At 39.8% G+C, this 125,648-nt stretch overlaps 1 long non-coding RNA gene and 1 pseudogene across 1 annotated transcript; one reads left to right on the forward strand and one right to left on the reverse strand.

The window, feature by feature from the left end:
- Positions 1-32,085: 32,085 nt before the first annotated feature.
- Positions 32,086-107,079, forward strand: LOC135965048 (uncharacterized). The gene is made up of 3 exons (XR_010577892.1): positions 32,086-32,404; positions 105,511-105,565; positions 106,521-107,079. It is a non-coding gene; the product is annotated as an uncharacterized lncRNA (long non-coding RNA).
- A 5,313-nt stretch (positions 107,080-112,392) lies between these two features.
- On the reverse strand, positions 112,393-113,690 carry LOC102137945 (heterogeneous nuclear ribonucleoprotein A1-like; annotated as a pseudogene).
- Between the last annotated feature and the right edge of the window lie 11,958 nt (positions 113,691-125,648).

Here is a 125,648-nt window from a genome sequence, read left to right on the forward strand (position 1 = left end):
CACGCTTGTAATCTCAGCACTTTGGGAGGCCAAGACAGATGGATTTCTTGAGGCCAGGAGTTCAAGACCAGCCTGACCAACATGGTGAAACCCCATCTCTACTAAAAATACAAAAAATTAGCCAGGCATGGTGGCGGGCACCTGTAATCACAACTACTAGGGAGGCTGAGGCAGGAGAATCGCTTGAACCCAGGAGGCGAGGGTTGCAGTGAGCAGGGATCACACCACTGCACTCCAGCCTGGGCAACAAGAAACTCTTGTCTCAAAAAAAAATGGTATTATAATTTTATGGGATCAATGTCCTTCATGTGTCTGTCATTAACTAGAATGTTGTTATGCAGTGCATGACTCTTCTTGGTCTCGACCACCTGGGACCTGGTTGAAGAGACTGGATACCAGCTAGTTCAGCCTTTAACTTGACAAAATCAGAAGAGTTGCCAGAAAGTCTAGAATCACCAATTGTATTTTAAATATTGTGCGTATAAATATAGTAAGCAGTATTTGGTTTTACTACCAGCATTTATTTCAGCATAATAAAAGTCATTTCTTCTTAAAAATAGACTGTCATATTTATATTTATAATCTGAGTTCAAGATTCTAAATTTTACTAATTCTTTTACTATTTCGTCTTTTAAAAAAATCATCTAACATATGAAAAGAAAATGGAAAGAGTACTCACTTAACTGGAATCATGTTTGAAACAACTCTGAATATGTTTCCTAACATTTCCTGACTGATTGCCTGGGAAATAAATATACCCAAATGGTAGCATTATATTTATAATTCAAAGTCAGGAATATTACCCTTATTGTTCTGCCTCTGAAATGGAGTCCCAAGAAAGTGCATAAAATATCAAAATAGTATTTTCAATATCTGCCAAACCTGAACATTTGCATCTCAGCAAGCAAATGTGCAACTAGTGAGTAAACTGCCTCTTTGTCAAACATAAATGTGGCAAATTCTAAGGCAACTCCTTTTCGACTAAATTGTCTCAGCATGAGAGCAGCGGGGAGAATGTTTGCTATAGGACACCGGCAAAAAAACAATCTTTATATTATTTTTTCCAGGAGGGTATTACATTACGTTTCAGAGAGAAATGATGAGCTATTCATGATGAAATGGCACATTTTCTTGCAGAATCACCTACTCCATTTAAATGTGTTTGATTCTTTAGAAGGTGTCCCTAATGTCCCACTGAGTCACAGTCTCCTCCCTGCCTCCTCTCCAAGTTCTTCCTCTCCAGCAGAGGAGATGTTAATGAATTCTGAAACATGACTCCTTGCTCTGGATGTCCACGTAGCCTGACCTCTCTAGACTGACTCTGACAGCACATACATGCTTTTCAAGAGACACAATTTTGTCTTGTCTGGAGAGCAATGTAATTAGAAAGCAATTTGGCCCACACACGCAGCTTCCATGGTCACTTGGCACAGCCTCAGCCTCCTTCTGGCGGGGCTGGTTTTGTTCTGCTTTGGCTGGCCTCCTAGATGTCTAGCGGCTCAGTGATCCTCGTCCTCGCTTGCTCGGAGCCCAGGCTTGGCCAGACTTAGAGAGTGTCAGGTGCTGTCTGCTGGGAAGCCGTGGGGGCTACACTGGAGCCCGGCGTCGGCCCCGTGTCCCACATGGCCTCCGGACATGTGCGGTGACGCCTTTGCACAAAAGAGACTCAGAGACCTGACATGAGCTGCCCAACCACTCTGTCTGACTGACTTCCTTGACTTTATTTGCTGAGCATCCAGAGTACAAAGAGAATCCGGTGGCACATCCAGCCCCCCAGATCTCCCTTACTACATTGCTCACAAATTTTTCCTCATCTCCCAGGCTCCAAATTGGCAGTGATCTTTAATTCGGCTCCCTCCATTTCTCTCTGCGTCCAACAAGTTGCCATATCCTACACATTTGGCCTTCTCATTTCTGCCCTCAATACTGTAATTCAGGCCTCTTATCCAACCATTGTAACAGCTTCCCAGCTGTTATTTCTACACGGAACTCCACTTCCTCCAATTTTATTATAGCATTTCCCGGTGGTCAGATTAGTTTTCCAAATATATAGCATTGGCAATGTTATAATATCATCCTCCTGCTCACAAATCTTCAGTGGTTTCTCATGGTCTATAGTTTATTTGTGCATTCTGGCCCACTGCCTGTTTTTATAAATAAAGTTTTATTGGAACATAGCCACATCCATTTGTTTATGTATTGCTTATGGCTGCATTTGTGCTATGATAGCTGAGTTGAGTCATTGTGACAGAGACTACATGGCTTTCAAAGCCTAAAATACTATTTGGCCTTTTACAGAAAACATTTGCTGGCCTCTGCTCTAAACTATGGTTCTGATTTTCCTTTCTGGTTTTATTTCTTTTTTTCTTCCCCCTTTTTTATTTGAGACAGAGTCTCGCTCTGTCACCAGGCTGGGGTGCAGTGGCGCGATCTCAGCTCACTGCAACCTCCACCTCCCGGATTCAAGCGATTCTCCTGCCTCAGCCTCCCGAGTAGCTGGGACTACAGGCACGTGCCACCATGCCCGGCTAATTTTTTGTATTTTTAGTAGAGATGGGGTTTCACCATGTTAGCCAGGATGGTCTCGATCTCCTGACCTCATGATCCACCCGCCTCGGCCTCCCAAAGTGTTTTTATTTCTTTATAGCCTGGGCTTTCATGCTGTCTTGCCTTGGCTTTCATTAATGCACTCTCTGCTTAGGGAAATACACCCCTCCAGGCCCATTTCAGGGGCACCCTCTGCATGGACGCTTTCCTAATTCCTGTTTCAATGTGACCTCCCCTCACTTTTTACTTTGCTACAGCATTCTGAGTGTTCTGGCTTTTACTACAAATATTAATCAGTATCCTATTGCTTCTCCTCTCACCCCAGTCTCTAAGCTCCCTACGGGCAGAAGTTATGTCTTATCCATCTTTAAATCTCCCCAGGGTTACCTGAGTATAGTTACTCAGTAGATATTTGGAGATTTTCTTGACTCGGAAACTAGGAGTCTTTTCTTCCAGTGGCTTCCAGAATAGATAATCAACATTCCCCTACTGGGGAGAAACAAGGTGGGAGAATGAATACAACCTCTGCCTCCCTAGGAAGGTTTTAAGAGTTTTATTTTGTGTTTCCTGTTTTGTTTTGTTCTTTTGCATAAGAGATTGAGGAAATACACAGCTAAGAGACTCCTTAAGAAACGGATGGAGTCAGGACCAAGGAATGCACAAAGGATGGAGTATTTTGCCATAAAAAGTAACTGCAATACACTGAATGTTTGTGTCCTCCCAAAGTTCATATTTTTAAAAAATTAAATAACTGCTTTTATTGCAATATAATTCGATATTTTGATATGCATATATATTGGGAAATGATTACTATAGTCAAGTTAATTAACATATCCATTACCTCACATAATTAACCTTATTTTTGTAATGAGAACACTTAAGATTCACTGTCTTAGCAAATTTCAAGTATACAATGCAGCATTATTAGCTATAGTCACCATGACGTACATTAGATTTCTAGAAGCTAATTCATCCCAAATAACTGAAAGTTTATACCTTTTGACTGATGTCTCCATTTCTCCCAGCTCTCAGCCCCTAGAAACTATAGAGATCCATGTTTTTGCAAATGGCAGGATTTAGTTTCCTTCTTTCCTAAAGCTGAATAATATTCCTCTGTGTGTGTGTATCACACACACATGCATCTATCTACGTATTACCTATCTATCTATCTATCAATTTCTTTATCCATTCACCTGTTGACAGACACAGATTGTTTCCATATCTTGGTTAGTGTGAATAATGCTGCAATGAACATGGGAGTGTAGCTACTCTTCAATATACTGATTTTATTTTCTATAACTTTGTAATATACTTTGGAATAGAGAAGTGTGATGCCTCCAACTTCGTTCTTTTTTCTCAAGACTGCTTTGGCTATTCAGGATCTCTTATTGTTCCATACAAATTTTATGATTATATTTTCCATTTCTGTGAAAATTGCCGCCAGAATTTTGATAGGGATTGTGTTGAATCTCTGGATAACTTTGGGTTGTATGGACATTTTAACAATATTAATTCTTCCAGTCCACAAACACAGGATATCTTTCCATTTGTGTCTTCTTCAGTTCCTTTCATCAATATCTTATAGTTTTCTGTGTAATAGATCTTTCACCTCCTTGTTTAAATATATTTCTAAATACTTTATTACTTTTTATGCTACTATAAATGAGATTTTTATTGATTTCCTTTTCAGATAATTTGTTGCTGGTGTAAAGAAACACTACTGATTTCTGCATGTTGATTTTGTATCCTGCAACTTTACTGAATTCATTAGTTCTAACAGTTTTCTATAGAGTCTTTAGGGTTCTCTACATATATAATCATATCGTTTGCAAACAGAGATAACTTTACTTCTTTCTTTTTGATTTGGATGCCTTTTATTTCTTTTTCTTGTCTAATCACTCTGGTGAGAACTTTTAGTACTATGTTGAATAGAAGTCACAGGGTGGACATTCGTGTACAAGACCTTATGGGAAATGCTTTCAGATTTTCTTCAATGATTATGACATTTGCTGTGGGTTTTTCATAAATGACTTTTAATGTGTTGAGGTAAGTTCATTTTATACCTATTTTGTTGAGAGTTTTTAGCGTGAATGGATATTGAACTTTGTTAAGTGATTTGTGTGCATCTATTAGGATGATCATGTGATTTTATCTTTCATTCTGTTAATATAGTGTATCATGTTGATTGATTTGTATGTGTTGAACCAACCTTGTATCCCAGGGATAAATCCCACTTAGTCATGGTGTGTAATATTTTTTATGTGCTGCTGGACTTGTTTGCTAGTAATCTGGTTTGCTGGTATTGAGTGTTCTTGCTTTTTTATTTATATATCTAAAGATTTTATACTTTTTATATATCTAAAGAGGTATTTGTCTTTAGTTTTTATTTTTCTTCCTTGAGGTGTCTTTGTAGGACTTTGGTGTCAGGGTAATGCTGGATTCACAAAATGAATTTGAAAGTATTTTCTCTTCTATTTTTTGGAAGCGTTTAAGAAGGATTGATATTAATTATTATTTGAATGTTTGATAGAATTAATCAGTAAAGCCATCATGTCCTGAGCTTTTCTTTGTTAGAAGGTTTTTGATTACTGATTTAATTTTCTTATCTCTTATTGGTCTCTTCAGGCTTTCTATTTCTTCTTAAGTCTTAATAGGTTATATATGTCTTGCAGTGCATCCATTTCTACTAGCCTATCCAATTGGTTGGTGTGCAATTGCTCATAAAAGTCCCTTATGATCCTTTTTATTTCTCAGGCATCCATTGTAATATTTTCTCTTTCACTTCTGATTTTGTCTAGCTAAGGGTTTGCTAATTTTGTTTCTTTTTTTCAAAAAATCAATTCATCTTTGATGATTTTTCTGTTCTTTCTTTTAATTCTCTATTTGATTTATTCCCACTCTAATCTTTATTATTTCTAGCTAACTTTGGGCAAAGTTTGTTCTTCCTTTTCTAATTACTTGAGCTATAAAATTTGGTTATTTGAGGTGTTCTTTTTGTAATGGAAACAAGCATTTATTGCTATAAACTTCCCTCTTAGTAGTCTTATTGCTGCATCTCATAAGTTTTGATGTGTTGCATTTGCATTTCTGTTTGTTTTGAGGTATTTAAAAAATTCTTGTTTGATTTCTTGACTCAATGATTATCAAGGAAATGCCATTTGGCTTCCATATATTTGTGAGTTTTCCTGCTTTCTCGCTGTTATTGATTTCTATTTCATTCCCTTGTGGTCTTAAAGATACTTGGAATGATTTCAGTCTTAAATGTGTTAAGACTTGTTTTGGGACCTACTTGTGATCCATCCTGGAAAATGTTCCATATATGTTTGAGGAGAATGTGTATTCTTCTGCTGTTGGGTAGAAAGTTCTAAATATGTCTGTTAGGTCCATTTAGTCTAGAGTGTTATTCAGTCAGCTATTTCTTTATTGATTTTCTGTCTGGATGTTCTGTCCGTTATTGAAAATGAGGCAGTGAATTCTCCTACCGCTATTTTACTGCTGTCAATTTCTTCCTTCAGATCCATCAATATTTGCTTTATATATTTAGGTGCTCTGGTGTTGGGTGTATATATTTTCATAATTGTTAGATCACTTGACCGTTTTATCATTTTGCAATGACATTTTTTTGTCTTTGGAGAGTTTTTAACTCAAAGTCTATTTTGTCTGATGCGAGCATAGCTAGCCCTGTTTTCTTTTGGTTATTATTTGCATAGAATAATTTTTCCTTCCCTTCACTTTCAACCTATGTGTGTTTTTGAATCTAAAGTGAGTCTTCTATGGAAGAAAATTGATGGATCTTCTTTTTTAAATGCATTCGGCCACTCTAAGCCTTTTGATTAGGGAGGTTAATCCATTTATATTTAAAGTAATTATTAATAGGTAGGACTTACTCACTGCCATTTTGTTAATAGTTTTCATCTATTTTGTTATTGTTTTGTTTCTCTCTTTCTTGCTGTCTTTCTTTGGTATTTGATAGTTTTTGGTAATGATTTGTTTTGATTCCTTTCTTTTTATCTTTTGAGTATCTATTATGGACTTTTTCCTTGTGGTTACCATAGGGTTTGCATAAAATATCTTATGGTTATAATAATCGTATTTTAAGTTGATAGCTTGACTTCAATTGCATTAAAAACTACACTTTTACTCCCCTCCTCTCACACTTTGTTTTCTTGTAGTCAGAGTTTACTTCTTTTTATATTGGGTAGCCATTGACAAACTTTTGTGATTCTGGTTATTCTTTTTTTTTTTTTTTTTTTTAAGACAGCGTCTCGCTCTGTTACCAGGCTGGAGTGCAGTGGCATGATTTCGGCTCACTGCAACCTCCGACTCCCTGGTTCAAGTGATTCTCCTGCCTCAGCCTCTCAAGTAACTGGGATTACAGGCACGTGCCACCACGACCAGCTAATTTGTGTGTGTGTGTGTGTGTGTGTGTTTTAAGTAGAGATGGGTTTCAGCATGTTAGCTAGGATGATCTTGATCTCCTGACCTCACGATCCACCCACCTCAGCCTCCCAAAGTGCTGGGATTACAGGCGTGAGCCACCACTCCCAGTTGATTCTAGTTATTCTTAAAATATTTTTTAACTTTTATATTAGGGTTAAAATAAATTTATGCACTGCTATTACAGTATTACGTTATTCTATATTTGACTCTATATTTATCTTCATTTATAAGATTTATGTTTTCATATGCTTTTACACTGCTATTTAGCATAATTTCATTTCAACAAAGAACTCCCTTAAGTATTTCTTGTAAGGCAGGTCCAGTGATAATGAACTTCCTCAGTTTTTGTTAGTCTGGGGAAGTGTATTAGTCAGGGTTCTCTTAGAGGGACAGAACTAATAAGATATATATATAAAATATATAATGTATTTATAATATGATATATTATATATTATAAATATATAATATAAAAATATATTTATATTTTGAGTGGCAGCTCAAATGAGTGGCAGCTCTGACTCTGTCAAGGGAGGGTCAGCACACGGTGGCTCCAGCTCCAAGAGATACAGTGGCTCTGGCTCCAGGCAGTGCTGGCAGCTAGAATCTGCATCAAAATATAAATATATAATAAACATAAATATATAATATATAAATATATTTATAATAGGATATATATACACACATATATATACAAAGGGGAGTTTATTAAGTATTAAGTTACACAATCACAAGGTCCCACAATAGGCTGTCTACAAGCTGATGAGCAAAGAGAGCCAGATCAAGTCCCAAAACTGAAGAACTTGGAGTCTAATGTTCGAGGGCAGATAGCATCCAGCATGGGAGAAAGATGTAAGCTGAGAGTCTGGGCCCATCTCACCTCTTCACGTTTTTCTGCCTGCTTTATATTCACTGGAAGCTGATTAGATTGTGCCTACCAGATTAAGGGTGGATCTGTCTTCCCAAGCCCACTGACTCAAATGTTCATCTCTTTTGGCAACATCCACACAGACACACCCAGTATCAATACTTTGTATTCTTCAGTCCAATTAAGTTGACACTCAGTATTAACCATCACAGGAATAATTTATCTTTCCTTCATTCACAGAAGATAATTTTGCCAGGTGTAGAATTCTTGGCTGACAGTTTTTTTTTTTTTTTTTTTTTTCTTTCAGAACTTTAACTTTATATCATCCCACTCTCTCCTGGCTTGAAAAGTTTCTGATTAGGAATCTACTGGTAGCCTTATCGAGGTTCTCTTACATGTGATAAGCCACTTTTCTGTTGCTGCTTGCAAAATTCTCTCCTTGTCTTTGACTTTGATAATTTGATTATAATGTGCTTTATTATATGATGCACTTATAGTTGTATATCTTAAAATGAGGTCCTCTTTTGGTTTATCCTATTTGGGAACTTTTGAGTTTTATGAATCTGGATGTTGATTTCCCTCTCAAGATTTTGGAAGTTTTCAGCCATTATTTCTTTATGTAAGTTTTGTGCCTCTTGTTTTCTCTCTCCTCTTCTGAAAATTGAGTGACTATATTGGTTCTCTTGGTGGTGTGCCTTAAATTCCATAAGATTTGTTCATTCTTGTTCATTCTTTTCTCCCTTGTCTGTACAATCTCAAATGATCTGTACTCAAGTCCACTTATTCTTTCTTTTCCTTGACTGAGTCTACTGGTGAACCTCTCCATTTTACATTTCATTGTATTTTTTAGCATCAGAATTTCTGGCTCTTTTTTTATTTCTATCTTTTTGTTGAAATTTTCACTTTATTGATGCATTCTTTTCTGATTTAGTTGAGTTCTGATTTAGAGATCTGTGTTTAGAGATCTGAGCTTCTTTAAACCAATTATTTTGAATTCTTTGTCTGGCGATACATAGATCTCTCTTTCTTTGGGATTGGTTACTGGAAAGTTATTGTATTATTTTGGTGGTGTCATGTTTCCCTGTTTGTGTGTGTGTGTGTGTGTGTTTCTTATAGCTTTTATGTTGTTGTCTTTGCATTTAAAGAGGCAGTCACCCATTCCAAACTTGAGGGACTGGCCTAGGTAAAGAAAGAGCTCCTTCTATGGGAAGGCACAGGGGCACCAACTGGGTAAGATGTGCAGTGGTGGCCAGGCACGGTGGCTCACGCCTGTAATCCCAGCACTTTGGGAGGCTGAGACGGGCGGATCACAAGGTCAGGAGATCAAGACCATCCTGGCTAACATGGTGAAACTCCGTCTCTACTAAAAATACAAAAAATAGCTGGGCGTGGTAGCGGGTGCCTGTAGTCCCAACTACTCAGGAGGCTGAGGCAGGAGAACAGTGTGAACCCAGGAGGCAGAGCTTGCAGTGAGCAGAGATCATGCCACTGAACTCCAGCCTGGGCAACAGAGCGAGACTCTGTCTCAAAAAAAAAAAAAGATGTGCAGTGGCTTCTGATCTGGGTCTGCTGGTTCCAGGAGTGCAGCCAGGGCTTGAGTCTGTTGGACATATGGGCATACACTCAGATACCTGGTCCATTAGATGTGGTGTGCATGCACTGTGGCAACAGTGAGCATGCAGGAGCCCAGGCTAATGGGCAGTGGGTACAGTTTCAGGGGCACCTGGTCCCATGGCTGTGAGTGTGCAGCTGAAGTAGTTACCTGTTCCCATGTACACATGGATGCATATTCAGTGGCACCAGCAGGCACTGGGATTGCTGTGCAGGCCTGTGCTATGCAGCTGCTGCCTGGTTCCCAGGTCTAGGCACACATGGACTTACCAGGGTTAGGGTTGGGGATGAGTGGCAGCTCTCCCTCTGTCAAGGGAGGGTCAGCACATGGTGGCTTCAGCTCTAGGAGATACAGTGGCTCTGGCTCCAGGCAGTGCCAGCAGCTGGAATCTGCATCAAAAACGATCACTGGAGTCATTTGTAGCTAGGGCTGTTGGGATCCTCAGTGGCAAAATTGTTGAGGTTCCCTACTCTCACTCTCTTCCCATAAGGGGAGTTCATGGACAAAAGGATTCTTTCTGGCCCTGTGCCAGCCTGGAGGATGGAGCGATGCGGGCAGAATATTTTCTACCCCTTTCAATGCATCCTTCCATGGTCTCTGAACTCCTCTGCGTCACTTTAGGATTCTAGGATTCATACCCTAAATATACTGTGGGATTCTCCCCAAGCTATCCTCATCCATGCAAAGTTGACTTTATTCTTGTTTTTGTGTGCAGGTGAGGTCTGGGATCTTCTATTCTGCCATCTTACAGACATTACTCCCCAAATTTATATGTTGAGTCCCTAGTGTCCAGTGTGATGGTATTAGAAAGTGGGGCCATTGGGAGGTAATTAGGTCATGAGGGTGGTGCCCTTAGGAGTGGGATTTGTGCCCTTTTAAGATGGCCCCTGAAAAAGCATTCTGACTCTCTATCATGTGAAGATAAAATGAGATGTCAGCAGTTTGCAACCTGGAAGAGGACCTTCACTAGAACCTGGCCATGCTAGCACCCTGATGTCAGACTTCCAGCCTCTATAAATTTCTCTTGTTTAAAAGCCCCCGCTCCCCAGCTCCCTGCAGTATGTGATACTTTGTTATAGCAACCTGAACTGACTAAGACAGTAGTATTCACTAGTTCCAGGGATTGGGACCTAGATATCTTTGGGGGCCATTTAGCCTCCCGCAGGAGCTATACAAGAAAAACAAGCAGCAGTAACTCACATGGGAATGGAATGCTGCTGTGAGGGGAAGAGGCTATGGAAGCAGGAGACACTGTGGCTGGTTAAATGTGGAGCGAAGGGATGAGGGAGGAAGAAAATTATTGAAAGGTTCCATGGTACAGGGCAATGTTCTTAGAATAAGGACTCTGAATGCCAGAGAAGCACAGAAAAAAAATGTGGGTTTGCATGAATGTGACTCATTGGTGACAAAACATGATGTAGGCAGGCAGATCCAGACTTTGTAAGGACTGTAGCTTAGATTACCTTGAGAACGTCGTTAAGAACAATAGTCCAAAGTTAATATACAAAATTGAGTAGGAATGTGAATTTTTTAAAGAATGCGAACAGAAAAATCACAATAAATCAAAAATTGTGCAGCCTGGGCAACATGGGGAAATGTTGTCTCTACAAAAACACATATAAATACAAAAAAAATTGACTGGGCATGGTGGCACAGCCTGTAGTTGCAGCTACTCAGGAGGCTGAGGTAGGAGGATTGCTTGATCCAGGAAGGCAGAGGTTGCAGTGAGCCAATATTGTACCACTGCACTCCAGCCTGGGCGACAGAGTGAGATCCCATCTCAGAAAAAAAAAAAAAAAAAAAGAAATCATAAATTGTGTAAAGCTGACAAATACCACAAACATATATGCTCTAAAAAATGACATTCTTTTATTAACTGATGCCACTTTATGATGCTGTCATTCTAATTTCATGTCTGTATACTTTTTGAACACCGTTTTGTAAAACAATTTTATAGTATTTTCTACAGCAGGAAGAGATGGCTAATTCAGTCATGTCCTCTAGCATGATGGATCAAAATGTGGTTTCGTAATTGATAGTTTAGAGAGGTTTCTTTCATCTGTGCAACTACTATTGGCAATACCATAATACCACATACATTTTTAGGATAGTTGTCAAATTTGAAAAAAATCCTCTTTCAAGTCTCTTTCATATATGGACTATTAAAACTGTATTTTCTCCCTACTTACAGCACCATGATACTAAAACTAAAACTAGCCCTGAAACTACAGGAATTTTGGTCATTTCATTTTGTGCAATTCTCATTAAAAAAGAACAAAATGCATAATGCACTTATCACTGTATATGCTTCATTATCAAGTATAAATCCTGACAGGAGAGACTTTCCGTTTGGGTTCAGCAATTAGGAAAAGAAAATTTTTTGCTGACAGTTTTATATATCTGATGTTTGAAATAATTTACCTGTCTATGGCTCTGTACATTTCAAACCTTGTTTATCCTGCTAGATAGTGTAGGACTCATTTATATCTCCTTCATGTCATGATGCTGGTGATGGTAGGAGTATTCCCTGCAGTATTCTCATACTGGGATGACTAGTAGTAACTTAGCTGTACTCAGAAGAAACCACCATCTACATATATAAGCCCCTAAACCAAAATGAAATATATCCCCAGTTGAACTTCCCCTTAACCAGATGCCCAAAATGTCCATGAGCTCTTTAAAGCCATCCAAAACAAGGGGAACTGTGATAGTAGAAAGAGGCAGTTGCCTTGACAGACTTTAGTTAAAATATCTTACTTTTGAAGAAAAAAAAAAAATGACCACATTGTGCGGGTCCTTCTCAGGGCCTTGGAAGGAGCCAGGGTAAGTGAGGAGGAGCCAGGGTAAATGAAGAGGAGCCAGGGTAAGCTCAAGGTTCATTAGCTTCTTGGTCAATTGACCCCTGTATCTAGGAGTCACTCAGATGTGAACCCTTTAATGAGACTGCTCAGGAGAGACAGCTGAGGGAATAGAGAGACATGCTCTGGGCTAATGAGGTTTCCAGATCCAGAGGGTACTCTTATCACTCAGTCTTTGCTATTGCATAGCAAATGCCGTCTTCTACATTTTTAATTTCACCTGTTTTTTTAAAAAAATCTTGCAGGTTTGGCCAGGTGCCGTGGCTCACACCTGTAATCCCAGCACTTTGGGAGGCCAAGGTGGGCGGATCACCTGAGGTCGGGAGTTCGAGACCAGCCTGGCCAACATGGTGAAACCCCGTCTCTACTAAAAAAATACAAAAAATTAGCCAGGCATGGTGGCGGATGCCTCTAGTCCCAGCTACTAGGGAGGCTGAGGCAGGAGAATCGCTTGAACTCGGGAGGTGGAGGTTGAAGTGAGCCAAGATCATGCCACTGCACTCCAGCCTGGGCAACAAGAGCAAAACTCTGTCTCAAAAATAAATAAATAAAAATAAAAAAAATAAAGGAAGAAACAAAGAAAAAAAAATCCTGCAGGTTTGCAATCAGAAACAGTTTGGTAGTTTCTCGAAAAGCTAAACAGAGAATTACTGTATGGTCTGGCAATTTCACTCTTACGTATGTATACCCAAAGGAATTCAGAGCAGAGACTCAAACAGATACTTGTAAGTCAATATTCATAGCTGTGTTATTCAGCATAGCCATGTGTCCATCAACAGATGAGCAGATGAATAAACTCTGGTATATGCATGCCAAGGAATATTATTCAGTCATAAACAGAAAAGAGTTCTAAAACATGATACAATATGGGTGAACATTAAAAATATTACACTAAGTAAAATAAGCCACATAGAAGAGGACAAATAGTTTATTATTCTACTCACATGAAATATCCAGAATATGCAAATTTATAGAGATAAAAGGTAGATTAGAGGTTACCAGGAGCTAGGGAAAGGGAGGGGGGGTGAGGAACTATTATATCCAAGTTTCTATCTGAGATGATGAAAGAGCTTTGGACATAAATACTGGCAATGGTTGTAGAGCATTGTGAATATAATTCATGCCACTGAATTGTACACTTAAAAATTATTAAAATGGTAAGTTCATATTCTGTATATTTTACCACACTCAAATAAAAGAAAAAAAGAGCAAGGTAAGATTTGAGAATCAGAAATGAATTTGTCCAGATCAGGTTATTCATGCATAAAAAATATTTACCTAAAATGATCATAACAGCTGAGGGGTAGTTGCACGTGCCTGCAATCTCAGCTACTCAGGAGACTGAGATGGGAGGATTGCCTGAGTCCAGGATTTCAAGATCAGCCTGGGTAACACAGTGAGAACCCATCTGTAAATTTAAAAACAGATATAAAGTGATCACAATCTCTTGAATAAGAATTCTATAGATCTTACTTCACACCAACCACATGTATATCCAAAAAAATCTCGCAGATTACTGAGCCAATGAAAATGAGTATTAGGCCGGGCACAGTGGCTCATGCCTGTAATTCCAGCACTTTGGGAGGCCAAGGCGGGCTAATCACCTGAGGTCAGGAGTTCGAGACCAGTCTGATCAACATGGAGAAACCCCATCTCTACTTAAAAAAAATATAAAATTAGCTGGGCTTGGTGGTGCATGCCCTTCGGAGACTTGAACCTGGGAGGCAGAGGTTGCGGTGAGCCAAGATCGTGCCTTTGTACTCCAGCCTGGGCAACAAGAGCGAAAACACTGTCTCAAAAAAAAAAAAAAAAAGAAAGAAAGAAAGAAAGAAAATGAGTATTCATCTGGCATACATTCGCCAAACCTCCCTACACTTGTCAGCAATCTATTATGGGTGGATTACACGGCAGTGAACATGTAGTTTGGAGAGATGGTGTGGGTTGTATTTACCACTGTTTGCCTTCTAAAAAAGAACAAACTTACTTGATAGTGATTCAGCTGGCCTAATTTCCTTCAGACCCTGAAGTGCCTAAGGTCTGCTTAATGTGCCTCAATGTCTATCTGTTCAGACACCGACAACCAGCTGGAAAAGCAGGGAGGCTCCCTCATACCGAGGCCCAGGCAAGCTTGCAGTTTCACCCTGAGCACGAAAGCGTTGATAAGGAGAATCCTTAAGTGGATGGAAGATACGTGTGCTACCAGGACATTTTGAGTCATCTCTCTAAATGTATAATCATTTGTAATTCCTGCCTCCCATTCCTCCTTTCCCCCAGATTCTCCTTTCTCCCAGTTACCTCTCAGTTCCTTTATCTAAGACTCAGCAGTGTCCAAGGGGGAGAATAGAGTCATGGGTTCTGTATTAGTCTATTTTCACACTGCTATAAAGACATACCCAAGAGTGGGTAATTTATAAAGAAAAGAGGTTTAATTGACTCACAGTTCCACATGGCTCGGGGTGGGGGGCCTCAGGAAACTTACAGTCATGGCAGAAGGGGGAACAAAGACCTTCTTCACATGGTGGCAGGAAAGAGAGAGCTAGCAGGAGCAGAGAAAATTGCCTTATAACACCAGCAGATCTCGTGAGAATGCACTCACTGTCACAAGAACAGCATGGGGGAAACCATCCCCTTACTCCAATGCTTCCCACCAGGTCACTCCCTAAACACCTGCAGATTACAATTCAAGATGAGATTTGGGTGGGGACACAAAGCCTAACCATATCAGGTTCTTAATTTCTGTTTCTGGTTGGGTCAGTAAAGCCCCTTCCTCATCCCTCTTTTCCACTCATCACTAGAGACAGAAACAAAACCGTGGATTCAGGCTGCTAAAAGCCTAAAACAAAACAGAACAGAACAATAACAACAAAATAAGGTGAGTTGGACAAGCTTGGTAGAGACTATATTGGGTAAGGTGAATTAAATACTGTTTGATTCTGAAACAAATTCCAGAATGGCTTAGCACAATAAAAGTCTTATTTTCATTCAAGCAAAATCTGATATGCTTGTTCCTATTGGGCAGCTGGCTTTCCATGTAGTCATTCAGGCATCTGCACTCCTTCCATCTTGTGGCTCCACCATCTTATAGGGCTTCCAGGTTTTCTGCTAGATTCTGTGTATGTGACCAGTAAGCAGGAGAGACAGGTGGTGGAAAACAGCTGAGGTTGTTTCTGGGAGCCAGGCCTGGAAGGGATGCACAACACTTTTGCTTACATCTCATTGGCTGGGACCCAGTCCCATGACCCCCACTTAGCTGCAAAGGAGTCTTGGAAATAGGTTCTGGTGAGTGTATAACAGTGTCTCTGCACAGGGACTTTAAAAGTCATGTGACCAAATGCCTTTTCCCACCTTCTGTGCTATTTTATCCTCACTCCACCATCATAAAACAGGAATAGTCTTGCCTTACAAGAGGAGGAAATGGAATCACAGAAACCTCGAATGCAGGACTGAAGCCTGGATAAGGAAGCCTGGGATGTCTTGACTCTGTGTGCCCCTCCACCTTCCTGGCTGGGTGCCTGTGGTGTCTTCTTTCGTGACCTGCTCTGAGTTTCAGGGCAGGCTAGGACAACCTCCTCCCAGAGGGAGATCAGCTTGGAACATCTGGGATCCATATGCTGCTGGTTTCCTTAATAGCTCTGAGGTATTGGTGCAATGCAAGGTATTGGTCTTAAGCCCTGAAATCCTGCCTGGTCTGCTTTTCGTCTCTCTGAGAGATCTCCTCTCCGCTATTGCACTATTTGAAGGTGGATTTCAATGGACACCGCCTTCTATAACAGCTGACAGGGAATTCTCAGTGGAGGCCAGTTGATTTTGGAGCAATTCCTGCTGTCAGTCCTGCAAAGTCCAAGTTTCCTGACCTATGGGGCATGATGACAAACCCATCTGCTTTTGCAGTTAGTCATTTGAGGGGCTTAATTGTAAAACGTTTGTCTAACATGAAGCTGAGATGGTGCACAGAAAAGGATACATTTATTTGACCGGTCATCCCACTCCCTGCCCTCTTGCAAGTCTGCTCCAGGACCAAGCAATGCAGGTTGTCAGGATATCCAGGACACGTTCAGCAAGAAAAGCCTTTTGCCCTCTCTCTGTGTAGATCTCCATCCAGACATCTGTCTTGGCATTTTATTTTTCATGAAAGTGATCTTAGAGATGAAGTTGGCCTCCACCGTGTGATCATAATTCATAAAGTGAAGAGCCATATTAAGAATTGGGGAGATTAATAAATGGTCAATTCATAATGGATTTCTATGGGAAACCAAAGTGTATGGTGTGCAACTTTAACTTTCTGAGGTTGCAACCAAGAACTGCATGACTATGAATGTTCTTCCCAAGGCATCCTTTAGTCGCACATAGTCCTGACCTAGATGGACTGTGTGCTGACTCCCAGAAAGATTCTTTATGTTTTCACATAGTTCTATTGCTAAAGTTGCCTTACAAATAACTGTGAGAAAGTAAATGTTACATCAACACAGCATACAAAAGCAACAAGGCTGAAAAATACAATTGCTTTAAAGTTAGGGAATGTAGCTTTCAAATGTTCAATGAAAGGGATAAGATCTGTATTCCTGTTTTCTCTTTCACTATTTCTGAACATATGTGCATTCAGATTTGCTTTCTCTGTACCACAATGAAGAAGGAAGGGAGGTGCTTTTAGGGGGATGCTTTCAAATGTGCACATCTGACCAAAAGTGGGGTTTATCTCCTTACATAGCCAGACATCCTGGAGGTAGGGTGGTGCCAAGGTTGGTTGATTCAGTGGTGCAAAGACATGATTTTTTTACTCTGCAGTCCTCAGGCATTCCCCCATCATAGCCACAAGATAGCTGCTGCAGCTCCAGACATCACATCCTCACACAACTATTGCTAAAAGCTGCAATGTGTTTTCTCCTCTTATGAGAGAGAAAGATCTTTGTTAGAATCTCCTAGTAGACTTCCACTTGTATCTCACTGGCCTGAACAAGGTCAATTCTTATCCCTCATACAATCATTGACCAAGGGGAATGAAATTATCATAACTGTTTAGACGAGTGGTTTTCAAACTTCAGCACAAATTGGAATCTACTTCTGGGGTAGATTGCTAAAATATAGATTGCAATGCTCCACCACCAGGGTTTCTGATTCAGTAGATTCTAGTAAGTTGTCCGGTATTCTGCTGTGGCTAGTCTGGGAATTATACTTTGGGAACCACTGGTTTAGATTGATTTGATTCATTTTCTAGTGCTGGGGAAAAGTCACCTTTATTGAAATCTGCTCTGAAAGCAGAGTCAAGGTTGGGGGAACTAGGAAAAAGCATTAGAATAAATGAGTTAGTGAGAGAAAGCTTATTAGGTAGGCACCCAGATTCATCTACAATATATATTTTTAAATTTTTTCCTCCAATTTTTTTGCCTTCTTTTCAAGACCACTGCAGATTTGATGGTTTTCATGAAATATTTTCATTAATTTGATTCCTACAGCAAGTCCTTTTCCTTCGGGACTAACATAAATCCTAAATCCATCACTGTGTACTGCACACACTAAATTATGTAGAGCTTAAATTATTTCTCTCTGTATCTATTACCTTTTGCCCTTCTCTGTAAAATGTTATCAGTCTTAGTGTTTGTTCAGTCAGCCAGCTTTATTAGATCCATCTTAGGTTTCTCACCATCCTCCTTAGCTCTCCCCAACCTAAACACTTCTGTGTCATCAGCAAATTTTTCCACATGGCCATTCACTGCATCCTCTAAGTCATTAGCAAGTATATTGCGCTAAATCACTGGAACTGCTAACTTGAACTTCGTGTATTAGCAGCATCTGAAACAAGTATACCAAGACTGGCAGTACACTTAGATCAGAGATTCAGTTTCTTGGTTGAAAAATAAAATATGTATAACTCATATTTGATTCCATTCTTTCCTGTGCAGAGTTTGCAGTAGATTCATTGTGCTTGTGTTATTGTGACTGTAGTGTTATATGTAAGAAATCCTTGCCTAACCCAAGGCCAGAACAATTTTCTCCTATGTATTCTCCTAGAAATTTTCTAGTTTTTGTTTTTATGTTTAGATCTCTGATCCATTTTGGTTTAATTTTTGTATACGGTGCAAGAATTGAACCAGAATTAATTCTTTTGCCTATGGATATCTTATTTTTCTATCTCCACTAGGTCAAAACATTATACTTTCTTCCTTGAATGGTCTTCATACTTGCATGGGTCTATTTCTGGATTCTCTCCTTTTTCCTCTGTTGATCTTGTTGTCAAGACTGTCTTGACACCAGTATTGTACTTATTTTAATTACTCTGTTCTTAATTACTCTACTCTGTTCCGCTAATCTATTTATCTCTCTTGATGCAATACTATAGTATCTTAATTACTGTAATTTTATAATAAATATTAAAGTAAGATAATGTAAAATATTTCTTCCCTTTTTTTTTCCAAGTTGTTTTGGTTTTCCTAGTTCGTTTACATTTTCAAATGAATTTTAGAATCAGCTTGTCAGCTTCAACAAAAAATTTCCACAAAATGGATTTCTTATTGTGAATTTATGTTTCTATAGATTAATTTGGGGGAAATTTGACATGTCAGCTAGACTGGGCATCTGACACATCAAACTGGTAAATCTATTTATTTAGATGTTTCACTTCTCTCAGCATTGTTTTGTATTTTTAAGTGTAAAGGTCTTCTACATATTTTATCAGATTTATCTCTATTTCACATTTTTATGCTATTGTAAATGAAATGTTTAAAAATTTAATTGGTAGTATACAGAAATAACTGATTTTTGTATAATAATTTTATATCTGGTGATATGTCTAAAGCTGTTCATTAGTTTGAGTAACTTTTTATAGCTTCCATAAGAGGTTTTACATAGTGTCATCAGGAAATAAAGACAGATTTACTTCTTTTTCTATCTGAATGCCCTTATTTCTTTTTCTTGCTTCATTTATCTAGTTAGAACCTCCAATAAAATACTGAAGAGAAGTAGTGAGAGTGAACATCCTTGTCTTGTTCCTGATCTTCAAGGGAAAGTATTTGTTCCTTCACTATAAATGTTAGCTATAGGTTTTTCATCGATAACCTTTTTCAGTTGAAGGCATTCTCTCTGATTCCCAGTTTGCTGGGACTAGGAACTCCAGTTATACATATATTAGGCCACTAAAGATGCACTACAACTCATGGATGCTGGTGGGAGGTGGTATTTTGGTTTTTGTTTGTTTGTTTTTTAGTGTTTTCCCTCTCTATTTGCTTTTGCTTTGTTCCTATTGCTGTGTCTTTGCTAATCTTTTCCTGCATAATGTCTCATCTGTTTTAATTCCATTCAGTGCATTAAAAAAAACTCAGATATTGTAATCCTCATAGAATTTCACTTTTTTGTGTTCTATGTTCCATGTCTGTACTTATCACACATGATCTTTCCTCCAATTTCTTGAACATAGCGAAACAGATGATGGTTTAAATGCCTTTGTCTACTAATTCTGTTACCAATGTCACTTGTGGATCAGTTTCACTTGGTTGATTTCTTCTTCTGACTGTGGGTTGTATTTTCCTCTTTCTCTGCATGCCTAGTGATATTGATTGCATGCCAGACATGGTAAATTCTACCTTTTCGGGTGCTATATATTTTTGTATGACTGGAACTACTCTGAAACTTTATTCTGGAGCACAGTGACATTACCTGGAAATAGTCTGAGCGTTTCAGGTTTGCTTCTAAGGTTTGTTAGGCAGAAACAGAGCAATGTAGTCTGGGTCTAATTCTGCCATACCACTGAGGCAAAATACTTCTGAGTGTTCTACCTAGCACTTCATGAATTATGACATGTTTTGTTCTGGCTGGTGGGAACAGAAACTGTTTCTGGCCCTGTGTGATCTCTGGAAAGTGTTCATTTTAATCCTTTCGGGTAGTTCTTTCACTGAACTTGGACATTTCCTCACATCCATGTGCTGATCAGTTGTCAGCTAAAGCCTCATGGGAGACCCTCCGCATGTTTCTGGAATTCTCTCTCCATATAGATCCCTTCTTTTCTGCCAAGTTAATCACCTTGGCCTCCCTAGACTCTCATCTCTGGCTCTTCAACTTGGAGAGAATATGAGGATCTGCCTGGGTACCTCGATTATAATGCTCAGTTGTTTGGTCAAACACTAGTCTAGATGTTGCTACAAAGGTATTTCATACTTTCATATTCATATTCATATTCATATTCAAGTATGAATAACATTTACAATCTGTTGACCTGAAAGAGATTACATTTGGCATTATAGGTGGGTCTCATCCAATCAGTTGAGGCCTTTACAGCAAAAACAGGTTTCTCAGAGAAGGAATTCTGCCTCAAGACTGTAACTTGGAAATTCTGTCTGAGTTTCCATCCTGACAGCTAGTCCTGTGAATTGTGGACTTGCCAACCCCCATAATCAGTTGAATCAATTCCTGAAATGTATCTCCATGTGGATAAATCTAGATCTATCTTATAGATAAAGAATTCTTACAAGTATGTTTGCAGTTCATCCTATTATAAACTTGTAAGTTCCCCAAGGAAAAAGACTATGCCCATTCTATTCACTCCTCTAACTCCAGCATCTAAGCAGAGCTGGATGCGTAGTAGGGGCTCAATAAATAATTTTACAATATTTATGGTGGGTGAATGAGGGCCCTCAGGCTCTAATTATCTCCTAATTAATGGAGATAATTAGGAGTGAATGACGGCCTGAGGTCCCTCATTCACTCACCATAAATATTTTCACAGAGGCCTTCTGGGGACAATATCTCAAACCAGGCGTGGACAAGTTAAATGTGTGACAGCAGATTCCCTGCACTAAGCAGGACAATTGCTATTAACAGTTCTTTTGTTCTCTCTCGGTTACTTTCCTGTACTTACTACCATGTATTTACTTTACAAATAAGTGTTGCAAACTATGTACGTGTGTATGATTTCATTTAATGGCTTCCAGAAGGTTATCATTCATAAGCTGCAATGTACAAGTCAATCTTTTAAAATGAAACACATCTTCTCCTAAAGTATGTCAGTGTTCATATTAAACAAATACGTGCATGCAGCTTCAACAGTGGAGGCCATATGGGTAAGTGACAGATATTATTTTCTCACCCACTTCAAGTCTGCATACTTCCTTTCTAAATAGGACTGCCCCTAAACCTTCTTCCCCTCCACCTTCTCCCTTCCCTGAAGCAGTCATTGGGCCTAGTGAAAAATTTGGGGGTCTGGGCCAGGAAAGTGAAGTTGAGAGACGAAAGCAGGGGCGGCGTGAGGTTGGACTGATAATGAAGGAAAAATAAAGCCCCAATTATTGTTGGGGGGTTTTTGCTGGGTCTTTTTAGAGACGAGGTCTCACTTTGTCACTCAGGCTAGAATGCAGTCATGTGATCATAGTTTACTGCAGCCTCAATCTCCTGGGCTCAAGCTAGCCTCCTGCCTCAGCCTCTCCTGAGTACCTGGGACCACAAGCGTCTGCCACCATTCCTGGCTAATCTTTTTTTTTGAATGTTTTGTAGAGATGGGTTCTCACTGTATTGTTCAGGCTGGTCTCAAACTCCTGGCCTCAAGCAGTTCTCCTGGCTCATCCTCAAAAAGAGCTGAGATTACAGCATGAGCCACTGCACTCAGTCCCGAATTTTTTAGACTGAAAATCCAGGGCAGTCTATACCCACCAGCCTGACTTACACTTTGCAAAGCAGGATTTAAAAGCTATGCCTTTTCACTCCAGGGCCTAGAAAATTAAGAGAGTAAGCAAGGAATCTTTTCAACAAGGAGAATATCCTTTTGCTAAAAAAGAATTTGAGTTTTTCTTTTTCTTACAGTACTGTTTACACTATCACCATTAAGAAACCCTGGTATTTGTGGCAATGTGTTTTCACTGTTAAGCATCTAAACAGAGATTATGAAGTGAGACTTTAAGCAGAAAATCTGTGTTCACCTTCATTCTATCAACCTATTTGCTTGGGTAGATGTATGTATTAATTCAGTTATAGAAATAGTAACTTAAATAATGGATGAGCTCTTATCACTTTCTGTAGACAAAGAGATTTAAGCAACAGGAGAAAAGGCAATTGTATTCATGCAAGTAAACATGTATAATTTATAGTAAAGAGAAAGAAATTGAGAATAACAATGGGAAAATATTAGATATTTTAATGTATCCACTCTTCTTTTTCTTTTCACAGTGGATTTAGGAAATTGAAATGTGTAAGCCACAGCAGCTGAAATTTTAAGTCCTCGGGTATTCTGACATGTGATTACTTCAGTCACATAGAAATTTAAATTTCTTGCTTCGGAAAGAGGCAAGATAATGGGAATAAGAAAAAAAGATACTCTGATAATCCAAGGATGAATTTTAATATGGTGCTTGATTTACTCACCTAACCATCATGATTTGATTCATGCTATGAAACTGGCACAAATAAACACTAAATGAGGCATTTTAGAATAAATTTACGATGGAAAGCTTTGGTAGAGAGGGAACTATATTGTACATCATTTGGTAAATCTCATTTCCCTGAAACTTTTTACTTTCTTTACAGTTTTATTGGCTTTTTCTTGCCAGTTTTTATTCTTCATAGTTCAATCATTATGACTGTTAAAAAGAAAGCCAAAATTCATGAAAAACATATAAAAGAAGACTAGATTAATTTTGAAATTATGGACACTCCAGGAAGCAGTCAAGTTAGCACACCTGGTATACAACATACTTGGACTGTTTTCATATTTAATGAAAAATATATTCCACTGAGTATTAACACTAAACAACAGTAGCTAGAAATCCATTAATAGTTTTCTAGCTTATTGGAAGATTGAGGTTTTACTATTCCCAGTATTCGGAGCATTATGTAAAAATGCCTTTAAATTTCAACAACTAACCCTGAAGTCATGCCAAATTACTTCCTGCCCCCAATTAGTGGAGTGTACCATTAAATGAAAATATGAGAATTGCAAGAATATCCACAGAGACACTACAAATTACATAGATATTCAATCATCTAATATGAGATGGATCTATGACCAGAACAGGAAGATTCTCTAAAGAAAGTGAAATATTTATTTAGAGGGCCAGTGGATCATGGGACACATGATGGGTTTGTAATGTTCAGTGAAATGTTATGTTCTCACTTCAGGGAGTGTGAACGGTCCAATTTCCTCTAAACAGAATTTTCGTTGTTCGACAAAACCAACTATTACGCTATACCAAGAAATAACAACCTAATAAATAGCGATACAGATGGATTTTCCCTCCTCCCTGTGAAACTTCGCTGGAATTTCCTGCTTCTCTTTTATGTAAGGGATTTCTTTTTTCCATCGTTCCTCTTCTTCTTCTGATTGGTTTGTATCATTTTTGAACATGCATTTTTTAAAGAAATATCAGATTAAAAAATTCTCAGCCTTACATTGTCTCATAAAGATTGCACTATGATGAAAACCAGACCCAGATTGTAGGTCTGCTTTCATTTTTTTTTTCCTGAAACACAAACAAGAACAATTTCAATAAAAACATTCCACTTCCCACCAGAGACACTGACGATGGTAATTCAGGTATTACCCTATCTGCAAATATGCATCTAACACAAGGGGACTGCATGGAAGTATTTTAAAAGCTTAACCTAAGATTTTCATATTAAGAATGGAATGCTGTATCTTTTGATTCCGTAAAACCCTAATTTTGAAGAAAGGCACGTTTTAAAATGGTCTGGGTAATGACCTGGGACTGCTAACAGGTATCCTGTTGAATAATAAGCTCGCTTGTTCCCCGTTTAGCAGTAGGGAGATGGCACTCAAAGATAAATGGAAAAGGCTGCTTGCGGCAGCATTGTTTATAATAGCCACTAACTGCATGCAGCTTGACTGTCCATTGGGGGAAGCGGATGAAATAAGTTGCAGGATGAAGGGGATGCTGGTGGAGGGTTTAAGAGCAGAGAGGGTAGAAACCAGCTGCCTCATCATGGATCCTGGTCCCACCACTTATGAGTCACACCTTAGGCAAGTTACTTGAACATCAGTTTTCTCATCTGTAAAATAGGGACAACAATAGTGGCAAACTTGGCCAGGTGCAGTGGCTCACGCCTGTAATCCCAGCACTTTGGGAGGCCGAGGTGGGTGGATCATGAGGTCAGGAGTTCAAGACTAGCCTGACCAATATGGTGACACACTGTTTCTACTAAAAATACAAAAATTAGCTGGGCGTGGTGGCATGCACCTGTAGTTGCAGCTACTCGGGAGGCTGAGGTAGGAGAATCACTTGAACCCAGGAGGCAGAGGTTGTAGTGAGCCAAGATCACGCCACTGCACTCCAGCCTGGGTAACAGAGTGAGACTCTGTCTCAAAAACAACAACAACAACAACAACAAAAACAAACAAACAAAAAAAGAATAGTGGCAAAGTCTTAACGTTGAAGTGAAGTGTGAGATACAGTTTCTAGTGTTGTTGGTGTTCAGAACAGTGCCTGGCACATAATAGATACACAATATGTGGAACAAGTGCAGTGGCTCACGCCTGTAATCCCAGCACTTTGGGAGGCCGAGGTGGGCAGATCAGAAGGTCAAGAGATCGAGACCATCCTGGCCAACATGGTGAAACCCCGTCTCTACTAAAAATATAAAAATTAGCTGGCCATGGTGGCATGCACCTGCAGTTCCAACTACTCAGGAGACAGGCAGGAGAATCATTTGAACCCGGGAGCCGGAGGTTGCAGTGAGCAGAGATCGCACCACTGCACTCTAGCCTGGGCGACAGAATGAGACTGTCTCAAAAAAAAAGAAAAAAAAAAAAAGATATGTGTTGAATAAATATAAAGAGCTGGCCAGAGTGTCCAGACAATAGGTGTCATGCAGATGGTAGCTATTACTATGGTACATCCATGCAAAATGGAATATTAGACAGTAATTGTAAAACTTTATGTATCACTATGTAAAAATAGGTTAAAATGAAAAATAAGATAGAAAAAAGCATGTATAAGGTGCTACAAACTTTATAAGAAAATGGCCAAAATGGGTATAAAATGTACAAGTATTCTAATATACATGTATACACACACGCACGCACACACACGCACACACGCAGCCTGGAAGCATCCATCGGTGCTGGTATGCCTATTTTCCTTTGCACACTCTTTTTACTGTTTGAATTTTGACCACTTGCGTATGTGGGAGGATCCTCTTCTAGGAAGCAGACTCCGAATTGAGACTAGTGTGTCAGAAAATTATTAGCTCTTGGAATCAAAACTTGTAGAGGGGAAGAAAAGGAAGCAGGACTGGGCAGATGGAGAAGTTGATCTACCGTGGATTCCCAACCAAGGCCTCAGTCAACCACTCAGGGAGCTCTGAAGCCGGGATAGCCCCTCGGAGTTGCCCCAAGATGGGACAAGGGGCCAAGCCCTCCTACCTCTGACGACCAACTGATCAGTCACTGGCTGCAAGCTGTCCCTGGAAGGGGGCAAATCCTGAGAGAGATTTTCTTCAGCTAAGGCAATGCCCAAAGAGGGTTGACCATTCAGAGCCTGTTCCAGCAAAACCCCCAGCAACTGACAGGTAAACTCTTCCTTCCTAAAGGGAGACCATGTGGTACATTACAGAACCTGCTACATCATTCATTCTTTCAATAAATGAACAACGTAGATGTCCATTTTTATTTTATTTTATTTTCTGACCGGAGTCTCGCTGTGTCGCCAGACTGGAATGCAGTGGTGTGATCTCGGCTCACTGCAACAACCTCTGGTTCAAGTGATTCTCGTGCCTCAGCCTGCTGTGTAGCTGGGATTACAGGCATTTGCCACAACACCCAGCTAATTTTTGTATTTTTAGTAGAGACAGGATTTCACCATGTTGGCCAGGCTGGGTCTCGAACTCCTGACCTCAGGTGATCCACCTGCCTCAACTTCCCAAAGTGCTAGGATTACAGTATGAGACTCCACTCCTGGCATTATCAAATATTTAATTTTCAGTGTCAATGGTGAAAACACAGAGCTAGCCCAATTATGGGGAGCAGGTAGCCTCTGTGATGTGATTTAAGGGGTGCCATAGGGCTATCTGCCCTTCTCCCAAGTTTTTTCCGCACTACCCTGCCAAAAGTACATGAAGTTTTAACAGTTTGTTAAGGGATGGCTTAAGGCAGCGCTTCCTGGAGAAATTTATTTGTGTTCATTAACTGCCTTAATAAGTTACTCAATAATTGTTTCTTATCTATCAATAATTCAGAAAAACATGGACTTGGCCAGTCGAGAACAAAACATTGACATTGTCCAGTTTTTCTAGCTTAGACTTTCTACTATTAGTAGGAGTTTAGGGTCGATTCTCTGAACAACCAAAGGAGCATGAATAGAATACAGAGAAATGTTCTACAAAATGGGTTGTGTGCACTTGACAGGGTGCAAAAGACATCGGCTGGCCCTTTCTTGGAAGCATAGACGTTTGCTATGGAAAAGAAACGTGAGACCCTCTACACATCATATTTTTGCCTTTAAAAAAAGAAAAGCAAGGAAGAAGTGGATTTTCTAGTATCATATTTAATAAACATTTGGAGGCCCCCTTATTTGGTCTGTAAGCCAGATAGTCTCATTTCAAGGACAGTACCGGAGAGCTGCAGTGAAAAGCCCTAATACCACAACAGAGATGGAGGGGACAAAGACGGCTTCACTTTTAGCTTCTTGTAGTATTTTGCCCATCACTCATTCTTGGAGAACCACATTGCCAAAATTATTTAGTTTTTTAGATTTTTTTTTTTTTTTGAGACAGAGTCTTGCTCTGTTGCCCAGGCTGGAGTACAGTGGTGCCATCTCAGTTCACTGCAACCTCCACCTCCCGGGTTCAAGTGATCCTCATGACTCAGTCACTGTAGTAGCTAAGATTACAGGTGCATGCCACCACGCCCAGCCAGGTTTTGTATTTTTAGTAGAGACGGGGTTTCACCATGTTGGCCAGGCTGCTCTCAAACTCCTGACTTCAGGTGATCTGCCTGTCTTAGCCTCCCAAAGTGCTGGGATTACAGGTGTGAGCTGCTGTGCCTACCCAAAAATTATTCTTTTTTTTTTTTTTTTTTGAGATGAAGTCTCACTCTGTCACCAGGCTGGAGTGCAGTGGCACAATTTCAGCTCACTGCAGCCTCCGCCTCGTAGGTTCATGTGATTCTCCTGCCTCGGCCTCCCAGGTAGCTGGGACTACAAGTTTAGTCCCACCACGCCCGGCTAGTTTTTTGTATTTTTAGTAGAGACGGGATTTCTCCATGTTAGCCAGGATGGTCTCAAACTCCTGACCTCAGGTCATCTGCCCGCCTTAGCCTTCCAAAGTGCTAGGATTACCGGCGTGAGCCACTGCGCCTGGCCTATTTAGTTTTAGCTAAACAAAATTATTATGTGGCATTGATCATTTGGTGACATGATACCTTGGATTGGATCCTGGAACAGAAAAAATATATTGATGGAAGAACTGGAGAGATACAAATTAAATCTGTGGTTTAGTTAATAGTGCTGTACTGGTGTCAATTTCTTAGGTTTGATAAGTATATTATGGTTATGTAAGATGTTAGTATTCGAGGAAGCTGGGTGAAGGGTGTATGGGAATTCTCTGTTCTATCTTTGCAATCCTCTGGTAAACCTAAAATTCTTTTGAATTAAAATTTCTTTTAAAAATATATTTGAAATATAGCTTTTTAACATGCATTATTGTTACCAACAAACATTGAGCCATGGATAGTGTTGCTTTGCAACGTTAGAAACTAATTTGAAATTAAGAACCCACAATATTAAAATGAGCCTCTGGTTTTGTTTCAACTGTAAAGTTGTGTGAGTCTCAAACCAGTATTTTAAAACTTCTTATTAAATATTTATACATACTTAGCAACCTCTTATGAGATTTCTTATCTAATAGCAAAGCTACTGTTGAAGAAACTGCTGCAGTATAAACCAGTGAAATCATTTACATAAAAGCATAGTAAAAATTCAAAGTGCCCTCTTTAGTTAGAAAAATCTTTTGGAAGACACAAAGCACAAAATGTTAGTGAAAATGATAAACCACAGGGTGATTGCTGAATGGGCTGTTGCTGAATGAATAAAAGTTGAGATGCTTCCAACATGATTCCATAATTGAGCTGCTAGATTCTGTTTGAATAATGAAATACATGAAGAAATGCTTTTATGTGGCTTGCCAAAGAAAAGATGTACCAGAAAAAGATATATTCTCAATAGTAAATGACTTCTTTAATTTAAAAAATGGGGAAAGGGGGAATGGGGGTTTACCCATATGAGTCTAACCACTCAGGGAGTAGCTGCTTTGATGGAATTATAAAAGTAGAGACATCAGCCGGGTGCAGTGGCTCAAACCTGTAATCCCAGCACTTTGGGAGGCCGAGGCAGGCAGATCACGAGGTCAGGAGATCGAGACCATCCTGGCTAACACGGTGAAACTCCATCTCTACTAAAAATACAAAAAATTAGCCGGGCGTGGTGGTGGGCACCTGTAGTCCCAGCTACTGGGGAGGCTGAGGCAGGAGAATGGAATGAACCCGGGAGGTGTAACTGGCAGTGAGCCGAGATCTCGTCACTGCACTCCAGTCTGGGTGGCAGAGCAAGATTCTGTCTCAAAGAAAAAAAAAAAAAGAAGAGACATCAAGGGGAAATCCACAGGCATGGCCCCTCCTGAAACATCCGTTCGCTGCATCATCAGCCATATGAATATTATTGCTACAAAAAGTTGAACCAGAAATCCACAAAATGTTACAGGTGTCATCGGTGTGGTTACTTGATTGAAAAATAGAAGCAGAATCTTAATGAGATGGGGAATAATGGTGAAAATCTTTTGTGCCCTTGGAGGGTTAAAAGTTATTTCATGACAAAGCACTTAAAAGTATTGTTAAACTTGAGATAGATAATGTGTTATTCTTTTATAAATACAAAGGTTCAAATCTGGCTTTTTCTGAGGCCAATACACTATTCATCAGATATTTCCAAAACTATGTTTGATCTGTCCATTTGAGATAAAGGCGAGGAGAAAATAGTGTTACAATGAGGGAGAAAGTAATAATTCTTGAAAGAAATTCATGCTATGGAAAGAGCTCTTTGGAAATGCATGCTTGGAAATATTCTCAAATACACGCGGGTTTTGTTGCCAAAAACAATACAAAAACTCATATCTGTACACATTAAAAACCCTGGAAATATAATTTTCTAACCTGCCCCAGTTTTTTTCTAAGTGAAGAATTTTATCATGTTTTGAAAATATTTGTTGGAAATACTAAAAATGTCAAATCTTCCAATTAGTTTGCAACAACCACTATTTGATAACCAGAAAAGCAGAGATTTATCAGCTCATAAGACACTTTGGCATAATTAGTGGATGGAATTTAAAAATCAGTATTATAGGTTATTAAGGATAGTTTTCTAAAAAGATACTTCTTGTATGTGAATCTACATACAGTATTTTTGTGAAGCATATTTGAATCTATTATAACTATTAAAATATACCAAACTTGGCCAGGTGCCTCATGCCTGAAATCCCAGGACTTTGGGAGGCCGAGGTGGGCAGATCACTTGAGCCCAGGAATTTGAGATCAGCCTGGGCAACATGGTGAGATTCAGTCTCTACAAAAAATACAAAAATTAGCCAGGCGCCAGGGCGTGCGCTTGTGGTCCCAGCTACTCGGCAAGTGGAGACAGGAGGAGGCAGAGGTTGCAGTGAGCCAAGATCCTGCCACTGTACTCCAGCTTGGGCGACAGAGTGAGACACTGTCTCGAAAAAAAAAGAAAAAGAAAAAGAAAAAAAAAAACCATATATATAGAGAGAACTCGAAATCAGTATCACAAATTGTGTTTGATATTGCTATGCCACAAAATGTTAAACCAAGATTTTCACTAATCAAAAATTTTTAATCTTATTTCAACTTTTTTCTTTAAAAATTATTTAATTTTTATATTTTATAATGTTCATAATGTTAATATTTAATATTTAACATAAAATAGTAGCTATTAAAGCCTGGTGACATATAAATAAATATAGATGTTAGATATGAAATATTTTAAAAGTAAATATATTAGAAACACATGCTCAAAAGTTTTTTCTGACGGGGCACGTGATATGTGGTCTTTTACAGAGAATAGCCAGTGAGACACAGCAAATAAAATGGGTTCGTTTAGTTCTTTATAAAATCTATCAGAGAAAATGTTCCCTACAATATACATGACATACCAATCCTAAAGTATGCATTGATCCTCTATTGCCAGGCAAGCCAAATTGGGAAACTAATTACATAAACGTTTTTAGAACTGTTCAAAAAAGTCGTCCATTTACCTCTGGTTAAAAGTCAAATTCTTGGAGCACAGCCCTAGAGATGCTGATTCAGCAAGATGAGTATAGACCCAAGAATCTAGATTTTTCAAAGCACTGAAGCAACTCCTAATTTTGAAGATGAGGAGAGGCAGATCTAGAGCGTTAACATGACTTGGTCAATGGTATATGGGGAGTTCACCAATCAGAGCCAGGGCTAGAGCCTCCCCAGCCCCGTTATTTCCCTGTGCAGCGCCCCCCTTTGGCACATCCTGCTCCTCAAATGAAACTCTGGTGCCTGCCTACTTAGATATTAGCAGATTGGAGGAAAGCAATCAAGGGGCTCCAATTTCAATGCTTCAGCTAGAAACCACTCGTCACTTGCAAAATATCCTTTGAATTTTCTGGTGAGACTAATGGCCACAGCACTTTATAGAGCTAAAAACAAAAGGCTATTGTTGAGTTTGTTATTGTTGCCATGTTGCTAGGAGAGCCTCTGCGATGGAATGTGCCATTCAATACAAGCTTTGCTTCTCTGGTACAACCCTACCATGTGCAAGGGACATGGCCCAGGTGCAAGGGGAGTGAGACCATACATTGCAAGGCCAAGGCCAGAACAGCAGGAGAAACGGGAGATTTCCTCTTGGGCTTTGTGAGAGAAGAATCAAAGACTAGCACACAAGTCCTGAAATCACAACAGAGTTCTTCAAATTTAAGAAATAAGCATACATGAAAATTCCAAATGTTAAGCTGTTTTTGCTTTTGTGGTCCCTAAACTTGCCCATTGCTCATTTGGTTATAGCAAACAGCAGTAAAATGGTCCTGAAATGTACATGACCGTACTTTGTTGGAAATAGGCCATGCCCTGGCCCCAAGTTTGATTTGCTGCTCTTGGAAATACTCCAAGCATGGTGGTGGTATGAGAGTAGGATATTTGCCCAAACACCTAGTTGATCAGATCAGCAAATACAGGCAAAGAAGGTGGTAGATGAACAGAACTGGATACACGTGTGTAAGACAAGTGACAATGTCCTCAATTATATGCTGGAATGAAAAGCACGTGTCCACCACTTTAAGCACCTGAATTCCAAATGACATCACTTTCCTTTGTTATTTGCATCCTGGAAAATACACCTCCAAGGATAATGTGTGCATATATATACATATATTTCCAGGGTGAGGGAAAGTATGAAGAATAAAGGGAGAATTGACGTACCATTTAACATTTTTGAAATGTTTGAAAACTGCCATTGGGAAAATCGTATACTTTTTGCTTAAAAAATGACACTTTTTATTTAAAAATATTCCTGCATTTTTTAGTTCAGGAGAAGGGGAGGTAAGGGCTGTTGTTTAATAAAACCTCCCAAGGCTGAGCATGGCTGTCATTTCTGGAGTCTTTCTGCTGAGGCCATTTCTCCTGTGACCGTGGGCTAAAGGGCACAGCCGCGTGCCCCCACATCTGCTTCTGAATTCTGAACACAGGCCAGAGGAGGGGAAGGGCAGGGTGTTTGCAGAAGCAGAGCCGACCCTTGGGTAAAAATGGGAAAACAAAGAGTGGTCAGGATAGATTCCAGAGTGGTTGGAGTTACAGGGAAATCTTCACTTCCAGTGCCCTCTAGATCCTCAGCGCTACGCCCTGGCCAGCCCTGAGGTCGTGGAGCCCCCTCTCCTGCCCTGGACTGGCCACCCCTCTCACTGGATGAGTGATGTGCTCTGGCTCAAAGGCCGAGGAGGCAGGTGGAGGATGCCTGCTGTGGAACGTGGGTGCTCCCTCCATCAGCATCTACTCACTGGGGAGAGGATCTGCAGCCATCACCTCCAGCCCTGGTCCTGGTAGAGCTGTTGAAGAAAATGGTAATGTCTGCATGGTCACTGGGACCACAACTCAAGGGTGGAGGGGACTGTAATGGGAAGTGGTGAGGAGGAGGCTCCAGGTTCCACTCAGCTGCCCAAAGGCTGGAGGGATAATCTACGACCCTATCCCTAAGGGAGGGATGAAAGCCTTTGCCCTCCATGAAAGGATTCGAGGGGCCTGAGGACCTTCTTAGTGGCCCTGAGGTCATGACACTAGTTTGTGCTGTGTTGTGTAGGCCACCACTGTATTTTGCTATTGTGGGAAAACAGAGGCAGTGCAATGACTGAGGAAGAAGAAGAATGCAATTCTGTTGGGGGCTTGGAAATCTCCAGCAGGGGCCATCCACGGAAGAGGATACCCCTGGGCCAGGGGAGAGGAAAACAGAGTGCCCAAGGCCTCAGCTTCTCCACTAAGCACCTGTCTCCTCTGCAAGGGGAGAGGGCCACCAGCCGAACCAGTGTCATCTTGCCCAGATCCCAGAACTTGGGCTCCACAAGCAGCAGTCAGAAGCTTCTGGAGCAGCTCATAGACCCGACCCAGGCCCCCTGTACTCTCTGGTGGTCCTGTAGCAGCCTCCCGCTGGAACTGTCCTCTCACTGCTTCTGTAGAATTATGCCACAAGGGAGAAGCAGCTGGCAATACATGTGACTGGATTTTTCTTTTGTTTTGTTATAATGAGAAAGTGAAGGAATACTCGTGGGCCAATTTGTAGAGAGACAGAGAGAGAGAACATATTAAATATGCTATAAGGAAGGTGGTCTCTCATTTCCCTGCACATTGTTTGGCAAAGATGATGTCATTTCATTCACATGTCAAAAGTAATTGGTCCCTTACCAACCACCTATGAAATTAAGAGCATTTCACATAGATAGATGGAAGATTCAGGGAGCACGGCTTTCATTCATGATTATTTTAGTAATTTCAAAGTGAAACATTTGCCAGACTAAACAACAAAGTTCTTTGCTTGTTTCAAGAGTCCTCTGAGTGTGAATCATGCCTTGATAGACTATTTTTTTTTTCATTTGTAGTCTTCACTGAATCTCCAAATGATGGTACACCTAATTCGTCATCACCAGCAGGTTATTGCTGGAGGTAGACAACGCATATCCAAAGACTTCTTGCAAGGTTTTACTGATGGAGTTCCTCAGACACTCTTTATTTTTCCAGTTCAGCTCACAGTCTTGGGCATCAAATGCTTTTTCTCACTCTCTAACTTTGTCCCCATCATTTCTAAGAAAAACACAATTACATTTTGCTTTCAATTCAAGATTTCAGGACTAGTAAGATGATACCAGGGTTGGGTATCCACTGAACAGGAATGGCCAGAAAGATCCAGGAACTGAAATTGGGTTAGCAGATTACAGCTTCGGTGACTCTGAGAAGTTGAGCCCCCAAACCATGGCTCTACCCTAGGAGAGGCAGAGCCAAAGGGTTTGGCATCAGGCAGATATTGCAAACCCGAGAAGGCAATACCCACAATCCAGAAACTCAAAAATCAGAGATGCAGCTAGGTAGCAAACACAGGGTGTGGGAGCCAGGAATAAGCCGGGAAGAGACTGGGGAAAGGCGCCATGGCTGTCACATGCCTCCCACCAGGGCCAACTAGAATCCCAACTGCAGAGGCTGGGCCCATTGGCGACCCCAAGCAGCACCCACAGTCTGGAGTGTAAAAGTGGGTGGAAGCGCAGCCACCTGACAGCGATTGCAAGGGAGCAACTATTCCATGTTTCTTGATACATGCAGCAGTTCCGAGGTGATGCCCGTAAGCATTCTCAGTCTCAATGGGTTCTTCTGTCCATCGACTGTAGTGACGCCTGCATTTCACAAAACATGTGAAACTCAAGGTGGCCGTGTACAAACATGAAGAAGAAGGGATGCAATATTCAGCTTATGTAGATGAAGATGAAGTATCATTTCATGTGGTGACAGGGTAGCTGGCAGTGGTAAAGAGTGGTGAACTTTCAGGGAGGCATGAAAAAAATTATTGTACATGGAGCAGAAAGTCAGAAAGCAAAAATGTGAAGGTCCCAGGAGCTATTTTAGAGCAATGCTTCCCAGCCTTTTTCTAACCCATGGCATTCAGAGAAATTATCATTTTTCTTTTCTTCTTTGACATTTATTTTAAATTCTGGGGTACATGGGCAGGATGTGCAGGTTTGTTACACAGGTAAATGTATGCCAAGGTGGTTTGCTGCACAGATCATCCCATCACCTAGGTATTAAGCCCAGCAGCCATTAGCTGTTCTTCCTGATGCTCTCCCTCCTCTCGCCCCCCACTCGCAGGCCCCATTGTGTGTTGTTCCCCACCATGTGTCAGTGTGTTCTCATCGTTCAGCTCCTCCTTATAAGTGAGAACATGCCATGTTTGGTCTTCTGTTCCTGGGTTAGTTTGCTGAGGACAAAATGTGGCATGAGAATAACATGTAATAGGAGCACAACATGAGGCTTCTCGCTCCATCCATGTCTCTGCAAAGGACATGATCTTATTCCTTTTTACGGCTGCATAGTATTCCATGGTGTATGTGTACCACATTTTGTTTATCCAGTCTATCATTGATAAACTTGGCATTTGGGTTGATTCCATGGAGAAATGATCATTTTTCTAAGGCACTCTTGGATAAAGGTTTGCTTGCCACTGAAGGCAAGAGGTTCTGGGTTTCAGCCCTTGGGCACTTGCCTGGATGCCCTAAGTGTTAAACTGGGGGCTAAGGGTAGTCACTCTCTCCTCACACTTGGAACTCATTCAAGGTTCTAAGTTGAGGAGCTCAATTTTAGAAGACTGGGAAGGAATAAACAGAAATGAAGCATGTCACAATGGACTTTGGATCAGTGTACAAAAACCCATACCTGCTGTGGGCCAAACTCCACTTACACTAGGTGTAAATTCCTGCTCTCAGGGAGCTCCCAGAAGACGGAAAGAATGGAGAAAGAAAAGCACTTGTTATGACGAACTAACTGTGACCCACGGGGTGCGATGAGGTGAGTTTATTCTATCGCCACCTCCTTTTAGAGGATTTGCTAAGGCCCACCCTTTCACAGCCTGGGGAAAACTCAGGGGCCCATAGCTTTCCTCATCACCTTTAGACATTAAAAGTGTCGCAGTTGCTTAAATCTCAAAACATCAGCTCTTTCCAGTAATTAATATGTTGAATCAAGTGTAATAATCAAAAGTATCATGCTTCATTTAAGCATAAAACTTCTCCTGGCTCCCCACCCCCATTGCATTGAGTTTGGAGTGCAGTGGTAGTCATGGCTCACTGAAACCTCAAAGTCCCAGGCTCAAGAGATTCTCCTGCCTCAGCCTCCTCAGTGCTAATGGCTGCTGCAGCCAGGTGTTCACTCCAGCTGGTTTCTGAGTTCCCCAGGATCAGATCAGGGAGGAGAGAAGGAAGCTGAGCAAAGGCCTGGAGGCCAGGGTCGCAGCAGTTGGAGGCCAGGGTTGCAGCAGCTCTTCTCTTGTGCGGTGCCTTCACAGGTTCTTCTGAGACCCTCCAACTCTCCATTCCCTGCTGGGCCACAATCCTGGGGCTGTGTCCCCTGGAGCCCCTTGGGGCCCTGAATGCATCTCTTCTGGCTGCTTGCTTATGGCTCTTCCTCAGCCCCAGGGAATCTGAAGTCACTTCCTATTGGGGCTGCCTCACTCTCTATTTGGCTCCTCTTACTCCCTCCTTTCCCCGAACGGCCCTCACCATTCACGGGAAACACGACGAGTCCTTTGTACCCAACTCTGAGTGTAAGCTGACCCCAACACCACAGAGCAATCAACCAGCCAGGGTCCCCACTTCTCAGCCAGACACCAGCCCACTGCATCCCCTAAGCATCAGGAGGCACCCCTACACCTTGGCTTGAGGTAGGGCAAGTGACCTCATTCTTTCTTCCAGGTGAAGCCCACAGCAGAGCTTTCCTCCAAAAATTCCCTACTGTAAATTTCAATGCTTTTCTTGGCTTCTCTCTCATCTTTTATATAGTCTGGAGGTGGGTGGTTGGCTGAGAGTACAAAACTGGTTTCCATAAGCACTTTTTGCAAATCTTGCATCTCACTTTGGAACGTTCTATCTATTGCTTTGGGGCCTCACTTGAAACTGAGACTAAAATAATTCCAATTTAACACCTAGTATAGCAAAGAGCATCCCCCCTTTTTGTTTCAGGGCATAGCACATACAGAAAATGATGATATTTGTGTGGTGCTCTTGGGTAAATGGATGTGCTTTCCATGGTGAGAGCTAACTGGCCAAGAGCTCCAGCTGCTCCAGTTGCCCAATGTGGTCAACTCAAGGCCTAGGGGTGCAAGCACAACCTATTTGCAACATGCCAAGTGCAGGGTCTTCACAGATTCTTTCGAGACCTTTCTATTCCCCCTTCGCAGCTGGGCTATAATCCGGACCCACGCCTGTGTTATTTGATGTTGTTTGGGAAGCTGTGTGCTAGGCTGTGGACGACGCTGGGAGTGATGCAGAAGAATAAACTATTCATTCGAGCTGTAAGATCAGGCTGCCTGGAGGTGGTGATGCCTGAGCTGGGTCTGGATTTTGAAGGATGAATAGGAGTTCTCTAGGCAACTGCCTTAGTCTGTTTTCTGTTACTTAAAACAGAATACCTGAAGCTGGGTAATTTATAAAGAAGAGAAATTCCTTCCTTCCTTCCTTCCTTCCTTCCTTCCTTCCTTCCTTCCTTCCTTCCTTCCTTCCCTTTCTCTCTCTCCCTTTCTTTCTTTCCTTTCTTTCCTTTTCTTCCTTTCCTTCCTTCCTTCTCAGGGTCTCACCCCGTTGCTCAGGCTGGAGTGCAGTGGTGCAATCTTAGCTCACTGCAACCTCAAACTTGCAAGCTCAGGCAAACCTCCTGCCTCAGCCTCGCAAGTAGCTAGGACTACAGGTGGGTGCCACCATGCCAAGCTAATTTTTAATTTTTTGGCAGAGATGGGGTCTCCCTCTATTACCCAGGCTAGCCTTGAACTCCAAGCCTCAAGCGATCCTCCTGTCATGGCTTCCCAAAGTGCTGGGATTACAAGTGTGAGCCACCATACCCGGGCAGAAATGTATTCCTTATAGTTTTGGAAGCTGAGAAGTCCAAGGTCAAGGGGCTGCCCCTGGTGAGAGCCTTTTTGATGCTAGGGTCTCCACAGAGTCCTGAGGTGGCATGGGACATCACAGCATGCTAGCTCAGGTCTCTCTTCCTTAGGGATCAAGATCCCATATGAGTTTCGGAGGGCACAAACATTCAAACCATAGCAGTAACCACCAGAGCAAGGACATTCTGGGGAACACAGTGTTTGGTGCAAGGGGTGCACTCAAGCATGTGACGGGCAGGAGGGAAGTGGCTGGGTGGGAGGCTGGAGGCTCCATCCTGGGCAGCCCTTGCTTTCAAGACCTCCTCACGGCTGTGCCCTGCAGCAATTTCACCTCAGCCTCATTCACAATTCCTTCTTCTCCTTCTCACATCTAATTAATTATCAAGTTCTTGTTTTCATCTTTTAATTATTTTCCCATCATCCCATTCCTTCCAGTCCCACACTCACTGCTATGGTCTTCATTGTCTTACTACTGTGAAGGCAAACATCACACGCATGATCATCCTTGCCCCTGTTCCCCTCTGCCAATCCAATTTCTATGCTGCAGCAGCTGTGATGTTAAAATATCAGGCCAGGATTAACTTCCCCCTCCAATCATTTTATTTCTCACTCCGTGAACTCTCAATCCTTCCCGTAACCTGTCCAGGCCCAGGTACTTTCCCCAATGACTTCGTCGGATCTCCACTCAAATAGCACTCTATCAGAGACCCTCCTATAAACGGCAGCACCCTACCTCCAAGACTCCATTTCCTTACCTGGCAGCATTGATTGTCACTTGACATGTTGCATGTTTATTTCATCGTTTTCTGCCCCAGCAGAAGGTGAGCTCCAGCAGGCAGGGATTTGATCTTGTCTCTTGATGCCCTTCCCATGCCTGGCTGGTAGGAGGCCCTCAGTGATAGTTGTTAAATAAATGGGTGAGTAATCCCAGCGGTGAGGCTGAGGCAGGAGGATTGCTTGAGGCCAGAAGTTCAAAACCTCCCTGGGCAACATAGCAAGACTCCCGGCTCAACAAATAATTTTTAAGTTAGCCAGGCATGATGGCTCACACCTGTAGTTTCAAGTACTCGGGAGGCTGAGGCAGGAGAATCACTCGAGCCCAGGATATTGAGGCTGCAGTGAACCATGATCACGCCACTGCACTCTAGCCTGGGTGACAGAGTGAGACCCTGAGTCTATAAACATATAAATAAGTGAATAGAGTGAGGTGTGAGGAGACAAGCAAACTCTGACTCACTTTATACTTACAGTTTCTTTGTGGCATGTAAAGCCATCCTTTTTAACAGCAACCATTCGATATTTATTGAAGATTTACTCTATGAGCAGTGCAATGCTAGCTATTTTATGTGTATTATCTCAGTCTCCACAATAACCTATGAAATAGGTACTATTTCTAGCTCCCCTTTTCATGTAAAGGCCCCTCGACTTTGGACTTCTCAGCTTCCAAAACTGTAAGGAATACATTTCTGGCCGGGTATGGTGGCTCACACTTGTAATCCCAGCACTTTGGGAGCCCATGACAGGAGGATCGCTTGAGGCTTGGAGTTCAAGGCTAGCCTAGGTAACAGAGGGAGACCCCATCTTTGCCAAAAAATTGTTGTTTTTCATTGACTTATAGTAAATAAAAATATGTAATAATACATTAAAACATCAGTAATGTACACTTCACATTGCACAAACTCTGGCAACTTATTTTTTCAGATCTTTTGCCATGTACACATACACACACATATAGTTGACCTGGAGTTTGTGTATGTGTTTATTTGCTTCTTTCTTGTTTTTGCTATTTTACAAAAATGAGATCTCATGATATATATTGTTCCACAAGGTGATGTGTTTCAGATTTTTTTTTTTTTTCATGAAAGTTACTAAGATGGACCTCATTGTTTTTTTTCGACTTGCATATGTAGGATATACCGTGATGCATTCAATCTCTTCCTACTGATTGACATTCACATTGGTTTTTTGGTTTTGTTTTGGCTGTACTGTGTTACAAACAATTTTGCAATCAATCTATCTTTCTATATTGTTGATCGGGGCCCAGGTATGTAAGGACATCAGGAGGGAGATTCCTAAATGTGAAATTGCTAGGTCAGCAAACACGCACGTTCTATTTATTTACTATAATATGACACTAGGGTTGTGGTTTCTGTAGCACACATGCCTTGTGGCCGACCCACATCCCCTCCCAGCTCCCATCTCCTGCGTCTGTCCCAGCTCTTTGCCTGAGGCTTTCTCTGGCCGCAGAACTTGTTCTGTCTGTGTCTGAGCCATGGAGTTAAGCCCCCTCACCCCGCCCCGCCCCAGCAGCCTTCAGTCAATGACCCACAGGAATTGATGGTTAAATACCTCCTTGGCTGGGTGGGTTAATTCAGGTACATGTTTTATGCTGGATCACAGTTTCCAGTTGCCCACAGTGGTAACTTGATTGACAGCACGCTCTTCATTCACTCCCTCGCCTGCCCAGCCTCCCTTCCTTAATCCCCCGCTGATATTTCTTAGGGTGACCCCCCAAACAAATGCTTGCACTCAAATCTTGTCTCAAGGTCTGTTTCTGGGGAACCAAAACTAAGAAACTCTCATTTATTTATGAAAAAAAGTGAAGTTTGTTCTTTAAATAAAAGTGATGCATATACTTTGTTTTTTTAAGTATAAAAAGATAGAAAATTAAAAGTAAACATCATCTTCTAACCCAAAGGTAGTAACAGTTAATAGTGTCCTTCATTTCTTCCAAGAAAGAGACATGATTAAACAAATATATATACACACATCCTTTTATATTTACATAAATGGAATAACACTAAACACAATGCAGCCAGGCGTGGTGGCTCACGCCTGTAATCCCAGCACTTTGGGAGGCTGAGGGGGGCAGATTATGAGGTCAAAAGATTGAGACCATCCTAGCCAACATGGTGAAGCCCCTGTCTCTACTAAAAATACAAAAATTAGCTGGGCGTGGTGGCACTTCCTGTAATCTCAGCTACTTGGGAGGCTGAGGCAGAAGAATCACTTGAACCCGGGAGGCGGAGGTTGCAGTGAGCTGAGATCCAGCTACTGCACTGCAGCCTGGCAACAGAGCGAGACTCCGTCTCAACAACAACAACAAACAAGACGTTTGGCACTTTTACCCACTTAATGATACATCTTGGAGAGCATCGACACTTACCATATACAGAGCTTTTAGTGGCCTTGCATTTTAGGGCCACACCACACGGTTTTTAATCAGTCCCCTATTAGAGAACATTCAGTTGTTTCTAACATGTAGTTACCATCATGCTGTGACAAATATTTTTGTACATATATTTTAGGTCATTTAAAAAATTTTAAATCATAACAGAATCGCTGGGTCAAGGTGTAGCTGCATTTTGTTTTTGTCTTTTAGACATTACTGTTTCTTCATCTTCAAATAGGCTGCACTGATTTCTACTTCTACCAACAGTGTCTGAATGCCTGTTTCCCCACACCTCCTCAACACTGGATTTATCAAACATCTTAATATTTACTAATCTGTTAGGTGAAATAAGTATTTAATTATTTTATTGTGTGTTTCTTTGAGCATCTGTTCATATATTTATTGTCATTTATGGTTCATCCATGAATTATCTGTTTCTATCCCGGACGTATTTTTCTATGGGATTTTTTGGTCTTCTTCCTTTTGGTTTCCAAGAGCCTTTATATAGGGTATGGCTATTAACCTGTTAGATATGGTACTATATGTCCTCCCATTCTGTGACTTTTCTTTAACTTTGTTTAATAATGATGAAATATTCTCTTATACAAGAGTTTTACATTATTAAATCAAGTCTATTCATTTATTTTCTTGGTTTCTGGATTTTATGTGATGCTTGAGAAGTCTATTCTCCAATTTTATAAAAATATCCATCTGTATTTCTCTTAGTTCTTTCATTTTTACATTTGCATCATTCATTCATTTGGAGTTTATTTGGTGTTTGTTGTGTTTGAAGAAACTACAAAGAAACGAGAGTGAAGCAAAGAATACAAGCCTGGCTTAAAAGTGCTGAACACCAGTCAGTGGCTTATGCCTGTAATCCCAGTGTTTTGGGAGGCCAAGGCAGGAGGATCATTTGAGGCCAGGAATTCAAGACCAGCCTGGCCAATAAAACATTACAAAATTAGCTGGGTGTGGCTGAGGCGAGAGGATCCCTTAAGCCCAGGAGATTGAGGCTGCAGTGAGCTGGGATTGTGCTACTGGACTCCAGCCTGGGTAATACAGAGAGACCCTGTCTCTTAAAACAAACAAACAAAAAAATGTGCTGAACGCTTGGGTGGTGATATTGGGGAGCTGCCATTGATCAGGACCTGCTAAGGGGTTTTCCTTCATGGGGAAGGTGGTCCAGGGTCATTTTCCAGGGTTATTATCAGCATATGCCAGAGCTAGCAGGTACTGGCTCATGAGTGCCAATTTATTATGTGTTATATGTTATACAGCCATTCTTATAAGTTAAGTCCTATTACATTATAATTAAACAAATACTTTTTTCAGAAAGGTAAAAACATTTAAAATCTACCACTTCCAAATCATTTTACCATGTTGTCTTCTTACATATGCCTCTGAGGTTATTTACTGTCATCGTATCTATGTGGTGGAAATAGTACATAGTGTTGATATCACATTGGTTGCTTGAATTGGCCATGGTGGGAGTGAGTATTCACACCTCGGATCTTGGCAAATGCTACCAGTCAGGTTCCTTTTTTTTTTTCCTTTGGAGATTAGCTGATAAGCATTTACCAGCACAACCCTGACTTTGCCTGTCTCCAGATATGCTTATTCAGGGAAGAGGCAGGTGTGCTGGAGAGGAAATCCCAGCATCCATTAGGGAATCAGACTTGAGAACAGTTAGGTTCTGCCCAGTCCTACCACTCTATGATTCCGGGATACTCGTGATTATTCTGCATGGCTACATTGCCAAGGGGAATTTAGTAGCTCAGAAAAACCTGCTTTAGGGGATTTCTCCAGAGTCTTCACATTCCTAACCTGGATCTCATTTTGGTGTAATTCGGCCCTCTGATGAGGCGTGCACAGGATTTCCCTGCAATGTCTCAGATTTAGATTCCAACATGGCAATTCAGACCTATAGACAGAATTATTTATCATCATTCATCTGTTTTCCATTTAATATTAAGTGTTCTTAAAACATTTGACTCTCTGTAAATGCTGTCCAAGTAGCCACAATGTATTGACATTTTTACTTACTCTCTTCCACATGGCAGCTCATATTTTGTAGAGAGCAAAAGAAGGTTGGGGAAAACAGGGTTTGGGATCTCACACCCACTCTTGAAATAAGGGAAGCATTATTTATCCCAGTTATAAAGAAGAGCCTTTGTTTTATCTTTGTAAGTCAGTTTTTTTTAAAGAGCTAAAAACATGTAAAATACATAAAAAGCACAGGAAAAAATATATGGTTCAAGTAGCTGTTACATAATTGTATGAGAACCTTCTCACTGAGAATATGAGAAAGTGACTTTGTCTGCTTCAGTATTGTATTTTAAAGATAGAGAGACTTGTAAGTGTTAGCACAAATTTAGAAATTCCTACTAAATCAATTATAACAATAATTTTATGCCTTCACGTCCTGAAACAGACCCATGTACCATATTAATAATGTTTTGAGGGATACATTTCACCAGGAGCTTTAATTATTTTTTACAAATATACCTTGGAAGTCATTTTTGCCCACATTTCACAGATGGTTAGATTGGTCTATTCACTGGCTCTGAAACATTCCAACCTAATTTCCAGTTTCTCTCCATCGTCCTACCTTAAATGCCATCCCTCCTCTTTTCCATGGAATCATCTCAAGTCTTCAAGATTCTACAGTTTTTCCATAATTATTCCCAAGATGAGTGATGCATTGCTTTTCTGGACTTATAACAATTTTCCATATCACCCATTTGGTACCTGATTATACTTTCTCTTGTAACTTACATTGTCAGGCAATTTCTACTCTCTTTACAGTTGACCCTTGAACAACATGGGTTTGAACTGCATGGGTCCTATTATATGGAGATTTTCTTACATCTCTGGCACCCCTGAGACAGCAAGACCAACCCTTCCTCTTCCTCCTCCTTCTCAACCTGTTCAATGTGAAGACCAAGAAGATACAGACCTTTATGATGATCCACTTCCACTTCATGAATAGTAAACGTATTATCTTCTCCTTATGATTTTCTTAATAACAATTTATTTTTTCTGGCTTCTATTATTGTAAGAATATAGTATAGAATACATAGAACCTATAAAATATGTGTTAATTGACGGTTTATGTTATCAGTAAGCCTTCCGGTCAATAGTAGGCTATTAGTAATTAAGTTTTTGAAGAGTCAAAAGTTATGCATGGATTTTTTATTGCAGCGGGACTCAGTGCCCCTAACCCCTGTGTTATTCAAGGGTCAACTGTAGTTTTACCTCAACATTCAGACAAGAGGTTCTGATTCTGAGATGTGTAGACTCCCTGGGAACTTTAGGGAAATTGGTGATATCATAAAATTATACGTAAAATTTTGTGTACGTGCCAATGTGCCTTTTTAGGGGCAAAATTCCTTATTGTTACCAGATTCTCAAAGGGATTTTTGACCCAAGAGTCTAGTCTCCTGGAGGAATGTAATTATATGATATGCTTTATTATATTCTTCACAATGTCTTCAGCTACTCAGCTGAGTGATTAAATGGGCACAGGACAGATCTAATGTTTTCACTTATTTGCCATCAATTAACATCTTATTTTCTAAACCATGGAAGAGGGACAATAACTTCTATTTCCATCTCACAGATGTAATGAACATATATGAAGATAATAGATGTGTCAAAGTTTTGAAAAGTTAAAAACAATACCTTATGGTTCTGATAGCCCATGTTGAGAGATACGATAAGGAAATTCTGCACTTCCAGAATTCTCCATCATTTTAATTACCTTTTCTGAATCTTCTTGTAGAGCAGCAGAGCTTGGAAAATGTCTTGTCCCTTGACTCCGACTTCAGCAGCATTGATTTCCAATACCACCTCTCACCCAATAGCTTGTTAATAAAAATTGCTTTATCCCCTGTTCATTACTCTCCATTCTTTGACAATCTTAAGTCCTGATTAATTACCTTGTCCCCAGTACTCTTCCTTTTATAATTCTTGGCGGCTGCAATATTTTTGCAGATGCTGCTTCTAATATCCTGACTCCTTATTCCTGGACCTTCACTTTTCCAGTGATCTTGTCCTCCACTCCACTTTAGTCACCACCTCCCATGGTCAAACCTAGACCTTGTCTTTATCAATAACTACAATCCTTCTCTTGTAGGCAGAATAACAGACCCTCACAAAGATGTCTACTTTCTAATCCCCAGAATCTATGAAAATGTTAGATTACATGGCAAAGGGAAATTGAGGTTGCAGATGGAATTAAGGTTGCTATGCTGGATTATTCAGGTGGCCCTCGTGTAATCACAAAGGTCCTTAAATATGGAAGGCAGAAACGGAAGAGGTCAGAAGGGTGTTCTGGATAACTCTACCCACTATCACTGGATTTGCAGATGAAGGAAGATGGCCACGAGCCAAAGAATGTGGTTGGCTTCTATGTCCTGGAAAGGACCAGGAAATGGATTCTCCCTAGAATATCCACAAAGGAACAAAGCCATGTCAACACCATCATTACAGCCCAGTGAAATCTATTCAGAATTCTGATCTCTAGAACTACTAATCACACATTTGTGTTGCTTTAAGCCAATAAATTATGATAATCCATTACAGCAGCAGGAGGAAACACATACACCTTCCTTTCATTAGCAGATGAGGCCAAGGTTGCCTTCATGCATCCCACTCTATTTTTGCAATGTACTTCCTCTAGTACCCAACTCTGATAATATTTTGATCCCACTAAATTCTGTAATCCATTGATCCTATAACTTTTTACTGCTTCTCATTCCACTCCCCTCTGTTTTTCCTACTTGAGCAGCTCAGATTCGATGACCAAGTGCTGGAATCACTCACCTGCAACTCTCAACTGCAGAGTAATTCAGTTAAATCCAACCCTCTCCCTATCTTGTACTTGAATCTGCTAGTTGAATATGGTTGGAAAAAAACACAGAGCCAATCTGACTGGTCTCACTTTAAGTTCATGACTCTAAAATATCACATGGGACCTTAGTGTGCCAGGAAGTCCCTGCTGGGATTTCACGATCCTTCCCTCTCTAACTTTCCTAGGAGACTATTTCACAAATTGTCTTCTCTCTGGAAATATCCAAATTCTTTTTCTCTATCTTCACTCTCTGCTGACTTTGTGTGTAGGTAACCTTATTTCTTATTCCATTGAGAAAATAGATGATCAGAAGACTTCCTTAAATCCCCACCACCCTACATACCCACTCACCCACCTACACGTCTTCCCTCCCATAGCTGTGAACCATTGCTGAGGGCAGGGAAGATTCACTAGTCACATCTCCTGCTTCTGTCTCCTTTGGTTCCATGAAATCACTTTTCCCACTTTCCACTGGATCACTCTCATCAGCATACAGACATTCTGCTATTTCTCCTGTCTTAGAAGAATCCTGTCTGGGCCCCAAATCCCCCTCTGTCTCTGCCCTAGTCCTCTGCCCGCCGAGAGGTGTCTGCACCCCTCTCCTCCTCCCATCTCTTGAACTAACTCCAGTAGGGTTTTTGTCCTCTCCTCTACCCTGAAACTGCTGTTGTCCAAGTCACCAAGGCTTCCCCAAGGCTAAATCCAGTCATCAGTTTCCGGCCCTCATCTTACCTGACTTGTCGGTAGCACCAGATACCATCTCTGGTCTAGATTCTTGCAAACGTCTCTAACTGGGTTCCCATCTCCTGCCTTTGGGACGGTGCAGTCTATTTTCTACTGGGCAGTGGAGGATTTCTGTTTCATTTTGGTTTTAGTGAGTCACATTATGCTGCTCCTCAGCTAATCACACTTCAATCACTTCTCAGCTCACTCAGGTAAAAGCCAGACTTCTCTCGGGGACCTTCAAGTGCTGCACAAAATGGCCTGAGGTCACTGCCTTCATCTGCAGACATGCTCTGGGCTCACTCTGCTCTAGCTTCGGACCTCCTGGCAGCTCCTCAGACTCACCAAGCACCTTTCTCCCTCAGAGCCTCTCTCTGCTGACCGTGCCCTCTGCCTAGAACAGTCTTCCCCAGAGGCTGATGTGGCTTGTTCCCTTCTCCTTCCAGATTTCTCGTCAAGGTGGTGTTCCTGACACCCTCCAACATGAAGGAAAAGCACCTCCTGCTCTGTCCCACCCCTGCTTCTTCGTTTTACCTTATATTTTTTTCCTTGGCAGGTATCATTATCTGAGATTGTATATATATAATATTATTCAGTTACATATAATAAATTATATACTAGTACAGTCCTATGCCCTGTAATGTGGGCATTCACTGACAACATCACTGTTGTCACATATAATAAATTATATACTAGTACAGTCCTATGCCCCCTATATGTGACATTCTGGTCGCATATAGGACATTAGTTCCATAAGATTCTAATACCATTATTTTCCTTGTACCTTGTCTATGTTTAGATATACCTAGATATACAAATATTTACCATTGTGTTCCAGTTGCCTAATGGCATTTAGGACAGCCACATGCTGTACAGGTGCATAGCCTGGAAGCTATGGGCTATACCACACAGCCTAGATGTGTAGTGAGCTAGACCATCTAGGTTTGTGTGCACTCTGTGATGTTTGCACAGTGACAAAATGGCCTAACGATGTATTTCTCAGAACATATCTTCATCATTAAGTGAGCCGTGGCTGTTTATGTTTATGTAATATATTATATCTGCATATCAAATGTATTTATAGACACATACAGTGTATATATATATGTGTGTATTTCTATGTGTGTCTGTCTACATATGCATGCATAATTATTTCCCTCACCAACTAAACTATAAATGCCACTGAGGCAGGGAGTTTGTTTTGCTCCTGGCTATACCTCCAGCAGCTAGGAAAGTGCCTGTGTACTGCTGAATAAGTTTGTTGAATCAATAAAAGAAAGAATAAATGAATGAATGAATTTAAGTAAAGCTGAACAGGCACTCAAATGGATCACAGCTTGACTGCAGATCTTTGTTGTCATTGTTTTGCAGCCAGGCAGGCAAGATGAGCTTCTCCTAGCTGTGTGTGTGTCAGCTTCAGTACTTATCAAATATTGATAAGTTTGATCTTGGGAGTTAGTCTACCTAATGTGTTTCAAACCTCAAGAGGCATCTTCTCTAGGGAAGTCCTAGAGTCCTGTGATGTCACCACTACCTAGATTTCTTTGTTGTCTTTTGACAATCTTCCCTTAAATGCATGCTTCTCAGGGGATAAGAATAAGGAATAGAAGTTAATTATTGATGTTGCCAGTGAATGTTTTCTTCGATATATGTGAAAATCATTGCCTTTTTTCAGGAGAAGCTTATCAGAGTAAAGAAGCACTGTGTTCTCCATGGTGAAAGTGAGAAGCTCAATTCTAAAATACCATTTGAAAATCATGTCCGTCCAATAAACAGTATATAATGATTGGGATACCCTAATACCATTCTTATATTTACTAAGGGATGTGCGGAAATACACACTCCTAGAAAAATTAATCCAGTTAAATTTTTCTCTTTCATTTTTAAATTCTTTAAGCCTCAACAACCCAAGAGTGTAGGATACATTTATACCTGGGCTATCAGAGCTATTTTCAGTTTTAACTATTCCAAGTTTCCATCCTCTCACAAGGAAATGTTAGCAACTCATGGTTAATCTGGGCCATGAGCAGAAAGAAGTTTTCCCTTTCTCTTATTTTGATGTAAAGGAAAAATTTCTGTAGAAACACATGTTTTTGGAAACACTAGACTTAGAGAACACTTTGTGGTGGAGAACTATGGAATTTTGATCAGACCAAACACTGTACTACTTATATCCATCCCTCTGAATGAAAGAGTAGATACAGCACATGTAATAGTGGGAAACTGAGGTTTGCCAGGGCTTAGACAATGTGTTTATGACCAATTCAAGGGATCTTAAATGATGGATAAGTTATTTTCAATGTTTCTGTAATTCTAAAGTGCAGGAATGATGCTGCATGATAGCTGACCAACAATGGTGGGTGTTAAGAATTCCATTCATTGGGTATTAATAGCATCAGGATTATAACTGTCTTACACCCTTGCTTATTTCATAATCTATTTCTGGAACTGGAGATTTGGAGGTTCACCAGGTCTGCAATCCTGTCAGCTTTGACTTGATCAGTGGGAGCCAAGCGCATTAACCCAAAAGATTCAACTGAGAGAGGGAGGAGGAAAAGGAAAACTTTAAGTCTAAGTTTGTTGGAACCCTGCACAAAAGAAATTGTACAGTCCAGATTATCTGGGAGAGCTGCTAACAACTGGGGAATAGCTGAATAGCCTGATATGGGAATTCAGAGAAGTTTATGGCAAAGTGAGTGTTAACTAAAAAATATATCATTCATTCATTTATTAATTCACTAACAAAGCTATAATTAAGCACCTACCTTGTGTTTGGCAAGTGGCAGAGAGCAGGTGTGTATGCCAAAATTATTTTGGGGGATAGAGATTTAAGAAGGCCACAAGTGTGGTGAAAATGTTATCCAAAAGGGCTTGGTTCCACTTTTTATCTGCTTGACCTTGGACACATTACTTAACTTTTCTGAGTCTGTAGAATGGGAATAATAACTCCCAGGTTAAAAGATTTCTGAGGATTCAGTGAGACAATTCTATGAACAATAAGACAATGACTTGAAAAGCATCTCACATGGTTCATGGTCCATGAAAGGCATTCAACAATGTAGGTTTCTGTCCCCTTCTCCCAGGAAAGGTGTGTTAGTCTGTTCTGCATTGCTATAAAGGAATACTTGAGACTGGGTAATTTATTTTAAAAAAGAGGTTTATTTGGCTCACAGTTCTGCAGACTGTACAAGAAGCATGGTGCCGGCATCTGCTTCTAGTGAGGGCCTCAGGAAGCTTCCAATTATGGCAGAAGGTGAAGGGGGAGCAGGTACATCACCTGGTAAGAGAAGGAGCAAGAGAGACGCCACGCACTTTTAAACAACTAGCTCTTGTGTGAATTAACTCATTACCATGGGGAGGGCCGCCCTCTTCCCACTAGGCCCCATCTCCAACACTGGAGGTCACATTTCAACATGGGATTTGGGGGCAGGACAAAACATTCAAACTATGTGAAAAGGGAATGGCTCTGAGCGATTCCCAAGGAAGGCAGGAAGGAGTCCTGGGAAGCAGGTCTGGCTCTAAGAAATGGCACTCCTGAATTCTGTGTAGTGTATGTAGAGAAACACCCCATGTTTCCCATGAAATGCATGACTCAAGTGTTTGGGTTGACGTCCTTGGACCTTATAGGTTGGCAATGGTGCCTGACTGCTTCCCTTTGCTCACAGCTGAAAAGGAAAAATTTGAATTGTGACTGAAGAAAATGTCAAGTGTGTATATATATATATATATATATGTGTGTGTGTGTGTGTATATATATGTATGTATATATGATGGAATACTACTCAGCCATTAAAAAGGAATGGAATAACAGCATTTGCAATGACCTAGATGAGATTAGAGACTATTATTCTAAGTGAAGTAACTCAGGAATGGAAAACCAAGCATCGTATGCTCTCACTGGTATGTGGGAGCTAAGCTTTGAGGACACAAAAGCATAAGAATGATACAATGGACTTTGGGGACTTGGGGGAAGAGTGGGAGGGGGAGCAAGAGATAAAAGACAACAAATATGGTGCAGTGTACTGCTCAGGTGATGAGTGCACCAGGTTCTCACAAATCTCCACTAAATAACTTACTCATGTAACTAAATACCACCTGTACCCCCAATAACTTATGGAAAAATAAAATTTAAAAAAATTATGTCATATGTAAAGTGAAATGCTGGAGAAGGATGTGCTTTGGCCATTTCTGAAAGTCTCCACCAACTACAGGTTCAGGCAACATTTTTTATTGGCATCGGGCAACTCCCGGTCTCAATAGGACGTCATTACCAAAGCTGGGGTCTGTTTGTGTGGTCTTGCAGCATAGCACAAGAGGTGCTAGGAACAGCAGCCCTGTCAGCAAAGCGGGTGTCTATACTGCCCTCTTGCCCAGTTCCATAAGCAGCTTCCCAGTGGCTTCTGGGGCTGGGTCAAGTAGATTCTCTTTCAAGTCCCTGCCAGAAGGAACCAGGGCCTCAAAAAATAACCAAAATCAATCAATCAATCAATAAAATCCAAATAGTGTCTTGTTTGTAAACTACTATGTATTTTTTTTTTCTTTTTTTGGAGACAAGGTCTTTCTCTGTTGCCCAGGCTGGAGTGCAGTGGCACAATCATAGCTCACTGCAGCCTCAAAACTCCTGGGCTTAAACCATCCTCTTACCTCAGCCTCTCAAGTAGCTAGGCCTACAGGTGCACACCATCACATTTGGCTAATTTAAAATGTTTTCTTTTAGATGCAGAGTCTTGCTATGTTGCCCAGACTGATCTTGAACCCCTGACCTCAAGCGATCCTCCCACCTTGGCCTTCCAAAGTGCTGGTATTACAGGCATGAGCCACTACACTTGGACCCAAACAGGTACCTGTTAAACTGGCTTTACTTTCATTCACCCTTTGAGCCTGAGAGTGACAGGAGAAGTGTTACCTGCCAAGTCTGTAGCAGAAGGAGTGAATGTGGTAGCTGGATCACCAGCTCTGGGCTCCAGCCCACCCTTGTGGCTGGTACACTGGGGCAGATTACTCAGACTCTGCAGGTAACGAGGCTGAACCTGAGGCTGAGGCTGAGCCCGAGGCTGTCTGCCTGTATGAGGGGGAGAAATGATAATCGCTCATGGTTCATTGAGCTGTTGAGGGATAAATGAGCTAATATGTGAAAGGGATCGGGACGGTCCTCAGCGCCTCATTGGACTTCCTAAGTTAATTCTCACTGCTCCATTGGCTGAGGAGTTCGCTTGTCACAGCCTGAGAAGAGGTGGCTGCCTGCGTGGAGCAACTTAGACGCCCGAGGCCCTCTATGCCATGAATGAGGCACAGCAAAGGGTGGGGTGAGAAGTGCCCTGGTGAGGTTGGCCACCTTTCGGCTTTGGGACCTTGGGCTTGGTAATTAACCAAGCCTTAGCTTTTGCATCCGTGAATGGGGATGATGATATTACTTAAATCACAGGATTGTTGAAAGCCTTTGAAAAAGTGCTTACAAGTTGCTTATCTTTGTAACTTGGCGCATGTTCAGTGAGTATGCACTCTTCATCATCATCACCATCTTTCCCATCTGGAAATCACTACGCACATTAGAACCACCTTGGGTAAGACAATCTACATAAGGACAAGCGAGGGGGAACACCCCTCCTTTTCCTATTAATATGTGATGATAGGTTTGTACTTTTAGTTGTTCCTCAGATGACCCCATGAAAAACTGTGCAAAGGATATAAACAGACACTTCCCAAAAGGAAAAGTACAAGTGGCCAATAAGTGGCCAATAAACACATGAAAAAAATGCTCAACATCACTAATCATCAGAGAAATGCAAATTAAAGCCACAACGACATATCCTCTTACACCAGTCAGAATGGCTACTATTAAAAAGCCAAAAAGCAACAGAGGCTGGCATGGATGTAGAGAAAAGGGAATGTTTACACGTTGTTGATAGGAATGCGAAGTAGTTCAATCTCTTTGGAAAACAATATGGAGATTTCTCCTGGAATTTAAAAAATAGAGCTACCATCTGAGCCAGCATCCCACTACTGGGTATCTACCCAAAGGAAAATAAATCATTATATAAAAATGATGCCTGCACTCAAGTGTTCATTACAGCACTATTCATAATAGAAAGTCATGGTGCCAACCTAAGTGTCCATCAATGGATGGCTGGATGAAGAAAATGTGGTCTATATACACCACGGGATACTATATGGCAGTAAAAAAATGAAATATGGGCCAGGCATGGTGGCTCATGCCTGTAATCCCAGCACTTTGGGAGGCCAAGGGGAGTGGATCATGAGGTCGAGCGATTGAGACCATCCCGGTCGACATGGTGAAACCCCGTCTCTACTAAAAATACAAAAATTAGCCGGGCATGGTGGCACGCACCTGTGGCACTCAGGAGGCTGAGGCAGGAGAATGGCTTGGACCCGAGAGGCAGAGGTTGCAGTGAGCCGAGACTGCATGACTGCACTCCAGCCTGGTGACAGAGTGAGACTCCGTTACAAACAAACAAACAAACAAACAAAAAAAAAAAAAAGAAAGAAAAAAAAGAGAAATCATGTCCTTTGGAACCACATGGATGGAGCTGGAGGCCATTGTCCTAAGACAGCTAACTCTGAAACAGAAAATTAAATACCACATGTTCTTACTCATAAGTGGGAGCTAAACGATGGGTAAACATGGACATAAAGATAAAATAATAGACACTGGGAACTCCAAAGACAGGGAGAGTAGGAGGAAGGCAACGGTTGAAAAATTAACTATCATGTACAGTGTTCACCGTTTGGGTGATGGATGCACCAGAAGCCCAATCCCCACCACTATGCGTTATACCCATGTAACAAACATGCACATGTACTCCCTGAATCTAAAATTAAATTAATTTTAGAAACAGAAATTTAAACAGACACAAAAATAAATACAGAAATACAGTGGTTTCTGTGGAAGACCTGGAGCAGGGCGCTAGAGTGAAATGGGAAGAGCCCTAGGTTTGGAGACAAAAGCCCTGACCTTGAATCTTGGCCTTGCCCCTGCCCGCTTCCCCTGAACAGCTTACAACCTCTCCGTCACCAGCGAGATGCCTGAATGCACGGGAAAGGAGAAGGAGCAGGCAAGCTTCCACGATGGGGCAATACCAAGGCCCAAGACATCAGCAGAGGTGGGAAAGCCCAGCCCAGGTCAAAGAGGCGCCCTGGATGTGGCTGCCTGAAGGGAAAGTGCCTCCTGAAAGCCCTGAACCCCGGCCAGCCTGGGAAGTGATGCTGAGGCGACTGTCCTCAGCAGTGGCATCCCTTTGTCATTCTTTTTTGGGAAACCCCATTTTGTTCCAGCATCAGCTGTGGAAGGAGTGGAGTGGCTTCTGGGTAGCTCCAGATACAGGACTCGCAGACAGGAGGGCAATCACTGGGCAGAGCCTCACAGACGGTCCAAGAGAAAGACAAAAACTGTTGCTCTTCCTTTCTCCCTCTCTGCTGCTAGATTAAGTAAATGGTCCTAATTATCAACTCATTCACTGAATTCCTAAACAAGAACCAAAAAGAATCCCTTTACACACCACTCTCTTGAAAGGTTAGAGGGGGAAAACTAAACTCTATGGTAACAGCCCCAAGACAATTAAAATGTGCTGCCCGCCCCGCCCCCGCCCCGCCCCCGCCCCAGCAGCTGTTGAAATGCCTCAGCCTCCCACTTCCCCAGCCTGGCTGGCTTCCCCTGCCCCGCATTCCTGGCAGGTCTAGGAGTTGAGAGAAAAATCCACCAGAACAAGAAGTGCCTGGGTGTTCTCCAGTTCCTAGCAGGTGGAAGGTGGGGCTGTTCGGATGAAAATGGTTTTGACAGACGGGCAGAATTCAAGGGTGTTTCCCACTCAGCAGGCGGGGCTCTGCCAGGCAGTTCCCCAGAAACCCTGCGTTATGTTCTCGTGGGGACGTGTTTCCCTTTTTTTATTAAGTCCTCACTCTTTTCACCTGTGTTGGCCTCTGCCCACACCCTTGGCCTCCATGACAGTAGAAAGCCTTGTGTGTAGCCCTCTCCTTTAATTTGCTCTGGAATGAGTTCATGGAGAAGCCCTGAGTCAAGGGCATTTCTCTCCCCATGTAATGCTGTTCGAGGCCCTGGGAGCTTACTTAAGTCTTCTCCAAAATGTATTGTGAGGCACGAGGCACATGGCTTTTGCTTTACATTTTTACCCAGAAATTATGGTATCGAATTTTGATACTAAATGACAAGTGCCATTTACCCTTGTAAATGAATTGGGCCATGGCTTATGTTTTACTTTTTCGCCCCACATGCAGTCTCCATGAAAGAGAATGTTTTTTAAAGGCTTGACGGTACTGATAGTGAGTTGCAGAGTCATTCGCAGGAACGATTGGTAAGTGCCTCAACTGCAATGGCGGCGATCAGCAGCTTCCATGAGTCCACTTTACTAGATGCGACAGCTCTCTTCATGTCTTTCCAAAGTATTACAAGAACGAGGAAGTAGGTTTTGTAGGAATTCTAAATTGGACAAGGCACTGTGGTGGTGCAAAAAGAATTCTTACTCCGCTCTATTAAAAAAAAATCATGCCTATGGTTTCCACAGCTTACCTTTCTACTTGCTATAAAATGCATGAACTGCAGGTATACTGATACTTTTGTGCTGGCCTTCAGCCTCTAGATGCTTGCTGTTCCTAATCACACTCGAGGTCCCTCCTTGTCACCTGCAGCTGTCGGTGCCATGGCTGCACGGGGCGGGCTAGAGATACGAGGAAGCTGATGCCCCACAGCTCAGCAGCTCTTGGCAAATGATCATGGAGGTCAGGGAGACAACTCTGAGGTTGTTCCACGCCATTTCCCGCAGGCCCCTGCCGAACTAGCCCGGTGCCTGCAGTGTTTTCCCTCTCATTCATGCACCAATGTCAGCTTTCTCCCCTTCTCTGTCTCATTTCCCACCCGCTGCTGCTCCCTGGGATGACACCCCAATGTGTCATCAGCCTCAAATCCTTGGTCTCAGGTGTGCTCTCAGGGGATGCAAACTAAGACATGAAGCTCCACCTAGGACAGGTAGGGGAGGCCCTTGAGAGCCAGCAAACCCTCCACTGCTTCACCCACCCATGCTTTGAGACCCTGCTCCAGAGCTCCCCAGGGCCTCCCTCACCTGCCTCTGGAGGAAGCACTTTCGGCACTGGCTCCTCCTGTTTCCCCACTGCCCAACCAAACCAGCCCCCTCTTCTCCAGAATGCCCTCCCAGACTACTACTGGGAACACTTCCTTTCTGGAACTTACATTGCATTTACAGAAGGTACCAAGAATTTAGCACCCGATGCTACGGTAATCCCCTCTGTGTTGGTTCTACTTCCCTAACTAAACTGTCAGGTTCTGAAGGGCTGGGGATCCTGGCAAATGCTTTTTAATTCCGTTCAGTTTTGGGATCTGTATTATCCCGTTCCATGCCTAGCATAGTTCTCATGACAGAGTAGGTACTTAATTAGTATGTAGATTCACTCAACATTCAGCAAATAGGTATTGAGTACCTGCTATGTGCTAGAGGCTGCGGATATATTTCTCCCAGATTAACTGCTAGCTGGGATACAGACGATTAGCAAAAATAAATGACTAATCACATGGTATGTTGGGAAGTATTAGCAAATACCAAGAAAATACAGTGGGAAGACTAAAGAGATCCTCGGCTTGGGGGCATAGGGACGTTGTGATTTTATTTCTATATATGTATCTATTAACAAAAATTGTTTATATTTCAGGTGTACAATGTGATTTTTGGTATGTCTATACATAGTGAAATGATTACTACAATCATGCAAATTAACATATTCATGTCCTCACATAGTTTCCTTTTTGTGTGTAGGCAAGAACACCTAAAATCTCTCTTTGCAAATTTCCAGTATATAATATAGTATTATTAACTATCATCATCACAATGAACATTAGGTCTTTAGACTTATTCATCCTACATAACTGCAACTTTGTACCCTTTCAACAACTTCTCCCCATTTCCCCCACTCCCCCACCTTTGATAGCCACCATTCTACTCTTTGTTTCTCTTTGTTTCTATGTATTAGACTTTTAAAGATTCCACATATAACTGAGATCACACAGTATATTTTTTTTCCTGTGTCTGGTGTATTTCACTTAGCCTAATATCCTTCCTGTTCATCCATGTTGTCAAAAATGGCCAAATCTCCTTTTCAAAGGTGTAAAAACATTCCATTATGTGTGTTTATATATATAATCCAATTCTGTTATAAGATAAAGGATAACAAGTGTTGGCGAGAACGTGGAGAAAGGAAAGCCTTATGTGCTGTTGGTGGGAATGTAAATTGGTACAGCTATTATGGAAAACATTATGGATGTTCCTCAAAAAATTAAAAATAGAATGACCATATGATCCAGCAATCCCACTTCTCGGTATATATCCAAAGGAAATGAAATCAGTATGTGGGAGAGATATCTGCATTCCCATGTTTATTGCAGCATTCACAATAGCCAAGACATGGAAACGACTGAAGTTGCAATTTTAAACAGTTTCTGCAGAAAGCTGCATTGAAGAGATTACCTGTGATCAAAGACTCAAAGGAGAAGAGAGAACCAGCTCTACACATATCTGGAGGGGGACTGTTCCAGGCAGCATGAACAGCAAGTACCAAGACCCTGAGATGTGAGCATGTCAGATACATTAAGGGGACAGCAAGGAGGGCAATGTAGAGTCCACAAGGGCCACAGTAATGGGAGGCTGGAGATGCGGGAGCCAGACCCTGAGGGCCTGAGACTGTTGCAAGGACTTGGGCTTTGCCTCTCAGTGCAATGGGGCAGGAGCAGGTTTTGCTGAGAAGTGACACCACCTGACTCACATATTAACAAGATCTCTCTGGCTGCTGTGCTGACAATAGATTCTAGATCCAAAAGGGGAAGCAGGGACACCCTTGACTGGGGTGAACTGCGACCTTGTCTTGAGAGGTGAGGGCAGTTTGGCTGGATATGTTTTGAAGCTAGAGCCTACAGGATTTTCTATTGAATTGACGTGGAGTGTGTTAACTTAAATGCCTTGGTTTAGGTGGTATCTGTCAGGTTTTTCCATGGTAAATGATTGCTTTTCCTCTTTTCCTTCTGTAATTAATAAGTAATTTGTGGGGAGGCATGTTTAGATGATATAAATATCCTTTACCTTATCAAACTTTTACCTGCTATCCTAAGTATACATTGATACTTTTTCTTGAATCAATTATTACTATGATAATTGTTACACAGGGATTTTACAAACCCTCACTCATTCCACATTCATTAATTGGTACTCCATTGTAATGAAGCTTTGTCCTCTCCCTTGATTATTTATTTAGATAAATGTGGACTCACGTGTTCCTGTTTTGCTCACTGGGTTACCATCTGTTAATGTCATTGTATATTTTGATGCTCAAAAATGTCCCAGATTTTTGGTCAGTGGGACCCATTTCAAGCTGGCTCCTGTGTCCTTTATGACAGACCTCCATCATTCTTTAAACACAAACTATGTTCTAGGCTCATGATGGGCTCTTTTTGTCCTATACCTGGAATCAACTGTTTCTCCAAGGAGCCCTAGTTCCTTTTAGTGGAGAATGGTATTTAGAAACCAAGATCTGGGCATATTATGTATTTTTAAATTATGGGGTTTTTTTAGTCCTCCTTGCTACTGCTAAAGTAAAAATTCTTATATCTTCATTTTAACAGTTAAACTTTACCTGAGCCCAAAAGAAGAAACATGAAATGTTAGAAGCTGTCAACTTTAAGATGTTCTTCATATTGAGACACAAAGTGATGACCATTGTAAAGTGGTCATCACACTGAAGTGAAGTGTCTTGCCACACCCGAACACATTTTGTGATATTTAACTATGGCAGGACACCGTGGTGTTAACACTCTGTACTTATCCTAGGGTCATTCACTATCTAGAAACAATAGAATATGTTTAAAATCTTCTCCATAAAGGGGATCTAACTGTTCTTGGTTTTATTTTCTCCATGCATACATTACCTTTTATATTTCCACTGGTGTGCAAAAATGGAAGAAAGAGGCCTGAACAAGGCCACTTTTGCTCCATGATACCCCTTTTCATCACAATGATTACTTAACTTCTTTTGTGGTTTCTCTCTCTGTTTCTAGGTACTAAGAAATACATAATCATTATAATAATAGCAGGACGCCATCCATGAATGACTTTCACTTATTTCTCAGCTGACCTCATGACAAAACCTTTTAAAATAGGCAAGGTCATTGTTCTTATTCAATTTACCAATGGAGAAAGTAACAGAAAGCCTCATTGACTTTCCTAAAGTTTCATACATGGCAAATATGATCTGGACCACTTTTTCTAACATCCAGCTTGCTTTCCTCTGTGTCTCCAACCCTGCCGGCGTATTTGAATTAAAAGACTGGGGCCCAAGCCCCACCTTGAGAGGTTCTGCATCAATGTGTGGGGTGGCAGGCCAGCCTTGGCAGTTTTCACAAGCTTGCCGCCGTGCCCATGGGCAGCCAGAGGTAAGCAGAGGTGAACTGTGTGGTGCACCGGTCCCCCACTGGGTTACAGAACAGGTAAGTCCAAAACCTCACATGTGTGACAGGTCAAACAAAGGGAGTGACTGTGACGGGGCCAACGCTGGGCAGGTCTGAGAAAGAAAAGGCTCCAAGCCTGGAGAGGCATAAAAAGGGTTCTGGGGACCTGGCTGTGGCCCGGGCCCATGTGCCAGGGACTTCTCACCTGCTTCACTCATCCTCAGACACCATCCAGGTGCCTGGTTAGAGCAGAGTGTGGGGGTGGGCGCCACACGGCAACTCTTGTGCTCTGGGAAAAAGGAGCCACTGCTGAGTGGGGGCTTGCTATGTCCTTTCCTATTTTAGGCCTTATCCTGCTTGACGATGTAGGATTCTATTTCTCCACACTAGATGTGGAAAATATTCTCCTAAGTGTAAAGAGGGAAGTAAAACAGGAATGGTCACTTCCATCTCTATCTGCTTTCTGTATCTTCTGGTACTCTTACTCCTAGCCACAAGCAAAGAATTCGTCCGTTTGTTATTTTTCTTGCTGTTATGGCTTTAAATGCCTTCTCATACCTTTCAGATCTTTGCAGGTCTGAATTCAGACTGAACCTTTGCCCTTCTTTGACTTTTGTAGGTTTAGGCCACTCTGTCATCTTCATTCTTGGTCAGGTTCCCTTGATTCTGTCCTTTTCGCCTGCCCACTGAAACTATGAACTTGTAGATGAGCTGCGAATCTAATCACATGGTTTCTTTAGATCTCTTCCCTCTTTTGTCCTTTACAGGTTCATTTGTGGTTATACTGTTGGCTAAGTCCTTCCACTTCTCCTTTTAGAACTTCTAGTCTTGGCATGGAGCATCTTTGTATTCAATCTATGAACTTTCTTTTCCTAAATCTTGGGCCCAGTGGAAACTAGGCATTGTGAACTGTGGCCCACAGCCCCAGTCTGGGCCCAGCTTACACACATTTGATTTGGCAGCTGTGTTATTTACAAAAGTTTGATTCTGAGCTCCCTGTTTTCTCCCACCTCTTCCTATCATCGCATACATCTGCCTGCTTCACACATTTTCTGTACCTGCCTGGCTGTTGTAGACATTCGAGTTTCTGATCTGTGCCTGATCTCTGCCTGGTGTTCTTCCCTCTGTAATGATGCGCCTGATGTTCTGACCCTACTGAAGGCCCGTTTCAGCAGCGAAGGCTGCAGAGGTCCCACTGAGCCTTTGCAACTCAGGCAACAGCACAAAGTGGCACAAGCCTCTACCCCAAGGCAGGCCTGACTCTTCACTGTCCTGGAAACCAACTGTATTCATGATCACTTGTTCGTCTGCTCCCACTGGGCACCTTCCTAGGAATGTACTCACTCCCTGGCACTTCATATCAAGTCAGTTGACCCCAGCAGTGCCCCTTCCACCAACCATACTCCTTTCCCAGTGTTGCCTCATGCCTGCATCTGTGTCCTAAAACCTGGCCAAGTGTCTCTGCTCCTGTCCTCCCCTCTCCTGTCCAGGAGGCTGCAGCCTCCAAGGTCTGGAGCCTGGCTCTTGGATGGGCCCCACTAAACATCCAAATTTCCACGTTTCTCCTTGTAGGATGCTCCTGGGGCCCTGACTGCTCTACTTCTTCCACAGCCTTTCCCTGGGAGCCCCTTGGCATTCCTGCTCCTCTCCTGTTGTGCAGCTCCCAGGCTCTGACTTCCGATCCCACTCTCTGGAATGGCTTGTTCCTTTGCAAACTGCATCCTGTTCTTGCTATTATGAAATCTAAGATGACTAGATGACTGATTGCTTTTCTCCAAGCTTCCCAAAATGTCTCCCTCATCAAATAATCGTTTCTTGATGACCTCACTAAGTTCTGAAGAGTCATGTACCTTCTTGCATTGGCCAACTCCCCACCTATTCTCATGTGCAATGAGAGCAGCTTTTCACAGTAAGCTCCTCAAACACTTCCTGATTTTATCCACAAATGGTTGCATGATTTTTGACACAATTTTGCTATGTCTGGAACCCCGATTCTTTGAAAATTGGTTCAAACGATGTTGCCGAACTTATTTTCTGGAATGCTCAGTTAACTAAACCATTTGTATCAGCCCTTCCCAAACCATTGCTCATTGCCAAATCCTTGTGTTATTATCTTCGACAAATAATTTACAAATTAGGGTATCCCAAAAGAAAAACTCTGGCACCTTTTCCTAAATGGAAGGTAAAGCTATCATTGAAGGACAGCATCGTGTGCAGACAGAACTTAATTAATAAACCTGGGATAATGATACTGGTAAATGGAAAGAGAACGTTCTATGGAACCCCTAGCCTTAGCACATCTCAGCAGCAGAGCTTTGCTCAGTGGTGAGAGAAGCTTTCTACAGCTACAAATTCCAGTTTACATTTCAGAGAGAACTCGTGCGCTATGCCAAAAGCAGTAAACTTGACATATTCAAAATGTTACATCCTTTAAGGTAAACCAGTTCTAAGTGGAGACCTTGGCCTCCTGGCTGCTGGTTGCTACAGGAAATCTTATTCACAGTGGAAAATGATGATACCTAAAGGACTAATAAAAAGAGGAATGAAAGTGGAGAGTTTCTTCATGCCTTTAATCAAGGTTATTTTCATTTTCCTCTTCATGATTATTGCCTTTCAGTAAATCTGCTCAGTGCCCAAGCCCTCAGATATGACACAGCATATCTGAGAGCTCCTGGGTGACAGCGCCTGGGAAACATCGAACACAGAGAGGACTGCAGCTCCCCACGGGGTGCTCATGGAGGGCTATGCAGCTTCTGTGCAGGGTCCACTGCATTTCAGGGCTGCTTCACTCACCACAGGCCCCAACCAGGTGGGCAGGGTGAACAATGAGGCGGCCAGGGCCAGCCCCTCTTGGCCAGGTGGTTATTCATTCTTGGCCAGGTGATCAGGCTGAGAGGAAGCAGGGAAAGGGCTCAGGCAATTAGTGCTTCAGAAAATGTTGCGGCGAATCAGTGCCAATTCCAGACTGATTACTGTTACCCAAAACTTTTCCTTCCTGCCCAATCATTACGTCCTCCCCGGGGGTGAGTTCACAAGGCCCAGAGTTCTTTCAGTGCCTGGTTGAATGGAGCTTAAAACAAATAAGCAACAACACTTTGTCCATGCACCCTTTTCATCTTTGGAGGGGTGGATGAGGGTGGGTGGGATGCAGGGAGTCAGGAATTGGGGCTTCATCCTGTCCTCAGGGTCCCCTGAGCCTGCCCGCTGGTGTATTAGACACCCACCGCCCACAGCAGCACCCAGCTGGGATGCCATCACTTGCCCCCATGAGATTCCTACACCCGACAAAGCTCCTCGTCTCTAAAGGTTTTCAGGCTGAGTCCAAAGGCTTGTCAGGGAGATTGTAAAATGACTTCCTTCAATGGGAATAGGGGGTCCCTTCCACATTTTTCTTTTTCTGGAGACAGGGTCTCTCTCTGTTGCCCAGGCTGCAGTGTGGTGGTGTAATCACAGTTCACTGCAGCCTCAAACTCCTGGGCTCAAGAAATCCTCCCACCTCAGCCTCCTGAGTAGCTGGGACTACAGACACATGCCACCAAGGCCGACTAATTCTTGGTATGTTTTGTAGAGACAGGGTTTTGCTATGTTGTCCAGGCTGGTCTCGAATTCCTGTCCTTGAGTGATCCGCTCTGCCCGCCTCGGCCTCCCAAAGTGCTGGGATTTCAGGCATGAGCCACCACACCCAGCCCCCACCCTCCAAGCTTAAGATTACAAACTGAACAACCTGAACCTCTCTGGCCTCAGCTCCTCCTTTGTAAGATGAGGATAATAGCAGCTGCCTTTTCTGGTTGTTGCGAATGGAAAGAGGGAACACTTAGGAAGAGAGGTAAATGCTCAGCAAGTGTCGATCATTACTATGATTCTCACTCAGCAGAAAGCCAGGCATTGCCATTTACCTCTAAACTGTTAGGAAATCAAGCCAAATGTGGAAAATTCACCAATACCCAGGATCCCTAAGGGGCATTGTCTTTTAGTTGCAAGTGTGGATATTCAAATGGCAAACGCTAAGAGGACATTTCTCCTACAGAATAAGGAAAGAGAAAATCTAAGATTCCTCGTCTGCCAGGCCCAGAATATAGGTCATAAGTTTATCTAATTCAAGTGCAGGAAGGCATATCTTCAACAGGGAGGAAGAAGTCCGATCCCAGAGACTTCACGAAGCTTGTCTGTGGGGTGCAACAATAAAGGTGCTTATGTGAGACTTTTCATCATCAATTGGAGAACTTTCAGCAGCCAAACATTGAAGCCATACTCAGAGTATTAGGCTGAATTTATTGAAGAGTATTTGTTTTCTTTTTTGATGTTGCCCATGCAGCATTGCAAATAATAGAATTTCATTGTTACACAGCTCATTATTTTCTTCAATGAGCTGGAATACAAGTTATGAGTAATGGGTTAGTAGTGAGTTCACAGGCATGCAGAAGAATAAAAAGGAAAAAAGGATCTAAAAGAATACTATTAGCATTAATTATGTATGTGCATTTCCCATTTACAGAGACTTACTATAAAATATTTTTTTCATTTTTCCTAATCGGATTGCCTACTAGATTTATAATCATAGAAGAGCTGTTTTAGAAACCAATTCCTTATACAAGAGAAAATTCTAATTCTGAAAAATAATTATCTGGGATGTGTTATTTTATCTTTCTTGACTTGTGAATGTGGTTATTGATCTCTAAATGGAATTTCCAAACCAGTGACTTTTATAAAAATATGATATACTGTGGAAAGAGGTAGGAAATAAGAAGCAGGAGGGAGGGAAAAGAAAGACAATTTGCAGAACAAACTCGAACAATAACTTTAATGGTCTTCATCCATCCCTATAAATCAACGAATCATTTTCCCATAGGTCAGACTGTTACAGTAGAATTTGGACTCATTCTGCTCATTTTGGAGATGGTTACAAGCGCTCGGACTGGTGCCATGTTATGCATTTGGAAGAATGATTGCATTATAAAACCCATTCCAAGCTTCCCACTGTTTCAGCAATGGAAATAGTGAAGAATGTTTGGACTGATTTAAAATGTGAAGATGTAATTCCAGTATCATAGAAGTTTTCTGCCACCCAAACATTCCCCCAAATGAGTCTCAGTTGTGTGCCTAATTAAATTCTGATGTTAGGTAAAACAAAAACAAAAAAAAAAAAAGAAGGGATCCTTTTTTCTAATAGTAAGTAGTAACTTGCATATAGCTCATAGAACTATTCAATATTTAAATTGCACCTAGCAGAAACTAGTCCACTTCTATGGAATAGATTTGGGGACTCCATTTCCAGAGGTGTGGCTGATAAGATACCCTAAGTGACCCTCATGACTAAAAATAAAAATACCAGATTAAATGTTGAAAGAACATTAATTTAAATGCATTACTGAGCTGGCACTAAATTAAGAAATGTGCAGAGCCCCAAAGGGAATGAACACATGAATCTTGGAAGGTAGGCTAGTGTAAGACTTCACTTATGTCCGCAAAGTGTGGCTGAGCCCTGGAGATGCTAAGTATCTGCTTTGAGAACTACATAGAGTCCAGAAGACAAAAGATTAACCTTAGGGTCTGCCCAAAGGGGAATCTCATAGGAGACCCCATAATTATCTGGACTGCTAAAGGCGATAGCCCTAAAGTAAGGATGAACGAGCAGTAAACCCTGATATTCAGAAGGGGGCAGAAAGAAAACTTGCTTGTCTCTACGCTGAACTGGAGGTGGGGAAAAATAAATTCCTTTACTCTCTGAGAATTCGAAAGCACAAGCCAGCAGTCCAAATTCATGCTTCCTGAGTGGCACAGAAAAACTCAACCTGAAAGGCTCACACCTGTAATCCAGCACTTCAGGAGGTGGAGGTAGGAGGATCGCTTGAGACCAGGAGTTTGAGACTAGCCTGGACAACATAGCAAAACTCGTCTCTACAAAAATAAAAAGTAAAATAAAATAAAATGTTTCCAGGTTGGTGACTGAGAAGCAGGGGCAAATCCTCTCTAGAAGAACTCCACTTCAACTTAGGCCTCAACGAATTCCCACATAGAAAATCTTCCAGAACAATCAGGCAAAATTCACTAACATTCAAGGAAAACAGACATCACTGGTGAAATTCATCAGAAAAAAAAAAAAAAAAAAAAAAAACAGAAAACAAACTCACAAATACCTTATATATTGGACATATCAGGCACAGAATAACTTGTTTAATATGTTTAAAGTGAATATAATAATTGAAATTGAAAATTCAGTGGACTTTATAACAGATTAGACATGGCTGATAAGAAAAAAGGTAATGGGAGATAAATCCAAAGGAATAAATAAAATCTGGAGAATAAAGGATGAGAAACATGAAAGAGAGGCTAAGATGCAAGAGGGATAAAGTTACAAGGTTTAGGCCAGGCGTGATGGCTCATGCCTGTAATCCCAGCACTTTGGGAGGCCGAGGTTGGTGGATCACCTGAGATCAGGAGTTTGAGACCAGCCTGGCCAACACGGTGAAACCCTGTCTCTACTAAAATTACAAAACATTAGCCGGGCGTGGTGGTGGGCGTCTGTAATCCCAGCTACTCCGGAGGCTGAGGCAGGAGAATTGTTTGAACCTAGGAGGTAGAGGTTGTAGTGAGCAGTGATCGTGCCATTGCATTCCAGCCTGGGCAACAAGAGCAAAACTCCGTCTCAAAAAGAAAAAAAAAAGGTTAGGTTTACTATAAATCTAACTTCAGTTTCAGAGTGAGAGAATACAGAGAATGTGAACTCTTCAAGGATAGACTTTTTTGGGTTGTTGAAAGACAATCCTTGGATGCAGTAAGCCCAATGAATTCCAACTAGGATACATTTTTGTAAAATCACACTAAAACCAAAGAAAAACAGAAGATCCTAATGGCAGCCAGAGAAAAAGACAGATCACTTACAAAGAAGTGCAATTACATTAGCTGATGATTTCTAAACAGTGATAGCTGGAGAAAAGGTGGACGTCCATGACTTTCATCAGTATAAATTGGTTTTGCCTGTGATCGAACTCCATGTAAATGAGATCACACACTAGGTAATTTTTTTCTGTTTATTTCTCTCAACATTGTGTCTGTGAAATTCATCCCTGTGGTTACATCTAATAGTAGTTGGTATTTTCTTTTCTTTTTATGGAGTATCCCATTTCATGAATATATTATAATTTATGTATTTTTATCACACTGCTAATGGGCATTTGAGTTATTTCCAGAATTTTGCTATTATGAATACTATCCTTCTATGACTCCAGTTTTTTTCTTTTTTTTTTTTTAAAGAAAGTGTGTCTTACACGTCCTGCAATGTCGTGAACTTTTTCTCCATAGAAAACTAATAAAGAGGGTGGCCGAGGAGGGCGGATCACCTGAGGTCGGGAGTTCGAGACCAGCCTGACCAACATGGAGAAACCCCGTCTCTACTAAAAATACAAAATTAGCCCAGCATGGTGGTACATGCTTGTAATCCCAGCTACTCAGGAGGCTGAGGCAGGAGAATGGCTTGAACCGGGAGGCAGAGGTTGCGGTGAGCCGAGATTGTGCCACTGTACTCCAGCCTGGGCAATGAGAGTGAAACTCCATCTCAAAACAACACAACAACAAAAAAAAGCGAAAGAAAAGAAAAGAAAGGAAAAGAGAAAGAAAGAAAGAAAGAAAGAAAGAAAGAAAGAAAGAAAGAAAGAAAGAAAGAAAGAAAAGAAAGCGAATAAACATTTACATGTTAACAAAACACCATTCTTATAACATTGACTTGATTTCACATCCAGGAAGTTTAAACCCTTAATAACATACCTCACTACATTCTTGCTGTGGTTTAATGATTACTTTTTTCAACTCTTATTCCCTTGAAATTTTTTTAGCAAAAGCTAATGTAGGGTTTTGTGTGTGATTCCCTCTCCAGTTAGCTAGAGTGTGTGAAAAACCACACCTTGTCCACATTAAGAAAGTAAAAGGCAGTCAACTTTAGATCCTAATCAAAGCAAACTTAAAAGCATACACAGTGCATGGAAAGCAAGTAGTGAGTACCTGCTGATTAAGAGAAGACAAAGAAGAAAAAACATGTGCACAATACTTCTAAGTTTAGGTCTTTTCTAAATAGCTACAGTTTTGTACAACCCCTATGTATGTTTTGCTATATTTGCAAATCCCTTCTGGCTGCATGATGCGTTTTCCCATCATGATCTCAAAACCAGCGTTATCATTCTTGCCTGTCCTTTCCATAGCCTTCAGTGCTGGGCTGTGCTTGACCTGCTTGCAGCTAGAGTGTTTCATACTGTCCTATCACCTTTCTTCAGTTGTTGTCTGCATGTGTACTAACTCCCTAACAAGAGTGTAAATGTAATGATTACCCTACAGACTCTTGAGTCCCTCCCAAAGGACCTATAATTTCTCACAATAACCAGATATCCTGCATGTGATAAGGTAAAAGGTAAAGGAAGGTTGATCAGAGTCAAGAATTTCCAGGCTGCGACATAATGCACATCATTAAGTTCTCATGATAAGCAAAAGTCTCAAGGAACTAGTTGAGGTCGAGAAGAGAGTGATTCTACTTCATATATGTTATATATACAAGCAATCTCAAAGCAATAGTCTAATCATTGAAATTTAGGAAAGGCCCCCACCCACGGCATGTTTAATGGCAAGTTTCTGCCAACCATGTGATTTTATGGTTGCTAAATAGAGCCTTAAAAATTGAGGTTTATGTCTGACACAGTATTGTCTACACTATAGAAAGAATAGCACTATAAGTAAAAGTAGCCTGGAAAATGGCAATGATATACTCATGCCATTAAAGATCAGTACACCTCCTGGCTTTTATTTCGGAGGCTAAAGCTGGAGATTTTTAGCATTAATAAAGACAGTGTAGTAACCATAGAAACATAGCATTTATTAATTTCCATGGTAAAGAAAGCAGTTCCTTCCATGGAATGATTTGAGGTGCTCTAGCAAGTACTTCTGCCTAAAGAGCTCTCCTATAGGTCTGAACTATTTAAAGCAATGGGAAGTCTCTAAAATAATACACAATCCATTTAATAAGAGGCATGGCAATTTTGATTGAAAGTTAAAATATACCTACTATAAATAAATGTAGAAGTGTAATGGCAATGGGCCAAACAATCCATAGTAAAAGGGAAAACAGCAAAGGACAAAATCAATCTTCAGATTGCAAGGAAAAGGAAAACTGACATTTACTGAAAGTCTACTCTTTGTCAGACACTTGTTATACTTCATTTCATTTAATCCTCATGACCATCCTTTGAATATATATATATTTATTTCCATCCTTTTCTAATTGCTAAAGTAATACATGCACGTGGTAGAAAAGTTGGAAAATACTAAAGAAGTACCAAGCAATAAACACCACATACCTTACCATGTACAGTGACCACTGGTAACAGTTAGATGTATTTCTCTTCTCTTTGCATACTCTTTTACATAATTAAGATTGTAACAGATTCCTGTTTAGCTTATCGTTACATAGTCTTAGCATATAAGCTAAATAAAGGCATAATTTTTTGTTTTTGCTCATTGTTTAATCATCATTGCTTCACACATAGTAAAACTCAATAAATACTTGTTGAATGTGTAAATGTGATGGTTATGTCATACTAACCATCCCTCTCTTACTCTAAATATTTTGATTTTTTTAAAAAATGTATAAATCTTTATCAGAATTTCTGATTTTTTCCTTAAGACTGACTTTCAGACATGAAATTCATAGGTTAAAAATTATAGGTCTTCTTGAGTTCAAAACACATATTGACAATTTGCTTTCTTAAAAGTTTCTAGCTGAGCTTGCCAGCACTATATGAAAGTCTCTATTTTATTCAATCCTCATAGGCATTGCATAGTTTCTATTTTAAATATTCTCTTACATTTTACAGACAAATAATTTATTAATATATATTTTTATTATTAATACATATTAGTATACTATCAAGGTAGTAGACTTTTTCCTTATTATTGCAACTGTTTCCACACAATTAGTTATTTCCTTTAATCCAATTTAGGCTTATTTTTCCAATAGCAAGGCTTTCAAACTTTATGTTATCAATTATTTCCCTTGAATTATTTTTCATTGCTTCTATGCTTGGAAATTCCTTTTACAAGAAGGAGAAAACAATCACTTTGTTTTCATCTAGCTTTTCATGGTTTCATTGTCACCTTTATTTCATTAATCACCTGAAATTATTTGGGATCATGGCGTGAACTGAACATATTCCAGTTGATAAAAATTGTTTATTTAAAATTTATTTAAAAATTCCTTCTCTTCTTCTTTGATTTGTGATTTTTCTTCATATACTAGATTTTAACATAAATTAGGGTTATTTTAGTTTATTTATCCATTTATTCTCATGCAAGTGTGGCTGTGATTTTTAATTAAAAACATTTTATTATAATATAGGTGCACATTTAAAAAAATCAAATAGTAGAGACTATGTTCATAATAAAAATTAACACCCCTCCCCCTCCAATATTTCCTTTCCTACCCATAGTCCTGTTTACCGGAAACAATTTTAACCATTTCTGCTTTTTTTTTTTTCTGATATTAACTCTATGTAGTTAAATAATAAAATATGGCCCGTCATTATCTATTGAATTCCTGCCAATGAATTCAATAGACAAATTCAATTTATGACTAGTAAAGACTTAGCACATTTATATTATTTTAACTCCTTTTCTTCATCCCTCAATATTTGATAGTTTTATTGCTGTTTTTGATCATCTTTTGGTTATCTTTGTGAATTAAAACACTATACAGTGTCTAAACTTCTTTTTCCTGTTCCATCAGTTTTTAACAGTGTATCTTGATTCCCTATTCCACAATATGAGAATATTACTGCCACTACCCTTTCCTATGAATTTTAACCTTCTACCTTTCATAGATCTTATTTTATGTTGTCAAAACATGTTATGTACATTTTGCCTCTATGCACAGTTAAGTATTTCAAGGCTTGCCTATTGATTGATTCTAATATAGGAAGTCAATGAACAGTGTTAGAATTATCATGGCTATATAATTCTTCTTCATTCTAGGGCCAAATTTCTTCTCTCTTGTTGCAAAAATTTAATACCATTTTCCTTCAAAGAGAATGTGCTAGGGCAGAGCAAGATGCCGAATAGGAACAGCTTCAGTCTCCAGCTCCCAGCGCGAGCGACACAGAAGACAGGTGATTTCTGAATTTTCAACTGAGGTACTGGGTTCATCTCACTAGGGAGTGCCAGACAATCGGTGCTGGTCAGCCGCTGCCGCCCGACCAGCAAGAGCTGAAGCAGGGCGAGGCATCGCCTCACCTGGGAAGCGCAAGGGGGAAGGGAATCCCTTTTCCTAGCCAAGGGAACTGAGACACACAACACCTGGAAAATCGGGTAACTCCCACCCCAATACTGCGCTTTACCAAGGGTCTTAGCAAACGGGCACACCAGGAGAGTATATCCCACACCTGGCCAGGAGGGTCCCATGCCCATGGAGCCTCCCTCATTGCTAGCACAGCAGTCTGTGATCTAAGGCAAGGCAGCAGCGAGGCTCGGGGAGGGGCACCCGCCATTGTTGAGGCTTAAGTAGGTAAACAAAGCCACTGGGAAGCTCGAACTGGGTGGAGCTTACAGCAGCTCAAGGAGTCCTGCCTGTCTCTGTAGACTCCACCTCTGGGGACAGGGCACAGCTAAACAACAACAACAACAAAAAAGTAGCAGAAACCTCTGCAGACGCAAACGACTCTGTCTGACAGCTTTGAAGAGAGCAGTGGATCTCCCAACAGGGAGGTTGAGATCTGAGAACAGACAGACTGCCTGCTCAAGTGGGTCCCTGACCCCTGAGTAGCCTAACTGGGAGACATCCTCCACTAGGGGCAGACTGACACCCCACACCTCACACGGTGGAGTACACCCCTGAGAGGAAGCTTCCAAAGCAAGAATCAGACAGGTACACTTGCTGTTGAGCAATATTCTATCTTCTGCAGCCTCTGCTGCTGATACCCAGGCAAGCAGGGTCTGGAGTGGACCTCAAGCAATCTCCAACAGACCTACAGCTGAGAGTCCTGACTGTTAGAAGGAAAACTAACAAACAGGAAGGACACCCACACCAAAACCCCATTAGTAGGTCACCATCATCAAAGACCAGAGGCAGATAAAACCACAAAGACGGGGAAAAAGCAGGGCAGAAAAGCTGGAAATTCAAAAAATAAGAGCACATCTCCCCCTCCAAAGGAACGCAGCTCATCACCAGCAATGGATCAAAGCTGGACGGAGAATGACTTTGATGAGATGAGAGAAGGAGGCTTCAGTCCATCAAACTTCTCAGAGCTACAGGAGGAATTACGTACCCAGCGCAAAGAAACTAAAAATCTTTTCTTCAAGATTATCTTGAGCATTTCTGGAATTTTATATCCCATAAAAATTTTAGAATCAGCTTATTGATTTTCACATCCTCCCCAAAAAACGTTTGTTGAGATCTTGAGATGCATTTACTCTATAGATCAACTTGTGGAGATGTCACATCTTAATAATATTCGTCTTTCAATCTAGACTGTGGCAAACTTTATTTAGGTCTCTTTAATTTGCTTCCATAGTATTTTTAAATTTTCTCCATAGAAGTCTTGCATATTTTTTGTTAGATGTATTCCTTGATATTTGATTTTTTGATGCCATTATAAGCAGTATACTTAAATTTTTATTTTAAAATTATTTGTCACTAGTATATAGAAATACAAAAAATTTTCATATTGATTTTTTAATCTAATGTCCTTACTATGTTCACAACAAATAACAGTGTGTAGATTGTTTTGAATATTCTAAGTCTAACGGCAGTTTTATTTCTTCCTTTCTAATCATTCTATCTTTTTGCTTTATTGTGCTGGCTAAGACCCCTATTACAATGTTAAATAAAAGTAGAGATATTAAGTAACTTTGTCTCATTTTTGATCTGAAAAGGAAAACTTTTCATATGCCAAACTTAGGTATAAGGCTTGCTCTAATTTTTTTGTACATCCAACTAAGGAACTTCCCTTCTGTATCTACTTTGCTAAATTATTTCCCTTTTTAACCATTTTTGAGGTTTAAATTTTATCCAATGCTTTTACAGCATCTATTGAGATGATAGTAATTTTTCTCTTTTATTCAGTTACAGTGTTGAATTGCATTTTACTGATTTTTATAATGTTAAATTAAGCTTGCCTTCCTGGAATAAATCCAACTTTTACTATAATGTAACATGCAGGGGTGGAATGAGGTGGGGGGATGGGTGGGTAAATGTTTATCCTACTTAAAGCTTTTAGTTTTTTGTTTTTTTTTTTTGTTTTTGAGATGGAATCTTGCTCTGTCGCCCAGGCTGGAGTGCAGTGGCCAGATCTCAGCTTACTGCAAGCTCCGCCTCCCGGGTTCACGCTATTCTCCTGCCTCAGCCTCCCGAGTAGCTGGGACTACAGGCGCCGCCACCTCGCCCGGCTAGTTTTTTGTGTTTTTTAGTAGAGACGGGGTTTCACTGTGTTAGCCAGGATGGTCTCGATCCCCTGACCTTGTGATCCGCCCATCTCGGCCGCCCAAAGTGCTGGGATTACAGGCTTGAGTCACCGTGCCTGGCCGCTTTTAGTATTTCTTAAATTTGTGGCTTTTGTTGGCTTTGGAAACATGTTTATTATTATTTCAATATTGCATTTTTCTCATTTTCCCGCCCCCTCTCATTCTGGAAGGACCTTCTGAACATGCCCCATATGTTTTCTACACTGCATTTCTACTCTTCTTGTTCTCTGTGCTCAAATCTGGTTATTTTCTACTAATATGACTTCCAATTTACTAATTCCTTCTTCAATTGTATTTAATTTATGATAAAGTGCATCTAGTTACAGCTTAATTTATCATATTTTTTAGTTTTTGAATTTTTGATTTGCCTTTAGATTTAACAGTCTGATAAATTTTTCCATAATGATTTTAATTTTTTTTTTTTTTTTGAGAAGGAGTCTCATTCTTGTCATCCAGGCTGGAGTGCAGTGCTGCAATCTCAGCTCACTGCAACCTCCGCCTCTCTTGTTCAAGCAATTCTCCTGCCTCAGCCTCCCAAGTAGCTGGGATCACAGGCGTTCGCCAGCACGCCTGGCTAATTTTTGTATTTTTAGTAGAGACAGGGTTTCACCATGTTGCCCAGGCTAGTCTGGAGCTCCTGACCTCAGGTGATCTGCCTGCCTTGGTCTCCCAAAGTGTTGGGATTACAGGTGTGAGCCACTGTGCCTGGCCGATTTTGTAATACATTATTTTAAAGTATATGTCTGATAACCCTGATACCTAAGTCATGAATGTGTCCTATTTTTTTGGTATGCCTGATATTATTATTTTTTTTTATTTTTAGCTATTCCTTTTTTATTTATTTTTATTTGATTTTACTTTAAATTCTGGGATACATGTGCAGAATGTGCAGCTTTTTTACATAGGTATACATGTACCCTGGTGGTTTGCTGCATCTATTGACCCATCTGCTAAGTTACCTACCCTCGCCCCCCTATCCCACAATGGGCCCTGGTGTGTGATGTTCCCTTTCCTGTGTCCCTGTGTTCTCATTGTTCGACTACCACCTATGAGTAAGAACATGCAATGTTTGGTTTTCTGTTTCTGTGTTAGTTTGCTGAGGATGACGGCCTCTAGCTTCACCCATGTCCCTTCAAAGGACATCATCTCATTCCTTTTCATAGCTGCATAGTATTCCATGGTATATATTTACCACATTTTCTTTATCCAGTCTCTCATTGATGGGCATTTAAGTTGGTTCCATGTCTTTGCTATTGTAAATAGTGCTACAATAAATATACATGTTCATGTGTCTTTGTAGTAGAATGATTTATATTCCTTTGGATATATACCCAGTAGTGGGATTGTTGGGAGAAATGGTGTTTCTGTTTCTAGATCCTTAAGGAATCACCATACTGTCTTTCACAATGGTTGAACTAATTTGCATTCCCACCAACAGTGTAAAAGTGTTCCTGTTTCTCCACAGACTTGCCAGCATCTATTGTTTCTTGAGTTTTTAGTAATTGCCATTCTAACTGGCGTGGTATTCTCATGGTATCTCATGGTATCTCATTTTGATGGTATCTCATTTTGATGGTATCTCATTGTGGTTTTGATTTGCATTTCTCTAATGATCAGTGATGTTAAGCATTTTTTCATATGTTTCTTGGCCATGTGAATGTCTTCTTTTGAGAAGTGTCTGTTCATATTCTTTGCCCACTTATTGATGAGGTTGTTTGTTTTTTTTCTTGTAAATTTGTTTAAGTTCCTTGTAGATTCTGGATATTAGACCTTTGTCAGATGGATAGATTGCAAAAATTTTCTCCCATTCTGTAGGTTACCTGATCACTCTGATGATAGTTTCTTTTGCTGTGCAGAAGCTCTTTAGTTTAATTAGATCTCATTTGTCAATTTTGACTTGTGTTGCAATTGCTTTTGGTGTTTTCGTCATGAGGTCTTTGCCCATGCCTATGTCCTGAATAGTATTGCCTAGGTTTTCTTCTGGAGTTTTTATGGTTTTGGGTTTTACATTTAAGTCTTTAATCCATCTTGAGTTAATTTTTGTATAAGGTATAAGGAAGGGGTCCAGTTTCAGTTTTTTGCATATGGCTAACCAGTTTTCCCAGCACCACTTATTGAACAGGAGATCCTTTCCCCATTGCTTGTTTTTGTCAGGTTTGTCAAAGATCAAATGGTTGTAGATGTGTGGTGCTATTTCTGTGGTCTCTGTTTTGTTCCATTGGTCTATATATCTGTTTTGGTATCAGTACTATGCTGTTTTGGTTACTGTAGCCTTGTTAGTTTGAAGTCAGGTAGCATGATGCCTCCAGCTTTGTTCTTTTTGCTTAGGATTGTCTTGGCTATATGGGATCGTCTTTGATTCCACATGAAATTTCAAGTATTTTTTTCTAATTCTGTAAAGAGTGTCAATGGTAGCTTGATGAGAATAGCATTGAATCTATAAATTACTTTGGGCAGTATGGCCATTTTCATGATATTGAGTCCTCCTATCCATGAGGATATAATGTTTTTTCATTTGTTTGTGTCCTCTTTTATTTCCTTTAGCAGTGGTTTGTAGTTCTCCATGAAGAGGTCCTTAACATCCCTTGTTAGCTGTATTCGTAGGTATTTTATTCTCTTTGTAGCAGTTGAGAATGGGAGTTCATGCAAAATTTGGCTCTCTGCTTTTTTATTGTTTGTGTAAAGGAATACTTGTGATTTTTGCACATTGATTTTATATCCTGAGACTTTGCTGAAGTTGCTTCCCAGCTTAAGGAGTTCCTGGGCTGAAAGAATGGGGTTTTCTAAATATAGAATCATGTCATCTGCAAACAGAGACAATTTTACTTCCTCTCTTCCCATTTGAATACACTTTATGTCTTTCTCTTGCCTGATTGCCCTGGCCAGAACTTCCAGTACTATGTTGAACAGGAGTGGTGAGAGAGGGCATCCTTGTCTTATACCGGTTTTCAAAGGGAATGCTTCCAGAAATCAAGAAGTTCTGTGAAAGCAATGAGAACAAAGAGACAATGTACCAGAATCACTGGGACACAGCTAAAGCAGTGTTCAGAGGGAAATTTATTGCACTAAATGCCCACATAAGAAAGCTAGAAAGATCTCAAGCTGATGCCCTAACATCACAAATAAACGAGCCAGAGAAGTAAGAGCAAACTAATCCAAAAGCTAACAGAAGGCAAGAAATAACTAAGATCAGAGCAGAATTGAAGGAGATAGTGACATGAAAAACCCTCAAAAAAATGAATGAATCCAGGAGCTGGTTTTTTGAAAAAATTAACAAAATAGATAGACTTCTAGCTAGGACTATCAAAGAAGAAAAGAGAGAAGAATCAAATAGACACAATAAAAAATGATAAAGGGGATATTATCCCTGACCCCATAGAAATATAAACTACCATCAGAGAACACTGTAAACACGTCTATGCAAATAAACTAGAACATCTTTAAGAAATAGATAAATTCCTAGAAACATACACCCTCCCAAGACTAAACCAGGAAGAAGTCAAATCCCTCAATAGACCAATAACAAGTTCTGAAATTGAGGCAGTAATTAATAGCCTACTAACCAAAAAACGCCCAGGACCAGATGGATTCACAGCCAAATTCCACCGGAGGTACAAAGAAGAGCTGGAACCATTCCTTCTGAAACTATTCCAAACAATTGAAAAGGAGGGACTCCTTCCTAACTCATTTTATGAAGCCAGCATCATCCTAATACCAAAGCCTGACAGAGATACAACAAAAAAAGAAAACTTCAGGCCAATATCCCTGATGAACATAGATATGAAAATCCTCAATAAATTACTGGCAAACTGAATCCAGCGGCACATCAAAAATCTTATCCACCACGATCAAGTCAGATTCATCCCTGAGGTGCAGGGCTGGTTCAACATATGCAAATCAATAAACGTAATCCATCACATAAACAAAACCACACGATTATCTTAACAGACGCTGAAAAGGCCTTTGACAAAATTCAACATCCCTTCATGTTAAAAACACTCAATAAACTAGGTATTGATTGAACATATCTCAAAATAATAAGAGTTATTTATGACAAACCCACAGCCAATATCATATTGAATGGACAGAAGCTGGAAGCATTCCTGTTGAAAAATGGCATTATTTTTAAATGAGGACATCTTGATGTTAAAAACTGATGGCTTTGGATGCTGTCATTATTCTCTAGTGGGAATTTATCTATTTTCTGTGAGGCATCTAGAATGGTTGGAGCCAATTGGTTGGAGCCAATGATGAATTCAGTTGACTTAAGGTAGAGTTGTAATCTTTTTGTAAATTGACATATAGTAACTACATATTTATGGGGTACAGTGTGATGTTTTGGTACATGTATACACTGGTAATAATCAAGTCATGGTAATTAGCATATCCATAAAAAGGACAAAATCCTGTTATTTGTCACAACATGGTGAGCCTGGAGGACATTATGTTAAGTGAAATAAGCCAGGCAGAGAAAGACAAATATCACATGATTTCACTCATACATGGAATCTTAAAAAACTGATCTCATAGAAGTAGAGAGTAGAACAGTAGTTACTAGGGTCATAATGTTTATAAGGCTTAGTTTTTCTCCATGGTGAGGTAGCCTCCAGGGTGTGATAGCCTCCAGGGATCTCAAGTGACAGCTTGGGTATTCACTACCTCCCTGACTCCTTTGAGAGTTTCTGAAACCCAACTTTTGTCTCCCAAGCACGAAGAGACTGTCGAAAATTCCATTCTGCATTTCAGTTGCATCTGCTTAGTTTCCTAAATTTGTTCTGTATTCCTTAAGATTCATTAAATGACTTACAGGAAGTAGATAACCACACATTGAACAGAACATATAAGGACAAACACTGGAATTCAGAAGAGAAATGAGAGAGACCCTCTGAGGCACAGAAACTCAAGATGGCAGCACAGAGAGGGAAGTGAAGCAGCTGGCCAGGATCAGCTTGGAGCATCAGAGCATGGACAGACTCCCCATTGTGGGGAAACAATAAGCCAGAGATCCCCAACAGTCCATATTCCCACCAGAGATACCTGCAATCCTAGCTACAGGAGAGCCCCAAGGCCCTCACAGGCCCTAAGCCTAGTATGGTGAGCTTCCTGGAGTTCACACAACTACACTGTCCCAGTGAGGGAATTGATGCTGGGTCCCACCCACCCACTAGGATTCAAGCTGCTGCTGCACAGCATCATTTTGATAATGGAGCCAATATCATACTGCATCTCATCCTGGGGGCCCCAAAATCCCTACATTTCCACATCCCTGGGATCCCACTGACATCACCCTACAATCACTCAGAGGGTTGCAGTGTCATAAGTAGCTAGACTTACCGCACCAGTGGTGCAGCCATACCCCCAGTACCCAAGCACATGCAGTACTCCATACATGGAGGAACAGGTAGTTCAGCAGATAAGGGAGACTGTCCCCAGGACACAGAGAACTGAAGCATGCACTCTCTGGAGCCTGAGAGTCACTGTCCCTGGACTGCCACCAGTGACAGTGATCCCTCCCTCTCCAGTAACAGGGCCACTATATTCCTGCATGTGATATCCTGGAACCCAAAACTTAATTTGCTCAGGCTATGACCACTAACACAGGTTCCTCCAACCACTTGGGGCCCCAAGTATTAGCCCTACTAGCTCAGCGAGCCTGCTGCCAATGCCAACACATGCCACCCAGGGGCTTATGGATTGGTCACCCAGCCTGTTGAGGCTGCTGCCACCAGCAGTGCTGGTGTGTACCACACAAAGTCCCAAGGATCATCCTTCACAGACAGCCATCACCATAGATGAAGCCCATGTACCCTACGCAGGGAAAAGAGGACTGGCCCATCCAGGGCACACTGCTGCCACCACTGAGGTCCATGTAAGCCACTTAGGGCCCTGAGGACTGGCCCACCTAGTATCCCAGTCCCCAGTAAAGCTACACCACAGCCTGCACAAAATACTGCAGCCGAAGCCACTGAGGAACTTGCAGACACTGCTGATGTTGATTATAGCTGAAGAAATCACACGCATGGAGATTACGCTACAGTGCCACTCAAAACCAGAGACAGGGCACCCTACCCAGCCAACACTATAGATATGTCTATGGAAAATCCTTTATGAAAGCTACTCCATAAAATTCAGTGAATCAATTGTTATACCAGATGCACAGATATCAACATAAGGACACCAGAAACATGAAAAAGGAAAGAAACACAACACCTCCAAATAAACATAATAATTCTCCAGTAACAGATCCCAAAGTAAAGGAAATCCATGTGGCATGTGAAAAAGAATTCAAAACAATGATTTTAAAGAAATTCAGTGAGACACAAAGAATGTAGGCAGACAATACAAAGAAATAAAGAAGCCAATTCCTGATCCAAATGAGAAATTCAACAAAGCAATAGACATCATAAAAAAAGAACCAAACAGAAATATGGCAACTAAAGGATTTAATGAATGAAGTAAAAACTACAAATTGAGAGCTTTAACAATAGACTTGATCAAGCACAAGAGAGAATTTCTGAAGCTGAAGACATGTCTTTTGAAATAACCCAATCAGAAAGACACAAAAAGAAAAAAGAATAAAAAAGAATGGAAAAAGTCTATGTGACATATGGGACACCATAAGTGAATACATATTCAAATTTGGGGAGTTCCAGAAGAAAAAGAGATGGAAAACGTCACAGAAACCCTATTTAACAAAATAATAGCTGAAAACTTGCCAAGTCTTAGAAAAAATATGGATATCCAAATGCAGGAAGCCCAAAGATCCCCAAATAGATTTAACTCCCAAAAAAGTCATGTCTGAGGAACATTGCATTCCAATTATCAAGAGTCAAAAACAAAGACAGAATTTTTAAAACAGCTGGAGAAAAGTATCATGTCACACATAAGGGAATCTCCATTAGACTAACAGCAGACTTATCAGCAGAAACCTTACAGGTCAGGAGAGATTAGAATGATACACTCAGAGTATTGAAAGAAAAAAAACCCTGCCAGCCAAGAATGTTACACCCAACAAAACTATTCTTCAGAAATAAAGGAAATATAAAGTCTTTACCAGATGAACAAAAACTGAGGAATTACATCATCACTAGACCAGCCCTATAAGAAATGCTCAAGGGATTTCTATATCTAGAAGCAAAAGAATAATATCTACCATTGTAAAAATACTCAAAAGTATAAAACTCACTGATAGAGCAGATACACAAATGGGAAAGAGAAAAGAATCAAATTTCATCACTACAGAAAACCACCAAATTGCAAAGATAAACAATAAGAGAGGAAGAAAAGAAACACCAAACAATCAAAAACCAATTGATGAAATGACAGGAGTAAGTTCTCATCTATCAATAAAAATCTTGAATGTAAATAATTTAAATTCTTCAATTAAAATATATAGACTGGTTGAATGACTGAAAAACAAGGCCTAACTATATTCTGCCTAAAGAAACCATTTAACCAGTAAGAACACAAATAGACTGAAAGTAAAGACATAGAAAAGGAAAATCCACACAAATAAAAACTATGAAGGAGCAGCCATATTATATCAGCCAAAATAAACTTTAAGTCAGTAAGCATAAAAAGAGGTAAAGAGGGGTCATTATATGATTATAAAAGGATCAATTAAGCAAGAGGATATAACAATTTTAAATATATATGCACCCAACACCAGAGCACTTAGATATATAAAGCAGATATTTTAGAGCTAAAGAAAGAGATTGATCCCAACACAATAATAGTTGGGGACTTTAGTACCACACTTTCAGTATTAAACAGATTCGTCTAGACAGAAAATCAGCAAAGAAACATCAAACTTAAACTGCATTATAGACCTAACAGACATTTACAGAACATTTTATTAAACAGCTGCAGAATGCACATTGAAACTATAGTCTTCTTTTTTCTTGTCAGCACATGGAACATTCTCCAGGACAGACCATATATTGGGCCACAAAAGAAATATCAGCAAATATTTAAAAATTGAAATTATATCCAGTATCTTCTCAGACCATAATGGAATGAAACTAGATTTCAATAACAAAAGAAATGTTCAGAAACTTTACAAATACAAAAAAAATTGAATAACATTCTCCTGAATGATCATTGAGTTAGTGGATAAATTAAAAAGGAAATATAAAAAGTCTTAAAACAAGTGAAAATGGAAACACAACAAACAAAAACCTATGGAATACAGCAAAAACAGTACCAAGAGGGAAATTTATAGCCATAAATGTCTACACCAAAAAAAGAAAACATTATTTTTAAAAACAACCTAATGATACAACTCAAGGAACTACAAAAGCAAGAACAAACCAAATCCAAAATTAGTAGAAGAAAATAAATGATAAAGATCAGAACAGAACTAAATGAAATAGAGACTAAAAAATATAAAACATCAATGAAAATTTGGTTTTTTGAAAAGATGAACAAAATTGACAAACCATTAGCTAGACTAAGAAAAAGAGAGAAGATTTAAATAAATAAAATCAGCAATGAAAAAAAGGAGATATTACAACGGATATCACAGAAATACAAAGAATCATCAGAGACTATTATGACTACCTATGCACCAACAAATTAGAAAACCTAGAGGAAATGGATTAATTCCTGAACACATGTAACCTACCAAGATTGAACCACAAAGAAATAGAAAACCTGAACAGACCAATAGTAAGGAATGAGATTAAATCAGCAATACAAATTTCCCAACCGAAAAAAAAAAAAAGAAAAAAAGCCCAAGAGCAGATGGCTTTACTGTCAAATTCTACCAAGCATTTACAGAATAAACTCCAATTATTTTTAAACTATTTCCAAAAATTGAAGAGAAAAGAATTTTTTCTAACTCATTTTATGAGGCCAGCCTTATACCAAAACAAGACAAGGACAAAACAAAAAAAAAGTAAGAAATAAGTTCATGTATTTATAGCCAACTGATTGTTGACAAAGGTGCCAAGAATATACATTGGGGAAAGAACACCCACATCAATAAATGGTGTTGAGAAAACTGGATATTCACATGAAGTAGAATGAAACTTGACCTTTATCTCTCGCCAAATACAAAAATCAACTCAAGATGGATTGAAGACTTAAATGTAAGACCTGAAACTATAAAACTATTAAAAGAAAACATAGCCAAAACACTTCAGAATGTAGGTCTAGGCAAAGATTTTATGGGTAAGACTTAAAGGCACAGACAAGAAAAACAAAAATAGAATATACCAAACTGAAAAGGTGCAGAGCAAAGTAAGCAATCAACAGAATAAACAACCAACCTGTGGAATTGGAGAAAATACTTGCACAGTATTCATCCAATAAGGGAGTAATATCCAGAATGTAAAACAAACTATAAACACTCAACAGCAAAAACAACAACAACAAATATTTCAATTAATAAATAAGCAAAGGATCTGAATAGACATTTTTCAAAAGAATGTATACAAATGGCCAATAATGTATGAGAAAATGGTCAACATCACTAATAATAAGGGGAATGCAAATCAAAACCACAATAAGATAACACCCCATCCTAGTCAGAATGGCTATCATCAAAAAGACACACACACACACACACACACCCCAAATATTGATGAAGATGTAGAGAAAAGGGAACTCTTACACACTCTTGGTTGGAATGCAAATTAGTGCAGCCATTATGGAAACAGCATGGCGATTTCTCAAGAAACTAAAAACAGAACTACCATACAATCCCGCAATCTCACTATGGGTATTTATCCAAAGAAAAGAAAATCAGTATATCAAAGTGATACCTACACCTCATGTTTATTGCAGCTCTATCAACAATAGTCAAGATATGGAATCAAACTAAATGTCCATCAACATATGAATACATAAAGAAAATGTGGTCTATACACAATAGAATACTATTCAGACATAAAAATGAAATCCTGTCATTCACAGCAACACAGATGAGCCTGGAGAACATTCTATCAAGTGAAATAAGTCAGACACAGAAAGATAAATACTGAATATTCCCACTCATGTGTTTGAATTTTTAAAAATCCTGAGCTCATAGAAATAAGGAATAGAATTGTAGTTATTAGAGGCTGGGAAGGGTAGAGGTAGGAGAGGACAGGGAGAGGTTGGTTAATAGAGACAAAATTATAGCTAGATTGGAAAAATGAGTTCTAGTGTTCTGTAACACTGAAGGGTAAATTTGGTTGATAATAGTTTACTGTACATTTTTCAAAAGGCTGGAACAGAAGACTGAATATTCACAATACAAAGAAATGATAAATGTTTGAGGTAGAGGATGTGCTGATTACCCTGATTTGATTGCTACACATTGTATGCATGTATTGAAATATCACTCTGAATCTCATAAATACATACCATTATTGCACATCAACTAAATGAAAATAAGTATTGAAGTCAATCAGAGGTCGTGACTCTCCACCTAAAGAGTTGATGATATTTGTTAAAAATTGGTGTATATATATCAGATTCATGTTTTTTAAAAATCAACACATTCTGAAACATAGACCAGCAGGAAGAAAATACACATAAAAATCCGAGCTGGGATTTTTTTAAATCTTCAAGATATGAATTTTAAAGTTTATACAAAGCCCCTTTTAAAAAGCTAAGATTTCATTAACACTCTTTTTTAGTAAATTTCAATGTATTATTTATCAATTGATAAGTCATGGGCTATTTTGTGCTTCTGTGTCCTATCACATAAGACTGTTTCAGAAGGAAATTTGATAAAAATCAAATGTGGCTGGGCAACAAATGAATTCATTATATTGAAGGTGAATACATGTCTATATTTTAAAATAGATGATTTAAACCAAACATGACAGTATGGAAATTAACATTTGTTTTTATTCTCACTACAGAGAATACTGCACAGTGGTATTCTCAAGTCTCATTTCCCAGTTACAATAACATGAATAGATATTGATATACCCTATTATCTCAGCAATAATGCATATTACAACAAGCGATTACTTATTAGCAAGAAAATGTTTCTCCAGGGCTTAATTTAGAATGCCTGAAATGAAATAACAAAATCTCAGTCTTGGAAGTATCTTCTGTATAGTTATTGTTTAGGGAAATTTTTATTGCTTCACAACAGTTTAAGATCCTTAATTGGCTAGGTCTTCAAAATGAAAGCATGTGGTGAAGTACCAAGGTCTTGGACAGCTAATGTGAATGAACATATGCAATACTGTAAACCAGGCTTCTTGGAATTATTGGCAGGTTTTGATTCAGATGTAGAAGATGTAGCTATCTCTTTCATGCTCAGTGATTGCCCTAAGACTTCTGGATAGCCTGCTGCCTTAGCAACTTTCACCCATGCCCCAGGATTCTATGGGCAGGTAGAAATTTGGATATGGATGGGTTAATTCACTAAACTCTATTCTTGCATGCTCAGGATGTAGTCAAACATCAATTTAGGCAGACTGAGTTGAGGCTGGGTTGAGATGCAAAGCCTGGCTGATTCAATGCCTGAGAGCAAGTTGTCCTAGAAAATTTTAGTACTGCGGGAGCTAAATCTACTTTACATTTGACAAGTACCAGAGGAGTGTGATTCTGCAAGTTCTTGTGATACAAAGGTAATCTTCCAATTTTGAAAATACAGAGGCAAGGAGGAGTTCAGGTGTTCAGGAGAAAGATAAGGATGCAGGTTCGGAATTTCTGAGTCCCAAGGGAAAACCTGATCAAAAAGCATAAGGTAAGAATACATTTACCAGATACGGGGGTGCTAGGTCAGAGTAGGTGCTAGCACAGGGATGACTTGATGCTAAGTCCCCAAACTGATACCTAAAGATTTCCTATATTTTCCCTGACCAGAAATGCAATTGATCATGGAGTCTGGGACACAGCTGAGTCTCCAGGTAGTCACTACATGGTCCCAGCTGTGGGACAGGAGAGCTTTAGGGGCAGGGAATTTCCAGGTCATTATACCTTTCTATACTTTAGGGCCTTTTTTTGTGGACTTCTTTATCCTTTTCAAAGCAGCTTAATTTTTATAAATTGATCATAATCTAGAGGCAGTTTTTGCCTGGATTGCCAGGTATCTTTTTTGTGATCACTAATGGATGCCCAGAGCTGGAGCAGAGACCTAGGTATCCTCTTCCTGGAATGGCTGCAGTTGTGCTTAGGTCTTATAGATGGCCCAGGGCCCTGGGTTTTTCCTTCTGAGCTTCCTTTAAATCTGCTGACTGAGGACTGAGTAATGGCTGGATATGTCCACGACTGAACTAAAATCTCCACCCTTCCAAAACACGAAAATAAATTTCCTTAATGGAACTGCTGGCTAGAGGAAAAGCATATATAGACTTTTGACTTGTACTTCTCTCCAAAGCTTTTTTTCTATGATTCCAAACTCCAGGCTCTCAGTAAATTGCTTAATTATTTGGAAAGGTGCTGAGCAAGCAGCAGGTAGCCTTACTCAGCCCAGATCTAACCACACTGCAGTGGTATGTTGCCCCCATTTCCTAAGCAAGTCTACTGAAATGTAGACCACTCACTCAGCTAAACACATCTCTCGTGTTCAGCCTCCTTAGTGCAGAGTATCAGGACTGTGCTTAGAAAGTAAAGGTATAGGCAAGCGAGGAGACCCTGGAACTCAATGACTAGACACATGCAACACAAAAAGCGTGATCTTGTGGGCAGGTGAGGATGAGCATCTTCCACTGCAGGTGAAGAGAAATCCAGCAAAAGAGTGGTTCTGATGTTCAGTTGATAGACACAAATAGCAGGAAGTCAAGAGTGGCACAGTGTAGGGCGAAAAGAGTGATCTTTAGGTTTTTGCAAACTCCAAATAAAATTTTAATACTTCCATTGATTATCCATTCATTCATCCATCATATATTTACATCATATATTAGCCCAGCTAATTTCATCCATCCAATATTTACTACAACCTACTATGTGTTCCAGTGCTGTCCTAGACATATACCAAGTTCAGCTTCTGTCAGAGGAGCCTGGTTCTCTGGGCAGAGGTCAGAATAGGATGAAATAAAGAAACTGCCATTTGTTAAGTATCTATTATGTGCTAGGCACTTTCATATTGATGATTTAATTTAGCCATCAAAACAATCCTGTGGCTATTATTATCTCCAGCTCTGAAGAATGGCAAGGAAAACATGTTTCATGAATGCAGAATAAAGAGAAATCAAACCAGAGAAAGGACAGGCATTCATGTGACCTACACAAGGAACAACTTCGGAGTCTCTGTTTACTTATCTGTGAAACCTGTCTTGGAGGATTAGTTGTAAAGAGGAGATTGCATTAAGTAGCAAATATGCCAGTCTTTCCATGGTCTTTCACACCTGGGGAGGGTTGGGGTGTGTGTGTCTTCTAAATGCCCATAAGAAGTCTTACAGGAGGATGACTAGGGAGGTTGGCAGAGTGCAGGAATGACAGCCTTGGCAGGATGATATACAGCAATCCTGGCTGGGAAGAGCTGACAGGGGACACCCTAGCCATAGGTAACATGGCTTCAGAAATCCAGAGCTCAGCCCCCAATCCGGAGGGACCTGGAAAACCAAGGCTGGAGTGAATGGAAACCGGGAGATTAGTCAAAAGCACAAAGCAGAAGCCGGTCACCCTATCTGAGGTTAGGGAAGAACTGGTCAGATGACAAGAGCACTGCTGCATTTCAACAGGGCCTGTAGCATCAGCCCCCTGCACGGAGCAAGTCATTGTCAGAAGTCATTGCTCCCCCATGCCCATCTCCAGGAGTTATGACTCTCAGTCCTTCCTTCCATGACTCAGCAACTACTCAGCTCTTTCCACCTGTCTCAGACTTGCTTCTCAGATCCCAAGGGCTGACTTTCTGTGTCCCTGATGCTGTCTTCTCCCAGCTGATGTCAGCTTGGTTCATAGTAAGCTCACTGGGTGCTGAGTCATCCAATGTCAAGGGCCCTTTGATCTGCCCACCAGACCTGGGGAAGGCTGAGTCACCAGACCTGGGGAAGGCTGAGTCTGCCAGTGGAATAAGTGGTCCCAGATGGGGAAGGAAGTGACTGCAGACACAGAGCACCAGGGACTTCCTTCGGGGACCTCCACCCTTCACAGAACATGGTCAGTTCCTGTTGCTGTCCTCTCTCTCCCTCTCTCTCTCTCTCTCAACAAGTTATGGATATGGTGTAAAGGTACCTTGACAATATTGCTCCATAGGAGAAACCCTGCTTGGCTTCTGAATATTATGACTGTTTCCTTCTCACAAGTGAATGAAGGTGAGTGCAGCATAGAACTTAAAAATAGGACTTTCTCTGAATCTTGCTCACTAATTATACGATAATTGAAGAGCAGAGAAGAAAGTTTGTTTTGTTGCCACGTAATTCATGTAATAGGCTCTGGATACATGACAGAATTGCCACATTCCTCCTGGTTTGAACCCCTACCCAGAATCAATCCTGAGAAATTCTCTTCCTTGAACACCCAGCAGGTTTGCACTAATTTGTTGCTTGAACCCATGGCCACAAAACTTCAGCAGAAAAGGGTTTTAGCTATGAGAACAGAAAGAAATATGCATGTAGAGACGAGAATGTGTCAATAATAGAATATTTGAGTGAGTAGATTCGGGGAGAGAAATTATTAAAATGTTATGAAGAATTCCATTTTTCATTGAGAGCATCATTTGCCATATCTCATCTCTGAATTCAAGTTCTTCCACTCAATCATAACTTAGATAAACCTTTCCCTGATCATCTCTGTAACTAATAATTTCTTCCTTCTCAGAACTCCCAAAGGCCATCTTACATTTCTCTTGTATCACAGTCATTATTTTGGACTGGGGTAAATCCAAGTTATGTGGGGCTTGAAGCTTAAACAATTTGGGGGGACCTCTTTAGGGAAAATAATTGAAAGTGATTAATACAAAATTAGGCATGAAAATGAATATTTACTTATAATTTGAAAAGCATCTGTAGTTCTAGCTTGTAGGGAGGCTGTGGCGGGAGGAGGATCACTTCAGCCCAGAAGTTCAAGGCTGAAGTGAGTTGTGATAGCACCACTGCAGTTTAGCCTGGGTGACAGAGCGAGACTCTGTTTCTAAACAACAACAGCAACAACAAAAGAGAAATTACAACAAACTCGTTTTGAAAAAGTTAACAGATACCACAGACATTCCACAATCTAAACAAATAACATTTGTGTTAGTCAACTACCTACCACGGTTACTTAATTGTAATATTTTCTGTAGAGAACATGGAAAGATAGTTCAGTCTTCCATAATGGTCATAATTTTTTTACTGTCGATAATTGGAATGAATAAAACATACAACTTCACATACAGATGCACTTATTCTTTGAAATACTGCTATGGGTTTGTGCCCTAGAAATCCATACATTATATTATTTTGTGTAATTACCAACAAAAAGAAAACAAACGGATAGTGCATGTACAATTGGAACTGCTTACGCTGTGTTATTGAAAGTATTCCTGAAGTCAGAGAATTCTGGGGTTTTTCAGAGAATTGTTTTGACCAGGCACTGATGGGAACGAAATCCACTGTTCAGTTTTATATGTCTGATTAGAAGCATGTTCTACAGACTAGCTCCTTGCTCCATACACGTCAAACCTTGTCTCTCCTCCAGCACTCACCTACTTCCTGTGCTGGGTGCAATAACTTTTTGTTTGGCAGCAAAACATCTGTAAGCCCCAGACATGTATTTCAATAAACTCAACTGAATGTGTCTTAAATACTTTGCCTTTTTTGGCCCTCAAAAATATCCTTTGCCATTCTAACAGTGGGGAAAGTCAGAGGAAAAAGAGACAGCAGTTTAACTAATTGAAGATTTTTTAAAATTTCACTTTTGCAAATTTTACCAGAATACATGACCACATCAATATACGTATAGGGTCTCTCCCAGAGTGTTGGAAGGGGCCCATGTAAGTGAGGGGCACCGATGCTTGAGTTTCATTTGCTTCATGGAAAATCTGCCTCTGCTTTTATTTGCTATTATAATAATTTATGTACTCATATAATTATGCCTCCTATATTTGAGAGCATTTTTACACCTCCAGTTCCAGAGAGAGTTCTTTTTACGTGGAAGCTGCTCAGTAGATTTTGTTGCATTAACTAAGAAATTCATATACACTAAGGGGTAAGTGCAGTTACACGATTTCTCTCCCCACATGACTGAGTGTGCAGAGGAATTCCAGGCTGTCCGCCTCAAGGAAAATGACAGTTCTGTTTCTCCTTGGAGAGGGCCCCAGTCAGTAGCTTTGGTGTTGAGTTTTTCTGGAATCCCAGGGGTTTTTCCCCACCAGTCTCAAGAAGGTCGGAGACTTCTTGGTGAGGATTTCTGTAAGAATCATACATGTATTAGTTTAAATAAGACTAATAGTATTTTGTCACTCTGATTTAAAATAATAATGATAGGAATAGATTGGTGAAATTATGTTACAGCTATAAAATGGAATACCTTACTAAAATGCATGCAGTGGAATATTTATTTTGAAATGGAAAAACATTCATAGTATCCCATCAAGTGGATAATAATGCTCCACTTCAAAACCCTCACCCGATCAAGCCTCTACAACCAGTTTTGTTGTTGTTGTTCCAGCTTGCCTGCTCAAGAACCCCATGGCACTCTCTCTTCTGCAATCTCAGTGGTGCTTCCACCCACTCATCTCCCCACTTTCTACTTTCCTTCTATCCAGGTTGGATTCCACGGTCCATTACTTCAACTACTCTCTTGCAAATACTCTCAACTCCCTTGGCCCCTCCCTGTACCTTTGCTCTTTTGAAAATATTTACTTTAGGCCAGGCGCGGTGGCTCACGCCTGTAATCCCAGCACTTTGGGAGGCCGAGGCGAGCGGATCACAAGGTCAGGAGATCAAGACCATCCTGGTAAACACAGTGAAACCCCGTCTCTACTAAAAATACAAAAAAATTAGCCGGGCGTAGTGGCAGGTGCCTGTAGTCCCGGCTACTCAGGAGGCTGAGGCAGGAGAATGGCGTGAACCCAGGAGGCGGAGCTTGCAGTGAGCCGAGATCCTGCCATTGCACTCCAGCCTGGGCAGCAGAGTGAGGAGACTCTGTCTCAAAATAAAAGAAAGAAAATATTTACTTTGTTGCGGTAAAATAAAAAATTTGCCATCATAACCGTTTTCTAGTGCACGGTTTAGTGGTATGAAGTACATCCATGTTATACTTGGTGGCAATCATCACTACCATCTACCTCCTGAACTCTTTGCATCTTGCAAAACTGAAACTCTACACCTATTATTTATTTAAAATTTCAATTTGTCCTTTAGATTCAGGGAGTACATGTGCAGGATTGTTACAAGGGTATATTTCATAATGATGAAGTTTGGGGTAGGAATTAACCCATCACCCAGGTAATGAGCATAGTACCCAATAAGTAGTTTGGCCTCCCTTGCCTCCCTCCTTCCTTCTCTCTCCTGTAGTGACCAATATCTATTGTTCCCACCTTTATGTCCATGTGCACCCAATGTTCAGCTCCCATTTATCAGTGAGAACATGTGGTGTTTGGTTTTCTGTTTCTGTTTTCATTTGCTTAGGATGATGACCTCTGGTTAAATTCACGTTGCTGGAAAGGACATGATTTCATTTTTTTTTTATGGCAGTGTAGTATCCCATGGTGTATATGTAACTGTATGTAAATATGTCAATTTATGCAAATTTGTAAATTTTCTTTACTGAATTCACCATTGATGGGCACCTAGGTTGATTTCATGCCTTTGCTATTATGAATAGTGCCTCGATAAACATAGGAGTGTATTTGCCTTTTTGGTAGAACAATTTATTTTCCTTTGGGTATATACCCAGTAATGGGATTGCTGGTGTGAAACGGTATCTTACTGTAGTTTTGATTTGCATATTTCTGATGATTAGTGATGTTGAGCATTTTTTGTGTTTGTTGGCTGCTTGTGTGTCTTTTGAGAAGTGTCTGTTCATGTGCTTTACCCACTTTTTAATAGGGTTTTATTTTTTGCTTGTTTAATTGTTTAAGTGCCTTATCATTTCTGAATATTAGACCTTTGTCAGATGCATAGTTTGCAAATATTTTCTCCCCTTCTGTAGGTTCCGTTTACTTTGTTGATAGTTTATTTTGCTGTTCAGAAGCTCTTTAGTTTAATTTGGTCCCATTCATCAAATTTTGCTTTTGTTGCAACTGCTTTTGAGGACTTAATCATTAATTCTTGCAAAGGCTGATGCCCAGAATGATATTTCCTAGGTTTTCTTCTAGTATTTTTATAGTTTTAGGTCTTACATTTAAGTCTTTAATCCATCTTGAGTTAATTTTTGCATGTAGTGATAGGTAGGAGTCCTGTGAAACTCTGTACCTGTTACACAATAACTCCTCATTCCTTCCTCCTGCTAGCCCCTGACAACCACTATTCTTCTTTCTGTGTTTATAATTTTGACTATTGTAGGTGCCTCATATAAGTAGAATCATGCAGTATTTTTCTTTTTTGTGACTGCCTTATTTCACATAGTATAATAATCTCAAAATTTACCTGTGTTGTAGCATGTGTCAGAGCTTTCTAACTTTTTAAGCTTCTGTGGTATTTCACCGTATGTACATACGTATATACCACATTTTGCTTATGCATTCATTTGTTGTTGGACATGTGGTTTGTTTCCATGTTTTAGCTATTGCAAATAATGCTGCATGAAAACGGATATACACATATATCTTTGAGACCCTCATTTCTTTTTTAAAAAATCTTTTAAGTTTAGGGGTACATATGCAGGTTTGTTCTGTAGGTAAACTTGTGTCATGAGGGTTTGTTGTACAGATTATTTCATCACCCGGGTATTAAGCCTAGCACCCATTAGTTATTTATCCAGATCCTCTCCCTCCTCTCCTGCTCCTCTCTCCATTCTCAGATAGGCCCCAGTGCTGTTGTTTCTCTCTATGTGTCCATGTGTTCTCATCATTTAACTCCCACTTATAAGTGAAAACATACAGTATTTGGTTTTATGTTACTGCTTTAGTTTGCTAAGGATAATAGCCTCCAGCTACATCCATGCTCCTGCAAAGGACATGATCTCATTCCTTTTTATGACTGCATAGTATTCCATGGTGTATATATACATTTTATTTTACTTATCCATTCTACAATTTATGGGCATTTAGGTTTATTCTATGTCTTTGCTATTGTGAATAGTGCTGCAATGAACATACACATGCATGTGTCTTTATGATAGAATGACTTACATTCCTTTGTGTATATACCCAGTAATTGGATTGCTAGGTCAAATGGTATTTCTGTTTTCAGGTCTTTGAGGAATCACCACACTGTTTTCAATAATGGCTGAACTAATTCACACTCCCACTAACAATGTGTAAGCATTTTTTCTCCACAACCTCCCCAGCATCTGTTATTTTTTTGCCTTTTCAGTAATAGCCATTCTGACAGGTGTGAGATGGTATATCATTGTGGTTTTGATGTGCATTTCTCTAAGGATCAATCATGTTGAGCTTTTTTTCTTATGTGTGTTGACCACATGTATGTCATCTTTCGAAAAGTGTCTGTTCATGCCCTTTGCCCACTTTTTAATGGAGACCTTGCTTTCAGTTCTTTGGGGTATATATTAACAGGTGGAATTTCTGAATCATATGGTAATTCTGTTTTCATTTTTTTTTTTAGAAACAATCTTTTTTTTTATGGTGACTATAGTATTTTGCATTCTCATCAACAGTACACAGGGTTCCAATTTCTCCAAATCCTTACCAACTCTTGATATCTTTGGGGTTTTTATACTTTTAAGTTCAGGGATATGAATGCAGGTTTATTACACAGGTAAACTGGTGTCATGGGGGTTTGTTGTGCAGATTATTTAATCATCCAAGCATTAAGCCTATTTTTAATAGATGACATCCAAGTGAGTGTGAGGTGGTATCTCATTGTGGTTTTGATTTGCATTTCCTGAATGATAAGTATGTTGAGCATCTTTTCATGTGCTTATTGACCACTTGTACATCTTCATGTGAGTAATGTCTATTTAAGTCTTTTGCCCTTTGGAATCAGGTTATTTTTTAGATTGAGTTTCAGAAGTTCTTTGTATGTTCTGAAATTAATCCCTTATCAGATATATGATTTGAAAATATTTTCTCCAATTAACCTGTGTTGCCTTGTCACTCTGTTGATAAGTGTCCTTTGATGAACGAAAGTTTTTAGTTTTTATGAAGTCCAATTGGTTTTCATTTTGTAGGCTTGCCTTTGATGTCATATAAAAGAAATTCTTGCCAAATCCAAGACTGTGGGGCTTTAGTTTCACAGATTTATCTCTTAGCTTTAAGTCTTTGATCCATTTTGATTTAATTTTTGTATAAGGTAGATAAGGGTCTAACTTCATTCCTTTGCATATGCATATCCAGTTTTCAACAATTTGTTGAAAAAATTCTGCTTTCTCTGTTGCATGGTTTTGACAGCCTTATTGAAATCATTTGACCATATAAGCAAGAGATTATTTCTGGGCTCTCTGTTATGCTTAATTGGCCTGTGTGTCTGTTTTCAGGACAGAATCATGCTGCTTTGATTGCTATAGCTTTGTACTAAGTTTTGAAATCAGGAAGTGTGAATCTTTCAGGGTTGTTTTCTTTTCTTTTCTTTTCTTTTTTTAATCTTATTATTTATCTTTTTTTTTGTCTTTTTTTTTTGTCTTTTTTTTTGTCTTTAAGTTCTAGGATACATGTGCACAACGTGCAGGTTTGTTACATATGTATACATGTGCCATGTTGGTGTGCTGCACCCATTAACTCGTCATTTACATTAGGTATATCTCCTAATGCTATCCCTCCCCTCCCTCCCCACAATAGGACCTGGTGTGTGATGTTCCCCTTCCTGTGTCCAAGTGATCGCATTGTTCAATTCCCACCTATGAGTGAGAACATGCGGTATTTGGTTTTCTGTTCTTGTGATAGTTTGCTGAGAATGATGGCTTCCAGCTGCATCCATGTCCCTACAAAGGACATGAACTCATCTTTTTTTATGGCTGCATAGTATTCCATGGTGTATATGTGCCACATTTTCTTAATCCAGTCTGTCACTGATGGGGTATTTGGGTTGATTCCAAGTCTTTGCTATTGTGAATAGTGCTGCAATAAACATATGTTTGCATGTGTCTTTATAGCAGCATGACTTATAATCCTTTGGGTATATCCCCAGTAATGGGATGGCTGGGTCAAATGGTATTTCTAGTTCTAGATTCTTGAGGAATCGCCACACAGTTTTCCACAATGGTTGAACTAGTTTATAGTTCCACCAACAGTGTAAAAGTGTTCCTATTTCTCCACATCCTCTCCAGCACCTGTTGTTTCCTGATTTTTTAATGATTGCCATTCTAACTGGTGTGAGATGGTATCTCATTGTTGTTCTGATTTGCATTTCTCTGATGGCGAGTGATGATGAGCATTTTTTCATGTGTCTGTTGGGTGTCTGTTGGCTGTATGAATGTCTTCTTTTGAGAACTCTCTGTTCATATCCTTTGCCCACTTTTTGATGGGGTTGTTTTTTCTTGTAAATTTGATTGAGTTCTTTATAGGTTCTGGATATTAGCCCTTTGTCAGATGAGTAGATTGCAAAAATTTTCTCCCATTCTGTAGGTTGCCTGTTCACTCTGAGGGGGGTATATTTTGCTGTGCAAAAGCTCCTTAGTTTAATTAGATCCCATTAGTCAATTTTGGCTTTTGTTGCCATTGCTTTTGGTATTTTAGACATGAAGTCCTCGCCCATGCCTATGTCCTGAATGGTATTACCTAGGTTTTCTTCTAGGGTTTTTATGGTTTTAGGTCTAACATTTAAGTATCTAATCCACCTTGAATTAATTTTTGTATAAGGAGTAAGGAAAGGATCCAGTTTCAGCTTTCTACTTATGGCTAGCCAATTTTCCCAGCACCATTTATTAAATAGGGAATCCTTTCCCTATTTCTTGTTTTTGTCAGGTTTGTCAAAGATCAGATGGCTGTAGATGTGTGGTATTATTTCTGAGGACTCTGTTCTGTTCCACTGGTCTATATCTCTGTTTTGGTACCAGTACCATGCTGTTTTGGTTACCGTAGCCTTGTAGTATAGTTCAAAGTCAGGTAGCGTGATGCCTCCAGCTTTGTTCTTTTGGCTTAGAATTGTCTTGGCAATGCGGCCTCTTTTTTGGTTCCATATGAACTTTAAAGCAGTTTTTTTCCAATTCTGTGAAGAAACTCATTGGTAGCTTAATGGGGATGACATTGAATCTGTAAATTACCTTGGGCAGTATGGCCATTTTCATGATATTGATTCTTCCTATCCATGAGCATGGTATGTTCTTCCACTTGTTTGTGTCCTCTTTTATTTCAGTGAGCAGTGGCTTGTAGTTCTCCTTGAAGAGGTCCTTTACATCCCTTGTAAGTTGGATTCCTAGGTATTTAATTCTCTTTGAAGCTATTGTGAATGGGAGTTCATTCATGATTTGGCTCTCTGTTTGTCTGTTACTGGTGTATAAGAATTCTTGTGATTTTTGCACATTGATTTTGTGTCCTGAGACTTTGCTGAAGTTGCTTATCAGCTTAAGGAGATTTTGGGCTGAGACAATGGGGTTTTCTAAATATACAATCATGTCATCTGCAAAGAGGTACAATTTGACTTCTTCTTTTCCTAACTGAATACCCTTGATTTCTTTCTCTTGCCTGATTGCCCTAGCCAGAACTTCCAACACTATGTTGAATAGGAGTGGTGAGGGAGGGCATCCCTGACTTGTGCCAGTTTTCAAAGGGAATGCTTCCAGTTTTTGCCCATTCAGTATGATACTGGATGTGGGTTTATCATAAATAGCTCTTATTATTTTGAGATATGTTCCATCAATACCAAATTTATTGAGAGTTTTTAGCATGAAGGGCTGTTGAATTTGGTCAAAGGCCTTTTCTGCATCTATTGAGATAATCATGTGGTTTTTGTCTTTGGTTCTATTTATATGCTGGATTACGTTTATTGATTTGCGTATGTTGAACCAGCCTTGCATCCCAGGGATGAAGCCCACTTGATCATCATGGATAAGCTTTTTGATGTGCTGCTGGATTGGGTTTGCCAGTATTTTATTGAGGATTTTTGCATCGATGTTCATCAGGGATATTGGTCTAAAATTCTCTTTTTTTGTTGTATCTCTGTCAGGCTTTGGTATCAGGATGATATTGGCCTGGTAAAATGAGTTAGGGAGGATTCCTTCTTTTTCTATTGATTGGAATAGTTTCAGAAGGAATGGTATCAACTCCTCCTTGTACCTCTGGTAGAATTCGGCTGTGAATCTGTCTGGTCCTGGACTTTTTTTGGTTGGTAGGCTATTAATTATTGCCTCAATTTCAGAGTCTGCTATTGGTCCATTCAGGGATTCAACTTCTTCCTGGTTTAGTCTTGGGAGAGTGTAAGTGTCCAGGAAATTATCCATTTCTTCTAGGTTTTCTAGTTTATTTGCGTACAGGTGTTTATAGTATTCTCTGATGGTAGTTTGTATTTCTGTGGGGTCGGTGGTCCCTTTATCATTTTTTATTGTGTCTATTTGATTCTTCTCTCTTTTTTTCTTTATTAGTCTTGCTAGCGGTCTATCAATTTTGTTGATCTTTTCAAGAAACCAACTCCTGGATTCATTGATTTTTTGGAGGGTTTTTTGTGTCTCTATCTCCTTCAGTTCTGCTCTGATCTTAGTTATTTCTTGCCTTCTGCTAGCTTTTGAACGTGTTTGCTCTTGCTTCTCTAGTTCTTTTAATTGTGATGTTAGGGTGTCCATTTTAGATCTTTCCTGCTTTCTCTTGTGGGCATTTAGTGCTATAAATTTCCCTCTACACACTGCTTTAAATGTGTCCCAGAGATTCTGGTATGCTGTATCTTTGTTCTCATTGGTTTCAAAGAACATCTTTATTTCTGCCTTCATTTCGTTATGTACCCAGTAGTCATTCAGGAGCAGGTTGTTCAGTTTCCATGTAGTTGAGCAGTTTTGATTGACTTTCTTAGTTCTGAGTTCTAGTTTGATTGCACTGTGGTTGAGAGACAGTTTGTTATAATTTCTGTTGTTTTACATTTGCTGAGGAGTGCTCTGCTTCCAACTATGTGGTCAGTTTTGGAATAAGTGCAATGTGGTGCTGAGAAGAATGTATATTCTGTTGATTTGGGGTGGAGAGTTCTGTAGATGTCTATTAGGTCCACTTGGTGCAGAGTTGAGTTCAATCCCTGGATATCCTTGTTAACTTTCTGTCTCGCTGATCTGTCTAATGTTGACAGTGGGGTGTTAAGTCTCCCATTATTACTGTATGGGAGTCTAAGTCTCTTCGTTAAGTATCTAAGGACTTGCTTTATGAATCTGGGTGCTCCTGAAGGAAGCACTAAACATGGAAAGGAACAACCGGTACCAGTCATTGCAAAAACATATCAAAATGTAAAGACCATCAAGGTTAGGAAGAAACTGCATCAAATAGTGAGCAAAATAACCAGTTAATATCATAATGACAGGGTCAAGTTCACACATAACAATATTAACCTTAAATGTAAATGGACTAAATGGTCCAATTAAAAGACACAGACTGGCGAATTGGATTAGGAGTCAAGACCCATCAGTTTCCTGTATTCAGGAGACCCATCACACATGCAGAGACACACATAGGCTCAAAATAAAGGGATGAAGGAAGATCTACTAAGCAAATGGAAAACAAAAAAAGCAGGGGTGCAATCCTAGTCTCGGATAAAATAGACTTGAAACCATCAAAGATCAAAAGAGACAAAGAAGGCCATTACATAATGGTAAAGGGGTCAACTCATCAGGAAGAGCTAACTATCCTAAATATATATGCAACCAATACAGGTTTTTTTTCTTTTTAAAGATTGTTTTGGCTATGGGTTCCCTTGAGATTCCATATGAATTTTAGGATGGATTTTCTATTGCAGACAAAATATCATTGGAATTTTTATAAGGACTGCATGAATCTCTAGATGGCTTATTTTAATAAAATTTTCTTCTTATCCATGAATGTGGGATGTGTTCCATTTATTTATGTCTTTTTAAACTTCTCGGCAATATTTTGCAGTCTTCATCATACAAGTCTTTCACTTCCTTTGTTAAGTTAATCTCTAAGTATTTTATTGTTTTTCATTCTATTATAAATGGAATTGTTTTCAAAATTTCCCTTTCAGATTGTTCATTTTTAGTGTATAAAGATGACATTTATTTTTGTATGTTGACTTTGTATCCTACTTTGTATTCTGCTACTTTGCAAAATTCCTTTATTAGTTCTAACAGGTTTTTTTTTTTTTTTTTTTTTTTGGTGTGGAATCTTTAGTGTTTTCTACATATAAGAGCATATTACCTGCAAAGAGAGGTAATTTTACTTCTTCCTTCCCAATTTAGACGCTTTTGATATTTTTTCTTGCCTAATTGTTTTGGCTGTGGCTTCCAGTACTATCTTGAATTACTGAATAAAAGTGGTGAAAGTGGGCATCCTTGTCTTGTCTTCAATCTTAGAGAAACAGCTTTCAGTCTTTCACCACTGAGTATGATGTTTTCAGTGGGGTTTTCATATATGGTCTTTGTTATGTTGAGGTAGTTTTCTTCTATTTTTTGTTACTTGAGTGTTTTCATCATATAATTTTGTATAATCTTGTCAAATACTTATTCTGTTTTAATTAAAATATCCATGCTTCACCTCTTCTTTTTGTTAATATGGTATATTACAATGATTGATTTTTATATGTAGAGCCATCCTAGCATTCCAGGAATAAATCCCACATAGTTATGATACATAATCCTTTTAATATGCTGCCGAATTCAATTTGCTAATATCTTGTTGGGGATTTTTGCATTAATGTTCATAAAGGGTACTGTTCTGTAGTTTTCTTTTCTTGTAGTGCCTTTTTCTGTCATTGGTGTCAGGGTAATGCTGGTGCCAGAATGAGTTATGAAGTGTTTTCTCCTCTTCAATTTTCTGGAAGAGTTTGAGAAGGATTGGTATTAGTTCTTTAAATGTTTGGTAGAATTCACCAGTGAAGCCATCAAGTCAAGGACATTTCTTTGTTGAGAGATTTGGATTACTGGTTCAATTTCCTTACTAACCATAAGTGTTTTTTGATTGTATAACGCTCTGTGATACAGTCTTGGTAAGTTTTGTGTTTCTAGGAATTTTATCTAGGTTATCTAATTTGTTGGCATATATTGCTCATAGAATTCTCTTATAATCTTTTTTATTTTCATGGAATCAGTAATAATGTTCCTATTTTCTTTCTGATTTGAGCAAATTGAGTCTTCTATTTTTTCTTAGTCTAGCTAAAGGTTTGTCAATTTTGTTAATCTTCTTAACCATTTTTTGGTTTTATCTATTTTCTCTATTATTTTTCTATTTACTTATTATTACTATTTTCTATCTCATTTATCTCTGCTCTAATCTTTATTATTTTATTCCTTCTGATAGCTCTGGGTTTAATTTGCTCTTTTTTTTCTAGTTACTTAAGTTGCAAAGTTAGGTTGTTTATTTGGGATCATTCTTGCTTTTTAATGTAAGCATTTATAGTTATAAATTTCTCCCATAGCACTGCCTTCCCTATATCCCATATGTTTTGGAATGTTGTGTTTTGTTTTCATTTGTCTCTAAGTATTTTCTTTTTCTTTTTCTTGTGATTTCTTCTTTGATCCATTGGTTATTAGTGTATTAATTTTCAGAAATTGATGAATTTTCCAGTTTTCTTTCTCTAATTGATTTCTATCTTCATCCTGTTTTGGTCAGAAAAAAATACTTTGTATGATATCATCTTTTAAACGTCTGTTAAGACTTAATTTGTGACCTAAATAACCTATGGTCTGTCCTGGAGAATGTCCCATGTGCACCTGAGAAGAATGTGTATTCTGTGATTATTGAGTAGAGTGTTCTGTATATGTCTGTCATAACCCTTTGCTTTATTGCGTTGTTCAAATCCTCTATTTCTTTACTTTATCTTCTGTCTGATTCTATCCATTATTGACAATGCTAACGTCTCTTTATTGTGGAACTGAATTATTCCCTTGTGTCCACTTATTTGTCTTTCTTTTATTCTTTTTTCCCTTTTCAAAAAATGTGAAGTTTTAAAAATATCCACTAGAATATAAGCTCTATGTGGCTGAAGATTTTTGTCTATTGTTCAGTGCTCTATTTGTAGTTCAGTGCTCTATCTTTGGTTTTAGCAGTTTGGGATATACTAGATACTCATTTTGAATGAATGGACATGGGAAAGTACAAAATTAATATAGAAAACACATTGTACCCCCATGCTTTATCAAAATTTGAGATATTACCATATTTGCCCCAGATTTCTCTTTTAAGAAATTAAATACTACAGATAAAGTTGAAACCCCCTAGACACCTTTCCTGGATCTTATTCACCTCTCTCCATCCCCAGTGATAGTTGCTGTCAGTAATTTGGTATTTATCTTTATTACGTAAATTTTTTTACTTTGCGACATATTTAGAAATCTCCATAATAATGTATAGCATTGTTCTGAAGGATTATAAACTTTAAATAAATGACATCATATTTTACATACGATTTTCTATACTACATTTTATGAAATTTTTCCTTCTATGTTATATTTATGAAATTAATCCATGTTGATACATGTGGATCCAGTTCATTCATTTAAATGGTATTTTGTTTTGTGGGTTTTTTTGCTTGCTTGTATCAAAATTTGTTTATCTATTCACCTACTGATGGACATTTAAGTGGTTTCCTGATTTTTGCCATTTCTAGCACTGCTACAATAAACATTCATATAAAAGTGTCCTTGCACAGCAATCTTCAAATGTTCCTCTGTGAAGAATCTTTGTTTAGGGCTGGAAAGCTGGTGCACAGGGTATACAGAGTTTCATCTCTAGTAGATGTTGTCAAATTGTTCTCCAAATATTTTGTGCAAATTAACATTCCCAACAGAAATATTTGAGAGCTCACCTTGCTTCACATCCAAGCCACCATTTGGTATCATCAGGCTTTAAGTAATTTTTTTCATCTTATGATGTGAAGTGGCGACTTACTTTTATTTTGCATTTCTCTGTTTACTAGAAAAAGTTTAACAATGTTTTATATGTTCATTGGTTATTAGGCAATCCTCTTCTATAAACTGCTATCTAATATAACCGTCTATTTTTTAATGAGCGATTTCTCTCTCTCTTTAATTTGCAGGCAATCATTATATATGCTGGCAACTAATCCTTTGTCAGCCATAGGCATTGTAAATACCTCCTTTTGGTCCATATTTTATCTTAACATTATTTATAGTATCTTTTTTATAAAGAAGTTTTATATTTTAATGGAGCTAAGTTTATCAGTTTTTTTCTTAATTGCTTAGTATATTGTTCAAGAACTCTCTCTCCACCCTCAGGTCTTAAAGATATTCTCGTATGCTATTATCTAAATTTTTAAAATGCTGCTCTACACATTTAGTTTTTAATTTAGTCTGGGGAATGAGGTAAGAATTAAATTTTATCTTTTTCCATATGGACAACTAATTGCTCCACTACCATTTTATTACCCTACTGATCTGTAGTGCAGCTCTTGACATATTATGTTTCCCTGTATGAATGGGACTGAGTTCTGTATTCCATTCCACTTGTCATCTTGTCTCTGTGCCAAAATCACATTGTAGCAATCACGATAATTTTATAAAAATTATTCATCTCTTCCTCACCTTGTTCATCTTCAAATTTTTTTGGGCTATTGTTGTCCTTTTCTTTACCATTTAAATATTAGGGACATTTGTCAAGTTAAATATAAAACTCTGATGGAATTGCATTGGATTCATAAATAAATTTGGGGAGAACTGCCATCTTTATTATAGTGAATCTTCCCATCCAAAACCATGGTTTTTACTTGGGACTTCTCCACTTATTTAGGACTTCCTTTACTTCAATAATGTTATATACTTTTTCATTATCTTGTACATCTTTATCAGATTTCTTGTTAGGTAAATTATAGTCTTTGTTGTCGCATTGTGAAAAGTATGTTTTTTGTATTGCTTTTCTGGTTATGAGTGTTATTGATTATGCTGTGCTTTGTATCCAAAAATCTAGATCAATTTTCAACTTTGTTTTAGAATTATGTATTGGTTAATCATTAGAAATAATAACTCTTAGATTTTATGTGTATGTAAATATGCTTCACATTTCTTCCCAATTCTATATCCTTATGTTTTTATTTGTCTTATTGGATCGACTATAACCTTCAGTACATTATTGAATAGAAGTGGTGACATTAAATATCTTTATCTTGTCCCTGACTTTAATGGTAATGCTTCTAAAGTCTCATCAGTAGGCAGGATTACTGTAGATTTTGAATATAAGGTAAATAAAATTCACTTCTATTCCTAGTTTGTTAATACATTTTTTAAAATTATGATGAATATTAATTTTTCATCAAATGCTTTTTCTGGAGTTACTGAGATAATCATAAGGCTTTTCTTAACGTCTAAATATGGCATACCATATCAAAATATTTTGGAATCTCTTCTTGAAACCATCCTTCCATTCCTGATATGAACCCAACTGGAACATAAACACTGCTGATTTTGATTTGCTAACATTTGAATTAGAATGTTTTATCTCTCTGCTGATAAATGAAATGGATCTATAGCTTTATTTTCTTATATTTTTTCTGATCTCAAGATTACACTAGGTTTGAAAATGAGCTCTGTGGCTTTTCCTCTTTTCCAGCTCCCTGAAATAATGTGCATAAGTTAGAGACTATCTATACCTTGAAGATATAACACCCAGCTGTAAAATCATCAGTACCCGGTGGCTTTTTGGTGGGGAAGAGTTTTGGTTACTGACTTCACTTCTTTAACAGTGATTAGACTATTCATATTGTCAAATTTTTCATTCAACCAATTTTTGTAATTTATTTTTAAAGAAATTGTTTCATCTAAAATTTTAAATTTGTTACTAGTAGTATTTTGTGGTTTTAAAAACATCTCCATCTGGAAAACAGTGGTTCCCATGGGTGGGGTGGGGAGAGGAAGTGAGGAGATGTAGGTCAAAGGATATAAAATAGTAAATATGTAGGATGGACAGGTCTACAGATTTAATGTGCAACATGAGGACTACAGTTAATAAAATTGTACTGTATTAGGAATTTTTGTTAAGTAAGTAGATTTTAGTAGCTATGTGAGACGACAAGTATGTTAATCTGCTTCACTATAGTAACTGCTTGACTATATGTATCCTATAATATCCTGTCACAAATCTCAAACATACACAATACATTTTTTAAAAACATATATATCTATAGGAAAGTCCCTTATTTAGATGCTAATATTATACATTTGTGCCTTTTGTATTTTTTCTTGATTGTTCTCTTTTTTCAAATAAAAAGCTTTTGGTTTTATTTATCCAATCTATTGCTCCTTTGTTTAATTAATTTATATTCTTTATTATTTCTTTTCTTCTACATTTCTTGTTTTTATTTTGCTTTTCTTTTTCTAACTTTTTAATCCAATCCCGAATTTATTTTAAAATATCTTCTTTCCTTCCCTCCCACCAAGACGGAGTCTTTCTCTGTTGCCCAGGCTGGAGTGCAGTGGTGTGACCTCAGCTCACTGCAACCTCTGCACTCCTGGGTTCAAGTGAGTCTCCTGCCTCAGCCTCCGGAGTAGCTGGGATTACAAGCGTGTGCCACCGCGCCTGGCTAATTGTTTGTATTTTTAGTAGAGACGGGGTTTCACCATGTTGGCCAGGATGGTCTCAAACTCCTTGACCTTGTGATCTGCCTGCCTCGGCCTCCCAAAGTGCTGGGATTACAGGTGTGAGCCACTGTGCCCAGCCAATATATCTTATTTCTTAAAGATGTCATTTTGTGCTGTAAATTGACCTCTGACTACCATAACTTTAGCCATTTGCTATGTAGTACATTCATTACTGTTTAATGCTAAATGTAATTTCTATTGTGATTTCCCTCTTTAACCTGTGTTATTTAAGTTTCCAAGCATATTTTTTCCTGCTGGATCAAATGGTAGTTCTACTTTTAGTTCTTAAGGAATCTCCACATTGTTTTCCATAATGTTTGTACTAGTTACATTCCCACCAGCACTGCAGAAGTGTTCCCTTTTCACCACATCCTCACCAACATCTTTTATTATTATTATTATTATTATTATTATTATTAAAGCCATTCTTGCTGGAGAAAGGTGTTACTGCATTGTGGTTTTGATTTGCATTTCCCTGATCATCAGTGATGTTGAACATTTCTTCATATGCTCGTTGGCCATTTGCACATCTTCTTTTGAGAATTGTCTATTAATGTCCTTAGCCCACTTTTGGATGGGATTGTTATTTTCTTGCTAATTTGTTTGAGTTCCTTGTAGATTCTGGGTGTTAGTCCTTTGTTGGATGTATAGATTGTGAAGATTTTCTTCCACTCTGTGGGTTGTATGTTTACTCTGCTGACTGTTCCTTTTGCCATGCAAAAGCTCTTTACATTCATTCTTTAAAAGAATATCCTGTAATGACAGTTTATGACTGGTTACTTGTCTAAGCCTTTGTGATTATAAAAATGTCCTAATTTTATGTATTTTAATAGTTTTGCTTGGTATAAAATCCTCGATTGAAAGCTAATTTCTCTCAGCCCAGGAAGATATCACTGTCTTCTTACATCTCAAGTCCACTGTCCATCTACTGAGTGTTCCTTTGCATGGAATCTCTTCTTTTGGATACCTTTTAATATTTGTCTCTTTTTTGTTGATGTTCTTCAATTTACTATGTTGTACATTTATTTTTATTTATCCTGCTTGCTACTAGTGTGCTTTTAATCAGAGTACTCCCGCCATCTTACAATTCTGGAAAGTCCCAGCTCTTATTTTATCATATATTGCTCTTCCATCCCCCTTTGCTGTCACTCCTATTAGGCACATATTATAGGACTTATGTCACTCTATCAAAATCCCTACTCTTGCCCACAAGGTTGTACCAATAATGTTTTGCCATCATTCTAAATGGAAAATTAAAATAAAATATAATGAAATGTTTATATTTTCTTAATGAAAAATGCTAATTCATAAATACAATGAGTCACATTTGTATTTCAAACAAAGGGAAGACTGTAAGATTATTGCAAAATTCTGTGTACTATATTACATTACAAGGCTAAAAATATAATTACACATTGAATTTGATAAACAAAAAAATCAGAAAGATTCTTGAGACCTGAAATTTATAAGTGACAATAACATCACTTATCTCTAACTTCAAACTAGTTATATGACATTTTTAATTGTTGAAACCTGAAGTCATTAAAAATTTGTTGGTACATATTTATAGAAGCATGTATTAATTCTATTTGTGGTTGTCTATGTGTATATGTATGTATATTTGTGTGTGTACATATATATATATAAATCTTACATAAAATGACACACTTCAGCAGCCCTTACTTAAGTTTTCTTTGTAACAATCATTATTTCATACCAATTTTTAAATAACAATGATTGTTTAAAAACAATATATTGCAATCTGACACATTGTTTGTCTATTTTCTCCCTGTAAAATGTCATCTCCATGAGGGTAGGGACTTAATCTTTTTTTGTCATTATTGTATTGCCTGGAACACTTCCTAACATGTAGTACTAGTTCCTTAAATATTTGTTGAGTGAATGGTAACATTTTTATATGTTCCAGACCCGAATTTGAATTAAAATTGAGCAAGAGAGAGACTTCCATGAAATATGTGAACTAGAAGGGTTATAGGTAAGCTGTGGGTCCAGATGGATCGTAAAGTTGAGGAGTGTGGAGTGTGTAACTGAAAGAGGTAGAATGAATTAGGCGATGCCACAAGTCAGAGGACTCAAAGAGTGTGTAGTTCTGGCCTGACCAATGTCAATTGAGGAAAGCTAGGAGAGGAAAGCTGCCAAATGTTTGGGGGTGTACAAACTTGTTCAAGATTAAGCCTGCAAGCTTAGATGCAAGCATATAAAGAATCTGATGGATGGCTGCTCCAATAGAAACACCCTACATGGGGTCTGCAGCCATACCACCCTGTATGCACCCAGTCTCATCTGATCTGGGAGGCTTAGCAGGGTCAGGCCTCAGTAGTACCTGGAAGGAAAATGCAGCACATAGGATGTGTCCTTCAATAGATCCCACTGACATTCAAACTCCTTAGTATGGCACACAAGGTCCTTCACATCCTGGTCTCCCTGTCCAGCCTCCTCTATCATCACTCTACTATTGATCTAAAGTTGGCTCCATCGATTTTTGACTAATCACACATCCCTAAACTGCACATTCATGTTTCTCACAGGCTTTGGCCTCTTCCTTTCCTCCTGCACAGAATATTACATCTGGTCTCTTTACCTTCGTTTTCCCCTTAAGTCCCCTGCCTATCCTCTCTTGTGTTTCAGGTCTTCGCCGAAACATGGGCACCCGTGGGAAGTGCTTTCTGCTCCCCAGGCTCAGGTATGGTGCCTTTCTGATGTGTCTCCACAACACCACTCACTCCTATGTAACATTCGTCATGCAGTTCTGAAATTGCCACTCTTGAGGTCTGTCTTTCCAATCAGTCAATATGCTCATCAAAGACAGGGATTGGGTTATGTTCCGGCACCCGGCACAACAATTTTTTTTTTTTTTTTTTGAGATGGAGTTTCACTCTTGTTGCCTAGGCTGGAGTGCAATGGCACGATCTCAGCTCACTGCAACCTCCGCCTCCTGGGTTCAAGCGATTCTGCTGCCTCTGTTTCCCGAGTAGCTGGGATTAAAGGAACCCGCCAATATACCCAGCTAATTTTTTTTTTCGGTATTTTTAGTAGAGATGGGGTTTCGCCATGTTGGCCAGGCTGGTCTTGAACTCTTGGCCTCAGGTGATCTGCCTTGGCCTCCCAAAGTGCTGGGATTACAGGCATGAACCGCCATGCCTGGCCTGTCACAACAATTGACACATAGAGGGCACTCGGTCAATAGTACTGAATAAATGATGAATGAAACAATATGAATGAATGAACGTGGACAGGTGCAGTAAGGCCGTTGAATCATAGGCAGTGTAAAGAGGCATGGTTATTTAGTTGGTTAAGTCTCAAACCCACCGAAGAAGAGTATGTTTGGTGCAGGAGTCAAGGGAGCTTTAGGGAAGACCGGGAGGCCTTGGTATCCCAACGGAGTTGCTTTGAGCAAGGTTAAGTCCAAGGCAGGTTAAGGATATGGCAGGGCAAAAACATCAGGTAGCCAGAGTTTGTCTTTGGAAATTCCAGCCTTTCTTTTCTGGTGATTTTCCCAACCCCTGCTGCAGCAGTCTCTCATTTACTCTGACTCAAACACCAAATTCCCTCCTACTGCTCTTTCTACTTTCTACGACACCAGCTCTCTAGGTATCTTTGTTCCTAATTTAAATTTTTTTTTTTTTTTTTTTTGGTAGAGACTGAGGTCTCCCTATGGTGTTGCCCAGGCTGGTGCTGAACTCCTGGCCTCAAGTGATCCTCCTGCCTCAACCTCCCAAAGTGCTGGATTATAGGTGTAAGCCACCTCTGGACATCTTATCTGTGAAATTTTAGGCACTGATCAGTGTGGAAACAGCCATGAACTGCAGGATGCTCTCAGAGGCTCTGGCATTATGGCCCATAAGAAGCTGCCCACTCGGTTTCTAGTCAGTTAGGCGCGGACTTCATCAGTCACAAAATGAAGACTCAGAGAGCCTCCCAGGAGGACACAAAGATGCCTCAGAGAGGCATGGAGGTGTTAAAGAGGGAAGTGCCTGCTAGAATTTCAGTGGGTTGGAAATGCTCTTTAACGATGCACAAATCATAGGTATACATTTTCTGACAATTGGAATCTATTATTACTCTTGAACCAGCTGTTCTCCAGGCTGTTTCCTGTAATGGAAGGGATACTTTGAGTTTATATTTTTTCAATCCTACATCCTCAGAAATATACACTGATACTAATAAAGGGACTCATTTCTCCTACAAGAACCCCTATGCGAGAAAAGTATGTTTGGGTATTGCCTAATGCACTCATAATAAATATACACAGCCATAAAACAGAGCAAAAGTCCTGGTAAGCCTGTTATTTGCAGTAATTGTAGATTGTGAGTGGACATTTTAAAGAGAAGCTTACAAGTTAGTTGTACTTTCTGGTAGTAATTACCTCCCACAAACATGACTCACTTCAGCAGTTTAAATGCAAGAGTTGGGTGTCCCAAAATCAACAGTTTTATAAATAAATCTCTGAATCATGAACTGAACGCATAAATGTTTAAATATTTCTCCTCCTTGATCTCAAAGATAGCTTTAGATTTAAGATATTGCACATATCTTACATACCTTAGGGAAAAAATAAAAACAAAAAAAGCAAAAAAGGTGATGGATGTCTCTGTACACTGCAGAAAGGCTTTAACTTTGGAAGTTGATACCCTCTTTGCAGGAATGAACCTCCAGCAACCAGAGTGTTAAGTGGATGTTTTCTTCAATCCAAGAGGGGAGGCTACTATCAGTCTGTTCTAATGCGGCCCATTTGTTTGTTTTTTGAGTAATACTCACAGGGCAGACTTTTATGGTAATGTAGCAACATTAATGCTTTTAGGTGGGAGTCTCCTGCAGTCTCATGGGTAACAGAACATATAATGGAAGAAATGTGGCTGTGTCGGCGTGGAATGCTGCAGAAAGAACAATTCATGCCAGAAGGAGACATTCGGATTTTTGGAAGGCTCACTCAAAGACACTGTGTATCTCAATGAACTTGAGCCTTCCAATCAGTGAAGCTTTAAAAAAAAAAAAACCTGAAAAAAAGCACACTCCAAAATTATTAACAGAAACATCATCCACCCCACTAGACTCATTTTTTGGTGAAGTTCTAAAGTTTTATTTATGTCTGGTTAAAAAGGGAACTGTATTAGAATTCTGTTCTATTCTTGTATCCATGTTTTTCAGAATTTACGATTAATCACCCACATGGATCTAAGAGTAAAATCTGGAGTCAGAATTCTATGTCTGTGTTTAAAATATAAAATCACAAGTCGATCTACCTATGTTTTTCCCTCTGTTTAAAATAGCAATGTGATAGCCAACTTAGCATTGAATCCTATAGAATGTTCAGTGTCGAAAAAGAACTGCTTCTGCTGTTTTTTTTTTCAGTCCTTTTCTGAATTTGATGTCTATTTTGTTCCCAGTTATTTTCATATCCTCAGCTGCTGCTATTACATTCCCATCTCTTGGAAGGAGCCAGAGCCAGAGAAATACAGGGTTCCTCTGTGGCCAAGGGAAAAACGCCTGCCAAGAATGCTGAACTTCTGGTGAAGGTCACTAAATACTACAAAACGGACTAAGTACAGTAAATAATAATGTTGGTGCACACAAATGAATAGCCAATTGCAATGGCATTTTGTGGGGAAATCTGATATTGTATAATAACACTAGTACATCTAGACATGGAGAAGCTAGTAAAATACCTCCAAAGGGCATGCAGCAATTCTGTGATTAGACAAGGACCAACCCAGAGCTCAGCGTGTCCCAGAATAATCATCCTGACAATAACTGGTATCTTTGGTTGCATATATTAGACCCCTCAGTATCGTAGGCCAGAAACTTTTCACCTGGGTCTTATTAGAAGTTTTTTGTATGGGAGGGAAAACCCAGACTCATAGAGACCATTCTCTTGAGTGCAAAACGATCACCTATAACTGACTTTCAGACTCCTAGCATGTCAAAAGATGGGGCAAGTTCCTTCCATATAGCTCACTGGAGGTACTTACAGTGCCCAGGATCTTATTTATGGTCTAGGAAGAGTTTGAGTTTTTGGTGGCAGGCAGGGGAGTATACTCTGTTTGAGGGAGATCCATCACATGTCTTTTTCAACACTGAACATTCCATAGGATTCAGTGCTAAGTTGGCTATCACGTGGTTCTCAAGTCACGTTTTGAACAAGAGTAATTTACTGCTAAGTACGAAGCTGTAGGGTACATTAATAAGCATCTAGGGAGAATATAAGTTGCCTTGATGATGATCAGAAGTGGCTTGGGAGAGGCAGGAGAATGCTAACTGATCCTCTAATCCCCAGGCTCCTATGCCAGGGAATGAGTGAAGTCTTTCCCCGAAAGGCAATAGCAAATCCCTTTGACTTTCAAAACAGTATCATCCTGTCTGCATTTTCTCTTTAAGTTAGGTTACTTCACAGGGACTGGTGGTTACATCAGGAGATGGCATTTCTTCATTAAGTTGAGGGGTCCCACCCTCTCCCTTTTATAATATAGCTTTTTGTTAATTTGATCCTAATGGAAGCAAATCCAAGAGAACATAAGGAACATGCTTTTAGGAGTAAATGGGAGAACTTCCTTTTCAAATGGTCTTGCTATGTTCTAGAATGGGAAAACTGGATAACAGAAAGAAGGGAACTTATTCCATATTTACGTTCTCTCGGCATCCCTTCCATTGCTCTGCCAACTGTCCTGCGCTGGCTCTGCCGGGGATCTGTCCAGGACCCCGTCTGACACCTGGGCATGACACACTATGGAACACTAGGCTCTGAGTCATGTTCAACCCTGAGGTGTGTGGAGTGAATTCCCTGTGGGATGAAACTTAAATATAAAGAGATATAAGGGCCAGTGAGTGAAACTTAAAACCAATGAGTTATGAGGGCCCCTTCTTCCTCATGGACTGACTGGCTTGAGACGCTGCTCAAATTCTCAGGGACAGCCCTGTAGAAAGAAACAAGCAGGTGCACAGAGAAGCAGCCAGTGAGCTAGCACCTTCTTGTATAGGCTCTACTTTCCCTGCTTCATTCTCTAGGATGCTCTTGGGTTTCTCCTGGGGTTGCACTTCCTAATAACATTAAGCCTTTTGTCTTGGCCTGTACTTTCTAGAGAAGTCAGGCTAAGACACACTTTCAGAGGGGGAAAAAGTTACACAGTAGTTCTCCTGGAAGAAAAAGCCATCTCAAAAAGTGTTTATTTTATTAAAAGAGGACTGGATAATGTTGTGTCAATGTAGGTTCATAGAGGTAACAGATGCATTATTCTGGTGGGAGATGTTGTGCGAGATGTTGACAGTAGGGGAGGCTGGGTACATATGGGGATGGGGGATATGGGAAATCTCTGTGTCTACCACTCAAATTTTCTTTCAACCTAAAACTGCTCTGTAAAATAAGGTACATTAAAACAAACAAATGAACAAACAAAAAAGAAAACTGGTAAAAGACTAGCCCAATTAAATATTAAAGTATATTATAAAACCACAGTGATTAAATCAGTCTGCTCCTCATGCAAGGAGAATCAGACAGGAAATTCGATGTGCCTGCTCTGTGTTAGGCCCTCTATTATGCACTCTACATGAATAATCTCATTTCATTCGCATAACAGCCCTGCTTGGTAGGTATCATTTATGCCATCATTTTAGAAATAAAAACAAACAAACTAACCTGAGGCCTAGACACTTTCCCAAATTCAATCAACTATTATGTTGCAAAGACAGGAACTGAACTTTTAATGATAGACATAGCCACAAGGTTATATTCACTAACCATTTCCTTCTCACCCTGGGCACATAAGAAGACTACATTTCCAGGTGCACCTCTAGGTGTGGTCATGCGACCCATTTGGGCCATTCAAATGTTGTAGAGGTATGTGTGCCGCTTCTAGGCCTGACCCCTAAATCTCATGAGACCCACTGTTCCCCTACCCTCCTCATTGGTGCAGAAGATCTAGCAGATGATTCCAGGATCCCAGACGACTCTCAGGCCCCAGAAGGCAGTGGATTCACTAGACGGAAGAAGCTAGAACCCTAATTGCTGTGGCAGGACAGAAGCCCAACCCACCACCCAGAGAGGCTGTGACAGATGTGAGAAATACATCTTTTATTCTGTTTATTTCTCAGTTAATCTACTGAGCTTCGGAGTTGTTTGTATAACAGTCATTGCAAATTATCTTAATTCAAACACATACTCGCCAAGGTTTAAAAAACAAAAAGGACTCTAAATAAAATAAAGCTATGTTAGATTTTTTTGGGGGGGGCTCAAGAATTCCAAATTTAACCAGTGATTTTTTTAACCCCCTTGAAATTCTGTGAACTCAAGGCAATAATAACAGCAGCAGCCACAATGATAACTCACTGTAAGTGTTAAGTTCAATGAGTTTTGATAATTGTATAGTCATGTAACCACAATCAAGATCTCAAACATTTCCATCACCCCAAAAAGAGTTTCCTTGTGCTCCTCAAGACCTAGGTCTCAGGCAATGATATTCCTGCTACACTGGAGTTTTGCCTTGCCTTGAGTTTCATACATCTGGAATCACACAGGATTAAGGTTAAGTTTTTTAAAAACTTTAAAAAGCGTAACTTATTGTATAGGTACCATTTTTACAAATCATTCCATTCTCTGCACTTTTTATATTACCAACTTTAATTTTAGGCATATTATGGTATGTCAACACCAAACCAAGTAGGACCTATTTTGTTCGATGTTATTTAAAAAATAAAAGTTCTATGGGATTCTAAGTTTTAAAGTATTTCTCTCAGGGCTAACATTACACATACATGGAATCTGTTCATTAATTTATTTGATACTCATCCCAATAAACAACCACTGAAAATGGCTGACTTTCAACCTTTTGTGACTTCTGCTTAGCATAATGTTTTTGAGATTCTTCCATGTTGCTACATCTGTTAACGATTCGATCTCTTTAATTGCTGTGTTCTTCTTCTTTTCGGTAATGAAATCCCTAAATTCTAGTTGGGTACCTGGCTACCAGTTAGAGATTATATTTCCAGTATAGCTGTGGTACAAAATTCATTCCAATGAGATGTGGGCAGAAATGATATACCCAATTTCCAGGTCACTTTCTTATTGCCAGGTTGCTGGTCCTAGGGATTGCTATAATGAGAAGAGACATGTATCTATTAGGTCGGTGCAAAAGTAATTGCCATTTAAAAGTAAGGGCAAAAACCGCAATTACTTTTGCACCAACCTAATCTTATTTAAACCATTGTATTTTGAATCCCTGCAAAGTAGTTAGCTCAATGAGTGCACTCTCCATGGAGCAGGGCTATATTTTATTCATCTTTGTAACCTCACCATGACTTAGCTCAGTGGTTTATAGTCAGTGGCTGTTTATTGGGATGAATATCAAATAAATTAATGAACAAATCCTATATATGTGTAATGTTAGCCCTGAGAGAAATATTTTAAAACTTAGAATCCCATAGAACTTTTATTTTATTTATTTATTTATTTATTTTAAAAAGACATTTATTCAGCGTCACGATCAGACTATTACATTTAGCAATCAACAGCATGGGTGCAAAAAAAAAAAAAAAAATCTACATTAAAACCCTTTGTTGGAATGCTTTACACTTTCCACAGAACAGAAACTAAAATAACCTGTTATACAATTAGTCACAAATACAGTCCTCGAGTTTTTTGCCCATACACATGAGTATTTGTCTAAAACATGTCTTCTTTGTAGCAGCTAGGCCCTGCCACCACTGTGCTTGGCTGAGTTCACAAATCTGTTGTAACCTGTAGCTTACCTGTCACTTCTCTGGCTCTCCTCTCCTGCTAAGCTTTGTTTCCTAATTAAAATCTTCTGTCACTGCCATAGCTATTGCTGCTGCTGGAACCGCCATAGCCACCTTGGTTTCATGGTTTTGCAAAGTATTGGCCTCCACCGCCATAGGGGCCAGAGCTTCTGCCTCCAAAATTTCCTCCCTACACGGGTCCAAAATTTGAAGACTGATTGTTGTAATTGCCAAAATCATTGTAGCTTCCACCACCTCCAAAACTGCTTCCATCATTACCAAATCCATTATAGCCATCCCCACTGCCACCATATCCACCACCACCACGGCTGCCACCAAAGCCACCACGACCACTCAAGTTTCCTCCACAACCGAAGTTGTCATTCCCACCGAAACCACCTCCATGACCACCACCAAAGTCTCCAGAACCACTTCGACCTCTTTGGCTGGAGGAAGCACTAGCCATCTCTTGCTTTGACAGGGCTTTCCTAACTTCACAGTTGTGGCCATTCACAGTATGGTATTTCTGAATGACAATCTTATCCACGGAGTCATGGTCGTCAAAGGTTACAAAGGCAAAGCCCCTTTTCTTGCCACTGCCTCGGTCAGTCATGATTTCAATCACTTCCATTTTTCCATACTGTTCAAAATTATCTCTTAGGTGATGTTCTTCAGTGTCTTCTTTAATGCCACCAACAAATATCTTTTTCACAGCTAAGTGGGCACCTGGTCTTTGAGAATTTCCTCTTGAGATAGTTCTCTTTGTTTCCACAGCTCTTCCATCCACCTTGTGTGGCCTTGCATTCATAGCTGCATCTACCTCCTCCACAGTGGCATATGTGACAAACCCAAAACCCCTGGAACGCTTGGTGTTTGGATCTCTCATTACCACACAGTCCGTGAGCGTTCCCCATTACTCAAAATGGCTCCTCAGGTTCTCATCAGTTGTTTCAAAGCTCAACCCTCCAATGAAGAGCTTCCTCAGCTGTTCGGGCTCTTTAGGAGACTCTGACTTAGACATGACGGCAGGGAGAAGAGAGACTTTAACGATGCTTCTTCGGCGGCATCCACGGGCAGAAAGCAGAACTTTTATTTTTTAAATAGCATAGAAGGAAAGAAGTCCTACTTGGTTTGATGTTGACATACCACAATATGCCTAAAATTAAAGTTGGTAATGTAAAAAGTGCAGAAAATTGAATGATTTGTAAAAATGGTACCTACCTAATAAATAATGCTTTTTTAAGTTTTTAAGCATTATAGAATCATAAAACAATCCAGGATGAATTATAGATTAACTATTTAAACTAATTTGACATTCAAATTTATACTTTCATTCTTTCAAAAAGAACACTTATCAACTTCCAAATTAGCTAAAACATACCTATAACAATTAACTGGAAATATGTGTTTCATAAAAAGTAAGCAACACTAAACAGAGTACAGCTTGATCCTCCTTCGAAAGAAGCCCGATTTCTCGCTGACAAACCTGGTCAAAACAATTTGTAAATCTATCCTGCATCCCTTGGAAAAATTAGCTGTGTGAAAAAATATAATTACTTTTAAAATTTTATTTAACTCATCATCTGGTTGCTGCAATTAACTTAAAGACCTAGGTCAATCTTTTTACAGCAGAAAAATCAACAGAACTTCATGTCATCTCACAAACATGATTTTTAAGAAGTTGTGTGGCTGCGCACGGCTAGCCTACTTCTACTTTGATGTCATTCTTTCTGCTATCAAAGCTTCAGTGAAAAGTTTTCTGTTTTGAAAGTCCAAAGAAATATAGTATAGAGTCTAGATGTCAGTATATAAACTTTGAGTTTTAGGGCTTACATTGTAATACAGCATCATTGTCTTTGCTTGTTGGTTTGTTTAACAGAGGCAGGGACTTGCTTTGTCATGCAGGCTAGAGTGCAATGGTGCAATCACAGGTTACTGGAGCCTCAATCTCCTGGGCTCAAGCAATCCTCCTGCCTCAGCCTCCCAAGTAGCTGGGACTGCAGGCCGATGCAACTACACTGGAATAATTTTTTTAAAATTTATTTTGTAGAGACAGGGGTCTTGTTATGTTGTCCAGGCTGGTTTTGAACTCCTGGCCTCAAGCAATCCTCCTTCCTTGGCCTCCCAAAGTGCTGAAACTACAGGTGTGAGCCACCATGCCTGGCCCATTGTCTTGTGTATACCACTGGAGTTAAACAATTGCCAGCCCATCTATAGGGAACTCCTACAAAGAGTTCTCAGCAGGTCCCACTCCACTCAGCAATAAGGGTACAGTTATTTCCTGAAGTCAAATTCGATCAACTATAATTGTGTATTCTTACCACTAATTTACTTACATTCTAACTCTAAAAAATAATTTTTTATCTCAGCAAATAAGTTTCCTTCGCCAATGGGTATTGTTTTCAATATAATAACTAATTAGCATCCTTTTAGTTTAATAAACTATGAATGGGATGCCCGCATTGCACTTACATTGATATTTTAAACTGCTTACCACTTAGGATAATGAAAAATCACTCCAGCCATTTACATAGCTGGCATGTAAATTTAAAGTAGCTATCCATCACAAAAATATTATACGAAATTATGAAAATGGCATTTCATTGTACTTAAAATAGTCGGTCTAGTGTAAATTTTAGGTACAGTGAGTTAAATACATTCCCCAAACAATTTCTCCTAAAAAGCCTTTACATACTGTTATTTGCCGAATTTCAACAAATAACAATTATTTGCCCTACAATAAAAACTAGAATGGTCATTTGACATTTAGAATTGAAAATGGAAAGTTCTTTTTATCCCCCCTTGCCTACCTTTGGGATTGCATTTTTCTTAGTATTTTATTTTCCTGTGAGGGACTCAGCCAGTTTTCCTGACTTTGGGTCACAGGGACTTGGAAAACAATTGTGTAATTTAATAAATCACAGTAGGAAAGGATTTGATAGAGAATCTGTCTTGATTTGCCTTTGATTCTACTGCCCCTTGGATGGGGAAGAGGAAGAGGAGTAAAGGTTGGAAAGAACGGGAATAAAGAAGATATGCCGGGAAGGGAGGCGTGAGGTCAAGGTGAAAACATCCGTCTTCCCTGTCCTCCAAGCCAGGGCTACTCTGGAGCTGGCTGAGAGGGACAGATCATCCCGGGGGCAGGACACACCACCTGGAACTGACAAAAGGGATTCAGAGCAATGATAGGTGGCTCTTGGCTCTCATACTCTTGCCTGTATATCTTTGTAGAACCAGATGCTTTCTTGGATTGACCAGATTAATTCCAGGCCCAAAAAGCAAAAGAATCCTAGAACAGAGACAGAGGCTGTGAGAAGCAAAAGGCACTGTGGAGGTTGCTGCCCTAGCTTTTGGAAGCCCGAACATTCACATGACTTGCTTGGATCTCATAGAGCCAGCGGCTGAGCTGTGGGTCCAAGTGTCAGGACGCCTCGCCCATATCTCTGTGTGCAACAGGATGTGCATGATGTGGTCCCAATCCTCAGGCCCAGTGCTACTTCTCTATTCATGCCGAGAGCAGCCAGCCGGGGAGGTGAGAAGGACACATAATCACGGCATTTTTTGCTCCCTGGCTCTGGGCTTCTTAGGAAGGTTGTTGTGGACTTTGTTTTGTTTTGCTTTTATTGAGACGGACTCTCACTCTGTCGCCCAGGCTGGAGTACAACGGCGCGATCTCAGTTCACTGCAACCTCCTGGGTTCAAGCGATTCTCCTGCCTCAGCCTCCCAAGTAGGTGGGATTACAGGAGGGCACCACCTTACCTGGCTAATTTTTGTATTTTTGGTAGAGATGGGGTTTCACCATGTTGCCCAGGCTGGTCTCAAACTCCTGACCTCAAGTGATCCACCGGCCTCTGCCTCTGAAAGTGCTGGGTTGATAAGAGTAAGCCACCACGCTGGGACCGTTCTGGACCTTTGAGCATTCATCTCCCCCTCCCCAAGTCTCCTACCTCCTTCCCTCTTTATAGTTCCTCCCCTAGGCCAGCAAGTGGGTGGGACAGAGAAATCTTCAGGCCCATGAAAAGATGATGTGTAGGGATTACAGCCACCAAATGGCTTCAGAATTATTCACTGAGGTGTGTTATAATCAATGTTATAATGAAATAAATCAACCAATCCAGTGGGATTTTGTTCAGAATGTTCTTGCAGTTGGAAGGGTAAAATCTCACAGCACCACTACAGCAGGTCCTCATAAATTGGGCACTCCAAGGGCCCTTTATTTATTTATTTCTTGTTTTCACAGCTCCTACTGTAGTAGTGCTGCCTTGCTGAGGCCTGCCCACATTTATCAGCTTGCAAATTCTTTGAAATGGGTATCTTTTCTTATGAATAAACATACGTAGTAACCAGTCATATTAAAAATGAGATTATTGGCCAGGTACAGTGGCTCCCACCTGTAATCTCAGTGTTTTGGGAGGCCTAGATGAGAGTATCACTGGCGACCGGGAGTTCAAGATCAGGCTGGGCAACAAAGCATGACCTCCCATCTCTACAAAAAGTTAGAAAAAATTAGCCAGGCATGGTGGCACACACCTGTAATACCAGTTACTTGGGAGGCTGAGCCAAGGAGGATTGTTTGAGCCCAGGAGTTTGAAGCTGCAGTGAGCTATGATTACACCATTGCACTCCAGCCTGGGCTACAGAATGAGACCCCGTCTCAATATCTATCTATCTAATCTATATTTATACTTCCATATATATATGGAAGTGTGTGTGTATATATATATATAAATATATGTGGAAGTATATTTAAATATATGTGGAAGTATATATATTTATATATATTATATATGGAAGTAATATGTATATATAAATATAAATATAGATATATATGGAAGCATAAATATAGATATATATAACACACACATGCATGCACACACACACACACACACACATATATATATGGAACCTAGTTCCTTAAGACTGCTTATGTATCCTTATCCTAAGTTTTCAATGAGAAAGGGATGATGTAGAATAAGGAAACAAATTGACCAGTATGTAAAATTTTGTTGTATATTTTCGTTTCGTCTATTTCCATAGCCTCAAAAATCTTACAATGTTTGTTCTGGGTGGTTTCCTTTCTATGACATATGCTCGAGGTCACAAGAATAACACAGCCCACCACCTCCTCCAGTGCTTGTTCTTATTTTCAATTTATCAAAAATTGTAGTTGATGTTGGATGATGAGAAAGGCAATGGTCTTTTTCTACTCAAGCTAATTTCTGTCATTATTCCTAGTTCAATGTTTGTCTAGTGCAATAGACCTGTCCAAAAGGGTGTCCACATTTGTCAAAAAGGAACACTTTCCAGTTCCAAAATTAGAGGTGAAACCTGTTGTACCCAGCTCTGCCGAACATTCCACACTCCTCAGTGGAGGAAGGAGTTGGCTCCGTCCAGGCAAGGTCTGAGGATCTGGAAGGTGTTCAGCCCCCACAGCTATTGGCACGGTGTGAGGATATTTCAGGAGTGCCGCAAAGGACTGAACTTTGTGTGACTGACTGGGAAAATGTTCTGCCTGCACAATCACACATTAAAACTTTTGGGAAAGTGTCATAAATAATACAGACAGCAAATCTGTTAACCTCTTCTGGACAGGACAACATGTCTTGCTTATTTTAACACATGCTGCATGTATCAGTTAGCAAAGCTCTTATTCCACCGCCAACCGAACATCACTGCAGCCTTAATTTGAAAACCAACCCTAGACTTTCCATGATGTCATGGAATATCACATGTGGGAAATGCATTGTTCCAGTTCCCGCCTTCACACGGTGAGTATTTAACTTACTCAGGGCACAGTACTTTTTTATGCATGACTTGAGTATCTTCAAGGAAGTCCACGATCTCCAGTGTTTGTGATCCGACATTGACCTTGCACACTATTGTGATTTATATTGTGCTAGAGTGAGTTGTATCCATGAGTAGAACAAAAAAGACATGGAAAGAAAGACAGCAATGCCTTTTGCATTAGTCCGTTTTCATGCTGCTGATAAAGACATACCACAGACAGGGTAATTTATAAAGAAAAAGAGGTTTAGTGGACTCACAGTTCCACCTAGCTGGGGAGGCCTCACCATCATGGTGGAAGGCAAAAGGCACATCTTACATGGTGGCAGGCAAGAGGCAATGAAAGCCAAATGAAAGGGAAACCTCTTATAAAACCATCAAATCTCGTTAGACTTATTCACTACCATGAGAACAGTGTCGGGGAAACCCATGATTCAATTAATTTCCCCGGGGTTCCTCCCACAACACATGGGAATTATGGGAGCTACTATTCAAGATGAGACTTGGGTGGGGACACAGCCAAACCATATCACCTTCTCTGGCAGTGTGGCAGAACAGAAAGAGCACAGACTGAAAGCCAGGCAAAGCAGGTTCCATCCCTGCTCCTTACTTGCTGGCTGTGTCACCTTGTCCAAGTAATGTAACCTCTTTGACCTCAGTTTCCTCATCTGTAAAGTGAGGACAATACTAGTCTTATGTAATTGGATCATGAATAGTGATAGAACTAGCTATTATTTATTGAGCACTTACTATGTAGAGTATTTGGCCCCAGCGCTATATGTGTTATAACTCACTTAATATTCTCAACCACACTGATAGGTTCTATTGTGATCCTGAAGAACCTGCGGCACAGTAAGAGCCATAAAGGGAGCCACTGTGATCAATAATCATGATGGTGCTAATATTGTTGTGACAACATTGACAGCTAACAATGAAAGGAAGTAAAACTAACAGGAATTTCTTCACTTAAAAATATTATAAAAGCAAGATTTATATGAAAAAATAGTCAGTAGGGGAAAGACACATCATTCTTTATATTTACACTTGAATTTTTACCCCATGCGTCTTTCTCCAGATTGAAAGGGACTAGCACACCGAACAAGAAAAGACCCATCCCAAGTCACAGCATCAAGGACTTTAGGAACACCAAAAAGCAGACAAAATCCCAGAATCTTCCCAAAATGGATAAACAAGCCAAGAAAAGCTGCTTACATACAAAGAGATGTCAAATAGCATTAAACTCTCCAACAGGAAATTAAAAGAAAATGGAGAAATGTCTGTGAATTTTTGAGGCAAAATTATTTCCAACTTAGAATATTAAAAATGGATAAATTATCAGTTAATCTTGACTGTTATAGGATATTCAAAGGCTCAAAATTTTACCTCCTATACTCTCTTAGAAAAATATTGGAGAATGTGTTCCAGAAAAAAAGAGGAAGTAAATGAAGAAACAGGAATACTTGAGATACAGGAAATAGAATATGTAGCAAACTAAGAAAATTCCCAGAAGATAGTGAAGGAATGTTCCAGAATGACAGCTGTGCAGCAGCCCTAGATAGCACATTCATATTTGACCAACTGGGGCAAAAGCTGTAGGAGAGAAATCTCCAGAGAGGAGGAAAACGGAACTGACTGATCTGCTGTCTTCAGGTTGGGGAAAGTTATTTTTAGTTGTTTGACAGATATGTTACAGCATTAGAAAAAAATATATACTGATAGATACAAAGAAACTAAGCAAATAAAAATATAAAGAAAGCAATTATTAATTCTAGGAAGAATAAAAATTGTACAAAAAGGAAACAATCAAAATATACTAACTGAAGGAGAATAAAAAATATTTACCTAGCCTTACTAACATAAGCAATGATTGCTGTTTTTGCCAAAAACTAAAATCTAACTCTATTGGGCAGATGGAATATGGAAGGTAGGGCATAAGACAATGGCAGCCTCACCTACCATAATATGAAGCTTACATTGTCTAAAATTCATAAACCAAGAGACTATACCTAAAATGTGGAGAAACAGCTGAAATAACTGAACATGGCTGCTGCTGGGTAGTCTATTCGTGAAGTAAAGAGGAATGGGAGGGGGACTGTTGGTTTTCAACAATAAGGCTTTTAGATTTTTAATTTTAAAATATGTACAGGCCAGATGCAGTGGCTCACGCCTGTAATCCCAGCGCTTTGGGAGGCCAAGGTTGGAGGATCACTTGAGGTCAGGAGTTCAAGACTAGCCTAGCCAATATGGTGAAACCCCATTTCTACTAAAAATACAAAAATTAGCCTGGCGTGGTGGCATGCACTTATAATCCCAGCTACTGGGGAGGCTGCGGACTACAGAGTAAGAATCGCTTGAACCCGGAGGCAGAGGTTGCAGTGAGCTGAGATCGCGCCATTGTACTCTATCCTGGGTGACAGAGTGAGACTCCATCAAATAAATAAATAAATAAATAAATAAATAAATAAATAAAGCAATGGGAAGGGAAATATTTAAGGCAGGCAAATAACAAATCATTTTTTTTAAATTACTGGTTACCGATTTGAAATGAGTTCCTAATAAGATTTATTCTTTCTCTTTGTGCCTTAGAAAGGAAATCCAGGAATACACGTGCCTATAAGAGAGGAAAGAACTAATATATTGAGGAAACAGAACATTTCCAAACAGGCTGAAAGCTCTTCCTGGTGTGCATAACAGGGACTCACAGGTTGGAGGTCTGCTGTCTTCTTTGGGACAGGGGAGGGTTTAGGGCAAATGAAGAACGTGGAGAAAGAAAAATGTAGGGATGTAGGGTTCCTTCTTTCCTAATTGGAGATAAGTTTGTCTCTGAATTAATACTCCTCTCCTTCTTCTATGCTTTAATAACTATTTGTGCTACATATGTTTCCAAGTGTTCTGAATTTCTGGGTAAAATGATATTTAAAGCCTTATTTCCATTTGTCCAATGCATTATGAAATTTGAAGGCTTGTGCACCACTATGGAAACTATGGGTCACAGGTAGATTATTCTGAAGCAATGGTTGCCATTTTGATTATCACCATTATTTATGGTACCAGAAGTTTTGAAGTCCCTTCAGCTATGAAAAAAGAAGAACAATACACTAGCTTTTCTGTAAGACAAATATAGACACTGTTTATTCCACAATTTATACAGCCATTTATTTTTTAATCATTTCTAATTATATTAATAAGAATTCTAGGAATAAAGGAGCCCTGCTCTAGAGTATTATTTTATCTTAAGTTCTAAGTCTGGGTTTCAGCTTCTGTCCTCTGAAGTGGAAGAGCAAGGAATGAGTCTTTCCTAAAGTTCTGATAGCTCTCCTCACCCAGCTTGTCTTACCATTGCTTTTTACCAGCCAGCTGGCTCTGTTGGCTCATCTCTTCCAATGTCCTGCTGGGGCTAATCACCGCAAAGAGTACCACATAAATTAACTATTTTTTGTAAGAGACAGGGTCTTGCTCTGTGACCCAAGCTGGAGTGCAGTGGTGTGATCATAGCTTACTGCAGCCTCAACCTCCTGGACTCGAGGGATCCTCTTATCTTAGCCTCCTGAGTAGCTGGGACTACAGATGTTCACCACTATGCCTGGTTTAAAAAAAATTTTTTTTAAGATATAGGGTCTTCCTATGCTGTCCAGACTGCTCTTGAACTTCCAGCCTCAAGTAATCCTTTCCTCCTTGGCCTCCCAATGTGCTGGGATTACAGGGATGAGCCACCACACCTGACCACTAATTTTAGTTTAATGGGATTGAAAATAAACATGAACACAGAAAGTGTATAAAATGTATTTCCTTTATATACACACCCACACATGCACATACTCTGTGGTATACACTTCTGCATTAGAAAACCTCTGGTTCCAAGTAAAGAAGCCTGGATGAAATTTTGTAACTTCAGTTTAGCACGTAATCTACATGATTGCATCATGAATAAGACCCAGGCCATGTTCTTACAGAGAACTGGTTTTTATGAGAACAGCTAGTGGTCCTCACTTGTCATAGAGGATGCTCAGGCAATTTGGTCCATTTTATCTTCCCACACAGGAAGACTTCACTAATAAAATGACAGAAAAAGTATTTTCATTCAACAAATATTTGTGAGCACCATCTTCGAGGTGCTGAGGATTCAGTAAGAAGCCAAAATGTACAGAAAGCCCTACCCTCCTGAAACCTACCTTGGGGTGGAAGATGACATGAGGAGAGTCGATGGAAAAGCAGATTTCCTTTTATAGAAATGTCCCGGTGAGTCAGTTTGTAAGATGCTTCTCATAAAATGTCAAAAATGTATATAGAAATTTGCTAAGTAAAATATTTCTTGATTTAGAAAACTTCTGGTTAGAGATTGGTTAACTTTTACGGTTAAAATTTTATTAAAGCGTAATAAAATCCTATTATTCAGCAACTCAACTATACTATTGATTTGATTCTGGTGCAAACACATGCAGTGTTTACATTTAACTTCTTATGCCATGGAGAACCTAAAAATAAAATGCTGTACCCCAATTCTCATATCGTAACATGATTCTACTTAGATGTAGCAAGATCTCTGTTTCTGTAACATGGGTTTTATATAATTTCAGTGCTAATGTCTGAGATTAATCAACTACTATCAGCTGAAGGAGGTGTTACACTTATCACATGAGAATCCTCTACTTTCCCTGCACAGCAGCAGTGATAATATCAAGAAATAGAACAATAAATCCGGAGTCAGAATAATCATTCCGATTTTTTAAGTGGGACAAAGATGTGGGAAAAGATGGGTGAAAAAGTACCCAATTAATTCAGTTGACATGTTATACACAGTAGTACTACTGTGCCTCTTCTTGTAAGGCAAATGGCAACCAGGATAAGAAGGTGGAACCTGGGGCTGCCAGGGAGTCACGGTCAATATGGGAGAGCCCCTAGCATGACAAGTTTCGGAATGTATGTTCCTCCTAAGTTGCTTATCAACGTAAGGATTAAGACAGCTAGTGGAATATGGTTAGGCTGGTTTTTTTTATTGTGTTTTGTTTTAATCAAGGCAGAGAACAGAGGAAGTTATTTATAGTATGGTACTAAAATAAAAGACCCATGGGTGAGGCAGTGGCTGTTAAATTTTGGTGTGCATCAGAATCACCCAGAGGGCTTGTTAAAACACAGATGGTGGGGCCCCCAGAGTTTCTGATGCAGATCTGGTGTGGTGCCTGAGAATTTGTTTTTCTAACAATTTCCAGGTGATGCTGGTACTGATAGTCCAGGGATCATATTTTGACAACCATTTGGGTGAGTAGATATACAAAAAAGATGCAAAAAAAAAAAAAAAAAAAAGGGAGGAGGAGATGACAGGCAGAATTCTATGACGATCCCTGTTATCTGTGTGTCCTTCCCCTTGAGTTCCCCTTGAGGGGAACCTGTAAACATGATGGCATATCACTACCACAATTAGGTTAATAAGAAGTTGACTTTGTATAATCAAAAGAGAGATTATCCTGGTTGGGTCTTACCCAATTACGTGAGCCTTTAAAGAAAGGTGACAAGTCAGAGGCCAATCCAGCTGGCTTGGAAGAAAATAAATATCCATGTTTGTGAACTGCCTAGGGGAGCCACATGTCACCTATATTTAATTGACCAAGTATTTATTAACTGACTAGTGTTTGCAAGATTCTGTTGGGCCCAACTGTGGAGTTAAAAAATATTCACAGTTCTTTTCCTCAAAAAGCTAACTATCTACTAAGAAGGATAACATAAGAACACAAGCAATTTTTCTTCGAGGCAAATTACACTAAGAGTCCTAGGAGAGACATAAGCAAAGTGTTATAACATTTTAAGGAAGAACAGGTCACATCTGGCTGGGAATGGAAACATTTAATAAAGAGGCATGGGAGAAAGTATTAAAAAATAAGATTACCACAGGCAGAGAGATAGGAGAGAGAAGAGCAGAGGGGTTGGATAAAATGGGATCATATATGCCAGAGAGAGAGAGAAAGAGATCAAATAGACTACGGTTTGCAGGTGTGAAAAATACAGAGCATATTTGTGGCATTGCAAGTAGTCTAGTACAGCTACAGTACCAAAACCAGTGGTGGAGCAGGAGGAGGACAGGATCAGAACAGTCACTAGTAAGGGTTTCTAAATGTTAAGGGAGGATCAGTGTTTGCGAGAAGCAAGCAAGAGTGGATGATGGGGGCCTGTCCATAGAAGTCAGTGGGACTAGAATTCACTGACTGGACATTAAGTTGATGGTTTACCAAACTCAAATCCTTCTTTTCTGCTAACAGGTCCAGGATTGCTCCGAGAGCCTTATAGTGCCTCGAATTAATTAATTAATTAATTAATTAATTTTTTAATTTTTATTTTTTGAAACAGAGTCTTGCTCTGTGGCCCAGGTTGGAGTGCAGCAGCACAGTCTCGGCTCACTGCAACCTCTGCCCTCCCGGGTTCAAGTGATTCTCCTGCCTCAGCCTCCCAAGTAGCTGGAATTACAGTCGTGTGTTACCACACCCAGATAATTTTTGTATTTTTAGTAGAGACGATGGTTCACCATGTTGGCCAGGCTGGTCTCGAACTCCCGACCTCAGGTGATCCACATGCCTTGGACTCACAAAGTGCTGGGATTACAGGCATGAGCCACAGTGCCTGGCCAGTACCTTGACTCTATACATGTGTGTTTGGGAATATTAAGAATAGCAGTGATGGACTGGGTGCAGTGGCTCACGCCTGTAATCCCAGCATTTTGGGAGGCTGAGGTCGGTGGATCACCTGAGGTCACGAGTTTGAGACCAGCATGACCAACATGGAGAAACCCCGTCTCTACTAAAAATACAAATTTTGTATTTAGTTAGGCACGGTGGTGCATGTCTGTAATCCCAGCTACTTGGGAGGTTGTGGCAGGAGAATCATTTGAACCTGGGAGGTGGAGGTTGCAGTGAGCCGAGATCGAGCCATTGCACTCCAGCCTGGGCCATAATAGCGAAACTCCATCTCAAAAAAAAAAAAAAGAATAGCAGTGATGATATGAGGCACAGGACTCCATCGTACTTAGAAAGATAACCTTCACAACAAATTGGAAATCTCCTCTATATTTCTCTTGCTGTTTACGTGTACTAAAAACAGCTTATCATAACCTTTATCACTTACACATAAATGTAACGTGGTATCTATATCCCAGTAACTTATCTTCATTGCCAATTTGGTGTTCACTGAGAGGGGATTTTTATTTCCTTGGCTTTCCTTTTCTAAGGACAGCAAATTTTCATATTGCTTTTCCTATGCTGGTCAT

This window comes from Macaca fascicularis, chromosome 9, assembly GCF_037993035.2.
Source record: "Macaca fascicularis isolate 582-1 chromosome 9, T2T-MFA8v1.1".
In the NCBI taxonomy this organism is placed as follows: Eukaryota; Metazoa; Chordata; class Mammalia; order Primates; family Cercopithecidae; genus Macaca; species Macaca fascicularis.